Genomic DNA, 144,179 nt, shown 5'->3' with positions numbered 1-144,179 from the left:
GTCACTTTCGGCGTTCAGGACCCAAGGCTTCATGAAATCGGCAATCGTCGATGTGTGCGCGGGTCCCTCATGATCATCTACTTTCTCCACGGTGTAGCGGTCATTCCGCGTGGCTCGCAATACCCGGTACGGACCCAAAAATCTTCCTCCGAGTTTTAACCCCGAGCCGAACTGAGTTCTCTTTATAGCCACTAAATCCCCCTTTTGGTACTGCTTCGCACTCTTTCTTCTTTTGTTGTAATTTCTCCGATTCTCTTCTTGAGTTCTCCTCACGTAGCTGGCGGCGTTGTTCTTCGGACCTCGCGGCCCACTCTTCGTCGATTAGCTTTCTAACTTGTGCATCTTCCTTGATTTGCATTTCGACCCCGACAAGTAACTGGAAAGGAGTTCTTCCCGTGCTTTTGTTTACTGTGGAATTCAAATATTTCTGAACCTGGTCAACATGTTTATACCAATCATTGGGTTTGGGGGCAGTCAGTTTAGTTAGTAATGGTATGAGTGTCTTGTTGACCCTCTCTACCTGCCCATTCCCCCTCGGCGCCCCCGTCATGATTAATACATGCTTTATATTTTCTTCTTCGCAATACTCGCGGAAGGCGTTGGATGTGAACGCTGTTCCCCGATCGGAGATGATTCGTCGTGGGTTCCCAAAAATAGCCGCTTGCTTCTTCAGTCGGTCGATAACATCTACGGTATCAGTAGATCTAGTGGGATAAAGCCATGTAAACTTCGTGAACGCATTCACTACTACAAAGATGTGTGCGTATCTCTTCTTTGTAGCTGTCACAGGGCCCATATGATCGATATGGTAAGTGTTTAACGGCGTGTCGCCTTTGTCTAACGGATTTAGTTATCCCTCTTGCTTGCCTAATTTTCGTTCGGCTAGGATACAGTCAAGACAGTTGGATATTACGTGTTCGACCTTTTCGCGTAGCCCCTTAAACCAAAAGTCCTTCTTGACTATAGCTTCTGTTTTGGTGACCCCAAAATGCCCACGCTCGTGCGCCTGCCTGACTACCTGAGTCTCCATGGCCTTCGGTACTACTATTAACACATCGTCCTTACACTCTTTATACAAAATGTTATTCCTTATTACATACCCATCGACCTGATTGCACGTTGCGGCATCTAAAATCCTACGGACTTCAATGTCCTTGTTCTATGCACTTCTCAACCGTGGAATCAGCCCGTCTTCACTCTCCGTTACATACATAGTGCTCGGCAGGGGGTTTCTACTCAGGGCATCCACATGCTGCATACTTTTACCCGGCCGATGACACACCTGATACTTAAACTCGCCTAGCAACAAAGCCCATCTAGCTACACGCACGCACAAATCTTTCTTTTTCATTGTCATGGCGAATGCTTGACGATTCGTAACAATAGTAAACGGCACACCTAACAGATATACCCTGAACTTTTTTAACGCTTTTACTATTGCAAGCACCTCTAGTTCGTAACTGGTGTACTTCGCTTCCGCAGGAGTTGTTTTTCCACTGGCAAAATAGACTGGATGAAATTTTCCGTCGTTTAGATCCAGCTACATTAATATTGCTCCGTAACCCTCTGCGGACGCGTCCGTATGCAACTCGGTCTCTGCGCCTATTCTATATAGTTTTAACACAGGCCCGCTGGTAAGCGCTGCTTTCAAGGTTTCGAAAGCTTCTGATTCCCGATCCCCGAATCGGAACTCTACTTCCTTTTTCAACAGGTCAGTTAAAGGTTTGGCAATCTTCGCGTAGCCTCTAATGAATTTTCGGAAATATCCCGTAAGTCCCAAGAAACTCTGAACTTTTCTAACCGATGTCGGCTTGGGAAAGTTTGCAATGGCCTTGGTTTTACGGGTGGACGGCTTTATGATGTTTTCCGAGACTATGTGCCCCAAATACTCGATTTCCCACTGCATAAAGCGGCACTTCTTCCAATTTATGACTAACCCATACTGCCTAGTTAGCTCTATGACCACTTGCAAACGTTCCCACGCCTCCTCTAAATTCTTTGCAAGGATAATAATATCGTCCATGTACACGATGACAATACCCTTATCCATCAGTTCCTTAAAAATCTTGGAAATGTACTTTTGGAAAATAATAGGGGAAATTTTTTAACCGAACGGCAACTTCAAAAATTCGTATTGTCCCGTTGGCGTAACAAAAGAGGTATACTTTCGGCTATCTTTGTCTAGACTCACGTGGAAAAATCCATTCTTTAAATCTATCGTTGTAAAAAACTGGGCGCCCTGCAACGCATCTAAAATGTCTTCAATTAAAGGCAACGGGAAATGTGGACACTCGATAAGTTCATTAAGCTCGCGAAAATCGACACAGACCCTGATGGAGCCATCTTTCTTTCGGACTACAACTATCGGACTTGCATACTCCGAGTCTGATAGTTTGATGACGCCTTCGTTTGTCCACAACTCCATCAAATCGTCCACTTCGTTTTTCTCAGACGGCGCCAGTCTTCGCGGTCTTCGTGCTACGGGTTTGTCGCTTTTCAAAACGATTTTTGCGGTTATCCCGACATCTCGATTCTTCTCCGGCCTATACCCCCTAATGATATCGCGAATCGCTTCATGGAAATGAGGTTCTCGTACATGCGACAAGTCTATCTCGCCGGTTTGTTCTACTGCGTTTACTCTCAATACATCCGGCGTGTCTTCGTGACCGTCGGTCCGATCGTCAAGTCGTAAAAAAGTCACCTCGCCCCGTTTGACTCGCAACTCTACCTGATCTAAGAAATCAGTACCTAACAGCAGGCTGTGTCCTGCCATTACCTTATTCGAGACAACATGCAAAGTGATAGTAAAGTCATACCCGTCGACCGTCATTACCTTGGTGAATTCTCCCCAGGTCCTATCGCCAATGGTCGGGGCGAATTAATTTATCCATGATGAGTGTTAATAATGATAGTAAATTATTAAGTTGTTCTGATTATTTTTCGATTAATTTTTCGAGTTTAGAGAAGTTATCCGTGTTTTGCAAACTGGGAACACTATTTTGAGAATGGTCCCTGTGAGTTTTCGGATTGTTTTGATTTCCTTGTACTGCTTGGGCATAGGACATTGAAATAGTAGAGAATTTTTGAGGACTGAGTACTTAGTTGGTTATCTCTTTGGCTCTGGGTTTAGGATACTTATTTGTGTACAAGGTTTTGTAGGCTGAGCAACCTTTATAGTTCGCAGGGTGGTCTCCTTGACAGAGAATGCACTTTGCAGGGGTTTCTGGAGATTTAGTGCACTGCTCAGTAGGGTGTATACCTGCACATTTAACGCAGCGGAAATTATAGTTGCAGTATTTCTGCGTGATCGTACCTTTGGCATCTTTTACATTGCACTATCTCTTTTTCTATAAAAGGAGGTTCGAATTTGACTACTGAGTTCATTAATCGATTGATGTTATAAATTTGTTTATTGTTCGGCTTTTGTTTTAAGTCTATGAAAAATAAGGATAGCGGGTTTTTCGAGATTCTATGTCTTATGTTGCTGATGTTTGTTACTTCGTGGCCATGTTTTAGGAGTTGGGACTACAGTTCGTCTAAGTTAGCTGAGTGGTGGATGTTGCGTAGTACCACTCGAAAAGGTCTTTCTTGTTTAAGTTGATACATGTGGTAGTTTGCGTTTAAGTTTTTAGTGGCTTAGTTAGTTTTCTGTAGGAATCTGGGTTAGTCGGCAGAATTTTAACTTGGTTATTGTTTATTTTAAGTTTGTAATCCTCTTTGTTAATATCTTTCTCAATGGACTTTACCATTGTTTGAATGTCGATGACGTCGTCAATAAAGATAGGTGGGGGTGGGGGATTTTTACGTGTACGTTGGTTAGTTGGTGTTTCAGCTATGGAGTCGTTTGTGGATTTTAGTATTGCGTATCTCTTATAGGTAGTTACACCGCTTGTTGACTGTTCGTTCTGGCTAGTGTTTGCGTTTGTTTTAACTGTTTCTAGCTTACGTTTTTTTATGTTTTTAGTGTCGATAGAAAGGAGGGATATATTGTCCTTTTGCCACGGAGAAGGTAGAGCGGTGCAGTTATGGTTTTGCTCAAGAGAGCCTGATCGAGATACTTGGGCCATCTTCGAGCTAGTTGATTCAATTTGAAATAACTAGTCGAGAAGCTATGATTCGGGTCAGAGATTAGGAGCGTTGGATTTTCCATTATAAGTTTAAAAACACTTGGTTTATGTCTGTTTCGATTCACTTTCGACGGATGGGCGTCACGTGTTGTATTGTGAACTTCACAAAGCACTAGACACACGTCTGCACGCTTCGGCACTCAACAACAAACTGCTACCATTACTAGTAATTACTATTTAGAAATAATAACATGGATAATTTTTCTGTTTTTTCTATCGGTTTGATTTTTCATTCAAAATTAACCCTGCTTTTAAAAGAATGCTTTTACGCGGTACTAAGGTAGCTACTATACAAAATAATTGTACCACTAATTTTTGTTGGCAATTGGAATTGATGTTGTCTCTGTCAAATTAATGGCTCCTAATTATACTATAAAACTTCGCCCTTAAATATCGCTCCCTTTTCATTAATTTTCCACTATTTTATGAATAAGTCTAAGTGATTTTTCGTCCTTACGGTTTACTTGCTGTTGTTGTTCTTGGTAGTTATGACGTAATTCTCTGTTGAGTTGACGCTATTGATGAATTTGCAGTATCTCAAGCATAATGTTACTTAGGCCAGGTTGGGAGATTTCCGGATCATCAGGATGATCTGGGTCATTATAATTACAAGCTGTAATAACTGCTACTGAAAGAAGTGGAAACATGGAAAAATAGATTTTACGATCAGTAGATGCATGAAAGAGTATGCACAAGAAGATATTCAAATTTAAGCTAATTAAAGTAACAATATGTGCAAACAAAAATATTTTCGTTATATTTTCACATTTTTTACTTTATCTTTTATCTATTTATGTATTTATTGTACCATGCTAGTGAAAGGATGAACTGCACCCAAATGTCTTTCTTTTTTAAATTAATGGTAGTTGTCTTATATGCTGATCTTTTTTTGCATACTTTGCAGGTAGCGTGCCCAGTATAGCTCGCCGGAATAAAGAAAGTTCACACATCACTTCCTTCGTATGTTTTTGTTTGAACAGGTATTAAACATTAGATCTTGTCTCTAAGATGACGCAAATAAATCTGAGCACAAGGAAAACATGTCCAATCTTTAACAGTGATCGCATTTTGCGAGTGGAATCGAGAATGCATCTCACATCTTTACTTTACATAGTTTACATCAACTGAAGTGGCATTGACTCGCTCTAGACTGCTTAAAAGGATAGATCCTCATTGATACTGTTCTGATTTTCAGTTATTTGCATCATCCTACTTTAGCATTCTATTTTATATGTCGGAGAAGGTTGGAATTTAGAGTTAGGGGCGTGAAACGAATCTTCGTTTGGATTACACAGCGTCGATAAGCAATACAGAAGACATTGACTAGTGCAAATGCGATTATTATAGGATTGGACAAGTAACCGTGTTAATTAGATACTCGAGAAACTAATGACAATGATCCTAGGTTCAATAACGAATCCGCGGTCAACGGGATGATAGATGTACATGCTCACAAAATCTAAGTCGGACTCTTTGTTAAAACGTGGAATATCCACCGAGCGTGCAGACGCTAAGTAACTCGCTAATACGACCTCACGACTTTCCGTCGCGATGATGTTGCAGAGGAAAACTACGATGGGGTGTGTCTAAGGATACGAGATCCTTGGATTCGTCGAGGATAACCTTCGTTTAAAAGGTGAGGGAAATTGGCGTTGCTGCTAATTGGTCAATCTCCATATCGGTGGTTAGGAAAAGATGCTAGTCGCCTTCGAGGGAAAGTTGCTAGTGGGAGACGCCGTTCGTTGAAAAATAGGTCTCTCCTATCTTCCCGTAGCTGGAACAAAGATTATTTGTCTGTCTGAAGGACTTTAGCCAACTAAATCTTAAGATTTATAACGGGCCATCAGGCTAGCCGAACATGTACTGCGAAGACGCATCGACATCTGGCAATCATCTTACTCGAAGAATAGGGTCTGCGTGTGGCGAGCCACGGGACAGAAACCGTTGGAATGTTTACTGTCGCGTGCCGTCACAAATATTTCTTTTAAGGAGAGCTATAGAATTACTCCATACTTTTGTTAGACAAAGCGTCCATCCCGTGACCGCGGCTACGATTCGGCGATGGAAATCAAAATCGAAGAATTTTATGAGTTATTGAATTGATAATTCGTAATGCATTCATTGAAATTAAAGATAAGAAGCAAGAAAAAACTCGCAATATAATGCATTCATTTCATAGACGACAATCTTAAAACGAAGTCTTGGATCATGCCACCGTAAGGTACCTCCAGATGGAGCATGTAAAATGAATGTCCATCTTGTCTGTGTATCACAGTCACCTGTGCTGTACGAATAAGGACGGCTCACAACGAGGTGGAGACGGCGTTCTCAAAGACACGGGACTTTGGCTCCCGTCTTGGCTCTTTCCACAGCAAGAAAGAAAGATGGCTTTAGAGACTCCATGGAGTCGACTACATAAGTTCCAAACGCCTACATAAGAAGGACGCCGCAATGACCTGGGCTTCGGTGCCGAAGATGTTTACCTCGGGTGCTCTGCTCGATCGCAGCAGTGGATTTATCGCGCTAGAGTGCGCAAATCCCTTTGCGCAGAAAGAGAATGATGTCCGTGGTCGTGTTAATCAGGCAATCTTGTATGGCGACACCGAGGGTGTGGCATGATCGCACATCGCGCCATCGAAGAGAGCGGATTGTTATCAACGCGGCCAGGGGGGTATATGAGGGGAGTATGCTTTGGCGATTAAAGAGGCCCTCCCGATACGCTTCGGAAGGTCATCGTAGATGTTTTAGCCGATATGAATTCGGCATTAACCCGCGCCTTCACACCGGAGAACGCGGGGTGCCTATGAAGGTCCTCTGCTTGTAAAAAGAAGAAAAAGAAATGGGCGTGGTCGTGTACGTTTCAACCAATAGCGGACACACGGTGTTTACAGGATTCACAGCGAGGTTGTTGATTGCGTGAGGCGCTGGTATACCTGTCAGGTTCTTGTCTCAGGGGATATTAACGCTCATCTTACAAAATGGAGAATTCCGAAACCGGATATCCGAACTTTCGGACTTAACTGCGAATCTCGGGCTCCTGCTGGTGAACAGCTTAGGTTGGAGTTAGATAAACATTTGTGTCAGATGGAGGCTATGTTTCGTGATTGATACCACATGGACTATCCGTGGTGCTTATAGGGGAATCGCGTGGTGGAGGGTTAGGTTAGAGTTAGATTATGGTTACAGACAGTTCAAGCCATATAGGCCAGGCATCGTCATCTTACGGGCTGCGTGACTGATGACTGAGATAGAGTCGGCTCGGCGAAAGTTCCATAAATAGTAGGTAAATACGGAATGTAATTAGAGAAACGTATAGGGCGGATAAGACCTAATCCGACGATAGTTAGTATGTTGATGTAGCGACACTCGACAGTAAACTTTCCAACGGTTTCTGTCCTGTGGCTCGCTACACAAAGACCCTATCCTTCGGACAAGATGATGAAAATCTACTTTCCTCACGTACGGTGCTTCCCGCCAGCTACTTTCTCTCAAGGGCGGTTAGCATTCTTTTCCAACCACCAACACAAAACTAGCCAATTAACAGCGACGTCCATTTTCCTCACTTTCCGAACCAACGCTTTCCTCAACGAATCCGATGATCTTGTCACGTAATAAATAAAAGATATAAAAAAAAAGGCGAATGAGCAATAGCACATTCGTATGCTTTATTAATAAGACAATGTTACAATCAATTGTAGAACACAGACTGACTCACTGATTAAAGGATTGGGATCTTTACCTCCTCACTATGATTCACATATTCCACGGGTGCGAGTCTGGCTACTTTCTGTTCTCATTGCTATCGCATGACCAAGTGTTATCGACATATCCTGAGCTCGGCAGATGTTTGGCTTTTGCGTGACGTTACACTCCCCCCTTCGTAGAGTGAACTTAGTCCTCTAAGTTCTTGCGTTTCTTCAGAATCGATGGATTAAATTTGGCCTTGGGCGGTGTTGATAATTCAAAACTTACTCTTGATTCTCTTTCTGTTCCAGGTTGTAAAGGTAATATTGGTATGTAAATGTTTATAGGGGCGGAAGGTGTTGCAGTACTAACGTTAGGTGCGTTACTAACGGTGTTTTTCTTAATTTTGCAGCAAAATATGTGAATACAAGTTTTGACAGTCCTATCTTATTTAGCGGATACAAGCATATGAGTCCAATGGATATATATTCTATTATTTACAACGTAGTGAGACCCCAAGTTTTAATTTGTGTCATTCTGTGCGAAAAAGTTAATTGATTGGCTCTATCTTCTATTTGATTCAAGGTATCAGTATAACCGTTTAGGTTGCTCATTATTTTGGAGTCTTTTCTAAGATATCAAGCACTGAGAATAAATCTACGTTATCAGCTATATTTATGGTTTTGATCTTAATATCGTAAGATATCGTCTCTTGGGATTGCCACTGATTCTCATATGGTTGTCTCCATACAATATATTTACAGTTATTTTAATTTTCAACAGAGAGGGTTGCTTCAGTTCGACAATTTGATGTCTTTCTTCAGAGAATATATTGAGTTCTATTGGTTTTTCTGGTATAGCTATGTAGTGCTTTTCGTTTTTGAGTGGTATAAAAGTTATTTCTACGATCTTATAGACTATGAATTTACAAAATCTCATGGTATTGTCTACACTAATTATTTCGGATGCGCAATCGTGTTCTGAACGTCTATCATGATAGAGGGTTGAGTTTGTTTGCAAATATACAATTCGTGTTTGATTCGGCATTGTTTGTCTAAATACATCTGGTCTACATTCATATAAGTTAATCCTGAGGTGAAAAATATCGGACGTTCGACTAATGGGGCGAGAAATGCTCCGTTCTTTTGAGTCGGTATGGGGTATACCTGTTCTATTTCCCACTCTGAGTCAATTATTATTGGAATTGAAATTTTAAAGAAGATCTTTTCGCTTTGGACAAACAGTGTGAGTGTAGAGACGTCTAAAATGTTTTGGAAATTATTTTCTTCTGGTGAAAATCCTTTATTCGTGATGTGATTTCCTAACGCTTTAGCGTATTGTTCTAAGAAAGTATGATGATTTATGATCCGGGGCTAATAATTCCCTGTTTTCCTAGTAAAATTAAATTGAATATATGATCGAGTTGAAAGTGTAAATCTGACAAAGCGCTTTCTATAGAAATAATCTTGACTACTAGAAGTTCTCGCTTGTTTACTTGATTTATTTCATTTCGTATGTCCGCGTTTACTTTTTCTAATTGTTTTAGGCTGTCGGTGTTTAGGATTTTCCTAATTAGAGCGGTTTGGCTAGCTACAATGGTTTTTAATTCGTTTCCTTCGCTAAATAGTTTGTCGATATTCTGGTTTATCAATTGTAAATCGTCAGAATGTAAGGTTCCGAAAAGTGTTTTGCTGATTGAACCTATAGCGTCTATTAATCCTCTCTTAACTCTAGAATGAGTTAATAATCTTAAATGTGTTCCTAGCGTTTTGATGTTATTGAACTTGTTGGTTAAGGAAAGTATCTCTGATTTTACTTGACATGGGGTGGTACAATGTTTTTGGGTCTCTGTTATGCGTTTTCCTAACGTATCGATGTAGTTAAACATATCGCTTACATCTATTCCTATATATACGTTAACTTTTTCATTATACAAATAGGCTCTAGATATTTTCTCGTGGAAAATCGCGTTATTTTCGATCGGTATTAATTCCAATCCGAGCACGAGGGTTGTGCATGAGATGAGCGTCCTGAAAAGTGTGGTTTAATTCTGTTACCATGTATCTTCTTAATTTGGTTATTGATTAAAATTTCGTAATAAGGAGTCATAGCTTTTTCGATGTGGTAAGAACCTAACCATTCATCGTCCAATTTATCTGATTTATGATCATTATGTACAAGAACTGCGTCTCTAGCTAGTGTTTTGTATTTGTCCAATTGTTTTTGCCATAGTGTAAACATTTCTTCATACGTGTAGTTGGAGGTTTTGGATATTGAGGATGGGAGGTTAGCTTTTCGTCCAAAGGTTAGTTCGAAAGGTGAAAAACCGGTTGCATCGTGTATTGCTGTGTTATATCCTAAGCATATGAAGTTCAATACTTCGTCCCATTCTTTGTCTGAGTCGTTTAGACTTGTTCGTATCATGTCTTTTACCGTTGCGTGTGTTCTTTCTAGGGATCCGTTAGATTGTGGGTGAAAGCTGGTTGTTTTTACATGTTTTATTTTAAATGCTTCTTCGAACTTCGGCATGAGTTCGCTAATAGAGTTCTGTCTTTGGTCTGTTAATATAGTTTTAGGTGCTGAGAAGATGTAAATGTAATGATTCAATAAGGCATCTATTATGGATTCGGTTCTTTGTGTCTTGAGAGGTATTAATATCAGGTATTTGGTCAAATCATCATAAATAGAGAGTATATATTGGTTTCCTCGTTTAGTTTTCGGCATGGGACCTATTATATCCATTGCTATTTTTGCGTCTGGTTCAGTGGGGGTTTGAGGTATTACGGGAATTTTTTTCGCGCGGATTCTGACAAGTTTCTGTTTTTGACATGCTACGCAATTTTTTTATAAATTTCTCTACTTTTGAGGACAAATGTGGGATTTTAAATCGTTCTTTGATTTTTGCGTAAGTTTTCTGTATACCTAAGTGTCCTGAAACGTCGTTATGGTTTTCTTTTATAATCGCGTCAACTTGTTCGTCTGTTAGAATTTGAATCGGGTCGTATGCAAAGGTTATTTCTTCTATTTTGTCGTTAATATACATCAAAAATGTTTTTATTCGTGCCTTTTCGATTTCATCGAAGCTTTTGTCCCCTATGTCTAACTTTTTGTTTTGTAGCTGATTTTACGATCTTTTTTAACCATTTCTCTTTGTCGTAGAGTACTAAAGTTTCTTTTGTTATTTGGAAGAACGATTTTTCGTTGGGGACTATCTATAGTAGTTTAAGAAGTGTGTCGGTGTCTTGTTCCCATCTGTTATATTCGTCAAGGAGATCGTCTTCAGTCGTCAAATTGTTAATAGTTTGTCTCGAGAGTGCGTCAGCAGCCGTATATTACCTTTTCCCTTGTGGTATTGTATTTCGTAATCGTATTCTTCTAGCTTTGATCTCCATCTAATTAGTCGTGATGAGGGGTCTTTGCAGTTTTTAAGCCAAGTTAGAGCTTGATGGTCGGTTCTTACGAGAAAATGTCTTCCTAGCAAATATTGTCTCAAACGTTTTACTGCCCATACGATTGCAAGTTCTTTTTCAGTGGTTGAGTAATTTCTTTCGGGAAGATTTAGTGTTCTGAAGATGTAACAACAAGTGTTATGTTGCCTAAGACATCTGCACTCCAGCCCTCGCAACCGGACAGCCAACGGTCTGCGTGTTGTCACTCCGACCCTCAATAAATCTAAGGACCCACCATAACCTTTCACTTTTAAGTTTCATTGTACCAACATGTGTCTTCAGTCAATCCGCTTGTCCTGAGAGATTTCTTAGGCCTAGAAGTATTTTCGGCGCACATCTGGGTTTTGGAGAGGTCCTTGGGTTTATTAGGCGCTTTTAAAGACACGGAGAAAGCGGGTACGCACCTATTGAGAAAAACCGAATTGCTGTCTAATAAAACAGGCTGGTTTTTCCCATGAACGAGGTCACCCACGAACCACGTTGGTAGCAGACTTCCCCCTCATACCTTCAGGCATCAACGTGGGCCATAACCAATCGACATCGCGGATCGTTACGGCAAACGGAAATCAACTCCTCTCTAAAGTAAAGGAGACAAAATGGTCAACCTACAAATATCATCGTCACCGACAAAACGCACCGCATGGGCGAACATTCACTACAACCAGCAGGACGTTGGTATGTCCGACCTGCAAAGGATCCCATGAAATAAAACACTGTAAGGTCTTCAAAGCTCAATCGGCAACGAAACGCTTTCAAGTCGTAAAAAGGGCATCGCCATGTACAAACTGCCTAAGCAGAGGACATTCACTTACACAATGCACAGCGGGTTCGTGTTATATATACGGGCAACGCCATCATACCTACTTACATAGAGAACACACTCAGGTCAGTTCACGGTCATCGAGCAATCGGTCATCGAGTAGTCGATCATCGAGCGGTCGGTCGTCGGGCCATCGGTCGTCTGGAGATCGATCGTCGGGTGGTCGTTCATCGCACAACCGTTCCTCTAATGGACGATCTCCACCTGGATCATCGAAGCCGCGTTCGTTCCACAATTCGAGACGTACAACCGAATCGTCACGGAAATCTACACATTCGGCGCCAAAAGATCCGAAAGTTCATGCTCCGTATGAATCACGCTCATCACGGACCAAATGCACCGACCAAAACTCCTCGTCCACACAACAATCGGGAAAGAAGTGACTAACCAAACAGAAAACAAAAAAGGGGACCAAGTTGATAAATACTTCTCCAAACGTCACACTGCATCATGATCTGGTCACTGCAGGTTACAGCACATATCAATGTTTTAAACAAAAGGGCATTACCAATACGAGCCAGAGCTTTGCTAGACACCGGATCTAGTATGAATTTCATGACTGAAAAATTCGCAAACTCCCTCGATATGAAACGAAGGAGATGTACGGTCCCAATCGGTGCCCTCGACAACTTGACTACGATCGCAAAGAGCCAGATAACGGCAACCATTGCTTCTATAGATGGCAAATATGAACGTACAGTAACGTTCTTGATAATTCCGACAATATCACTAGTCCCAAACCAACCAATCGATCGGTCCGCAATACAGATACCCAAGAATCTAAGACTAGCCGACCCAGCGTTCCACAGACCAAGCCCGATCGAAATATTATTAAGCTCGGGACCTACTTTAGCATCATTATGTGTCGGTCAGATCAAAATACCCCAACTCACCGATACTGAGTTGTGTTTGCAAAAGACTCGATTCGGTTGGGTTATCGGAGGGAGCCCACCCGCTCAATCGGTTATATATTCTTTTCACGCTACCACAACAGACATGCAAGTGGATCTCGCACGTTTTTGGGAAATCGACGAGCGACCACCCACCATACATTTTTCAGAATCGGAATTACAATGTGAGGAACATTTCCGAAACCATATCCAACGCAACAACGAAGGGCGATACAACAACAACATCAACAACATAAGACATAGACTTACATAAGCAAGTCCTCCCTGCGGGAGGAAGGGCGATACATCGTCGCCCTGCCATTCAACGAGAAGCTTCCCACGCTTGGGACGTCAAAGTGCGTTCCAATGAGTAGGCTCGCCTCTCTTTATAGCCGATTCCAACGCGACAAGCAATCCGAAGCCGCGTATAGTACGGTGATTCAGCAGTACTTAGACTTGGGTCACATGATGAAGATTACGAATAACCGCCCCTCAAACAATTATTATTATTTGCCGCATCACGGCATGATCAAGGAATCGAGTGATACCACTAAACTTCGGGTTGTGTTCGACGGATCGGCAATCAGCACCACCGGAGTCTCCCTCAACGATACTCTGCATACAGGGCCTAAACTACATGATCTGGTTGAAATTCTATTGAGATTCCGATCACATCAATATGTCAATATGTCGCATCAATATATACGGGTGACATTGAGAAGATGTATCGATAAATCCTAGTACGCCCAGAAGATCGGAAATATCAACTGATTCTATGGCGTAATTCCAAAGGGGAAGACGCAACATATCAACTGAACACCGTGACATTCGGACTATCGGCCGCCCCATACTTAGCCCTACGATGCCTAAAACAGTTAGCAGACGACGAAGGACATCGATTCCCGCGAGCATCATCGGTTTTACAGAGTGATTTCTATGTCGACGACGCTCTCACCGGGGCCGATACGAAGGAAGAAGTATTATCGGTTAAACACGAACTCACGGACCTTCTCAGATCGGCCGGCTTAAACATCCGCGAATGGGCATCCAACGACAAGAACATACTGCAAGCACTATCCGAAAAAGATACAAATCGAAGACTACAATTGGGTGAGTCATAAACTTTAAAAACATTAGGTATTTATTGGGATTCCCAGGACGACGCAATCCTTTACTCAGTTGAACCCACAGCGACCACCACTCGTGTCACAAAACGATCAATTAGTTTGATGATAGCCCGAATTTATGATCCACTAGGATTGCTCGCGTCAGTGATTGTCAGAGCAAAAATGTTACTTCAACGCGTCTGAGCATTAAAAATCGACTGGGATGAATCCCTTCCAGCAGAGTTGCATACAGAATGGAACCGATATTACATCCAACTACCCTTACTTAATGATATTCGGTTCCCTTGTAAAACAATAGTCAAAGTAGCTAATAACATAGAATTACACGGTTTTGCGACGCCAGAGAGAAGGCATACGGAGCATGTGAATATCTGTGTAGTATCAACTCTGATGGACATATACAAACTCAATTACTTACTGCGCGATCAAAAGTCGCGCCGCTAAAATCTCTGACTATCCCAAGAATCGAATTAAGCGGAACATTGCTTCTCACCTCGCTAATGTCCGTGGTAAGTAAATCACTTACAATAAATGTTTCTCGAATCGTGTATTGGACTGATTCCACTATAGTGCTTCAGTGGATCAAGTCCTCGCCACACACGTTAAAAACCTTTGCGGCGAACCGCGTGGCCGAGATACAAACGAAAACCAACATCACCGACTGGCGTCATGTGCCCACCGACAACAACCCAGCGGATCTAATCTCCCGAGGTCAGACTCCCAAGGAATTTCTGCGCACGACCATCTGGAAAAACGGACCCGAATGGCTCAAGCAACAAGAGGAAAACTGGCCGATTTGGATCCAACACAGCTGGGAGAAATCCCGGAACAAAAAAAGACGATCTGTCTAATCACGAATACCATCGACAATACACTCCTCAACAGATATTCTTCCTGGACAAAATTAATAAGAGTCGTCGCTTGGTGTCTTCGATGGAGACATAAACAAAACCGAGCTGCCCATCTAACCGCAGACGAATTAACTACGGCACACAACCAATTAATAAGGATAATACAATCCATTCACTTCTCGACTGAAATTCGGACAATCCAGAAGGATCGAAGCAGGGACGTTGGAGGGAAGAAGAAAACTACAGCCACTAAATCCCTTCCTCGACGAAGATGGGATACTACGAGTCGGAGGACTACTCACCAACTGAGCTATACCCTTCAGTCAGAAGCACCCGATTATTTTGTCGAAATCGACTGTAACCGAGCTCATTACAGATCAAGAACACCGCAACAACCATCACACAGGGACACAAGCTACACTATACGCGGTGAGACTACGCTATTGGCCGGTCGACGGTCGTAGCCAAGTGTGGCGCACTATCAAAAGGTGCATCCGCTGCTGCAGAGCCAACCCTCCACCAGTAGAATACCTGATGGGTGATTTGCCAGAGGCGCGTATTACCGAATCGCGTCCGTTCACTAACGTTGGAATCGATTACTGCGGCCCATTCTATATCAAGGAGAGAAGGGATCGCAACCGCCGTAAAGTCAAGATTTACGTTGCCACATTCGTCTGTCTGGCAACCAAGGCTGTCCACATAGAGTTAGTCAGCGATCTAACCACCGACGCATTCCTGGCCGCTCTACGCCGATTCATCTCGCAGCGAGGATACTGCGCAACAATTCTTACAGACAATGGCACCAATTTCGTCGGGGCTAACCGGGAGTTGCAAGAACTTCGAATCCTATTGCAGTCTGACGACCACAAGGAAAGGGTACAGAGTTTTCTCGCCGACCAACAGATACAATGGCGTTTCAATCCTTCAAACTCGCCACACTTTGGCGGTTTATGAGAAGCCGCGGTGAAATCTTTCAAACGCCATCTTATCCGCGTCGTCGGCACGGAACTCTTGACTTTTGAGCATTTTAACATCCTTCTTATTGAAATTGAAGCCATTCTCAATTCACGCCCACTGACTCCCATATCATTCGATCCGAAGGATCCCCCTGTCCTCACTCCCGGTCATTTTCTAAACGGCGACACGCTAACGAGTTTACGGGAGCTATCAGAAATTCTGGGAAGTAGAGCTTCAGAGCTGCCTTTAGGCAACTATTTTATGCCGGTTACCATTGAGGAAATTGATGGGAAAATAAAAAGAATTAGAAATAAGACAGCGGCAGGGCCAGACGGGCTATTAAAGGAGAATCTGCAAATACCTGGCTTGCCCATCATATCAGCAAAGTTATTTAATATATTATGTTATAGTTCCTATTTTCCGGCAGTACGGAGGGAAAATAGCACAATCTTAATACCAAAGGCTAATAAAGATGGAAATATGGTCTAGATCTGGCGACCAATTACGATTGGCCCAATTCTGGGCCGCATTTTCTCATCAATCCTCGATGGGCGGCTAAGACAGGGTATAGATCAAAATATAAGGCACAAAGGATTTACATTCGAAAGTGGATGTAAAATCAATATTGACCTAACGAACGCAGCCTTAAATTATAGTAAAAGAAATCGAGGGGGGAGTGTTCACAATAGTGGACATTTCTAAGGCCTTCGATACTATACCCCATTTAGCTATAAAACCGTGTCTGGCGAGAAAAGGCGTTCCGACCCCCATAAATGAAATTATAAATGAAATGTACAAAGAATGTAAAACTACGATCAAAACGAATAATAATATAGGGGTCGAGGTAGAGATTCTCAGAGGAATCAAGCAGGGTGATCCTTTATCACCGCTGCTGTTTAACTTATGTCTCGAGCCGCTGCTTGAAGTAATCGAAAAGAATATCGGTGGTATTAATGTAAATGAAGGGAACAAAGTCTCTGTGCTGGCCTTCGCAGACGATATCGTCTTGCTTGGTGAAGATGAGAGAGAGGCACAAAGCCAGATGGACAAGCTTCAGAAATACCTGGAGAGGTCGGGGCATGAAAATATCAGCAGAGAAAAGTCAAATATTCCAAGGTAATAGCGAAAAAAGACACCTGGTTTATTAAAGACCCGACAATAAAAATTGGTAAAATAAGGATACCCGGAATAGTCCCAGAAAGAGCCTTCTGGTATTTGGGCGCTAAAGTTGGGGTGGGGGGGGGGGCATGAGGTAGCAGGCGATAGAGAATCTGATTAGAAATTATAAGCCGCAGAAAACGCTCGAAGTAGGGGTGGAAATGAATCTAATATTACAAGATGATCTGCCCGGTTATGAAAGACCGCGAAGGTTATCCCCGCAAGATAAGGTCGAAGTCAACGGTCAGATCAAAATGTGACTGAAAAACGGAATAATACGCCAGTCACATTCCGACTATGCAAGCCCGATCGCATTGGTCAAAAAAAAAAGATGGTTCAACTAGAATTTGCGTCGATTATAGGCGACTGAATCGAAAAGTAGTGAAAGACAGATACCCGCTACCCATGATCGAAGATCAATTAGATTTGTTACAGGGATCGAAAGTATTCAGTACGTTGGACCTCAAGAACGGATTCTTTCGTGTTCCTGTCGGAGAAAGTAGCAGGAAATATACAGCATTTACAGTTCCTACAGTATGAATTTATTAGTGTGCCGTTCGGATTTTCATTTCACCAGCTGTTTTTCAGAAATTCATAAACGCGGTTTTCAAAAAATTGATCGTGACAGGGTATGTACTGACATACATGGATGATTTGATTGTGCCGTCGACTGACTTTTCGAGTAACGTGGAAAATCCAAAATCGGCGTTGCGTGTCGCTAGCAAACACGGACTATCCGTGAATTCGAGTAAGTGTCAATTCTTACAGACAAGAGTAGAATATCTCGGTCACATTATGAGGGCGGTAACATTCAGCCATTGGAGTACAAGACCAAGGCTGCCGCATTTTCGAGACACAGTTGCATACGGATGCTTGCAGCGTGGGATATGGTGCGATTTTATTACAACGCGACAGTGGGGACAGTCCTTATCACCCCGTATATTATTCGAGTGGAAAGACATCCCCAGCTGAGGAGAAATACACCAGCTATGAAGTTTTGGCTATCGTGAAAGCGTTAAAGAAATTCCGCGTGTATTCCGCTCGGTATTCCGTTTAAGATTGTTACAGACTGTCAGGCGTTCGTATTGACGATGCGGAAAAAGGATTTATGCGTGCGTGTTGCGAAGTGGGCAATTCTTTTAGAGGAATTCAATTGGACCAAGGAGGAGCATGGTGCACGTCGACGCGCTAAGTCGAAATCTGTAGCCCATGGTCATAGAGCTAGACGAGGACGAACAACGGATTGTTGCACGGCTAAGGAAGGCGTAGTTGCAAGAAGACAATCTGCGGTAGATCCGGGACAACATCGAACAGCATGAAGCTGACGGATACGTTTCAAAGGACGAAGTTTTGTACAAAGAAATAAAGGATATACCATTGCTGGTCGTGGCAAAGTCAATGCAGACTCAAGTGGTTCGACGAGCTCACGAACACGGCCATTTTGGCATCACTAAAACGGAAGCGTTATTAAATAGGGACTATTGGTTTGTGGGAATGCGCGAGAAGGTGGACAAGATGATGCAGAGTTGCATCGATTGTATCCTTGCGGAGAAAAAATAAGGAAAACGAGAGGAGTTGCTGAACACCATTGACAAGGGGGAGTTGCCGTTTGACACTTATTATGTCGATCATCTTGGACCATTACCCTCTACGAAAAAAAATTACCGGTATATCTTCGTAGCGATTGATGCCTTTACAAAGTTCGTTTGGTTGAATTCCACAAAGTTAACAAGTTCTACGGAGATTATTCGCCATTTGAGGAAGCAGACTGTAGGTTTCGGAAATTGGAGAAGAATTATCTCGAATCGCGGGACGGTATTCACAGCCGTTGCCTTTGAGGACTATTGCAATGAGAAAGGTATACAGCATGTCTGGACTACAATGCTCAAGTAGAAAGAGTGAAACGGACGCTTATTCCCCTACTGACGAAATTGTCTGCGCCAACACCAAACAAGTGCTTCATACATCTAGAGACAGCGCATAGGTTTTTGAACGCAACCACCAGCAGAAGTACGAATGTTACCCCGTTCCAACTCTTGTTTGGAACGCGGATGAGAATGCGCGCAGCTGATCGAAGACGAGTGGGCCGCGATGTTCTAGGAGGAGCGAGATCAGCTACGCGTAGAGGTAAAAAAAACGGATCGAGGAAATTCAAGCTAAAAACAGACGGACGTTTAACAAGAGACGTAAAGAGGCAACAACGTACAAGACAGGAGATTTAGTGGCGATCGAGAGGACGCAGGTCCTGGTCTGAAGTTGCAGTCGAAGTTCCTTGGGCCGCATCGCGTGGTGAAAGTCTTGCGGAATGACCGCCATGTGGTACAACGAGAGGGCGAACACCAAGGGCCACGAACAACAATCACGGCGGCTGATCACATGAAATGGTGGGACGTTATTGAAGTCAGTGATGAGGGTGAAATTAGTGATGATGAGCACATTCGCGGGCAGATGTGATTGTCAGATATGGCCGAATGTAGTATCATGAACGAGGGGCCTAAGGGGTGTTGTACGGATCGTAAACAAGCGGTTGCCTAGGTGTGAATTATAAACAAGCGGTTGCTGAGGTGCGAATTATAAACAAGCGGTTGCTCAGCATGTGCGTACTGGAGCTAAGACAAAAGACAAGGGGTGGTTAGGGGACGATAAACGAATTAACAGGAGTATGAATTGAGAAGTCAGAGAGTGCGGATTACGTTGTCGAGATAGTGTTGTTAGCGTTGTTAAAAGAGAGTTGAATTTGCGTTGACGAGAATTGCGAGCAGGAAAATTCAAATCCTGTTGTTGTTTTGCTTCGGAGTAGCAAGACCGTTAGGTCACAAGTATTGTAAGGAGTAATGAACTCCGAGCAAAACAATGTCGCCGCTACATACAACCGTCAAACGCAGTCGAGTTCAAATTTTCCGGCTGTCCCCAGAAGAGTATAAATAAACAGACGCAATCACGACAAGAAGAGTTCATCGAACAGAGTTAAAGCATACGGACGCATAAACAAGCATCGCGGTGATCTACGAAGTTTCTCTGAGTGTTTACCGGGTATTTATTTCGTGATTTAGAATTTGTACCTGCGGACTTCCAAATTGTCAATAATTAATTATTTATTTGGAAATATATTATAACGGATTGCGACGGCAATAATTCGCTTTCGTTATTTTACTCCACCAGAAATAGACCAATCCTCCACATACGTTTGTTGCAATTGGGTCATGTTTAATAACCACTGTTTTCTGTTTAATTAACATATGTTTAATTCATTTATCATTAATAAACTAAGCATAATAATTTACGATACTACAATATGGACATTTGATAATTAAAAAAGCAAGTTTAAGGTGTAGAGTAGGGAATCCAGTACCAGTGTAGTTCCGGATGGAAAAGCGGGTCCCGCTGCGTCGTCATATTATCCCTTCTGGGGACAACTCTGCTACCTCCGCAGAGACTGAAGTGGAGGCCGACTTCTAGTCCTCGGTAAAAGAATGCAGAGGGATACCCAAGGACGGGTATCCAATGTCAAGAGCGCTATAATTGTCCGAATAACTACGGACATTGGCGCTGAGATTATGGAGATGGAGGAGGTGCAGCTGTTACCCCCTCTAAAAGCCTGAAGGTTACCTACGTTCATAGGCTCAGGTAGCCACCCAATAAAGTACGACCGGTTAGAGTACACGCGCTTCTGCGTGAAACGATGCGTATCCTCGAAAATGAGGTTAATCTGTTCCAGGCGACGGTGGCGAGTCCAACCTTAGGGCGACTTCAAGAGGTGTGGATCATTCCAAGAGGTCTCGTCATTCCGGCAATAAATTTGGGAAGAGATCGCGGTGCCTCAGAGAAGCTCGGACAATGAGATGTCATTCGCATGTCAACGTCGGCGCTCAGGAAATGTCTTATTAGACACTAGTTACTGTTGAAAATAACAACGTGAGTTCTCGCACGCCATTTATATGCTGACGGCTAGTTACGAAAGGGAGTAACTAGAAGATATTACTAGACACGGTCGATAGACCAGATCGATAGTTTAAGACATCCTTTTCGTTCATTCGTTCGTGTCCCTTCCAAGTGTGTGCAATAAAGGTTTTTCGGCTCCGAGAAGTGTGGTGTTTTTTCATCCGAATAATAAAGTAATAACTAACGCGATCCTACCTCTAAATATAGATATAACAACAGTTACCTTCAAAAGATAAAGAAATTCTGACCTGGCCTGGCCAAGATAATGCTCTAAAGAAAACCGGCCACGTTGCTGCTATTATCCTTGCGAAAGGCATAGCTACAAGATATCAATAATATTTTACGATAAAGAACAAGTTAACTCCATTATATTATAAGATTTCTATCGTAAAACGATGTAGTCAGAAACTTTTACACGTAACTGTATATATAAGTTAGCAACAAATTAGCAACACTGCGGCTTCAAGACTTACTTATGATTAAAATGATTGTCATTTCAGCTATTCTATTAATATTACTATATTCATTGTACAAATATTGTTATTTGATATTTCTGTTCTTCGATAAATCTCTTTAAAGATAGTAACCTGTAAATTTCTACACGCCACACGATCGCTATCCACTCTCGATCTTACGAGATACCATTGGAGTAAAGCGCTCGTCTAAAGATCAGTGTCCGCTGGCCGAACACTGAAGTTCGTAAACTGCCCCCCAATTGGTTTTCGAATAGAACTCTTTTGCTTGCTGTTACTTCGCAAACAGCTTCAAGGACTGTTCACAATGTAGAGTTGCAGAGGACAACCAACGGATACTTCCATCGTGAATCTTTGTTCGCGAATAGAATAGAGTTGGTTCCAAACAGAGGACGTAAAAATTTGGCCGTGCAGGTCATAAACCGTAATTCCTTCCATATATCCAATGACTGTTTGCAAACTGTTCAAGAGCGTGATCTCGATGACCGAACTTTCCCTGAACACATTTAATGAACAGCACACTTCAATAACTGCAACTTCCGTAACAATAACAAAACTAAAAATATGTATACATTAAGATATATACTAATTATTACACATTATATATTAATATATAACATATAATATATTAATATAATAATTTTTATGCGTTAGTTAGTGGATAAAAATCTCTATATAAAAGGGGTTTAAGAGATATTTCAACTTTAATTTGTGAAATTTATTGTGCGATAGATGGGAAAAATTGAATGGTGCAGACGGAGTACATTTTTGACGAAGCCGAATTCTTTTTACATTATTATTTCCCAAGATATAAATTAAATCAAATAAATTGGATATATGTATATAAAATATTATATATATTATATTTCTAAAGCAATAAAAACTAATTCTTCCGAAGAAGAATACTTCCGTTTAGTTATAATTTTCATACATGCATCTCTTCTTTCCCATTCCTTAATGACGTTCTGTAATAAATAAAAAGCCCGAATGATCACCTTTTGACATCATTCAACTGATACTGAATTACCAAGTTAAAAAAATATCATTTTTTCATATTTCTTATTATATCATTATGACACGACTTTAGTCGGATTGTCTAGATTCGTAGATTCGTAGATTCGTCTAAAATTCGTGGGGTCTGAGAACCTGAACTACCAGTATTCGCGATCAACGATCATAGAAGTTTGCCGAAATGCTCAAGAACACGTTCGCACATAGTACTCATGAACACATGTCCAGCTTTTGGGGAACGACGTTATCAATAACAGACACAATAACCTGTATGGACGTTACACTACGTTCCAGGTAATCCAGAACAATCGAGATCTATATAAATAGGACCGATAAAAATTGGATCCACAATAAAACTAAATATAAAGCTCGGGTGTTTCTCGCTCGGGCATTCCATTATCGCGTGTTCGCTACAGTTCGTCTGAGTTTGCTCGTTCGAAGGCTGACAAATCTTGAACAAGTGCTAGACTGATGAGATTAGTCGTGATGCTTTTATAATTTATCAATTTATCAGTTCATCAATTACGATTTATCAATTTGCAATCCGTAGGAAAGAGATAACATGCTCGATATTGTAGTTTGTAGCTGTAGATAAATAAAACATATATATCTTCTATACAGCTTCCATATTGCACACCTCATTGAACATATAGAAAATCGCTAGTAGAACATAGATTATGAGAATATATTTCATTCATAAATACGTTGTGAAAATTATAGAGGAAAATGTAAATAGAATGTAAGCCGGAGGTAACAAAATTATATGAAACATTATTCAATATGTGTTATAGAACGAATATATTATTCGCTATTTATAATATTTCATGTTTTATTTTCCTTGTAAGATATTTATTATATTTCGATTATATACTTAGTTTTCGAATATCTTTCTGCTAAATTATATTATTTTCCCAGAACATCATAATTGAATTTAATATTATTGCTCGAACTGATTGACTTCCTTTTGTGAAAACACTCCTGACTAAATCTATCCGAACACTTTCCGTAAAACTCAGATCTGATAAATGTGCGAAACAAATCAGGGTTTGAATATTTTTAGAAAGATAATAGTTGCAGTAAATTTAAGTGTATCGAACATTATCACGTTGAAAGGATCTCTCCGTTCAATGCGACTAACGTGCTTTTCTAATCTTCCATATATTAAACTGATATTTCTATGACTGCTTATAGCACTATATCATTACTAATTCTATTCACTGCTTAAATTAATTAAATTATATTTTTTTCTGAAAATTGCGTTTTGTTTCAGCCTTCCCTTACTTGTCACGTTTTCAAATATAAATTTCGTTTAGATTAAACAACGTTTAATCTAACAATGGAGAGGTCATGACACAGGTTCATATATGTTCCTGCTCCGAATTTATATCACAGGAAGTTCCTCCTTTCTGAAGTTAAGATCACGATAAGTATCTGTTCTTGTGTCTGTTCTAATGGAAATGAGTGATCGATGAAATAGTATGCAACGAAAAATAATATGGTCAAATACACCAGAATCTGTTAGAATATTCTTCAAGGACGGTATAGTTAACCGTCACCCAACACAGATGACTGTGATATTTGTGTTCTATCTGTTCCCTCTTCTTTTTCCATCTACTTAGAGCTTCATTTTTTGCACTGATTCCCATCGAGCAATCTTGTCCGAACGTGTCGTCACTTTTGCGGAAACTCGTACACGACTTCAATACGTATTCGCCACTCGATCATTAAAGAGATTGAAGAAATTCTGGTACATTTTCCTTTAAGCATCGTCATCTCAAGAGTATTTCTATTAAAGCGTGCAAATGTTTCATAACGGTAATAAATACATCGAGTTCAGCAAACGTTCATATGGATAAAATTTTGGGCATCTAAATTTACTAGCGTAATGCAATGCAACATTTGCTTAAGTAGTTTCACAAACTGAGTTGAGTTTAAGAAATTGGTAGAACACTTGACAAAAAGCTTCTCGATATTCAGGATAATATGCTGCATATATTATAAGGAAGTTTTTATGAGGCGATTGTTCCAATAGACTCGGATGTTAGAAAGGATATTTTACAGGATCCTTAAATCCAAGCTGAAATTGCACTTCTAAGCAGAGTTGTAGTTTTTATATAAGGATTTCATTCTTGAATGAAAACGCTAAATTTGTTTTCACTTTAATGATCTTTTTATTTGTGTTGACTGTCACAATTTCTTTCTTTTCTTTTTTTTATTGTGTGTCTTCGAGATTTTCTTTGCATGTTGTCTACTGACAGTCTTGAATGCTATAATTTCATATTTGCAAATCTCGAAAGATTTGTGAATAAAATTGTCGCCAGAAGCCCGAGAAGAAAGAAGCATTAGATACTTCTATTATTTAATTATCAACTTTTAAAAACTATTTACTTTTTATTTTTATTATTTATATTATTTCTGAAATAATACTGACATTTGCTATAAAATTTGAATGAGCTCGACATCTGTGTTTTGGTGAGAAACATAGCTGTTGACAAAGCATCCACTGCATCCGCTGCACTGTATCGTATTGATTGTATTGTCACCTATAATATTATTATAGTTAGCTTCCAACGGTACGAAGATTATTGTATGAAGAAATTACGGAGTGTGTTGTTTGTAACCACAGCGGTGAAATTTTGTGTTCGTGTTCAGCAACTGAAGATCAAATTATGCGAATTGCATTTTTCTATGCAACAAAATGCAAATACGCCTATAGAAAATGTGTCATGAACAACCTACTTCTCGATAAATGTGCGGACGTGTTTCAGATATCCAATATTCGAATGTTTTTCAGATGTCTATCAACTTTCTTTCAGAAGCTTTTGCATCTTACAACCTCTTTCCATTGATTGCGATCTTACTGCGTATAGCTTTATTTGTAAGTATTAGACGAGCAAATGTTTCATTTGTTCATTTATCCAAATTGAAACTTGACTTCATATTGATTTCATATTGTTGTTGTTATATTGCATTGCACAATCCTTGTATCAAGAGAAACATGTTAAAATTCTAGACATATATTTTACAGATAAAGCACAATTCTAGATTCCAAGTATACAAATGTATACGTTTGTGAAATAATGAAAATCCCCTTTTCATGATTAGAAAATTGATGTGTACTGCATTGTATATCTGACAGCAATAATTGGATCCATTTCCTTCACGTGTTCTGTTCACGTGGTCATCTGATTTCACATATAATATCACACGCCTCTTCTTCCCGTTTCTTTCTTAAACTTCAAAACGCAAGTTTATCGTTTTCTTCATTTTCTTTTACTAATGATCGTTTTGTACTGCACCATTTATTTTTATTGCCTGATTACTGTGAGTACGAGCTCGTCAAACTATTCCAAATTCTTCATCGTATAAATAGATATTGCAAGTTCAAAACACGTTGCTATGTCATTGGCCAATCTGCATAAAGTTCTCGACCAATATCAATATCTTTAGATTTGTTATAGATTTTCCAACATATGTTGCTATACGACCAATTACAAAGTAATATATAGTACATTGTTGCCTAGTAACTTCTTGTATATTCTACAATTCCGTCCATCTAGACGGATTGCCTTTTCATCGCTAAGTACAATTTTTCTTTGATGTTTTCTGCATTGTATACTGTGCACGTATCTTTATGAATTCTATACATTGTTCTTTACGTTGAGACGTGAATGATATTTGTTAAGGTTTCTCGATGTGTAAACAGAGAAAACTCGTGGACAAGTTATAAGGCAGAAAATATATTTAAATAGAAGTGTAATTATAAATAAGAATACAATTTGAGCTGGTTCAGATCCGCACGCTAGCTGTGTTACCCAATAACTGAACACCCCGAAGCCAACGTCGCCTGTCTACTGTTGGTATTGGTCTGACTTCGTCGCAGTCTTCTGTCTATGCGCTGTCGATGGCTTCAGTGCTTGAGAAAACTAAAAAGACCAGACGTAGAGTTTTCTTATAAGTGGTGACCACTTCAACAATATCTAACGTTGCAGTGTTGCGAATGTTTATATCGCTACAAAATACGTTGAACGGTTTATCACAAGATCTACTATTTTAGCAAATAAATTTTTGGCAAAGCGATTGCTCTCTGCTCTTGCTTGTGTTATATTTCGTAGAACTTCCAAGCAATTATACTGTTATCTTTCCATTTCTACTAACAAATGAAGGGAGACTTATTTCCAAAATTCATTAAGGAATAAAACAATAAAATATTGAGTAGACTTGTACTTTGTTACTCTGCTATCAAAACACGTCAATAGCAATTAATAAGAGATATAACAAGATTCTATTAGGTTTCCCTCCATAAATTTCATACAATACTAATCATATAATATTCTACAACTTATGACAGCGATTTTCCCAGTACGTTTAGCATAATATATATAATTTATAAAATATATGTAAAATTGCCCCTTGTAGAGCATGTTAACATTTCCCCTTGGAGTCTTTAACATGCGTCATGATGTAGTCTGTATCAAATGTAGTGTCAAATTGCACTGTAACGAATAATAATAATATTACTGGAAAAAATGGAAAATACAAGTAACCAATGTAAGAAAGTAGGACGTCTCTTGTTTAAAGCAACACAACCTCTATACATCATCTGTCGTACCAGTGCTTTTATATATGAGAATCATTTACAATTAATTACAACCAGATAGAGTGAAATAATTACATAAGTATCATACAGAATTATTTATAACACTGAGAGTAATTTAAAATTGTACGATACGATGCGAGAAATATTTTTATGTATAAAATATCGCAAATAAAAGTGTAAGATAGTTTATATCAATGTAATCAGTAATTGAGCGATACTATATATTTCATTTGTTTTGGCAAAAAATTCTCATACTCGTAAAGTCAAAAATGTAGAAAGAACGAGTTCCATCGTCGGAAGATAAGTCAATGATTGCATAATTCTTGGTTTTTTGTAAAGAACTATTGCAATATTTATTGTGAAACTGTTTTTTAAATATATCAGAACACTTGCGCTACTTTCATCGGTATTTATAATCTACCATGGAATAATAACGGCAATATTTGATTGGTTATGGTATGAAGTAGAGAACTAAGCGAACTATAGAGATTGAGGATCTGTCAGCGAAGAAAAAAAGGATATTCCTTGTCTGCAATGCTTGGAAAATTTAAGCTCTCGAAAATGGGAGCGAGAAAGATGCTTTTTTTTTATTATTTAATTTGTAGTTTGAGGACTTTTGGTTTGGTATGGGGCTGGAATATGGAAGAAAGACTGGATAGACTACAAAGAAGATATGTGAAATGGATCTTAGGTTTAGATATGAAAACACCAAATTATATATTGATAGAAGAATGCAAGCTAACATAAATCAAAGAAAAAGCATTAAAAAGAGCAGCAAGGTACGAAGAGAAAGCCTTAGAATCAAAAAAGGAACTAGTAAAAGAGTGCATAAAGGAAAGAGGGAGCAACTGGGGAAATGACGAAGAAGAGAAAAGAGCAAGAAAGAGAAAGAAGGGATTAGAAGAGGTGAGAAATGGAGGGACACAGATGGAAGCAAGAGAAGAGCAAGAAGGATGACAGCAGACCAAGTTATAGAAGAAAGGAGAAAGAGAGAAGTAGCAGAGAGGGGGAAAAGGATAAGGAAATTCAAATATAACATACATTACAGAAAAATTGCCAAAGAAGAGTTACCAAAGTACTTAGAAGGGAGGATGAAGTGGAAGGACAGAAGAATATTAGCAAGATTCAGATGTGAAAACGAGACCAAAGCAAAGGAATACTGGAAAGAAGAGGGAGAAAAAAGATGCAAACTATGTAAAAGGAAAGAAGAAGACCTGAAAAATGTAATAGAAGAATGTGAAATAACGGGAGGACCAGAGGACATAGGAAAAACACTAAATGAGACTGGAGAAGGACTAACAGAACTAAAAGCAATAATAAAGAGGAGAAGGGCAATACAAGACGGGGCGGAACGACAAGAAGGAAGCACAGGAAGGAGGCAAAAGCGCAAAGTTGCAATAGTTTTTTAGTCATTAGTTTTTAGTTTTTTCTAGTTTTTTAGTTTTTAGAGATAGAATAATTAAGGGAGTGCAATATAATAGAATGGACAAGAGGGGAGGTAGATATATAAGAAGCGAAATAGGTATAAGGGATGTAAAACCGAAAGTTCGTCCAAAGCCGAAAGGCGCGGACTAAGCAATAATAAATAATAAATAATTTGTAGTTTACAATTTGTCCAGCTGGACATTCGGTAAATTTTTCTAGCTTAAAAAAAAGAAAGCCGTGTGATTCAGTCAAAGAGAGATGTTTTGCCGAAGGTGTGCCAAGAACGGATAGAAAACGCAAAACGATGCTGCGGCAAGATATTCGTATCGTTCGCGAAATAAAGCGCAATCCATTAATTACGATTCGTGAAATAAAATGAACAGCGAACTTGAAAAAACGTTCCATTCCCTGCAATTTCGATGATTTTGAAACATGTTATCGAGATCGAAGGAAAGTGAATTCAAAATTTACGAGAATACTCCAATGCATTATAGATTTAAAGTATCAAACTAAGATAACGAGTGTTTCATAGAAGCACGACCGCCCCTATGGTAGAAACTAGGTCGCACAATTAGTAAAAAATACAATCATACAAAAATATAACAATAAACACTGAAGAAAGTTCATTTAATAGAGAAATAAATTACAGTATCGATTATTAATAAAAAATAATCTTCAACATCTGGAAAATCGTCTACTAACACATTATTGAACAGAAGGGGTATCGGACAAAATATTGCACTTTTATGAAAAATAGTATTGCCATATTAGTTTTTCTAACATTAATTTATAAGGTGTTCAGATATTTTTATAACACCAAAATTCACATTTTTCAACACTTCTTATATTTAAAAAACGCTTTGTTTTCAATCAAAAGTTTTTTACTTTGAGGCCTATACAATATATTATAGTTCAGTATACTGCAAAATGTTTTTGTTGTTTTTTTCGTATTTATTTCAAGTACAGGGCAGAGGAATCAGAGTTGTGCTAGTGTCCGAATATTTTCGGGCCTGACTGTATAGCCGGGCATCGGCCTTAGTTCTTGAGATATTCGTAAAAAATGCCGGTATCGCTACAAAGTATATTTGACTACAGTTATGCGTATTTGGCAATGCGAGCGTCAGTATTAGTTGTAGGTTACCTTTCGTTTATAGACAAGAGTAAGGCGAGCAAAGTCTTAAAATAATGGCACAACATATACGATAACGATAACTACATATACGATGCTGCAACATATGCCTGCTATAACTTATCTACTATAACTTATATACTAGCTCAATAAAAAGAGAATATCATCATTTATTAGGTTTAAGTGTGGGTTAGAATTCTCACCGACCGCTGCAAGGTGGGCGCAAACGGTTGCGTGAAGTAATAACAAATTAATTATAAAAATAGCATGCGTAATGTATTATGAAAATAATAAGTGAATGAGTAATTGATATCATTTTAGGAAATAGAATAATCGTTATTGTACACTTATTATAGGCGGATGATTGAAAGATTGCAAACTCAAGAGTGTCTATCACAAAATAATAACGTGCAATCCTGGACTCTTAGAGATAAAGCAAACCTATATCTTTTCAGAGCAGCCCTTCGATCAATATCGTGCTATTTTATATATTTTTCATTACTGAGTCAAACATTTTATTTTGGATATAATATTAAAGTTTAATATATTGCTTATAGCCACATACTCCAAAGTAGCGATCTTGTTCTGTCAGTTATGCATTAGAATTGGCAATTGTATTAAAAAATGGGGTTGAACTTCACTGTAGGGAACTAAAAATCATTGACTTTTTTATCTACAGTCTTGTAGTTTTCAATGTGTGGAATCCACAAATCCAAGTTTGAAATTGCGGAATCCAATGATTCATACCATATGACTATGCAAAGCAAAGCATCTTCAGAGCATTTTACATTTCTCTTTGGCGCCAAATGAGTTTATGTCAATTATATCGTCCAATGAGTTGACCACACAGATCAGCATTCACACGTGCTCGACTTCTGTTTACATTATTCAAAAATGTAGCGGATCGTTTCCATCAACAATGCCACCAGAGTGTCGTTATTATGACGGCAAAAACGTCGCCATAAAAATTCGCACAATCCTCATCTTTGTCCCCATCCTTAGCTGGTCTCTAATTGAATTCTATTTCTTGAGTATGCGTACATGTTACATTGAGTATATTATATTCGCAAAAAATTAGTTCGTACTAACATAACTGACGGCTAGTTACAAAAAGGAGTAACTAGAAGATATTACTAGACACGGTCGATAAACCAGATGGATAGTTTAAGACTTCCTTTTCGTTCATTCGTTCGTGTCCCTTCCAAGTGTGTGCAATAAAGGTTTTTCGCCTCCGAGAAGTGTGGTGTTTTTCATCCGAATAATAAAGTAATAACTAACGCGATACTACCTCTAAATATAGATATAACAACAGGTTATGGCCCCAGGTTCAATAATTAGTTATTATTTTTATTGAAAATATCATAAATGGTAAGAATATTAAGGAGCGCAAAAGATAACCTAAAAAACAAAAAAAAAAAAAAGGCGCGTGATCGGTGATTCAGTGTTGAATACTATAAGGGCGTTTTATCGAATACGTAATAATTGCTCACGTGATAATATAGTTATCAAAATAATATAAAGTACAACAAAATGTCGAGTGGCGTGAGTTCAAATATCGAAAAACTCAATAGAGAAAATTACGACACGTGGAAAATGCAAATGAAGGCAATATTCATTAAAGATGACTTATGGGAATACGCGAATGGTACAATAAGTAAACCCCAAGCAGCGGATGAAGCCTCTTTATGGAATAAAAGGGATGGCAAAGCCCAAGCCGATATTATTTTTGCCATGAGTTCGAGTGAGCTATGTCATGTGAAGCATTGCAAAACTTCACATGAAATATGGAATAAATTAAAGGAGGTTTACGAATCCAAAGGACCTGCGAGAAAGGATACGCTCCTGAAGCAATTATTATTCACGAAAATGTCCGGTAGTGAAAATGTGTCTGATCACTTAAACAATTTTTTCAGCCACGTGGATAAATTAAAGGAAATGGATATTGAAATCGCTGATGATTTATTGTCAATCCTATTATTATACAGCGTCCCGAACCCATATGAAAACCTTAGATGTGCGATCGAATCGCGGGACCAATTGCCTAGCCCAGGTGCACATACGACAAAATTATTAGAAGAAGCTAATTCTCGTCGTAATTCGAATGCTGCGAATGATCACCACGGAACTCTACAAGTGGGGGATTCAAACAAATACAAAAGGTATGACAAAAATCCCTATACACCTCAGCAAAATGGAGTAGCTGAGCGAATGAACAGGGCACTCGTGGAAATGGCACGATGCATGTTGATCCGATCAAAGTTACCTATTCGTTTTTAGGCGGAAGCTGTTAATGCAGCATCATATATTAGAAATAGATGCCCAACAGTTTATGGAAAAACACCATATGAAATTTGGCACAAAAAGAAACCAAATGTGAACCATCTAAAAATTTTTGGTACTGAAGCTTATGCACTAAATAAGCGGGCTGATAAAGGCAAATTTGAAGCAAGATCAATAAAATGCATTTTTGTTGGATATTCCGATGAAGCAAAAGCATTTCGATTATGGGATCCAAGTAAAGGAAAAGTTGTAATAAGTAGAGATGTTTCTTTCTTAAAAAACATTGAATACCACGATAAAGAAACTAAAAATGAGCATGAACAATTCGAATATGAACAGATCAAAAGCCTGACGAGGAAATCGAAGAAGACATTCATGAGGAAGAACACGATGACGACGATAAAAACATAAATCAAAATGAAAATGGTGGTCAAGATAGATTTGTGGTTAAGAGGGGGCGAGGAAGGTCAAGCATAATACGAACTGGAAATGTAGGCAGACCAAAGAAAATTTACAAAACAGTCCCAATCGATCAAGAATCGGTGCAATTAGTTAGCGATAATTTGACTGAGTCAATAGATGAATTATTATTTGGACCTCATGCCGAAGAATAGAAGGAAGCGATGAAAATGTAATATGTCGGCTTGATCAAGAATAAAGTTTGGGAATTGGTAAAATGCCCAGTGAATAGATCTCCGATTGGATAAAAATGGGTCTTAAAGACCAAATACAAGGAAAACGGAGAGGTTGAGCGCAGAAAGGCGAGATTAGTAGCGAAAGGTTTTGCTCAAAAACCGGGTATAGAATACAACGAAACCTTCGCTCCCGTGGCTCGATTAACTTCTATTCGAGTCATAATGGCCTTAGCCGCTAGATTGAAATTGGATTTATATCAATTGGATATAACCATGGCATACACTTATGGCGATTTGAAGGAAGACATTTACATGCATCAAGCTAAGTATTTCGAGGTACTGAACAATACAGATCATGTATATCACATGAAGAAATCATATTTGGATTGAAGCAATCCGGTAAACAATGGTTTGGCCAATTAAATGGCTTCTTGAAAGAACTCAACCTTAAACAAATGGAAGAAGATCCTTGTGTTTGACTGTGACTGACTTGATAGTATATTAGATGTGGATGACTTGATAGTAGCAACTAACAACCATAAGTTGTTTGATTATTTAAAAGAGAACTTAGTAAAAAAGTTCGAAATGAGAGACCTTGGAAAGTTGAATTTCTATTTGGGTCTGCAATTCTATCAAAATGTCCAAACCAAAGAAGTAAAAATAAGTCAAGAAAAATATATTAAAGATATGGTGAAGAAATTCGGTCTTGAAGATGCTAAGATAGCAATTACTCCGTTAGAAGCAAAAATAAACTTAAGTAAAAATAACGACTCACCTGAATTTGACTCGAGCACCTATCAGTCATTGATCGGATCGCTTATGTATACTGCCATAGCTACCAGACCAGATATAATGTATGCTGTGAGCGCGCTAAGTTGTTTCAATGACAACCCGAAAGAGGAGTCATTGGTTATCTGCCAAAAGGGTTTTGCGTTATCTCAAAGGAACATCTAATATTGGTTTATGTTTCAGGGATATTGGTGATAATTTAACAGGGTACGTCGACTCCGACTGGGGAGGTGACATTGACGATAGGAAATCCAGAACGGGCTTCATATTCAAATTATCGAAGGGTGCTATATCATGGAAATATAGGAAACAAAAAACAGAGATTGAAAAGAAACTGGAAGAGAGCCAATTCGGATTCAGAAAAGGAAGAGAAGTGACCGATACGGCTTATGTGATAAACCACATCGTAGACAAGCAGCTAGATATGGCGGCACTCGACCAAGCGCTATACCTTCAAAGCGTAAGGCCGACAGGTCTAATGTACCATCGATATCCCTATGGTTCTTTCGCCGAATATTCGGTAGAATGCATAGGCGGCAACCGTCGCGGACTTCTAATAAACGCGCACGTAGTGAGGATATCGAGGGGCAACAAAGGAAAGAATCTGTTCGGTTTTGAACCAAAAAGATTCATTCTGCCCCGAGCCGCGAAGTACGAAAGATTAAGAGAAGTAAACGCAATTAGAGAAACGAGTCGTCTACTCTTGAGAGTTCAGTTTTAATCGTTGCTTGTTATTAATTGTTGTTAAACGTTAACCGTGGTTAAACGTTATTTGTTGTTAATTGTTAAGAGTCTAATAAACGTTATTGTTGAAAATCAAGGGTATTTTCTTGCGGGCACCTTCACGGACGATCACCTCATAAGTGTGAATAAATATCTTGGTTGTTAAACATATTCGAATGTTCCTTCAGTACCTATCACGACCTATCCACCTCATAGGTAAAGAAAGAGGGAAATTATATACCTGTTTTGCGGACCTAAGAGCGGCGTTCGACAGACTAAACAGAGAGAAACTGGAGGAGAAAATGAGGAAAATGGGGATTAGTACAAGTGTACTCATCGAATAACTGTTAATAAAGCGATATTACATTCCGCTGTCTTACGGGTATATAATCGTCCAATTTCGAGAGCTACCGAAAAAGACAGAAGAAAAGTTAGCGTTTCGGAAGAGAGAGCGCCAGGAAAATGAGAGAATTGAATTCTTCGTTCGGGCTTGCTACGCTCCTCGGGAAACACAGTAAGAAAGTGCTTGATATAATTGTAAAATCTAGGTTTTCCAATCTTACAACGTTGCATGGGAAAATAAAACGGGCACAGAACAGTACAATGATTAATATGAAGGCAACAAAGATAATTGCACTATAAACCATATCAGTGCTGATAAAGTGGAAATTGATGTCATCACAGAAATATTTATGAGATCAGGAAAGAAACATCATGCCAAGTATAGTACATGTATTGGAGATGGAGATAGCGAAACGCATAAAGATATTAATCCATATGAAGACATTGTTGTTTAAAAGAAAGAATATGTTGGTCATGTATAGAAACGAATAGGCACAAGGCTAAAGGATACCAAATAATGTTAAATAAACTGTTTTCGAATAATTACAATAGCGTTTTCACAAAAAGTGGAATTTCTAACTTGAGAAGGACAGACATAATAATTTGTAAATGTCCTTGGAATAGCAAAGAGTATAATTCATGCATGTTTTAAGCCAGTTAAAGCTGGATTCCAAGTCACTTTACACAAGGTTCATCTGAAACAGAACTTTTGTTTGTAATTGCTTTTGTTTGCATTTGCTTTTTAGATGAATATAATTAAGTGCTGTGGTCAAAACCTGAACCTTCGTCAACCTATTGCCGACCTATTAAATTTGTATTTATGAAAGAAAATGAGGCATTGGTTAGGGAAGAAGGTAATAAGGGAAGTAAATAATCTTTCTCCCAATACATACAATTCAGACAATGATAATATAAAAGTTATCTTTGCATTGCGCTTAGCCATGTTATACGGTAGCGTTGGTAATATTTTATCAAATATAAATGTCGGTCCAAAATGTTGTACCGGTGGAGAATCTTCAAAGAAAATGAATTCGATAGAAATTATTCAAAAACCTCGCGTGTGCAGATATTTCGACGTTAGCACGCGAGCTAAGAATTTAATCTTACTTCAACCGTGCCAGTTTGTACTTTCAGGAAGAAAACAACCTTATTGACCGGACAGTTCTTTGTAAATATTTATAAATCGCACATTGAGCGAACTTGTTTACGAGTTACAATCCAAAGGTCTCAGGTGTAAGAACCACAAGAAAAGATAAAAGAGACGTACCTTCAGAATTTCAACCTCATAAACGTCGTGAGGTAAACTGTTTTCTTTTTGGGTTCACTCAAGACAGAATATTATTGGTATCTTATGATCCCAAGAATTACGATCCCATTGATACAAATGTGTATATAATACAACAAAAATGAAACATATTCTTTTCATTTGTAATTTTAAATAACGCATAGAAAAGATAACGCATACATGGAGTATATTATGGAGTTTAAATATAATGCATTCCATAATTAAAAGCGAATAAAGAAACGAACTTACCAAAGCACCATAGGAAAGAATTTATGAAGTTTTATCTTACTCGGGAGTCAGTTTGCCTGAATATCACAAAATCCATTCACCTTAAATTTCTGGCAACGAGAACTCTTCAAATTTCCTAAAAAATGAAATTTAACAGAATTTTTTTTCAATTTTTTAAATTTTAACAGGCAATTTAATATTTTAACAGATAATTTAACATTCTAACAGAAATAGTAACAAGGGAAAGATAGCATGTGCAAAAATGTGTGAAAGGGCATTTAAAAAAAATCGAAATAATTGGAAATATAATTAAAAAGTGAAAAGAAAATATCATGGGTTTCATGCCTGGAGTATAAATGTGAAAAATTTCCGCTTTTGTGACAAATTCTACATCCTTTTCTTTTTTTGTTTAAATTGAGGTGTGCATTGAATTTCATGACAAAATAATATATGTTCATATATAAATATCAAAAATAATAATCATTTTCCTTAGTTTATTTATCAAAATGTCATTTCCTTATATTATTATAATACAAAGAATTATATATATATATATGATGTATAATGCAAAATAAGGATATAAAAATTAAAATTGATTTCACAATTACACTTGAATATGGTATGAAAAGTAAGGTTTGAAAGAAAATTTCAGATATATTGATTTCTGGAGTTATTTAATTGCTTTTCATGTTTAGTTGTAAATTTCCACAATTGGCCAAATTGCAAAATTCATGCCATTGACATGAAGGAAACAATATAGAGTGTATTAAAAGGAAAACAAGAAAATACAAATTCTGACAGTGAATTTAGTAAAAAATCAAGAAAAAGTAAGACAGACGTTAGGGAACTATAGCAAAATAAAAGAAGCTCAAAAGGGTAATGGTAACCATAATAATAAGAAAGAAACACAAGAAAAAGGTCACTAAAATAAATTACAAAGTGTAAAATAGCGGTAGAAGACAAAAAACAAACAACAAGTAGGAGTAAAGAAAATAAGTTATACAATAAAGGAAATGAAGGAATGATCTTAAATCAAACCTTAAATCCTACAGAAAGTACATATAATGTTGAAGGAAATGAGGAATATGAAAGACAAATTAAGAAAGGTAAGAAAAATTTATCATTAATTAAGAGAGATTTTATATTATAATAGAAAGATACCAGAATATAGAAAAAGATAGGAGAAAAGAAAAGAAAATGAGCAGATGAACAAAGCAAAATGGGCAGAAGAAAGAAGCAAACTAACAAAAAGAAGTGAGGTACTATGAGAGTCAGACAAAATTAAAAGAAGAAAAGAGAGGGAAAACTAATATTATAAAAAGATTGTAAATAAGAGATAAAGTAGAAGAACCCAAAATGAAATTGAATATAAATAGATTAAACTTTGTTTCAGAGCATCACTCTTTTCTCGTCATTGTTTGTATCTTCTGATGTTATTTCATGAATATGAAGATGAATATGAGAATGAAAAATAACAGTTTTGAGTTTAGCGATCAATTGTTTCACATGTAGTGATCAATATATAAATTGATTTGGCAAAGGCAACTTTTGGTATTTTGTACGAGAAGAAAAATATATATAACCCAACTTATATTATAGCGAAAACATTCATGGTGTGGACAGAAATTAATGCTTTAATGGTAATCTGACATAAGGACAAAGTCAACCATACACAGTATAGGTATATGGTATAGGAATATGGATTCTCCACTACTCAACAAGAATAGGTAAAACACAAACACATTTCCTAAAAAGAATATTATACATACTGAAGTACCATGTAATGCCAGAGTATGTGATTAAAAACAATAAGAATAGTCTTGGAACACAAAATAATAAAATGAGGCATAAACTACATGTTAAAACTGGCAAACATGGGAGAACACATAATTAGACAGGAAAACATTGCAAAAAGTAATACACACATAATAAACTCAAATAGAGTTATGAAGCCGATGGTACAGAAATAATAATAAATTTAAACTGAACAATAATAGAAGAAATAACAGAAATACTTTGTGGATAAAAGAAAGAAAGAATAGAATAATCTACCTATAGTGAAGTATATAAATATGCTAAAAATATAGAAAAAAATAATTAAAGTTACTTACATATGAAACTGCTATTAATAACTAAAAGGATAATCGAAGTTAGAGTAGCCGGGAGACAAGAACGATCAGTGAATGCAGAAAATAGCATAAAATACAAAACAAATGAAAGCGTATAATATAATACGTATATATAATAAAATGTAATGTGTAAGAAAAATACATTGGATAATATTAAGAATTTACAACAAAATTCGTTAAAAAACAACAATAGGATGGTGATTTCTTTTTCTGACAAAGAAAAATAGTTACAAGGACTGACAAATTTTATTAAAAAGCAAAAGTAGCTAAAATTAAGCTAAGATCATTTTATCATAGAAGAATAGCAATTCAGACAAATTCACAAATTATAATAACCTAAGAACAACTCAAAAACTTTGTTATGTTTGTTTTGCAGTAACCAACAAATTTAAAGACTTTTAACCTAAGTATAAATATGCCACAAATAATTTTATGTAGAAATAAACATAAATAATATTAAATAAATAGAATTTTTCTTATTGAAATGTGACAGTCTGTAATAAAAGACAAATTAAAGAAGAAAAAATAACTTTAACAAAAAAGAAATTTATAAAAATTTATTCTTAAAAAATTGTGGCCAATCAGATGCGTGAAATAAAAGATTATTAGAAGAAACATGATTAGTTTACAAGAAGATCATACGAAAGGAGAAATGAAACATGTACCGTATTCTCTCAACATACGACTGCGAAGAGGTTTACTTACTCTATATTTCATTTCCGAACTTCTTCGTTTCCACGCAGTCATAGCAGTTCAGAACTATTTTATGAAAATTAAGAATTTCCTACATCAAATTATTTGATTTGCAAGACCTCATATATTTCTAAATTACTCACACAAAATTAGTACAGCCTGTGAACAATGCAAACATTAAAAAGAAATAAGCGATACAATAGCCCAAACAAGGACAAAGGTTGAAATAAGACATCAAAAATAGCAGTTATTATTCAAATTTGTATGAAAAATCTTTGAGAAATTAAATTCTTCTTTAAATGAAAGACGGTTATGTATATGAAAATCAAAAATGCAGTGAAAATACAAAAAACATAAAAGAAGAAAACTGTATTTGTTATTACGACTTACTATTGCATGTAGAATAATTTCCATTTCGGTTACTGCACTACTCCTGTTATTAAATAGGTTTAGGAGTTCGATATTTAATTGATTCACACAAATTCAGTTTTTATATTCTGTATTTCACCACCATGTACAGCCATATGAACACATCGGATACTCTCAGATAATTAACACGTGGCGGAAGTCGTAACAACTTCGCATGTAGGAACTAGTAATCATACCAACATGACAATTATCTCAACAGATTAAACAGTACTGAACTCTATGATGATGCGCTAGCATGATATAATGTCGACGATGAGATAGCGTTGTTTGCTGATTGGTTATACTTCAGGACTTGGAGTAGGGGTTGTAGGACTTGTGTGGGGCCTCTGCTGGTTAAATCGGTCACTTTGCGATATGTTTATGAAATCTAAACGTAATTCTTTTGTTAATATTTTCATAATTGTACTTCAATTTTAGGATTAATTAAACAAATATTTAATAATTATATTAATATCGATTATTATAAATAATGATTATTATAGTGCGAAATTTTATGTGTATATAGTATGATAAAATATGTAAATGTATGTAAAATAAAATATATAAATGTATGCATATGCAAAATATATTACATGTGTGTGTACCTACATTCAAAATACGTAATAGTTATACAATATTTTAGATTACGAATTTGGTTTTTTCGTTCATTATGTTCTTTTATTACAATTTAGTTGTCAGTTGCAAATCGATTCATAAGATTCATAAGGGAAGAATCTTTTTGTTACAAATAGACTAATGGAAAGTTTTTCTCTAAAATCAATTGCAAATAATAATTTTGAATAAAAGCGGAAGAATAAATGTCTTTCCTAACGGAAGAAAAATGAATAAGTTATGAAAATCTAATAGCTAATAAAATTTTATTCGTTATTCCTTATTGACTGTCGATATTAGATCTTGATATTTCGCGTCAGTTATTCCTATCTCTGACATTCAATAAGAAAGGAGAACATTTGTTTAGAACCTTACGTCCTCGAGAATGTTTCTAGTCCCATAACAAGCAGTTTTTGCAAACAAAATCTTATTTTTTAAATCACAGCCGCCACTAGAGACTGCGGAGCGCGGAACAAGTCTCGCTCTGACAAAATAATATTATTATATACATGTATAGCATTACAAATTAGAAACAGAAAAGGCATGTACCTCTGTAGCGCATAACTTTCTTTGACGAAAATTTATTCCTATTCTAATTATAAAGTTTTTAGTAATAATAATAACAAAATATTGATTCGATGCTTGAGTACATATTAACAAAAATACCCGTATCTGAAATGTTTATTATTTTTAAACTTAGTGAAGTACAATTATTTCATAAAGTTTATTATTCGCGCTTTGTTTCGTGCAAAATCAATAATTATATCTTCGTAATTTTGTTACTTGCTCTTAATATTCAAGAAAAAAAGAATATTAAAAAAACAGATGTATCTAAAAATGAGAATGATACAATGTATGGTAATAGTCGCGTAGTACTAAAACATTTCCTTTTTTCGATGCTTATATTATAGATTATTAAAAATAGATTATTAAGGGAAGCAAAAAAAAAAAAAAAAAAAAATTGGAGAAATAAAAAAACCAATACCACACGGAGTTCCCAAGCGGTCAACCATCTAAGTACCATCCGTGCCTAGCGTTGCTTAACTTTCGTGATCAAACGAAAACGAGTGCTTTTTTAATTTTAATTATAACGTTTATTGCCCAAAGAAATACATATTTTGTATATAAGGCCTAAAATTCTTACTATATCGAATGCTTTTTTAAGGTAGGTGGCTACTCGTTGCTTTGCATTGAGAGCCCACCAGATGTCTGACGTTAGTTTATTTATTGCGAGCAGTGTGAAATGTTTGTGTCGGAAGCCAATTTGATTGTGTCGGATTACGTTGTTTTTTGTGCGGAAGGAGACTAGGGGGCTGTTTATGACTATTTCGAATACTTTGCTTATGTTGGGTAGGAGGCGTATACGTCGTATACGTAGGTTTGATTTTGCCTTTGTTTCCGCGTCTTCTTTTTTTATTTTGCACTTGCCTGGTCAGTGCGGCTCAATGTATTTTACGCATCGATAATTAAGGTTACAGTTTTGTGAGGTATGACATAACAGTTGGCATTTGTGGCATTGCGTTATGCAATTTTTTCTGATTTTTCCCCATTTTACCCTAAAGTAATTCAGACGGCTAATTTTTGGTAAGTTACTAATATTGCTATGAGAGGATACTTGGACTATGTAGATTGGGAGCAGTACATTGTTATCTATTGATTTTTGTCAAGGTATAATAAATTAATTGCTTTATTTGCACACAACATCGATACATATATATTACACTCTGAAGACCTCGATAACCTTCTTACACGCACGCTTGTTGTCAAACAGACTATTCTAGAAGCTTCTAACAGTCTTTTGTCTCAACTAAGACCTGAACGTCCTCTGACGCTTACACACACATTCACATGTACAGTGTAAATGTATCATCTACCTAACAATTTTCTGTTGAGATGCGTGAAATTTTTTTTAATTGGACGTCGGACATCTATAATGCTTACAACTCTACAGGTATTTCTATCTCAGAGATTTAATATTTACATATGTATATAGGAATATACATAGGTACTGAATTAAACCATAGATAAACATATGATAGTGAGTGGACTTGTAGAAAAACTACTTCCCCTTCGATTTCAATGGGTTTTGAATATATTGTAAAATTTAACATACTGAATAATTTTTTCCCATATAACCGGCGATCGGCCTTAGTATCCGAGATATTCGTAAATAACAGTCGATAGTACTATAGTGTAGTCAGCCTATAGTTGTGTGTCTGAGGCAGTGTATGGGTCAGTATTGGTTGCCTAAATCCACCACAAATCTATCTCTTATCTTCTGTTTGCAGTATATATAAACGAGAATTGGGCTAACTCAATGTCCCGTGCACAACTCCATAGGTTGTATGAAATGTCTATTGTAAACCAATTAAATGTAAATGTCATCAATGTATTGCGCTCGGATTAGTCTTTTTAATAGCTTGCTTGAAATAAAAACAAGTTAATTATACAAATACTGAACGAATTGATAATTGATATTATTTTTCGAAATAGGACAATTATTATTTCATGCCAATCATTTCGAGTGTAACCTACGAGTGCACTCGAAGTTCTCACTCTTACCTCCCTTCTAACCTCGTCTTTTGTAATTATTGCGGCATTTACATGCGTTTGGTATCCGCTGGATAAACACTTTTCAATATCGATACTTTTCAATACGATAATCATGAGACTATCAACTTATATTATTTTAAATATAATTATTCTGTACGTCTTTCAAATTTATTTGTGAAATTAGAAGTATTTTAAAAAATAAAGAACAAAATAAAGGATTCTGTTACATTGAACCACATAATTGAGCTTAATCACTAAATAAGTTCGGATTATCCTTTTCTCTTTCTTGCTCCAGTTTTTCCTCGGTTCTGTTGTTTTCGACGAGCTGGTAGATCGTCATAATGACATTAACAAATCAATATCATATTCGACAATGATAACGGATTTATTTTCGTTAGAAAATCGATTGACTGTGTTTACGATCAGAGCATCAGCATTTTCTTTGGCCTGTTTGGTTACAAATCCAACAATGTGAAATTCACCATGAAGCATGAAGATAAATTTGCATTTAATTTCATCGTTTGAAAAAAAATTGTCTTTTGAACGAGGCATTTTCATTGATTTGTAAAATACAATTTCGTGACCGATATGTCGAGGAACCTTACGAAAAAGCTTTGTTGCTTTTGTACAAGAAGAACTGTTTTCATCGGAATGGTTATCCAAAAGAATAATTTGAAAAAACATTCTGTATAATATAAATGTGTATATCTATACTGTATGCGAATTCACCGCTAATCTACATCGACCCATTAGCACCTTTCTATGGTCATAACTGACCATATACCAGATCAGTGCTTTTCTATTCTTCGAATGAATTTCTGGTTTTCACGAACATCCATAGTAAACTTCAATTCGAGTAGTATGACTTTTAGTTGCCATACCGCAAAGTCGAATATCATGAGTTCAAATAGGCTTTATAATTGTTTTATGTAGCGATAGTTTATTTTCTGGTAATAGTTCACTGGTAGAATGTCTACAGTGAGTCAGTACATTTCCTTCCTCTGGAGTCTGATTTGCTCGATTTCTTTATTTATGTGCTGTTTCCAAACAAATTTGTCTGGATGTAGATGGTCCGGGCAAAGACCTGACTATCTAACTGTTTTGATTTGCTGTATGATGTGGTGGTTGAGAATGATAAGAGGTGTGGTACCTTTCCTTAATGTGAATATAGTGAGGTTGCATTTACCCGTATTTTCAGTTTATTTCTATTTATTTGGCCGCTCCTCGAGTATTTCGATGTGAGTTTGTAGCTGTAGCTACATTAGAGTAGGTTCTAATTTATTTTATATAGTGTCGTACAATATATAAAATATATAGTGGCAACTATCTACTTGCCAAGTCGCGTTACAGGAAAAAACCTGGGAGCACAGGAAATTACTTTGAAGCCCGAGACAGTTGGGCTGATATAGTCGGCTGCCCGAAAGTTCCATTATAATATTTCGGAATTAAACATAATAGGATTTGGAAATATTGCGCTATAATGGTTTGTGAACAATATAAAGGAATAACGATGATGTGTAGGTCAAGGTGGGTGTAGGTCGTAAGACAAAGGATAATGTAAATAAATATGACAAGGTGTATTTATAAAGAAGTTATTTACTATAAATTATTTAATATGTATACAGGCCAGTCGTATTATAGCAGCGATAGTTAGAGTCAAATTATTAATTTTAGTTTCTTATCGTAGTTAATATTATGTTGTGGCCATGATGAAGGCGAATCAGGATAGTCCTGGCCGAGGTCGGTGGTCTGGACCTATAACAAATAATATCAATATTAATATAGCAAATAAATATCGTAAACATCGATATTATTTGTAAGGGGATGCACTTTGAGCATAGTGAATTAATGTTGAACAGTTTTTGGGTACTAGATTGAAATTAGATAATAATTTTGTTACTTACGTTATAGATTTGCCCGTTAATTTTAAGGAGATGTAACTGTTCAGGCGCCGTTAATTCACTGGATATGTCGCCCTAAAACAGGATATTTAAATTTTAGATTATATATTGTATTGATAGGAAGTATTTTATCGCTACACTTATGAGTTTCGGTTAAATATAGCATAGTGTCGAGTCACTACGAGAAAGGAGGTCAGTCGTAAAAAAATGGCAGTAATTGTATAATAACGAAGAACAAGCCAAATATACCGAAATGACTCATCGGCTAGCGATGTTGTGTCTATCAAAAACAAAGGAAATTTGAAAGATCTTAGTTTATAGGACTTGTTGACAATCAATGTCACGCGATCGATACAATGTTTGAGTGGACTGTGTTTAGACACACAACATAATTTATAAAATAAACAATTCTTATATTTGATTTAAGAAATGATAGATCGTTTGCGAGCAGTATTTATTAGACAGTGACTGAAATTCAGTTGATAATTTGAATTTAATAATTAAATATCTAACGAATGAGTTTTTAGTCTATAAAGCACGAATGGAACAGATGATAACAATCTACAGAGCGTTCGTGCTTGGCGGGTGTATTATTTTGTTTTGTTTACCTAGTGGATGGGTATTCTGCTGCGATGGTTTTAAATTTGTAGAAGTAAATAATGGGATTGATTGATATTATTATCAAGAGTAGGTGATCACTGCATGCACCTTGAGAGTTGTATAGCACTGGTAGAGTTAATTGAGTGGAGATAGTGGCTAACTATTGATAAACTGCGTAAAATGCACTTGCACTTGCACATAAATTTAATCGAGGTTGTTAGTTAGAATCACGTGACAGGCTAAAGTATATGTCGGAGATGAAAGGACATCGGAGCCTTCCCTTTGGAACTTCGGAAAAATCCCTTAACACCGCAATCTAGATTCTATCATAGGCGTAATTAAACAATTGTCGTCTTTCGATCCGATTGTATTTGTTCGAGATTTGTGATAATGAGCTTGGGCTCGAGGCGACAGCCAGTCGCCGAACGTAGCCGCGGTAACGGGATGAACGCTTTGTCTAACAAAGGTATGGAGTAATTCTATAGCTCTCCTTAAAAGAAATATTTGTAGCGGCACGCGACAGTAAACATTCCAACGGTTTCTGTCCCGTGGCTCGCCATACGCAGACCCTATTCTTCGGGTATGATGGTTACCAGATGCCGACGCGTCTCCACAGTACGTGATCAGCTAGCCCAAGGGCCGTTATAAACACTAAGATCTAGTTACCCAAAGTCCTTCAAACAGACAAACAGTCTTTGCCCCAACTAGGGGAAGATAGGGGAGATCTATTTTTTCAAGGAACGACGTCTCCCACTAGCAACCTTCCCTCACGGATGGCTAGCATCCTTTTCTAACCACTAACATGGAAATTGACCAATTAACAGCAACGTCAATTTGCCTCACTTTCTGAACGAAGGCTATCCTCGACGAATCCGATGATATCGTGTCCTTAGATACACCCCATCGTAGTTTTCCTCTGCAGCATCATCGCGACGGAAAGTCATTCTCTCGTGAGGTCGTATTCACGAGTTACTTAGCGTTTTTACGCTCGGTGGATATTCCACGTTTTAACAAAGAGTTAGTTTAGTTTTACTTGCACCGTAGCCAAGCAAGTCGAGTACGATTTGGGCTTTGGAAGAAAGAGCATCCTGTTATCCCGTTGACCGCGGTTTCGTTTTTGAACCTAGGATCATTGTCATTGGCTTCTCGAGTATCTAATTACCACGGTTACTTGTCAAATTCTGTAATAATCGTATTTGCACTAGTCAATGTCTTCTCTATTGCATAACGACAATGTGTAATCCAAATGAAGATTCGTTTCACACCCCTAACCCTAATTCTAATGTAGCTCCGACATATTATATCACTGCACGTTTTTCTGGATAAAACACGCATGATATTAGGAAAATGAATGATTTACATGGTTTACACTTGCGCATCTTGCTCGACCACCTTGCGATTTTGGCACTTTATTACATTCAAGTTGCGAATATAATAACGACGCGTACTATGACTGGCAGTCGACGCCATGTTGCATACGATATTTGATCTATCATGCCAGATATTGAATCTATTGCGCACGCGTGCCATGAGATTGGGTTCGCTTGTAAAGAAGGAACGATGCACATGGAGAATTCCTCTTCGCCCGATATCGGCGCGGTTATCTAAATCCTCCACTTCTCGAGCAATTCGAACCGTAGGTAAACGGCTGTTCCTCGTTGTCGAAGGAAGGAGTGAAGCACTGTTCGTGTTACCTCCGATAAGAGTCCCTGCGACCATATCTACGCCTCTTGTTCCCCACGACAACGCGATTACCCGGCATGCCTGGAGAAAGTTATTCTTCGGTATCAGCCCGATATTACGTGGATGAATATTCTTCTGTTCTAAACTCGCCTTGCGAACAGTTCCCTATCTTTCAGTTCGTACGGTCCTTCGTCCCTTTCTCTGGTTTATGGGCTATGGGATTTTTGAAAACGAAACCAGATCGGCAGAAAACAAATATCCCTGCGTATCGTACCGTACTACGATCTTCGACCGTACAGTGGACGATGCAAAGTAGAGATGATTAGAGATGATGCGAAGTAGAGTGATGGAGGGGAAAAATCGTTTGCTCGACTGCTTTGTCGGTAATACCGAAACGAGCACGGTAGTACCGCTATTGGATAGATCCCTTCCAAGTGACTTTAAAGTTCTTTTCTGTCGAAAAATTAGAAACATCTTCGACCGGTACAGCGCATCTGGATTTCTGTTAGGAAGAAGATCCTTGAAGTTCGATCCTGTCTCAAAATTGGACGCGGATGCTTCGACATACCGCGTTTAACCGCCTCTCCCTTCTTGCTGGCCACTCGCGAACTCTTCTAACAATTTAAAACGTATTCTCGTCGCGAGTTACGCGAACTTGTTCGCGCAACGAATTTAAAGTTTCTCCGCGCGCGACACGCAGGTTCACAAATCTAATACTACCGGAAGATAGCAAATTATAGATACGCTGACACGTTAGTTTTTCCTTTTCTTCCTCTTTCTTTCTTTTTTTCTTTTCTTCTTTTTTACGAATCACTTTCCTGGCGAATCGAAGCTAAAGACTAGAATGGTTTTACAATTTTTAGACGTAATCCCGGTCGGCGATTTTCATGCAATCAGAGTTTCAACTTCAGAAGCACCAAATGAAACAAGTCTTTCTTGCACATTCGCGCTCTGACGTTGTCCTTCCGAAGATCCTGAACTTTTGATTCCGAGCCCTAAAAATCGTCACGTTGCGAGTGTCACTGCACTCAACGCGCCTCGCTTTCAACGCCGATAAACTTTCTGATAAAGTCCAATTTCAAAAATCCAGAAGCACGTACTTCGCGTTTCGTCCTCACCTTTACCGGTTGCGTCTTCTCGGCTTACCCTTTTTCTCGTTCCTTATTTCAAATAAGCGACCGTTTCTTTCTTTCTTTCTTTTTTCCTGTTGAAGCACCTCAACGATACCAGCGGCAAACCATGATGTTTGGATAATCGACTCAGGAGCTACGGATCACATGACAGGACAACAAGAATGGTTCAGCGTCCTCGAAAAATTCGACAACACAGTGGAGATACAGATCGGCGATGGTACGTTCATGGATACGTGCGGTAAAGGAAAAATCAAGGTAGACACTTTTGTGGACGGCAAATGGGTAGCATGTACAATGAACGATGTCTTATATGTACCAGGTATGAAAAGAAATCTATTTTCCATTAGATCTGTCGTAAGAAGGGGCATAGATTTCTGTATTTTCAAGGAAGGGAAAAAATGTATGTTTTTACAAAACCAGAAAGTAATAGCAAGAGATTCTGTTATCGGAAATTTATATAAGGTCGATATGCGAGTTATCATACCGTCAGTTTGCAATCTTAGCAATAGAGCTGTGGCGGCACTCGACAACAAATACCGCCACTTAACACTAACTTCCACCGGACGACGGTAGCGCAGTGGTTAGCGCCTTAGGTTACGAACGTTCGGGACACGACTTCAAATTCCGGCGCCCGTAGTCCGATTTTCCTTCCATGGCACATAAATGAGAAGAAAGTAGCAATAGCTTATAGCGACGTCTACGTCAGCAGCAGCAGTAGCACTATGGCGACGACTACTATTACACCTCAGAGCGAAGTCAAACGCGGACACCCTGCAGTTATGGCACGAACGGCTGTCATCAAAACATCAGACACGTTAAGGAATTTTTAATGAATTCGAATATGGAAGTTGTAGAGGACAGTAACTTTTTCTGTGAAGGTTGCGCGTACGAGAAACATCATAGATCGAGTTTTCACGAGAAAATCAAGCGTGCGACTAAACCTTGCGAAATTATTTATACGGATGTATGTGGACCTATGGAAGGCGAGTCATCAGGAAGGAACTGTATTTTCTTATGTTTAAGGGGCTATTCTGGTCTACAGGCATGAATTTCGGGCGATTTTTGAAGCTCAGTACAAGCGAAACAAAAAATATTTTTGCTATCCTTCTTTTTAGCATCTGTTTATTGATATTTCGAGATTACGTAAAAAATTCACTGAAAAAAAACTCAATATTTAAAAAGTTATGAGCTGGCAAAGTGGGTGCTGCCAAAAAAATGGGGTGTCGTGGCGTGCATGATATCAATTCTTCTGGTCATCTAAAATAAAAAATGCGAACGGATTCTCAATTAGTATGGATGCCGCTATCGTCTGAACCTTGGAAAAGTCAATACAACATTTTTTCACAAAATGATGGCCGCTTGAAAAAAAATTTCTTATTTCGCACGTTTTTTTTTGACAATTCCGAACGTTTAAAAAATAATAATATTAAAGATTTTGAGCTGAGCGTGGTCCGGACGATAGAGGAGTATACAAGGAACATTCAGACCAAATTTAAAATAAATCGGTTCATTAGAACTTGAGATATCGTGCACGCCAACTCGAAAAAAGTAGTTTCGAGAAAAACGCGTTTAAAGTTTTGAGACAAATTTACTCGGACAACGTCTATCGTTTACTATTCATTTGTTCCGGTCAGACCGGAGCAGATGCCGCGTCACAAAAATGGCTGTAACACATGAAATAATTGAAATTTTGAAAAATCCTTTTAAGGGCATATTCTTGAATGTCCAAACTTTGGAAATATGAAAAAAAAATTGTTTGATTTTTTCAAATTTCTAGACCAGAATACCCCCTTAAAGATGATTTTTCTAAATCCACGAAGATTTACTTCTTAAAACATAAGTTAGAAGTAATCGAAAAACTAAAAACTTTTTGCCTAGAAGTCGAAAATCAATTCAACCATAAGATCAAAGAAATTCACAGTGACGGACGAAAAGAATCAAAAAATAAAGTGGTTAAAGAATTTTTAAGAAGCCAGGGAACTAGGCACGCAACTGACGTCCCATACACTCCTGAACAGAATGGTGTCGCAGAAAGAGAAAATAGAACAATAGTAGAGGCAGGCCGGTCGATGCTATATTCGAAACCAAATCTACCGCTGTTTTTATGAGCTGAAGCCATGAACACAGCAGTACATGTCATAAATAAGACCGGGCCGACAAGACAAGACAAGAAAACACCGTATGAACTGTGATACGGGAAACCGCCAGATTTAGAAAAGTTTAGGGTTTTCGGTACTGAGTGCTTTGCACACATACCTGCGGAGAAGAGAACAAAACTTGACAAAAAGGCTAACAAAGGATATTTGGTAGGCTATCTAGATGGCGGACGAGGGTATCGAGTGTACCGTAAGAAATGTAATATTGAGCCGCGACGTAATATTTAAGCCCGAACTAGAAACTGCGAGATTTGTTAATTTAAGTTGACTGAAAATTGTCAAGCGCGAAGATTTGTGTGCGCAGAGCGATAAGGCATGTACGTATGAAAGTGCAGAGAGTGAACATGAAAAACAACTTCATGGAACTAGCGAGAATGTGAGACAATTGAGAGATAGAGGTAAGATCAAACGAACCGATTTTTATGGTAGTCCAATAACGTACGTAGCGGAAAAATTACCGGTGGATTTTAACGAAGCGATGAGATCCGGAAAGAAATAGTTATGGGAAACGGCTATGCATGATGAAATGAAATCGCACCATTAAAGTAAGTCGTGAATTCTTGTAGAAAAACCAAAAGATCAGAAGATACTTAGTAATAGGTGGGTTTTAACGGTAAAGCTAAATCCGGACAATTCGGAACGATACAAAGCACGACTTGTGATAAAAGGGTGTTCACAAAAAGAAGACATAGATTATAAGGAAGCCTATAATCCCGTTGCTCGGTTTGACATAATTAGATTAATCCTCATTATTGCTGCCAAAAATAATTTACACCTTGGATACTAAAACCGCATTTTTATATGGAAGTCTGAAAGAAGATATTTATATGAAACAACCTAAATGGCTATGATGATGGTGCGAATCGTGTTTGTAAATTGCTAACAAACTTATATGGCTTAAAGTAGTCTCCAAGATGTTGGACGGAACGTTTCACAAAATTTATTTCAAATTTCAAATTTTATCAGAGTAATGCAGATCCTTGTTTTTATATTTATACAGAAAATGAGAAATTAATGTAAACCATATACGTAGACGATGGACTGGTAGCAGCTTCAGACGAATCTCTAATCGATAAATTGTTCAATAATTTAAGTAAAGAATTCAAAATTATCAGTTCGAAAGAAGTAAAGAGTTTTCTTGGACTTGAAATTAATAGATTAAAAGGTGGTTCAATATTCATTCATCAGAGCAAGTATATCGAAAGCATATTAGAAAAATTTAATATGAATGAGGCAAACAGTGTTTCTACACCTATCGAGACTAATTGGAGCTAAAGTAACATAGGCGATAATGATTGTAACTTACCATACAGAGAAGCCGTAGGAAACTTAATGTTTTTACAAACTGTAAGTAGGCCACACATTAGTTTCGCAATAAATATAGCGTCGAGTCATTTAGAGAATCCAAACAAGTATCAGTGGAAATTAGTCAAACGAATTTTGCACTACATAAAAGGGACCGCAGACATGGGACTCTTATATACGAAAGCAGGCAGTTTCAAAGCCTTTAGCGATGCTGACTATGCAGGTGTAATGTTAATTTTGTCAGAGGCCACCGCGTACCCTCAATTACCACAGGGTCCCACCATAAACCTAAACTTTTTAAGTTTATTATTTTTGTGTTATCTGTTTATGGATGGTCCTTGAAACAGCCCTTAGGTTGTTATACGTCCTTACCAATTACGGGGAAAGCAGGTAGTTACCTAATGGGAAGAACTCAAGACTTGACTAACGAAAAAGCTGGTTTATCCCATAAACAATATTACCTACTAGCCACTAGTCCTTTCCTAACGAAAGGTGCGAACAGCGAATCTGCGTTGTTAATTAGAAAGGGCACACCCACACCGAGCTTTCCTCCATAATGAGACGAGAACACCTAGCAGAGAAATAGAAAAACCCTAAAATAGTGAACATCTCTCCAATCAGTGTAAACCTGTGCTAGAAAATACAGACAGTAGTTGTGTTACGACTCAGCTACTTATAGCTTATTTCATCAACCTACCCATAAATTTACGTGACACAGGCGACAAAGAAACAAGAAAGTCGACATCAGGCGTTGTATATAAGTATGCGAATGCGGCCATCACATGGCAATGTAAGCGACAACAATGTATAGCTCTATCTACGACAGAAGCTGAGTATGTCAGTGCAGCCTCAGGAACGAAAGAAATTATGTGGCTAAAGAAAATATTTCTTGAATGTAAAATAGAGATCTTTAAATATATGCTATGTATAGACAATACTAGTGCCGTGAAATTAATTAGGAATCCAGAATTCCATCAAAGAAGTAAGCATATTGACGTGAGATATCATTTCTTGCGAGATTTATACAATAGAGGCGAAATTGATGTAACGTATGTAACAAGCGAAGAGCAACTGGCAGATATATGTAGAAAGGCGTTGACAAAACCAAGATTTGGATATTTAAGACAAAAGTTTGGTTTGAAAAATAAAAAAGAAATATTTAGAGGTAATTGTTTGTAGAGATGTAGAGTATTTTAGAGAGGGTGTCGAAGTGGTCACCACTTCTAAGAAAACTCTACATCTGGTCTTTTTAGTTATTTCAAGCACCGAAGCCATCGACAGCATATAGACAATAGACTGGGACGAAGACAGACCATAGACAGTAGACAGGCAACGATTGTGTCACGTAAACTTGAGGGTTGGATGATAAAATAAAATACACTATCTATGAAATTGTATCTGGTACGCTGAGGTCGATATATGGACGGTGGATAAAAGCAATTACATTTTGATTAACGACGAAGCGGACCGCGATATGGATGCGAGTGTAAACGGTTACGGTGGTAAAAGTTTCTTAAAAATGTTTTCGTCTTTTCAGCTGACCATATCATCATTAATTCGCACTTGCACGCGAAGGCTTTTAATTAAAATTTTCATTACTCTCGTCACCGAATCCTAGCTGCCAGTATTAAACGAGTAACTCATAGATTGCATTACAATGCGACAATCGCAAATAACGTGCGCAAATAACAATTAAAGAAAACGTAGCGTTTTTATCCGGCCCGCGTCTGAATTGGCGCGTTGAGCGCCGGTAACACAAATCTCATTACCCGTGCTCGACAGTTCGCGCTACTTAGTCGCCATAATAAAAATCCAATTCTACGCACACTTATAAGTGCGTAGCGAATCGTCGAAAGGCTCCGTTTTGTTTTTCTAGCGCGTATCTCTTTATTCGGCCAACAATTTCAATGATGCGGCAAACGTGTGTTTATATAATTAGATTGGAGCGATATTTGCCGGAACGCGGAAGATTTCGTGATTTCATCGTCGACTAATGGAATTTCGGCAACGTTGACCGGCTTGGAATTTTTACGCTCGATTGGCCATTCCTGCTGAAAAGTTTCATTCCATCCGTTTTTAATCTGGTAATTCGGTTTACCCGATAATCTGATCTGGCTCGGATGACGTTTCATTTCGCTTCGGTTTATTTCATACTATTCGAAACTACTTGCCGTTGGGCCGAGCGGAGTTGGGTTCGGCGAATCCGAAGCAATCTCCTAAGCACAAACGCAGGTTGAAGAGAAGAAGCTCGGACGGCTCCATTGGCCGTAAGGTTTTGCGGCAGCTGGATAAGATTCGCGAACGTCTGGCGTGCAAATATTGCATTCGGTTAACCACCGTGATCCTCTTATCGGGCATAATTTCGCGACTGCGTTTCATCTTTGATATCTGCTTTCTAAATTTTGCCTTGCTTGTCAAAACATCGAAACAACGTCTTTCTCGATAGCTGACCGACCGGATTTAAGCCCGGGTCGATTGCTCGTGGTCCTCTCGTTGAGACCGTCGAACACACGATTGAAATGGACAACGGAGTGTTGGTGGAAATTCTCAGAAATCTCAGATCCATCGGGTCCGATGTGATGTAAAATTGACACTTGGATTGTAAGAGGAAAGAAGGCTGAGTCGTAACTCAACTATTAATTTTCTTTTATCGAACTTTATTACAAATTTAGCACTTACAAGAATAGAGTGACTGTTTATACGACCATTCGCGGAGAGACGCGATCGCGAGAAAGCACGTCAATGGGAGTCGTAAATTCCCGTTACGATTAGATAATCGACGCCACGAACTCATCGATCCCCTGATTGCTGTTACGATAATGGGGGTGGTTCAACTGAATTTGCACTGAATTAACAGGTATAAATTCCAACAACTTTGTAAAGAAGATGATTACACTGATGCGTATGTATAAGTTAAGTAAGTGATTGATCTAAGGATAGAAACCCGGTAATGACATGTTGACTATTTTAACGACGAAGAATAAGTAAAGTAAAGTGACGATGCTGTGTCGAAGGAAAGCTAGTGATGGGTGTGTCTAACGCAAGGGACCATCGGATTCGTTGATGACAATTTTGGTTAGGAAAGTGAGGGCAGTAGACATTGCTTCTGATTGGATAAGAGAAGGTTGGTGGACTAGGAAGGGTCTCAGCCGCCCTCGATAGAAAGTTGCTAGTGTGAAGTATCATACGTGAGAAAAACTAAGTTTCCCGTGTCTTCCCGTAGTAAACAATAAACTTTAGATACGATTCAGTAAAGAGATGTTTGTTCAGCCTGAAGGACCTCAGCCAGAAAATTCCTGAGATTTATGATGGGTCCTTAAGACTATTGAGGGTACGCAGTAAGGATGAGCGGATATCTGGTTCCCATCTTGCCCGCGGTGTGTGGCCTGGTCTAGGTAGAATGTCGCCCGACGTAACAACGACACTGAACCGGAGAAAGGGGCTGCACAAGAACAGGAAATAGAACAAGAACTGCCCGAGCTGGCTGAAGTCTCACTTTATATGCGTTTTGGTTTTGAAGATATGAAGGGCTCGGTGTAGGTTATGATGTGGAAAAGTGTCCGCAGGTCGAGGTTCGATGTCTTATCTCTGATATAGGTTGAGATGTGATTGATGTCACACCAACATGAGCATCCGCGACAAGCTGCACTTGTGGAAGGGCGTAGACGCGACCGTGTTTGTTTCTCGGTCTAGTGTCGCGCGGCTGAAATACTTGTCCCCCAGCGTGTCGCAGCGTCGGAATTACGCGTCGACGAAGGCTGCTAGAAAGAAATCGTACTCGTTCGTCTCCGTCTCTGATCGCATCAGCACGGCCAGACGTCGCTCCCGGTACAGGAAAACGCTTGGAGGGCGAGGGGACGCTGCGAAATCAGATGTCGCGAGATATCGAGACGCCTCGATTGGAAAATCTTTATTGGCTTGTCTGGCTGGCGGTGTGCTGGCTAAGGCTTGGTCCAACAAAACCATTTTGTCCCAACACCTGCGGCAATTATCGAACGGCGACTCGATGACGGGAAACGAGTCGTGGCCATCCAGAATGCTACCATTGCCGAGTATGCTTTGAGCATGAATGTGCAGTTGCAAAATATGTAAAATGGTTGGCATTTTTGTTGGAAGCGAGCTGAGAATTGCGTTGAATATACAAAGGTTTTCGATTTTCAGAACTGTAGTTTCAGAGATACCGCCTATTGTAAGAGAGTCTAGATTTTAAAATAGTCTTTGAAAATAGAGAGAAGGAAAGGTGGAATTTTCATTAGCTGTTAACGACGTTATCGGATGCGATAAGAATTAGAACTGTAGAAAAAATAGTAAATGCTGATTGAAAATCGATTTACTTAAGGTTATATGAACGATCCGTAAGTTTGACTCTCGCGGATTATATTTTCCAGCAATTGTCCTCCGTTCTCTGGCTGCGTGATCAATAATGGAACAATACTAATCCCGATGGGGCAGCCGATGACAGCATACAGACAGAGGAGGGCGTTCGGTTTAAAGGAGCAGAAACGGCGTTTGCACGATGACATAATCACCGAAATTTCGAACGCGGTACGGGATTGTTAATTAAGACGAGACGATACTACGATAACGATTGCCTGGCGATCGGTGGGCAAAGTGCAAGGCGACTCGCTTAATGAGATTAGTCACTACTCGACTTGCCGCGTCAACTCGAAAAATTCATTAAGGGCGAATGAAATTAGCGGCGGCCTTCTCGTCGCGTTAATTAAGCCGTCGAAACGCTGCAATAATTATCGTCTCCGCCGATAAAGATAATCGCACTGTCGGGAAACGTTGATCACGCCGCCAATTAAAGCTTGTTGAGGTTATTCGATGTGTAATCAGAGAAAACTAGTGGATAAATTGTAAGGCAGAAAATATATTTAAATATAAGTGTAAGTATAAGTAAGAATACAATTTGAGCTGGTCCAGATCCGCACGCTAGCTGTGTTACCCAATAACTGAAAACCCCGAAGCCAACGTCGCCTGTCTGCTGTTTATGGTCTGACTTCGTCGCAGTCTTTTGTCTACGTGCTGTCGATGGCTTCAGTGCTTGAGAAACTAAAAAGACCAAGATGTAAAGTTTTCTTATAAGTGGTGACCACTTCAACAAAGCTAAAAGAAAGTTCCAAGCGAGATAAATCGCAGTTCTTGTGGCATCCGATATCTCTGAAAAACGAACCGCGTTTCCCGAGTCTCTTCACGGATGCGGTCAGCATTAAAAATACTAACAAGTTTTAACACCCGATACGTGTTTGTTCCGTATAACGTTAAACTAATTTTATGTATTACGTACTACGCGAGACTCTACGCGAGACTGTACACGTGACTGTACAGGTACTACGAGAGAACATCGAAGTAACCGTTGACGTCTCTCCTCGCGATTGCGTCTCCCCGCAATTGGTTGAAAATACAGTACGTGATAGATTTAGGGACTGTTAGGATAAAAACTGTTTGTCCGTTTGAGGGACCTTAGTTAACTAAATCCTGAGATTTATACCGGGTCCTCAGGGTAGTTGAACATGTGCTGTGGAGATGCATCGATATCTGGTAATCATCTTGCCCTTAGAATAGGGTCCGTTTGTGACGAGCCACGAAGCAGAAACGTTGGAATGCTTGCTGTCGAGTGGCGCTACAACGATTTCTTTTTAAAGAGAACTATATAACTACTTCATACTTCTGTTAGGTACACGTCCCTCCCGTGACCGTGGCTACGTTCAGCAACCCGTTATGTCATTTCGAGCCCAAGCCCACTGTCAGAAACCTCGGGCACCCATACTCGGATTAGAACATAAACAACTGTTCCTCAGCTTTATTATTTAAGTGTAGCTGTAATAAAAAGTCTGGACTAAAGTATTGGGGACCTCCCCAAACTTTCCAAAAGAAAGGCCCCGATGTTTTTTCATCCCTGACATATATATTAAGTTTGCTGTTGAGTGCCGAAGCGTGCAAACTAGACGTGTGTCTAGTGCTCTGAGAAGTTCGTAAAACAACTCGTGTCACCCATTCGTCGAATGTGAACACAGCCAAGTGTTTCCTATCCTTTAGAGGAAAAATCCCACACTTCGAACCTCTACCCGAATACTAGCCTCATAGCCCCTCGACTAGTTATTCAATTTGAATTAACTAGCTCGACGATGGCCCAGGAATCACGACCAGGCTCTCCTCAGCAAACCCATAATTGCTCCGCGCTATCTCCTCCGTAGCAAAAGTGCAACAGATCCCCCCGTACCAATGACGCTAAAAATTCAAAGAAAAGAAAAATAGAAGCACCAAAAACAAACACAAACGCCACCCAGTTCGAACAGCCAACAATCAACACCTACAACAGGTATGCCATATTGGAAACCGCAAACGACTACATGGAAATCGCTGACCCACCAACAAACCAACACACCCAAAGTATTTCCCCTCCCCCACCACTATTTGTTGACGATGTCATCGACATACAAACGATGATTGAGTCCATAGAGAGAGATATCTCCAAAGAGGACTACAACCTTAAAATTAATAATAACAAAGTGAAAATCCTGCCAACAAATCCTGACGCATATAGAAGGCTCACCAAACTGCTTAAGACCATAAACGCCAACTTTCATACTTATCAGCTCAAACAAGAAAGACCTTTCCGAGTGGTTCTACGCAACATCCACCACTCAGCGGACGTAGATGAACTTAAATTCGAACTATTAAAACACGGCCACGAAGTTATCAACGTCAGTAACATAAAGCTTAGAGTCTCGAAAGACCCGTTATCCCTATTTTTTATCGACTTAAAACAAAAGCCCAACAACAAGGAAATATACAAAATCAGTCGGTTAATGAATTCTATAGTAACATTCGAACCACCGCTTGTTAAAAAAGAGATAGTGCAGTGTAAAAGGTGACAAAGGTACGGTCACACGCAGAAATACTGCAACCATACCTTCCGCTGTGTTAAATGTGCAGGTACACACCCCACTGATCAGTGCGCTAAATCACCGGAAAGCCGGTCGAACGGCCGGAAGCGAAGTGCATCCACTGTCAAGGTGACCATCCTGCTAACTACAAAGGCTGCTCAGCCTACAAAACCCTGTACACAAATAAGTACCCTAAACCCAGAGCAAAAGAGATAACCAATCAAATACCCAGTCCTCCTAAATTCATCACTATTTCAATCTCCTATGCCCAAACAGTACAAGGAAACCAAAATAATCCGAATAGCCACAGGGACTATTCTCAAAATAGTGTCCCCAATTCACCAAACACAGACAACGTCTCCAGACTTGAAAAGTCAATAGAAAAACAATCTGAACAAATAAATAAGTTGCTATCACTATTAACACTCATCATGGATAAATTAATACGCCCCGATGCAAAATAAAACCAAGACGCATAGCTCTTTGGAATGCCAACGGTCTAGCTCAACACAAATTTGAACTAGAACTCTTCCTTAAACAGCAGCAAATCGACGTGATGCTAGTATCTGCAACCCACTTCATCGACAAAAACTATCTGAAAATAAATAGTTATAACTTCTACCATACCCAACATCCCAGCGGAAAGGCCCACGGCGGCACTGGAATCATAATCAAATCCAGCATTAAGCACTACGAACTTCCATCATTCCAGAAAGACAACCTCCAAGCAACAAACGTAGCAATAGAAGACTGCCAGGTAACAATCACCACTTCAGCAGTATACTGCCCTCCCAGACACTCCATCGCCAAAGAAGACTTTGATAACTTCCTTGGCACCATGGGCAATAGATTCATAGCTGGAGGAGACTATAATGCCAAACATACTCAATGGGGCAGCAGACTGGTCACAGTAAGAGGCAAAAATCTCTTAAACAGCATAATCACCAACAATCACAGTTACCTCACCACATACGAACCCACATACCGGCCCACTGACACTAACAAAATACCCGTCCTACTTGACTTCTTCGTAACTAAAAATATCTCGCCAAGATACGTCCAAATCAACTCCTCGGCTGATCTCTCTTCGGATCATTCCCCCGTGATAGCAACAGTCAGTACAACAATTATCGAGAATATACCTAATGGCTTTATTCATAAACAACTCACCAACTGGCAGCTCCTTAGAGAAGTCTTTAACCACTTAACTTCAGCCCTAACTTCATTAAAAACTAATGAAGATATCGAAGCAGCCACGAATTATTTAAACATGAGCATAATAAACGCTATCCGCTCTTCCACACCTACTAAGACTTCCACCAGCAAACACGAATATCCCCATTGCATACTAAAAAAAATAGCAGAAACATGTAGACTAAGAAGAATATGGCAGACCTGTAGAACATTGGCTGACAAACGCAAACCGAACAACGCAATTAGAAAGCTAACCAAAATCATAAAAAATTATAAAAACGACTGTTTTCATAAGTATCTCGCCAATCTGTCCCGCACAGCTGACTCCAACTACTCACTATGGAAGGCCTCCAGGAAACTCACTTGTCTAAAGTATTTAAACCCCATTCCTCCAAAGCTGCCGCGGACATTACTGAATACCTGCACTCTCCCTTCCCAATGTCTCCTCCTTAACTTAACCCCTTCACTTAACGTAACCCTTCACTGCTGCAGAGATTATAGAATCAATCAGTTGCCTAAATCCCAAGAAAGCAGCAGGGCACGACCTAATACGCAATAAAGCAATCAAGAAACTTCCCATTAAAGGGATTGCACTCATCACCTAGATTTTTAACGTTACTCTTCGCCAAGAATACTTTCCTAAGGCCTGGAAAATCTCAATGATTACCCTCATCCCTAAACCCGGAAATCCAATATATGAAACTAGCTCCTATCGCCCAATCAGTCTTTTACCGACCCTGTCTAAACTATTCGAGAAGATGCTAGCGAATCGACTCCTTCCACTCATAGAGGATCTGAAAACGCTCCCAGATCATCAATTCGGCTTTCGGAAACAACATTCAACAGTAGAGCAAATCCATCGAATAACCCACATGATAAGCCAGACCCTTGAAAAGGAAAAATATTGCTCAGCGGTATTCCTAGACATTCAACAGGCATTCGACAAAGTATGGCATGAAGGGCTACTATACAAACTCCAAAAAGTCCTACCACACACCTACTACTCCATCCTAAAGTCCTACCTAACTAATAGACAATTCATGGTCAAATGCTTAGACGCCACTTCCTCAACATTCCCAATAGAATCTGGCATACCCCAAGGTAGTGTCCTTGGACCCCTGCTGTTCTCCATCTACACGGCCGATTTACCTATATCAACTGAGATAACAATAGCAACATTTGCTGACGACACAGCGCTATTAACTTCTCACGCAGACCCGGTAATTGCCTCATCCAATCTCCAGCGATATCTCGACTCTATGGAAAAGTGGTTTCATAAATGGGGCTTCAAAATTAATGAAAAAAAATCCTCACATGTAACCTTCACGCTCCGAAAACAAACCTGCCGTCAGGTCACCTGGATACCTGGGCATGATCCTGGACAGGAGACTAACATGGCGAAACCACATCACAGACAAAACGAAGCAACTGAAGAACAAACTAAAAAAATTCTCTTGGCTCACGGGCAGACACTCCAAACTAAACATACAGAATAAAATTACCCTCTACAAGACCGTAATAAAACCTGTCTGGACCTACGCAATCCAATTATGGGGAACAGCAAGTAACTCTAACATTGAAATACTTCAACGCTTCCAATCGAAAACGCTAAGATCCCTAATAGATGCACCTTGGTATGTTACCAACGAAACAATACATCGCGACCTCAAGATACCCACAGTCAAAGAGGAAATAGCAAAATATAGCGACAGATATAGCAAAAGAGTCAACAAACACCGAAACCCCCTAATCACGGAACTACTTGATACGACGGACCAGATCCGCAGGCTGAAGAGACACTACCCGCTAGACCTAAACGCCAGATACAATTAGTTATCTAAATTAAGTAATATTTACCTACTTATAACAATTACTTATAAATTATACTTATCTATAATAAGTATTAACTATTATTAATAATTAGCTATGTCACTGCGCCACGCCGGAAAAATTACTGAAAATTCTCAATGCGAGAATTGATTGTAAATTTCAATAAATAGAAAAAAAAGACATATATTGCGAAATGGCCCTAGTCAGATTATTGAGATTCGTGCGATCAAAATGATATTAAAATATGGCTATATTTCATCAACAATTTTTAACTAAATTAACGAAATGCGTAATACGTGACTGAGACCCTATCTTATATAGCATCTTATTGAACTTTAGCAATTCTATCTCATTCGCACTTACCTTCGATACGCGCATGGTAACGTACCGTAGAGCACGACAGAGTGAATAGGAGTCGGGTAATTTGGTTCTATCCTTAAACAGTCACCTCCTCGGATGTATAGCCACGCACAGATCCGATCGTTGGCTATATATGCAGGCATTACGCTGGGGGAAAAGTAATTTTCAGAGGAATCAAAAGTCCAGGATTTAGCAAATTCCTAAGTAACTGTACGTATATAAGGAATGCGTAAACAATATAGAGCAGTACCTTCCTTGCCTCTGAGCCGTCCTGTTAGTCCTCTTTCCAGTAAGGCATAGTACTTGGTAGCGCTGGTAAATGTACAGATAGTACTCGATCTCTGCGATTTCGGTGATTTTTAAATATGTTGTGAGGGAGAGAAAGCACGATTCTGAACAACTTTTTCCTTTTCCTAAATACATATAACCGACCAAGCGGTATCGCTTAGTTACCGCGATATTCGCAAGAAACTGTCGACAGCACACAGTAAATTCTGCCTATAGTTGTACGGCATCTATGATATCGTATGTATCAGTATTGGTTGTCGGTCGCTTACCTTTCGTTTATAAACAACAAGCGCGTGATGTTGATGGCCCCGTGCACGATCATAACTTATAACACTCAATGAAAAGTGAATATCATCGACATGTTAGGTTTACGTTCGGGTTAGATTTTTAAATCAGGTGATCGCAGCAAGGAAAGCAACGTGTGCTCGCTGAGAGCGGCGTATTTCTGATTCCGCAACTTATATGCCAAGCGGGAAATACGGCACACGAATTTTATTCGGGACCGACAGGATAATAGAGGCACGTTACAGCACGCCGTTGATATTATACCCGTGTCGTGTGTCACGTTATCAGGGAACGTGCATGGCATGGGCCGGCACCCATACTCCGGATCTCCTCCGTTGAAATTCAATTCCCGTTAATTTACCGTGCCGCAATTGAAACGCAATACAACCGTCGACCTTGTGGAGGATTGGTCTATTTAAAATATAATGGAATAACAAAATCGCGTTATTTCCGTCAATATATATATTTGTGATAAGTATTTCGTTATAGGGTATAACACAGTCCACAGGTACAAAATATAAATATGATTCGCTGATATCTCAGAGAAACTTCGTATGTTCGCTTATGTCCGTAATCCTTTATTGCGTATGGTAAACTCTGTCTGTCGTGACTGCGTCTGTTTATTTATATCGGTCGGGGGGACAGCCGGGAAATTTGAACTCGGCTGCCTTTGACGGTTGTATGTAGCTGCGACATTGTTTTGCTCGGAGTTCGTTACTTTCTATAAGACTTGTGACCTAACGGCCTTGCTACTCCGAAGCAAAACAACAACAGGATTTGAATTGTCCTGTTCGCGTTCCGCTACAACCTGATTAATATGGCTAGCCTCTCTCTCACCCTAATTTTGATCAGACACCTCTGGATTTTATCAAAATTTCCTTTACCATAGGATATGTATAGGACAGAGGTCCATTTTTCTTTAGAGTGCTCTCTATTTTGCCATTAAAATCTATAATGTAGTAAAATGTTTTCTCTACTTTTTGTTCGTGTTTCGCTTTAGGTGATCTTCGGCAACATTGAACAACTTTGCATAAGTTACACACCGATGAAACTCGATAGGAGCTACGGTTTAAATTTCAAAATCCAGGTTATTGGCAGAATTTGTAAAATCGTATTTCTTCTGACACAAAGACGCTTCATGTTTCCATAAAGAGAATTTGTTTTAGCGCAGTCACTGCTGATTGATCATCGCCGTGAAAACAGGATGGAACAGCATAATCCGACAAATACGTCGTTATTTTCTAGTTGATGGTTCAACAAAAACGTAGCTTCAATCTTCTAATTAACGTTGCTTGTACAAAACGTTTCGAATCAAAGTACTGTATACAATGGTACCAGTACACCCTATTTCGAGTCCCGAGTATACAAAGACATAATTTTAACTTCATGTGACGTCTTTTACTTAACGCGAGTCATACACAACGTTTCGAATGCGAGAGTGTTGGTTCGTACAGCAACGAATGTCGTAGTTTACACGAGGAAAGAGTTTACATTATTTCTTGGAAAATATAATTTATTAAAGAATACTTACACTTTTAAAAACAGTACATATCGTACTACTAAAATCTACAAATTTCCCGAGCAATCTATTAAATTTACCAGCTTTCTAATTTTTAGAAAGTACAAACGTTAGCTTTTATAATAGCTCAACTGTTCGTTTCGTTGCACGACAGAAGCGGTGAAAGCTCGTGAAAATAGTTCATTTTCTCGCTGTGGAACAACCAATTTATTTGATTATGCGTTGCAACTATTCTTTGATATAAACGTCAATTCCTATTTCTTTATAGAAATTCTAATACGACATTTTCATTCGCGCTTTCATAGCGATACATATCGTTCTTGGTCTCATATTCCTCTCGATAATAGAATTGTGCGACCGGCACTGTGATGGAAATTGAAATATTAATTTACTGAATATTTAACGCAATAGTTTAATTGCACATTACAAAGCATTATCGTTCCCGTAAAATCATTATTCGACGTCATTAATCGATATCTGGGTAAGTAAATATATCATCTCATAATGAAAATTGTAATTACGATCCATATTTAAATTAGTCATCTGTCAAATATGAAACTTATCATATAATCATTCCACGTGTGATAAACGAAATGATCTTTTTTAAATTTCAATATCAGATTCATTAATAGGTTTGTTCATTTTTTAACGAATGTTATAATTATTATATCGAGCTGACGTTTAAACGAATAATTATAGCGAATAAACATTGCAATAGAAGAAAAATGACCAATATTAGACCAATTAAGAAAAGAAATTGCAATATTTACTTACCCTTACTTCATTTATTTTCTAACTTTTTCAAACATTTACGCTGACCAAAAACAATTTATAAAATATGAAGATCAGCAAACGCGCACGCTGAACGAAAAACTCCCTTTAGCAAAAAATTTTACAATAATGAAATAGGCTAATGATCAACATACTTGATAAAATATACGCGCACACACGCGCACACGCACAAACATATACGTATATAAAAGCACATAAATATAACGCGTTCAAAGAAAAGCAGACAAATTTATTACTCGATCTATCATAATTTTCATTAAGCTGTTTCAAGCGGCACTTGGTAAACGATACGATAACGCGATTAGATCTCTTCATCTCTTATGTGAACAAAACGATGTATATTAAATAAAGTTAGAGACAGTATGGAGTATCTAGTTCACTCGTTTTCTGGCTGGTCGTCTAGCCTAGAATGCTTGACATATTCTGGTTCAACAAACTGAGACCATCGCAAACAATGAACAGGAAGCGCCTAAGGCTGACACCCAAACTTCACTCAATGCTCGATGTTTGAGTCGAGCACAGTTTTTACTAGGTCAGAAGCGTCGTTCTGACTTGTAAAGTATATTTCAACAAATATCAGTACATTTCATGCGTATCATGGAAAATGCGAATACATGACTTAAAGAACACTTTGAAATCATTTGCTTCGTATGTGTGTGTGTACTTGGCGTGTTTATTCTACGGCCCATCTAGGCCGATTCTTCAGTATAGTGCCGTGAAAAGTGATTTTGAAACGACCTATAAATCGAAGAATTAAATATTCTCTATGCTTTTATTTTATGATTATCTTAATTTATCCAAAGAATCATGAACACGTTCGAAAAGTCTGATCCGATGTATCGCGGTCGCGCGCCTCGTCAGCGGGCGAATCGTGCGAATGAACGTGTAGCTTATGTGCGTGGAGATGTGATTCGTAGCTGAAGCCTTCGTTACAATTATCGCATTTGTAAGGGTACAATTTCCATGGTTCGTCCGGATAATGCTGCAACTTGTTGTGATGATAAAACTTGTACATTCCTTGAAACGACTTACCACATATTGCGCATAAAAAATCATTGCCCTTGTAATAATACGTGTTATGCTCGACTAAACGTTCGTAGGATTCGAATAACAAATGGCATATATTACAGATTGGTTTATCTTCCACAACGCAATCGGAATTCAGCACCAGCCTAGAATCTTGTCCAATATGCAAGTGTCGTTCGTGAATTTGAAGATTCGATTTCTTAACAAATCCTTGATTGCAGAACTTACAAAAGAATTTGTAGTTCACCGAACACGAAGGCGCATGAGTGGCAAGTATGTGAAACTGTAAGAATCTTTTAGTAGGAAACATCGTGTTACAAACGTTACATTTTTCTGTGGCTGTTTGGCGATAGGTGCGCTCGTGTATGCACAAATTTTTAAATGTTTGGAATCGTGTTCCACAAGTAGCGCAAGGAAACTTTGTTCTGTTCATCTTGTCCGCTTGGTGACCCTTTACGCATGCAATCCCATTAAGTAACCTTCCGCGCTTTGCAGCTGTATCGAATGACGAAGAGAAAGTATCATCCGTAATAAGCGTACTCGGAGTCAAATAATTTTCCAAAGATCTTGTCGTCCCACCCGAAACATCCGACATTTGTTCCAAATCAGGTGACTGTACTATGCCGAGTTCCATGTCACATGATTCTTTCAAGGACCGAGACAAATGGTTTACACAAGGTACACGTTGTTTGTTTCTTAAGACTTTCATTCGGCGACATATATTCTCGTGTTGTTTCAAACATGAATATAGCCAAAATCGTTTGCGACAACCTTTGCATTTGTGTTGTTTCTTGAATGCATTGCAATTTATTTCAACATCAACCGGTGGAGCGTCCATTTTTGATCTTATGGTCTTCAAACAATGCAAAATCATGTGCCGCTTCAACAATGCCGACGTGTTAAACTTCTCATAACACACGCAACATTCCCTTCGTTTAAACACAATATGCTGACGTAGATAGTGAGTTAGTAACTTATTCATGGACGTGTAACGCGCGTTGCATATGCTCGAAATGTAAATCGTATGGAACAATTTCATGTGCTCGCGCAGGTTCTCCTTCGAAAAAAACGATTTTTTACAAATATGACATTGAATTATTTTCTGCTGATAAACTTTAAAGTTCTTCTGAAATTGAACCGATCCTTGTTGAGGCGCGATTAATGTATCAGCGAAAGATTTTACAAATTCATTGAATCGCTTTGACGCAATCGTGTCAGCTTCCAAAGGCAAGTTACATGTCCAGCTCGTTTCACGAAAACCTTCAAATTCCTCTTTTACATTTTTCGATACTGCTTGTTTGAAAGCGTCTTCGTTTTCGTCTTCGTCTTCGTTTGACACAAATCTAGTAGGCTCCAAGAATTTGTCACATTTCTCCAAGCGGACCACACATTCTGTACACTTAGCTTCAGGTGCAGATCTTCTACTTTGGTTAGATATATAGGGGGACTTGTTTCTTTTAAAAGATTGTCTTGATCTTCCAAAAGTCTCAAACTCCAATAAATCGTAAGAATCATATAAAGAAGAAGAACATCTCTTCTTTGGTCTAAAGTTGTAAGACATATTGTGCGAGGTATGAGAGCTTTCAGATTCAGCTTTTATTTCGTTCCTTAATAAAGATATCATTGTTTTTAAATTCACATGAATTTGAACAGATGATCTTTTTCTAACAGGAGATTCGATTCGCTCAACAGAAGTAGACATCTGAATAACTTCTGCAGCCGTTGATGTCTTGTTACTAAATGTCCCGAGCGTTGAAGTTGGAACAATAGTCGCAGTAACAGGAATATTCTCCGCATCGATAAAATTTTCCGGGCTAACCCATTTGTTATTCGGTTTATCTTTGTACGGCGATATGAAGTCTGTAAGGGCGGTCTGCTTCATCCTTTTCGAAAGTGTACCATGCGAATCGTTTAACCATTTCGGATGCGTAGACTTGATATTGCTGCTCGAACCCTTGGTGGGTGTATTGTTTGAACTATTAGATAGTTTCAAAGATATATTTATTGAGCTATTTACGTTTTTTGGACAGGGACTGTGTGAAGTATTTGATTCTGCCATGACTGTACCATCCGAATGATTCGACTTTCCTAACGATTCAGGAGATGTTTTCGTGATTTTGCTTTCACCAGAAAATATTGCGTTCCCATGCGCATGGAATAAATGAGATTGAAGATGTCTTTTATAGGAAAACATTCGGTTACAAAAATTACATCTATATCCAGACGATTTTTTCGTACAACATTGCTTCTTTAAATGACGTATTAACGAAATATGCATAGTGAAAATCGCAGTGCAATTATTACACTTAAATACATTACAACTATATAATTTATTATGCAGTTCCAATAAATGTTTAGCTTGAAAAGTTAACAAGCAAACATTGCAACTTATTCTGTTGTTTGAAGGTACTTTACGTTTACTTTTTCGTTTATCAGGATCCGATTTGTTATTTTCTAAATACGTACTTTCTTGAGGAAACGCGGATTCTTCATTTTTACAATAAACGTCGTCCGAGAATTCACCTTTAAACGTCGCTGTTTCATTTTTATTCCCTGTATTCGCATCAACTGGCGACAAATCATCGCAGATCTCTGGATCGATTGGCTCTTCTTTTATTGTTATTGCATATTCAGGAGGCTGAAAAAAAATACACAAACCTAATGTAACATCCTAAGAAACGAAAAATCTATGAAACAGTCCTAGTCTAGTAATTGAAGTCAATCGTGCCATGAATATCATGGGTAGGATAGAAAGCTACGCATAGAGCTACAGAACTAGATACTAGAAAGAACGGTTTATGACGCCATGTTTATGAGTTAGTGAGGTTCTACCATTAAAAACGTGAAATACATAACTGCACAAATCCAGAATACTACATACATAACAAGAGAGGTGTAAATTTTGTGTAAATTTACGGCTCCATTAGTATTACTAAGAAACTTTTTCTCAACTCCTAACATTTACCATAGGACAGGGCCGATCGATATTTTCAAACTATTGTGTAATGAAGTCGACTATATTCAACTCTCAATTATATTCAAATGTAAGAAAAATCAGATTCGCAAACAATAATTTTAGCATGCTTGTTTAACGTTATTTCATGAATGTATTCCTCCAGGTAACAAATTAGTACAAAGCAACGAGCGACCCTTCTACATGTTTAGCAAATTGTATATTATAAATGAGAAATAAAATGTACGATAGAGTAACAAACACCATGCAAAACGCTAAAAATTCCATATCATTTGAAAATATGAAAAAACAACTCAAAATGTTTACAAAAATCACCATGAATTGTTTAAAATAGAAATATTTGTTTCGAAATATTAATAATTCGGTGGAAAATATTGTGGAATCAATTGCGATCAGCAACCGGTGTGAGAAACAGTTAATGGTAGTACCTGGTCAAACAGAAAGAAAACGTGTCTGTCAACGGTGCTTACATACACTGAAACACTGATGCGATGAACGCATCAACGTTTTCTGTTCTTTTATGATGTATATTGGCTTGCATCGATGCAGAAAGTAATATATTTTCTTAATTGGTAAGCAAAGACAATGGATATATATTAAGTATGTATTGATATACTGATATCATTTCATGAGACTTTAAAGTCGATGCGTGGCGTCATTACAATACGTTTCAGCTTGTACAGGCTGCTCAACGAATTTTCTACGCTAGACTATACTAGAACTACTGTCCCAATGCTGTTCGGGCAGTAAGGGACATATGCAAAATTCCTCCCTTTCACTATGTTGCCAATTTGTGTAAGAATATATATACACGCGGGCACACGCACACGCACACGCACACGCACACGCACACGCACACGCACACGCACACGCACACGCACACGAATGCAAACGTGTATCTGTGCTTTGTTATAACTGTGTGCGGAAAAATTTTGTATATGAACTTACAGCAGCAATGTTTTTCACAACGCATGCACAAATTTAAACCTGGGCATAAGGGTACACGAGCGTTAAAACAGACATACGTTCCACAGTCACTTCGTACGTACGTAGAAGTCACGGCATACGAGCGTTGCCTGTTTTGCAGAGTTGGCGTCGAAGCGCTAAATTTTTAGTTCTCAAAAATAGCGATTGTTCTTGACTGTGGCGTAAACCATGCTTAACGGAACGTTCGCGACATTGTGTTGTAAAACTCCAATAATATTTCTTTTTAATCTGAATCGATATCGAAGTGCGTTAAAAACTGTAAATAATTTGATTCATACAAATGATTTTTGCAATAACAAATGATTTATAATAAACAAATCTAAAAATCTTTGCACAAAATAGAAAAGTTCTCATTCCGATACAACTATTCGCTATAGAATAATCGCTGGACATACATAAAAAATACGTATTCATCGAACTGATAACGAATAACTAACGATACGTTCGTGTGACCTGCTCTATTTAAGGTTATACAATATAAAACATGCCTCAGCTGAATCCAATGCCCGTACTCATATAAGTACATCAGTGAAAAGGTAACGCACGATGTCAATGATAAACGTTCCTGCTACATGTGTGAGTTTCAATCTATTATACGGCAATATATTTTTTACAACATACGTTGTTTCAACGCTCGTATGCTTCGACGCTTGTATGCTTCAACGCATTAATATGATAACAATCTTATCTGTAACATGCATCTTCCTTATTAATTCACTTGGTATCGTACGAATAAATAGGTTAACATTTCACGATACTATTGAGATGTGTATAATTTTCTGTGCTGGACTGGATTAAATGCGTAGTAGAGATGCTTGTATGTGGGTATCAGTGTGTGGAGGTATGTGTGTGCGCGGCTTCTCGAAAACAGATGAATGTAAACTGTTCAGTCGGTTAACAGTCGGGTATAGAAGAAAGTGCTAAGACGCGTGCAGGTGTGTATCGACGAATATATAAGAAATCGTCCATGACATAAATATATTACTATTTTAATATTAATCCTCAGTATAAATTTAGTGTTCCTATAACATTATTTCGGCTTCAAAGATCCACAATTCTCAACAGATACATCAGTGATTTACATTAATATTATATAAACATATTTATATATGTATAAATATCAATTTTATATTCTACAAGCCTAGGGAAATTAATAACAAATAACAATAACACAAATGGTAAACATAATCAGTATACTAAATATTAACATATTAATGAAAATCATTTGTAATTCAATATTTCCATTTTTATAAAATAAAATATGTAAATGAAATTTAATTGTAAAATAATCACACTCGTATAAACTCATTACTCTACAACGGAGCAATTAAATATTATATTTGTCGGAGTGGCGTTGCGGATAGGATTGTGGGTGTTTGGTGAGTCTTCATTGAAATTAGCCATCGTTGCGATATAATAAAGACACAGTTTATTAGCACAGGCACGGATGATACAAATTTAACAATCGACTATGGTGATTAGGCACCCGCGATACTAGTAACAATGGTCTCGGGTTCGATAACGAATCCGCGATCAACGGGATGATGAACGAACGTGCTCGCGAAGTCTAAGTCTGAACAATAATAATTCGTAAAGACGTTACTCCTTTAGTCGATGAGATCGCGTGAAAGAATGCCTTTCCCGTCCCGATGATGCCACAGAGGAAAACTATATCGGGGTGTGTCTAAGGGCACGAGATCATCGGATTCGTCGAGGATAGTCTTCGTTCAGAGAGTAAGGGAAATTGGCGTTGCTGCTAATTGGTCAATTTCCATATCGGTGGTTAGAAAAGATGCTAGCCGCCCTCGAGGGAAAGTTGCTAGTGGGAGACGCCGTTCGTTGAAAGAAATAGATCTCCCCTATCTTCTCGTAGTTGAGACAAAGACTGTTTATCTGTTCGAAGGACTTTAGGTAACTAGATATTAGTGTTTATAACGGCCCTCGGGCTAGCTGATCACGTACTGTGGAGACACATCGACATCTGGCAATCATCTTACTCGAAGAATAGGAACTGCGTGTGGCCACGGGACAGAGACCGTTGGAATGTTTACTGTCGTGTGTCGCCAGAGATATTTCTTTTAAGGAGAGCTATAGAATTACTTCACACCTTTGTTAGGCAAAGCGTTCATTCCTTGACCGCGGGCACGTTGGCGACCGACTGTCGCCTCGAGCCCAAGCTCACTATCACAAATCTCGGACAATTACAATTAGGTTGAATAACTACAATTGTTTAATTACAGCTATAGTAGGCTCTAGGTTACAATGTTGCGGGATTATCCAGCATTCCAGAGGCTCCGGTGTTCTTTCCTCTCCGACATATTGATAACAATAATAAGCAAGATTGCATCAATGCTAGACATTGACTACTTTTAGACATTGACATTACTTTATTATTTTTAATCCATGTATTATTATTGAGCCATAATATATAAAGCATAGACGCAAGAGATCATAGCACGTTGGCCAAAGTAATCTTACAATTGACAGATACATTATACAAAATTTTATGTACCATGGTGGAAATTCCTTCCAATTCCACAATTAAATTTCATTTCTATTGCAAATCACAAGTTTGCGTCACAACGGCCAAAGAAGCAAATCTTACTTTGTCATATTGAAATAGTTAAAGAAAGTGGTACATAAACATTAGCTTAATATGTTATATTCACCAAGATTTATAGAAAATATATTATTCAATACGGTTAAAGTTCTCTTATCGAATGATGTTTCAAAAGGTACTTACGTCCATTTTGTTGTCCAATTTTATATCCATGGAGATTGCATCAACGGGGCGTACGTAAACTAACACTCGAGCTATTTGCTTTATGAAATTATTATTATTATTAGACAAACTGCTTGCCTGTGCACAAAGAAAATCTATGATTAGTGAGTAGTAGACTTTAATAATATCCTCAAAGAACAATTCGCGTTTTCCTTAAAATATGTCATAACTGCACGATAACAATAGCAACTTGTAAATGAATATAGAAATTGTATGAAATACCGTTATCAAATATATTTAACAAAACTGTAATTATTTGATAAAAAGTCATGAAATCAATGAAAAGCAGAAGACAACGGAAGATATTTCAGGTTAACGTGTCATATATGATCTTAAAAGTTGTTTACACTCACTTATTATTCACTTATTATTCACTTGCATCAAGAACATGTTTTCCTTTGTTAATAGTTCTCGCCAAGATAGAATGTAAATGTTCTTTATACACATATACACATGCGCACAGAGAGAAAATACCGTTCAAATTTGGACACCACCATGAGCAGCACTGTGGCCATTAAAATGGCATCCCCCACTAGTAGCAAACATGCTGCTCAGTTCAGACAGATTCACGTGGCTACAGCGCATGCGTGTTACTGAGCAGATTTTCTGACTAACTTCACGTTATGTCCAATATAATTTTCTTGTTCACGTTTCTATATTTCTCAATGTGAGAATTGATTGTAAATTTCAATAAATATAAAAAAAAAAAACGTTTCTATATAAACTCACGTTATATATGTATGTATATCTGTACATTTAAGAAGCAACACTAACACACGTCAATGAATATCTGATTATTCCTGCATCCTAAGTATTGTAAGCATCGCATTCGTATACACAGGTCTGTAAACTCCAGTAGAGGAGGGGGTAATGCTCTTAATATTAGAAAATGTGCTTTACAAATCGGCCGTTAGTCGTAGCGCTGGCATTGATTTATTAACACCTTTGTTTGCATTATCACTGAAGGTAAAGACTATAAACTAAACTGCTTTTCATAATTTTTATCAATATACTTAATGTAGACATACAGTATTTCACGTGATACAAAAGAATGTTGTTTAAATAAATGTAGTTTTACATAATATAATACAGTTTAGTTATAAACACGATCGTGCTGCACACAAGAAGCGCTGCACGGCGAAGTCTAACAAATCGATTCAAGTCCCTTACTCGAGAAATATTTTCTGGCCCGTAGGAGTCCTACTCACTCTAATGGAATTCTTAAATTTCTGTATACGAGCATGGCAAATATGTGCATACCTACACATGTGCGCACGCACACACACACACCTAGGCCAGGCCACACACCGCGGGCCAGACGGGAACCAGATGTTCGCTCATCCTTACTGCGTACCCTTAATAGTCTTAAGGACCCATCATAAATCTCAGTAATTTTCAAGCTAAGGTCCTTCAGACCGAACAAATACTACGGCTTAACACGGGAAAGTTAGTTTTTCTCACGTACGATGCCTCCCACTAGCAACTTTCTATCGAAGGCGGCTAAGACTCTTCCCAATCCACCAACCATCGTTTATCCAATCAGAAGCAATGTATACTGCCCTCACTTTCCTAACCAAAAATGTCATGAACAAATCCGATGGTCCCGTGCGCTAGACACACCCATCGCTAGCTTTCCTTCGACACAGCATCGGCGCTGTAACTTACTTATTCTGCAAACGTTAGAATAGTCAACAAGTCATTACCGGGTCACAAAAAATTCACAAAAACATGCCTCTTTTTGTACGAATTAACCTTACCCCCCCCCCCCCTTAAATCAATCATTTACTTAACGTATACATACTCAACAGTGTACCTCATAAGTGTTGGAAATATAACTACCTTAACCACCCTTATTATTTTAACGGAAATCAGGGGATCGATCTATTCGCGGCGTCGATTATTATAATCGTAACAGGAATTTACGACTCCCGTTGACGTGTTTCTTCGCGATTGCGTCTCCCCGCGATTGGTCGAAAATACACTGGTTAAAATATTTGTCAAAATATCTATTTTATACTCTAGCGTTAAGGATGAGAATCTTATTGCTCAAGAAATTAAAATACGGTTAAAGATATGATTATTTGAATCATATGGACCGCTAACTTTTGCGGCCGGTAAATTACCGACAACATATTTATATGTAATATCATCTGAGATACAATGACATAGACGAAACGAAGTACAGAATAAACATGTATATCAGTATACATAGACGAGACGTAGAATAAACACGTTTGTCGCACGTCTGAAGGCATTGGGAACCTTTAGCATTTTAGTATTATTCATAATATTACCGACTCAGCGTCTCGATAATATTTTCTCTTCCCTGCAGCACATTATCCAGTCCAGCACATTGTTAAATATATAGGTATCTCCTTTTCATATCACATCTTGGGTAACAAGCTTTTGTGGCAATCGCAGATATATACTTGTACTCCAATGATCTGAGGTCAATCGAGCTGAACACTTGATCGGCTAGCGGGCGTTCCCAGAGTCTTGTCCTAATAGTAATAAAAATAGAGGGAAATATGGGACTCTCTAAGAGGTGGTGCTCTATCTTTAAAACCATCTCAAATTCTGGCATGGATTTTTCTAGCAAAAATCATCCTGGTGTAGCGGCACACGAGTCAGGACAATTCAAATCCTATTGTTGTTTTGCCTCGAAATATCAAGACCGTTAGGTTACAAGTAATGTAAGAACAAATAAACTCCGGGCAAAACAATGTCGCCGCTACATACAACCGTCAAAAGTAGACGAATTTAAATTTTCCGGTTCTGCCCCGAGCAGTATAAATAAACGGACGCGATCGCGAGCGAGAGAGTTATCGAACAGTGTCGAAGAGCATCAACGTGTGTAAACAAGTACCGAAGTGATCTACAGAGTTTCTACGAGTATTTATCGGGTATTTATTCCGCAACTTATATTTGTACCAACGACTCACAATTCGTCTGTAATTTATTTATTTATTTATTCAAAAATATATTTGACGGACTGCGACAGCAATATTTCGCTCTCGTTATTTCGCTCAACCTAATAACGACTAATCCACCACACTGGTAACCAAATGATTACTACCTAGCGAAGCTACAAAAGGATGGATTGGAACACACAACAATACTCTATTGAAAGTGCAACAGGTTTTTTGTGCTAAGGAAAACCAAAACTGGTGTTTTCTCGATAATGTCTGGACTAACAATAGAGTATGTTTTTCGATTTTGAACTTGAACATCTGATAACGAAGATGAGAGCCTGCTGAACTATGCGTCTCATTTAAAGGATAGATAGAGGCATGTTACATATCTCCAACCAGTAGGGAATACCACGGATAATCTATACTGGATGGAGAAAAGGCGGCTCTGAATCGGCGTTTCACCAAATACTTAAAATAATAACTTAAAACAGCCTTGTTACATTTGGACTTCTTCAGAACATGGTAATGGCAGTGAAATCTGAGCTGATGTAGGGTTTTCGTAACAGTCTAGCGCGGTTTACCTTGCACAACCACATAAAGAAATTGGCGAAGGTGAGGATGTATAGTATTTAACTAGGCTTCTTCTGCTAAATGAGATAACAAGCAGCAGGCCTCGTGTCACGACGTCCCACGACGTTCCATGACGTTCCGCGACGTTCCACGACGTCCGACGGTGCCCCCGTAGGGGGTTATTAATTCAGTCTAGTTCATCAAACAGTTTTGGATGATCTAGACTAGGCTAAGCTATTAAAGTAGTTTTTAGCTTGATATATCACGGAATTATTAATATATGTTGTTTACCAATAGCAATCTAATTCTAATATAAAAATTAACGTTACACTTCCAGAATAGTACTTCATGTATTATTATTTGGGAAGCGATACCAATTACCCGGCCCCGTCACGGGGAGATAACTACGCTCGAGTTCTATTTACATAAGAGTTTTTAAGCATCAGAAGCAAAAGATGAAAAATTATTTGATAGCAAAGAAGTAGCATGTATTGAAATTTATTAATTAGAATAGGTATAGTATATGGATCCACATAATCATGTTTGAACATTGAACTTACCATCGAAGAAACCAAACCTCGTTGCCATCGATTAAATTGCATTTGCTTCCTCAATTTCATGAATGCGGTTTGATTTCTTGGCTTTGAGCGAGTACGAAGAATTACATTTCATCCATAGACGCTCTATAGTTACATTTTGCATTAGCACTGATTTTATATGAAATAGTTAAGTGAAAAATTAAATACTATGTTCAAAATAAAAAAATAAAACTAAATGGAAACAAAACACCATTTCAAAGACTCGAAAGATTTCGTTAATACTAAATAAAACAAAATAAATCATTAATTTAGTGGCTATGTGTTGGTGGTTTAAATGAATAGTAGTATTGCTTCCGATTAATGGTATAAATTAAGAGTATAATTATTTTAAATTAATGGGAGCATATCGTTATAAATTATCGGTATAATTGTTAAAAATTAATGGAGGAATTGTTTCGGATTAATAATATATTGTTATAAATTTGTCGGGTTTTACATTGGAATTAGGATAAGGGGCGTGAAACGAATCGTCGTTTGGTTTACGCATTGTCGATAAGCAATACAGAAGACATTGACTAGTGCAGATACGATTATTATAGAATTGGACAAGCAACCGTGGCAATTAGACACTCGAGAAACTAATGATAATGATCCTAGGTTCAATAACGAATCCGCGGTCAACGGGGTGATGGATGAACGTGTCCGCAAAATCTAAGTCGGACTCTTTGTTAAAACGGGGAATATCCACCGAGCGTACAGACGCTAAGTAAGTCGCTAATACGATCTCGCGAGAGAATGACTTTTCGTCGCGATGATGCTGCAGAGGAAAACTATGATGAAGTGTGTCTAAGGACACGAGATCATCGGATTCGTCGAGGATAGTCGTCGTTCAGAAAGTAAGGGAAATTAACGTTGCTGCTAATTGGTCAATCTCCATATCGGTGGTTAGAAAAGATGCTAGCCGCTCTCGAGGGAAAGTTGCTAGTGGGAGACGCCGTTCGTTGAAAGAAATAGATCTCCCCTATCTTCCCGTAGTTGGGACAAAGACTGTTTATCTGTTTGAAGGACTTTAGGTAATTAGATCTTAGTGTTTATAACGGCTCTCAGGCTAGCTGAACATGTACTGCGGAGACGCATCGACATCTGGCAATCATCTTACTCGAAGAATAGGGTCTGCGTGTGGCGAGCCACGGGACAGAGACCGTTGGAATGTTTAGTGTCGCGTGTCGCCAGAAATATTTCTTTTAAGGAGAGCTATAGAATTACTCCATACCTTTGTTAGACAAAGCGTTCATCCCGTGACCGCGGCTACGTTCGGCGACTGGCTGTCGCCTCGAGCCCAAGCTCACTATCACAAATCTCGAACAAATACAATCGGATCGAAAGACGACAATTGTTTAATTACGCCTATGATAGAATCTAGATTACGGTGTTAAGGGATTTTCCCGGGGTTCCAAAGGGAAGACTCCGATGTCCTTTCATCTCCGACATATATATATATATAAATATAATATATATATTATATATATATATATATATAATAATAATATATAATATATATATATAATATATATATTATATAATATATATAATTTTATTAATTTTTTTAAAATAATTAAATATTTTTTTTTAATTTTAATTAAAAATTCAATACTTTAGATACTCAACCTTATTATTACTATTATAATACAATAAAATTTACATCTCCTATAAAATTATATTAAATAAAATATTTATAATAATATATCTAATTTATTTAAATAATTAATCTAATTAAATAATCTGCGCAAATATTTACAATATACATACAAGGTTTTGCCTTTTTAACTATAAAGCAGTTAAATATTAAAATCACAGTCTTGAGTATAAGCCATTCAATATCACTACATCGTTTCTGAACAACAAACACGAGTCTACTATATTTAAAAAAGTTCATATGTTGAAACTTGATATTATTGTAGCAATCTCTATGTAGTTAATGATCAAATATTAACTTTTAACGCCATTATTTTTTATGATACAACTGTCAATATATCAACTATATGAATATTTAGTAGTACTTTTTAAAGTATTAATAAGAATCTAAACAAAGATTTCTTCTTGGTAAAATTAATTGCCTAATTAGGAAGTTCTTCAAGAAGCGAAAATTTCTTGCTTTTAACAAGTTTAATAGGATAGTAATTATATTAATATATAATTAATTCTAATTATACGGTAAATTAAAGGATTGATTAACTATCATCACAATTTACTCACTTTTACTTTCAACTGTGCATGCAATTGCTTTTAACTTTGAAATGCTACATTCCCTACACAATAATTTCCGCCTAGCTATTGCTAACAAGTAGTAACTCTTTATTATTTATATTTTCTGGCAATTTTTTCGCGTGCCGAGACTAAGGCTGCTAATAGTATGCTTGCGTTTATTTATTACATTTTTAATTAATAATAATTATTACATTGCGTTTTACAAACTTTCTGTAAACTACATCTTTCTTTCTCTTTATAGTTAGAATGTCTCGTTTCCCAATATACCAGATGGGCAGCAGGGTACGAATTGATAAAAAAGTTTAATAACTCAAAGACTAAAAGAAATAACTTCAACCTGCTTCTTCTATAAGTTATGAAAGAAAGTTATACCTTATAACCCAAAAGAAACATGGGAATTAGCGGCATAATAGTTCGACAATGAATTTCTTTTTTATAGTTTCTTATTATATGTTTTATTATTTCCTGTGAACATCGATCAATTCTATAAGAAGAAAAATCCTTATTTGTATTTGATATTACGATATGTTTAAAGTGTGATACACAATACAACTGAATGCTGAGAAGAAGCTCCGAAGTTTCTACTAATAAAATTCTAGAGACGCAGTTTCTATCGAATTTCAGCCCGAAAGTTTAGACAATTAAAACTAATTAGTATCTTGCTGCCTACCCTGTATTATGTACAGATATAGCATCGAAGAATTAAAAAGAAACGAGACTATTCAAGTGATTTTAATCAATGTTTATTAACAGCCACGATTAAGCACATTTACAGGCTAAGATACTTAGGCGAAGTTCATTTTTAAATGGTTCGTTCGTAAATGCTCCCGAAACAGAGAATTGCTTATAAGAAAGAAAAAAGTTTTACTCTACTACAAATATAATACAGCATTTTACAGGTATTTTACTGCGATATAACAACATACAATCAAAGCAAACACTACTAGTTGTTACCAATCATCCAGCATACATGCCTGCTTCACACGAATAAAATGTTCCTCCATTTTTATGTCTTCGTGTGCTTCCGCATTCTCTTCTTCTTACTTCTATTGCAAATCATCTGAATGAAAGTATAACGTGGACAAAGTAACACAACAATTCTCAGCTCGAAGCTGAGAGAGGACAGAGGTGAAGGTGGCCGTTGTGAGCACAGTTGGGGACAATTAGGGCAGTTTCACCGATGCAGGAAGTGACATCAGGTTGCCGTGTACCCTTGGGGCTATTGTTCGCGACACGTACAACCAGCGTCGACTCTCAACTATCTCACCCTTTGCCACTCATCCCCTACTTGCGGACATTACTGAATACCTGCACTCTCCCTTCTAAATGTCTCCTTCTATTGAACCCTTTACTTCTGCAGAGACTATAGAATTAATCAGTCGCCTAAATCCCAAGAAAGCAGCAGGGCACCACCTAATAGGCAATAAAGCAATCAAGGAACTTCCCATAAAAGAGATTGCACTCATCACATCAATTTTTAACGCAATTCTTCGCCTTGAATACTTTAATAAGGCCTGGAACATTTCACTGATTACTCTCATCCCTAAACCCGGAAATCCAATATATGAAACTAGCTCCTATCGCCCAATCAGTCTTTTACCGACCCTGTCTAAACTATTCGAGAAGATGCTAGCGAATCGACTCCTTCCACTCATAGAGGATCTGAAAACGCTCCCAGATCATCAATTCGGCTTTCGGAAACAATATTCAACAGTAGAGCAAATCCATCGAATAACCCACATGATAAGCCAGACCCTTGAAAAGGAAAAATATTGCTCAGCGGTATTCCTAAACATTCAACAGGCATTCGACAAAGTATGGCATGAAGGGCTACTATACAAACTCCAAAAAGTCCTACCACACACCTACTACTCCATCCTAAAGTCCTACCTAACTAATAGACAATTCATGGTCAAATGCTTAGACGCCACTTCCTCAACATTCCCAATAGAATCTGGCATACCCCAAGGTAGTGTCCTTGGACCCCTGCTGTTCTCCATCTACACGGCCGATTTACCTATATCAACTGAGATAACAATAGCAACATTTGCTGACGACACAGCGCTATTAACTTCTCACGCAGACCCGGTAATTGCCTCATCCAATCTCCAGCGATATCTCGACTCTATGGAAAAGTGGTTTCATAAATGGGGCTTCAAAATTAATGAAAAAAAATCCTCACATGTAACCTTCACGCTCCGAAAACAAACCTGCCGCCAGGTCACCTGGATACCTGGGCATGATCCTGGACAGGAGACTAACATGGCGAAACCACATCACAGACAAAACGAAGCAACTGAAGAACAAACTAAAAAAATTCTCTTGGCTCACGGGCAGACACTCCAAACTAAACATACAGAATAAAATTACCCTCTACAAGACCGTAATAAAACCTGTCTGGACCTACGCAATCCAATTATGGGGAACAGCAAGTAACTCTAACATTGAAATACTTCAACGCTTCCAATCGAAAACGCTAAAATCCCTAATAGATGCACCTTGGTATGTTACCAACGAAACAATACATCGCGACTTCAAGATACCCACAGTCAAAGAGGAAATAGCAAAATATAGCGACAGATATAGCAAAAGAGTCAATAAACACCGAAACCCCCTAATCACGGCACTACTTGATACGACGGACCAGATCCGCAGGCTGAAGAGACACTACCCGCTAGACCTAAACGCTAGATGCAATTAGTTATCTAAATTAAGTAATATTTACCTACTTATAACAATTACTTATAAATTATACTTATCTATAATAAGTATTAACTATTATAAATAATTGGCCATGTCACTGCGCCACGCCGGAAAAATTACTGAAAATTCTCAATGCGAGAATTGATTGTAAATTTTAATAAATGAAATAAAAAAAAAAAAAAAAAATTCGTGGCAGTGGGAAAAGGCTTCGATCATATTCGATACTGCATTACGATAATGTCTACGTGTACGTGCTCGAATCGGCCTACTAATGTTTTAAACATTCCAACTGGTGAAAATACTCCTCCTACTGTATAGTCGGTCGCAGGTTTCCGTACCTTTTCGGCACGACGTGCAAAGGTGATGCCATCACGCCTTGCTTAATCATGAGTTCAAATTCAGCTTTCACCTGCTTGAGCCGATCCGGTGCGAGGCGGCGGTGTTTTTTTGTAAACTGGCGGGCCTAGCTTGGTTTCGATGTGATGTTCCCGTAAATCGGGAGGCCGGGAAATTCCGCCAGTAGTTGATGATACACTGAATCACCGCAGATGGTTTTTGTAGATGAAACGTTGTCCGTGGCCGCGTATCCCTTCGAAGATAGCTGGGTCGTCGTATCGATAAGTTTTCCATACCGAAAATCCATACCGATAATAGGTGTTTGGACGTCGGCCACAGTAAAATGCCACTTAAAGGCACGCCGTAGGGACAAGTTAAGATGGACCGCGACGGTCCCGTACGTTGCGATTCGTGTCGGCGCCGGTGTCTGCCAGATACGAGATGCGCGTGTTATTGTCGAATACGAAAATGCGGCGGGACATCAAGCCGTCGTCGTTCGCCGCGTTTACGGACGGCTGGCCCCGTTTCGCGACTTCCAGTTGCATGGTGAGTTGTATTTTCTCGCGCCTTCCCGAAACATGGCGTAGTAAAAACTAAACCATCTTGTCGCGGCGGGTTTCAGGATCTCGAACGGCGGCGGTATCTCGTATGAGAGCGTGATCGTGGTTGCGGTCGTCGACGGTTATCGATGCACAGCACGTTCATTTGCGCTTGCATCTGGATCATCTGCTCTCTCAACGCGCTGATGGCGGCGGCGGTAGAATCGCTAGCTCCGACGTTGTGTACAGGTGGATTGCTTACCGCAGTTATTCGGTCTGTGCTGACCGCGACAACCTGTCCTGGGTCCGGGATCCCGCAGGGAGAACTCGCTTATGTAAGTCTATGGGGGCTGGCAAACCCACGTTCCCGCAGCCAGGGAGGACCGTCGGGACAAGCGTCCCGCTTACGTGAGTCCTCTATGTACACCGCAGGGAAGGTCGCCGGGAGTGTAAGGCGTTTAAGTACGGTTACACTCTCTCTACGTGGCCTTGGGTAGTAGCGCACCCACGATCCTGATGCCAAGGATGGGACCGTCGGGATAAGTTCGGGAGATTTTCATCCCCTTGTCTGTCACGAAGATGCGGCGAGTTCCCAAGCCATCGTCGTATGCCGCGTTTACGGACGGCTGGTCCCGTTTCCCTGTATCCATCTGCAGGGGGATCGACATTTTTGTGCTCGGGGTCGGAATGTCCGATGATAGTAACATAGGCCGGAGTCACACGATCTTTCTCGCGACCTCGATCTACTTCGACTTCTCGATCTCGACCGCTGACGAGGACGATGATTGAAACTCAGCGCGCTCACTTGGGCTCTCTCTTGGTTTATTTGTTCGCTGAAAGCGTTAAAGGGGGCGACCCATGTTTCATTTGTTGCTACGTTTTGCGCTGGTGGATCAATTACTGTCGTTATCCGGCAAATTCCTCTTCAAATTCCTCTGCTATCAGGTCCGCTGACCGCATTAATTTTTCCGGGTTCGTGTCATCGACTGCGGTCAGGATATGCCTGATGCGAACGGATAGTCGATTGGTTTCTCCACAGCGTGAGAATGAAATCGTCCGGCGTGGAGGGATTAGCGAGTTTTCTCAGGTGGTGATAACATTCAGATGACTTCCTATCCCCCATCTCTTCGCTTTCCACCAACTTCTTTAACCTTGCACTGTCCGTATCCGTTAGAATGCGAATAAGTTCGCCTTTTAATTCCGCGTACCGTCCCGTGTTTGTAGGATCCGTCATGACACCCTCAATTTGTTGTAGAAGTCGACCATCAAGACATTTTCCAGGAGTCGCGAATCTTATCTTGTCGGACGAGATGTCCGCCGCGTGAAGTTGCGTCTCTAATAAGGCGAACCACACGGTGATGTTTGAAGGTAGCAGAGGAGACATAGTGATTGCTACACTGTGACTTTGCTATCTTCGTTAGCATTTGCCATTTCTTCGTTCCAAATCACGTCGGATGTCACCCATTTGTGGTGGAATTGTAGAGGATTGATGAAACAGCAACGAGAACTTGCTGTTGCAACCTGTCAAATATATTTGAAACGAATTAAATAAATATAAATTAATATAGATAATGTCCAACGTCGCTGGTACAAATGCATTCGCAAAGACAGTGATAACTCGTAGATATTAATCGATAACTGGTATAACTCGTATAACTCGTATAATTATTGCTTCGCTCGCGATCGTGTCCGTTTATTTATACTGGTTGGGGGAGAGCCGAAAAATTTGAATCCGTCTTTGTTCGATGGTTGCACGTAGCGGCGGCATTGTTTTGCCTGGAGTCTATTTATTCTTATATTACGTGTGTCCTAACGATCTTGATACTCCGAGGCAAAATAACAACATGATTTGAATTGTCCTCTGACTCATGTGCCGCTGCAGATCAAACGGATGGAATAACTTGTATCGTGCATCTCCTTTTATTTTATTTTTAGATTCGGCAAAAGGACAAATGCCTGAGACCATGCTTCTGGGTAGAACAAATCGTTAATCTTCGGTTGTTAACTAAAATGGCGCGATACGTATCTCAGAGTTTCTGTTGCAGACCGGTGATTCGTTTAGAGTTTAGAGTACAGGTTCCATAACGATTCCTTGTAACATTTAATGCAGCCGAAACGTTTGTTATGCCGAGCTTTGCCATAGACAATAAATGTTTATTCTAAGAAGAAATCGTAGTGAGTGTTTCTCGATCGAAGAGTCAGTGAGTATAAAGACACAAGACGCAGTTAAGAAAAAATAAGGGAACTGAGACTTATCAAAACGAGAAAGTATATTGATATTGATAATTAACTTTTCGGTAAAATTCAGTATGTTAAGATATATTTCTGCAGATGTAAAGCATATGTTCGTAGAAAAAATATCTAAAAGTAAGAATGTTGCAATTAGTTTCATTAAAGATAGTAGAACGTATCTATGCTTAGAAATAACTGTGGCAACGATCACATTCAGCCACGTGAAATTTGGAGTCAAAGGGCAAGATTGAAGTAACGATTATAGTGGCGCGAATACAGTAAGCTAAACAGTAAGCTTTGAAATTCTCGCAACTCGATCGCTAATGTAGATGCAACAAAGATTCAACTAGAGATAAATGCAGTGCAGTTAGTTAGCGATTTGTGAATTATATGACGGAACAGATATGTAGCAGAGAAATTCTGTTTCAGACCCGGAGATATTGACACGAGCGCAACGTCTGAAAGTAATTATAATTAGTCTTGAATAGATTTAGTTGCACTTTGATGGGCGAGAAATTTGTTTTCTTTTTGGATAACCGAAAATTTATTTGTAAGTTTTATCATGCAATTCATGTATACGCAATTTCCTATGCAATTGAAGACGATTGTTCGTTTTTAATGAATGTTGTAAGAACATTCAGCTATGGTACATATACTATAATAAAATGTAATTATCTAAAAGTTAACTTTTAATTATTTCATTCAGAACCTGGAGAAATGTTAAATATTAAACAATTAATCAACTCTCTTGTTAAATTGCTGTTGATTACTGTGAGTAATTTTCCAAGACGTTAAATTAATATTTCTAAGGAGATATTTTGTTAAGTACTATTTTCCAGGGCTCTATTAGATATTTTTTGCTCCTTAACTCTTTTAATTCGTCGTTTTTTCCCAGCTCTTCCCAGGAAGCTTTACGTTTTGACCTTATTTTACTGTTTTTGAAAATTTACCGCTTTAACGTCGACGCCACGCCGTTCTTTCGTTCACAAAAGGCGATTACACTTTAGAGCTCGTGTCAAACTTCTTTTGTGTTCCCGAAAAGAGGTTCCCACGTAACGTGCAGCACGCGGTAACGCGTGAATTATTGTAAAGTACAGGGCTTATTCTTAACATTCTACCAGGACAATACATCGCGTAAATAAATCATTCCAACGAGATGGATGTGCAAATAAATTCCATCAATAATTCTAGCTTAATATTATTCGAATAAAATCGAATGAAAGAACCACTAATTTTTTGTTCCATCTGATTTATTTTTCAGATATTAACGTAGTAACTTATGGATCTTAGAGTAAGGACAAGTAATGATGATTTAATTTGGGTTTAGTGTAGTTTAATAAGCAATACTCAGTAACAAAAACCGATTACAACATCGTCGTACGTATCATTATCACACACGCCTTGACTTCCCGGTTCACATTCCGTGACCTCTCAACTCAGACTGCACTTCTCCACACGCATTCTGGCCGTTCTAGCATCCCTTTGTCTTTTCCTAGGCCCACCACACGCGTGTTCCGCAGACGCTCGTGGCCAGGGTCACGTAGGCCTTTTCTACGAAACTATGCACTTGAAAAGACCGATGACACATTTATGGACCCGACGGCGCCTCGGCTCTCGCGACATTGTTCATGGTTAACTCGATGTTTATTAGGCCCTTTTCCCGATACTACATTAATATTGGCAAATATTGTCGTTTTTTAATTCAGACGCTACTTAAACTAAAATTTAACTTTCACTTTTTAACAATTTTTATCGAAAGGATGAGAATAAAAAAAAATCTTAATTTATGCTATCTGGCTAATTCCCATAACGTCGTTAGCGCTCGACGAAATAAAGTAACAGAGAAATAATTACCGTCTTAATTTTTGTACTTTGTACTGTGAAAGTGTGAAGTGAAATCTCAATTTAAATAAATTACGCAAGCTACCAAGGACATTATTTATCGAAAATAACAGCGTTTCCTCGAATCCAAACATAATCTATTCTGACTCGGGACAAAATCCGGAAAATCGCGCGGTTCTTTTCGGTCTTTCAAAGATCTCTTTCTTCAGAGCTGTCTGAGATAAACGAGACACTTTAGAAGGTGATTCTCCAGAAATTGTCACACTGTTAAGGTTTGTCGTTTAACGGAGTTTATAATATGATCGAGACGAAACATGCTAGTTTTTTAATTCAACTATATAATTTTATTGCATCTATTTGATTGTACTAAATGGGCTTTCGAACAAAGGACAATTTTTAGAACTGTCGGAGTTTATATTTCCAACAGCGAAGAACGATACGGTAAATTTAAGAGTTTTCGAGGAACAAGAAGCGAATAAAAATTGGGATATTTCTGGGACATTATTCGAGAGTGATATTCAATACGATTTATAATAGTTACTCTTCCGTTTGCAAGTTTTTCTGCTAGAATAAAAACGTCTTTCGACCTATTTAATTTTGCTTGTGAAATGAACGAAAAGAAGTGTATTAAAACTTTCTTCATACTTTTCATTGTTTGCATACAATGGAAAGGAAAATATTTGAGTTTCGAGAGTTAATAACCCTCTTTAAGAACTCACTAATCCAATAACACGAAGCAAAATAATTATTTTAGATATTTTAAAATTCAAGGATTTTTACTTATCAAATTTTTAATCTTTCTGTTGTTAAGATACGCATTTAATTTTTGCATTGCCTGTTTAAAACAAGTAAAACGTAATCGAGATAAAAGAATTAATTACGCTCATTCGAACAATATTCGAAAATTACTTTCGGCATAAAATAACGTTGTATCTTGAAATTTCCCGTTGAAAAATCGCAGAATCGTGGTCGTTTAATAAATTGTCCAAAGATCAGACGATTATTTGCGTAGCTTCGATAATTACTGTTCGAAGGGACGCCAATATCAATATACCAAAACTTGTTTTTCAGTGTGGCGTCAATCGAGGAGGCGCATCGAACCGGAAATTAATCGACGCCGTTACGTACTAGCGGTAACTAATACAGCGACAATTAATCACTTGACAGCTGTAATCCCTGGTATCGATACATCCGTGGCCTGACCTCATCCATAAATTACAGTCCTCTGTATTGTGCGTCTTTTCTCTCGATACAAAACTGGAAAAAATTGTAATCAGAGATCAACGTATCCTTTGTTAGATTTCCTTTTGCTGATTCGACGAAAGGGACAATTAATGGAGTGCATGATCGCCAATAAAATCGAATACAGGTCGCACGATCAACATTTTTGATCTCGAAAGCCAGAGGAACGTGAGAAACTTCTCGGTATTACTTTTCCTTTTTCTTTGACACTTTTCTTTGACTTCTGCAGTACGTTCGAAAGACTTGGTCGTCGAAATGTAAACACGCGGCTGGTAATACACTCGTTTTCAACAGAAAGGAAAATACGGAGGTGCAATTGAAAATTAAATCGATGAACCGAGGCAATATTTGCTCGTTTTATGAAAAAAAAAAAAACTGTTTTAGAGGGTTGAGTTTCGGGAAGTTTGAATATCGATTACGAAATAACGTGGAACTTCATATTTTACGAATAATTTGATTTATTTAGCAAACAAAATGTAGAGAGTGCAGGGAATGATGGATTTTAATAGGTATAAAGTTTTAAAATCGCGAATGAACTTGTTCCGTTCGACGTAATATTACTATAAAATTTTCTCCGTATAATTAATTTCATAACGTTTATTCGTTTAACACAATAAGAATTAATATGTCGGATGAAATCATAGTTATAAAATTAATCGTAAAAATAATAAAAACTATAAAATTCCTCCATTAACAAACGAAATCTGATAGAATAGAAATTGGGAATTTTTTAGACTCTGAACGTACCAGAACAAAAATGGACTACTAGTAAGCAGACAAAATCACAATTAGCAAGTTCGCTCTCAAGCTGATTCTCTACAATCTTTTCCACAGTTCTCTCCGTAGGTTTACAGTTATCATTTTCAAGAACAATGTACGTAATACTTGTTCGCCGTGTTACGTCTGGGTCAAGGATGTTTCAAAGATAATTCTCTATTCACGATGTATCAATGGATCGTTTGGAATTTGCCAAGTAGTTGTTAATTTCAATGAAATTATTCTTTGTAAATTTAGAACGGAAGTAAATATGCCGGTATCCGACGGTTTTGTGAGAATATCTCGTTATCGAATATAATATAAATTATATTCAATGTTACAATTTTGGAAAAGCAGGTCTCAATGATCTGTTACGTGATGTACGTACAATATTACTGCTTTATGGTTAAACAAGAAAAGAAAAAATGTATAAGAGTTTATTTGTTACGGCTTAATATTTCTGTCATATCAGCAGACGCTTCTTCCCGTATTAAAGTCTTCACGTACATGAAAATCTCAATCTCACGCACGATATTACAAGGTCTGGATCGCAATACGTTACGAGTTATTCTTAGTTATTCTTACGAGACGATGTCTAACGCGCCTCGCTCGTTCTTCCTTCCGGTTTCAATGCATTCACCAGTTATACACGTGGAAGGTATCAAAAAAGAGATGAGAGCTTGGACTCAGGGCTCAGGAGAGCACAACTGGAGAGGAGAAACAAAGACTCTGTCCCCTGTTATTTCCTTTATCTTGAGGGCAACGTCACCCCCTTTGACCTCCGCTTTCAGTTCCACGAGGATATCCTCGCTCCTCGTCCATTTAATACCCGCTGTTCACTCCTTATCATCCTGATCTTCCTCCCACACTTCCTTCCTCCCATACGCCTCGGCGTATATGGCCTCTTCTCTTCGGGGCCTCTTAAGCTCCTCCACTCTCATTATTTCAGCCGGCGATACCACTTTCCTTTTGGGGTATCCGCCTTTAGCCATCGTCGCTTCCTTCTTCATTTCTGTCCTGTCTGCCCTTCTTTCTATCTCGACAGGCTCTCTCCTCCTCTTTCTCCTTCTAGCCTTCTGCTCTCCACATTGTTCCAAGGAAGACAGGATGCCTTTTATCAAATTTCCTATCTCCCTAATCCCCTCATCCTTATCTTTATCCAACTTTAATTTTTTCACCACTACATTGATCATTTGAACCGCTCCTGCCAGGGCTTGTGTGAACCCTTTCAGCTCAGCCCTGGAAATCATGACGTCCTCATCATCGACGTCACTCGTCTGCGTGTCGTCTCTTGCGCTATCTTCGGCTTCACTGGCCATAGCCGATCTTACGGATTTAGCGCTGACATTTTTCTCCACCACCTTCCTGGGCAGCATTTTAGAGCAGGCTATTCCTTTTCCTGTGACCGGCGTACTGTGGTTGCTTTCTCTAATTCCAAAGGAACCCTCGGATTCCTCAACCACTCCTCCTTCCGCCCTGCCACTAGTCGTAGGGCTCCTCTGGAGTCTCCTACTCGGTTTGAAGGGGCAGAAATCTTCGCCTTCCTTCCCCCCCCCCCCCATCTTTCTTCGGAATAACCGAGATTGTCACATTATCACTTAGCTTAATATCAGAAACCATCCTATGTTTCTCTCCTCCCACTATCTCCTTCTTTGTCTTAATTTTCTTCTTCTCTTTCTCCTTCTCCTTCTCCTCTCCCACAGCACCTCGTTACCATAGGCTCCTTATAGGTCTGGAGACATTCCTTGCCCTCCCGGATTTTCACCAAGAGGGCCTATTTCGGATTCTAGGCAACCTTTCCCTCCGACCGTCGTTAACCGGTTGCCTCCTTTCCTCGTTGTTCCTCCTCTCTCTCATCCGTCTTTTTTCTTTTCTACCCATTTGAACAATCCATTCGCCTTCAGAGTCGTAGGTTTCTCTATCCCTGGGGTCAACGTCGCCCTCTTCCACACACGAAGGATCGCCTCTCTTCGCCCTTTTCATCCCATCAGTCTTCATGTCCTCAAGCGGCGACGCAGTTTTCCTTTTTTTACTCTGTTCAAACTTGTTTCTCACGTCCCCGTTCCTTTTTCCAACCTAGACCATTGGAGGGGAAGTTTGTGTAGAGATGTTAACCTCAACGGGCCTTTCAACCTGTCTCCTACCTTTACGTCCCTTCTTATTTGATAATTTTTTTTTATTTACAAGTACTTTACGATCAATTCTCGCATTGAGAATTTTGAGTAAGTTTCTCTGGCGTGGCGCAGTGACATGACCAATTATTTATAATAAGTTTATTTCTAGCTGAATCTAGTGCTTAGGTCTAAAGGATAATGTTTTCTTAGCCTGCGGATCTGGTCCGACGTATTAAATAATTTAGTAATTAGGGAGTTTCGATGGTTGTTAACTGTTATGATATATATGTTACTACATTTTGTTATTTCTTCTCTGACTGTGGGTATCTTGAGGTCGTGATGTATTGCTTCGTTGGTAACATACCAGGGTGCATCTATTAGGGATCTTAGAGTTTTCGATTGGAAGCATTAAAGTATTTCAATGTTGAAATTACTTGCTGTTCCCTATAGTTGGATTCCGTATAATCCGATAGAGTGTAATTTTGTTCTGCGTGCTTAGGTTGGAACATCGGCCAATGAGCCAGTAGAATTTTTCAAGTTTAGCCTTGAGTTGCTTCGATTTGTCTGTGATGTGTTGTTTCCACGTTGATCTCCTGTCCAGAGTCATGCCCAGGTATCTGACTGAATCCTTGTTAGGAATTGTTATAATGTTAATGGTCACCTGAGGGCAGGTTTGTTTTCGCAGCGTCAAACTGTTTCGCTGTTATATTAGAAACAAAACATGATTTTCCAGTTTTCCTTGATGCTTTCCTTAGCAGAAGTTTGGTTAACTAATTTTATGAAACAGTATTTTGAATTATCCCTTCGTGTAGCAAAATCCGCTTCAGTCGCACGAGTCATGGAACTTAACAATGTTGGTAAATTTTTTCATCCGTTTCATGACCTTGTAGACAAGCATAAATTTCGACCATATAAGATTTTTAACGTCGACGTGACAGGTATCACGATAGTACAAAAAAAGCGATTTCAAATTATCGGTTTTAAAGGCAGAAGACAGGTTGGTATAATTAGTTAGCGACAAAAGAAGACAGCTTTCCATAGCTGTTATCTGCGTTACTGCCTCGGGAAATTATATTCCTTTGTTATAAATTTTTTCAAGAGTTTGGAAAATAAAATAGCTGGACCAACGATTCTATCATTTAAAATTCCTATTCGAGTATTTGCTAGAAATTACGTTTGGGGATTTGATTCTTAACACGTCTGGATTTTCACTTACCGAGAAATGTTCATTCTGCATATCCACCGTTCCATATTTACTGAATAAGCCCTTGTCCGTAAATAATATTTTCGCAGGAAATTACAGTTCCACTAAATTTTGCGAGACATCCATCTGTAAAATCCTCTCTTCTCGGGAAATCTTCCGCACTCAATTCTTGAACTTTTCGAAAACTGTACGGGTGTAGCTTTTCTTTCTTCAATGCTATCCATATGGTTGTTGGTATCTTCTTCTGCAGCATAACCCATGTTTAGCACAGGATTTTAGCTAAACACGCCGCGATGTTCTATACCCAAAGTCTGAATCATCTTGTTGAATAGTCGGATTTCACAGGTTTTAATGTATTTGCATCTAATAAATTTTTATTGATTCTACGTAATATACTTGTTCTTTGTACCCTATTCTATTCAGAGATTTTTCACGTAACGCAAGTGCATATCGGAAAGTGTGGCAAAAGTATGACATTGTACAATAGACAACGAAAAGATGATGATGTACACTACTACCACAATATACACAATACTCATTACAATGCAGTAAGTGCATTACACACGCATTAACACGCACTGCACACAATACACACAGTACAATTCGCTCAATAATAACTGCTACATTCGCTTGGACATTAAAGAACAAATAAAACGAATCAAAAATAAAAAAGTTTAAAAAAGTGAAAATTAAAAAGATCTAACAATATCTACAAAAATTACTTAATTTCCTACACTTAATTACTTATACTAACACTACAATGTAACTACAATGTAACCATTCTCTTTTATTCTTCATGTCTTTTCTTTGCAATTTGTTTGTGGAAACATTTGGTAGATTATTGCCGCTATTGGGGTTTGTAGCATGTGGATAGTCACCTCCATTCAAAACCATTGCAGGCTGACAATCTATAGACGAATATTTGTACATCTTTGTAGCGGCGCTATGTACTAATCATTTATACTAAGATTGGGTCATGTGCTTCCTCTTTAACCTTGTAGTAGTATGGGCTTCGTAAACTTTTATCGCTATTTGATTCGAATCCATTGCGATTCTATTGCTGTATCTTCTTGCATAATTGCGTATCTCCTACCTCACTGTTGGAATTTTGAGGTCTTTTTGAATTTATTCGTCCCTAAACAACCACGGGGAGTTTACAACCGTTCTAAGAATAATCGCTTATTCCATCTTCGATATGTAGCTTTTAGCTGCTGTTCCCTAGAATGCTATCCCATATGTCCATATAGACTTTTTTATTGCCTTATACATCCATAATTTTTACCTATAGTGAGGTTAGATGTGCCACTGGTTGACCAGTATATTCTTACATGCTCCATTGTTGCTTTCATATGATGTTTCCATGAAAGTTTTGAGTCTAAACGTAAACCGAGCTATATACTTGATTAGATTGTGAAACAATCATTTCATTTACTGAGCTGTTGTGAGTTGGCGCTATGTATCTGCAAAGTGTAAAAACGATGTGGTTAGATTTTCCTGGATTTTTTGTTAATGAATCATTTTTCTATTTTATTAATGTGCTCCTGAAGTGCACCACTTGCTATTTCTAAGTCTGAATGCGTAGTTAACAACACAATGTCATCGAAAAATGTGAACATTTTACTGTCAGTGTGTGTTGGAATATCGGCTATATATGCTGTGTACAACATTTAATTAATTTATGAGTATATCCTTAACTTTTACTGTGAAAGTTCAGTTCTACAAATATGACGAAAGTAGATTCTGTGCATTTGTCCAATGGTTGCATGTTTCTTCCTGAATCCAAACTGATGATCTGGCATTAGTTTTCTATCTTCTATGACACATTCTAAACGATCATAGACTATTTTCTCTCCATGATTTTTGCTATTACTGCAAGAAACGAGATTGGTCTCTAAGAGAAACAAATGCTGGTTGGGGTTCATGCCTGGCTTGGGTATCATTATCATTTCAGCTATTTTCCAGATACATGGAAAATATTTGTCGGAGATGAAAGGACATCGGAGCCTTCCTTTTGGAACTTCGGGAAAATCCCTTAACACCGTAATCTAGATTCTATCATAGGCGTAATTAAACAATTGTCGTCTTTCGATCCGATTGTATTTGTTCGAAATTTGTGATAATGAGCTTGGGCTCGAGGCGACAGCCAGTCGCCGAACGTGGCCGCGGTCACGGGATGAACGCTTTGTCTAACAAAGGTATGGAGTAATTCTATAGCTCTCCTTAAAAGAAATATTTGTGGCGACACGCGACAGTAAACATTCCAACGGTCTCTGTCCCGTGGCTCGCCACACGCAGTCCCTATTCTTCGAGTAAAATGATTGCCAGATGTCGATGTGTCTCCACAGTACGTAATCAGCTAGCCCGAGGGCCGTTATAAACACTAAGATCTAGTTACCTAAAGTCCTTCAAACAGATAAACAGTCTTTGTCCCAACTACGGGAAGATAGGGGAGATCTATTTCTTTCAACGAGCGACGTCTCCCACTAGCAACTTTCCCTCGAGGGCGGCCAGCATCTTTTTCTAACCACCGATATGGAGATTGACCAATTAGCAGCAACGTCAATTTCTCTTACTTTCTGAACGAAGGCTTTTTTCGACGAATTCGAGGATCTCGCGCCTTTAGACACACCCCATATAGTTTTCCTCTGTGGCATCATCGACACGGAAATTCATTCTTTCTTGCGATATCATCGACGAAAAGAGTAACGCCTTACGATCAGTGAATATTACGCGTTTTATTAACAAAGAGTCCGACTTAGATTTCGTGAGCACGTACATCTATCATCCCGTTGACCGCGGATTCGTTATTGAACCTAGGATCATTGTCATTAGCTTCTCGAGTATCTAATTACCACGGTTACTTGTCAAATTCTGTAATAATCGTATTTGCACTAGTCAATGTCTTCTCTATTGCATAACGACAATGTGTAATCCAAATGAAGATTCGTTTCTCGACTCTAACCCTAATTCTAATGTAAACCCGACATATTGTATTCTTAGACTGTGTTGTATATTATCACGATCATCCTTATCATTTTTGTCGGCAATTATTTTAGGATTTTCCTATTGATAAGGTCAATACTAGATAATTTATTTTTCTTTATATTCGAGTTGGTTGTCCTAACTTCTTTTGTGGTTGTTATGGTACAGAATAGCTACCATCAGCTGCAACAGCATTATCCGTGTTTGTTTGGCTGCTTTCATTCGATATATTTGTTGTTTTCGCATGAAAATAATGTTTTGTACAAATGATATACATGCTTCGGTCTCCCTTGCCCAGATCGCATTCGGATTTTTAATTGCTTGAATCAGTTTTATTGGGTTTCTCTCGTTATTTGAGTTTTTCTCGAAAGCCCGTTTCGTAGCTTTCCACAGTGAGTAATTGGTGTCCTCGTGGGGCAGAAGTAAGTCTAGATATTTCGAGAATTCCATATCATTTATAGCCTTTTTGACGTTTTTGTTATTTCGCTCAGTACTTTTTTATTTGCCGATATATCGTGTTTCCGTCAAATCGCTTTTGCTTCCTTCTCACATTTAATTTTATCGAGAATTTCATTCGGTATTAATTTGTTTTGTCTGGTTGTTGATTTGTAATTCGTGTTTGCTTCCACTACTTGTGTGAGTTCTGTTAAATGCTTACTCAATTTCATCTGGTGTCTTGTTATTACTAGTACATTGCCCAACTAATTGTTTTATTGCAGAGTGATGTTGACTTATTGCAAAAGACTCGTTTGCTGTTATATTCAATTATTATTGGAGTATGGTCAGAAGCGAGTCTTAGGTTTCCTGATATTCTTAGTTTGTTTAGATTTGTATCATTTGTGACTGCAAAGTCAAGCACATCCAATGTTTTATTGAGTTCTGTCGATCAGTGAGTTAGCTCGTCAGTTGACCTTAATTTTATTACTCCTAATATTACTCTGAGAGTCTACTTCCAGTATTCTCGTGTTATTTTATATCTTGATAATGCGTACAATGTTGAAATTTGGAAAGAATTTGTATTTTTTTGTACTGTGACGGTTGTAACTTATACGTGTCCCTGATTAATTTGGCTATGGAGGTAGTATTTTATGTTATTCTTAATTATTATTGCTGAACCTCCATGTGCTCTTCCTGATGAGTATACAGTACAGTGTGATATTTTTATGCAACTCTATTTGTTGTATAATGTATTATACAAAATGTTTTTATTTCATGTATTCTCTTTTGTAGCCCATTAGCGTCCCATGCTCTTGTCTTTAATATATCCATTAATTTATTTATGATAAGTTGTAGCATGGCTGATATTTGTTGCACTTGTTGCTTTAATAGCGAATTCTGTTTAATTCTGTTAATTCCATGTTTTTCTATAGATTTTCTCAAGTATCTCTTTAAACACTGTTTAGATTCATTGCTCCAGATTAATAACTCTAACGGGGCCCGCCTACGGCACTGGAGCTGCGAAGATGGCGAAGATGGGAGCGGAGGTACTACAGAAGGAGATCGAGGTCCTCCGGAAAGAGCAATCAGGAAAGGCCGGATGTGTTCGTTAGGAGAACGCACGGTGTCATGCCTCCACTTTAGAGCTGAGACACCCTAAGGAGAATGACGGGGAGGGGGAGAAGGACGTCTCTCTGCCCTCGAGGGGAAATTCGAAGAGCTCGGGCCTTCACTAATGAGGACTCTGGAAGAACGCCTACAAGACTGGTGTCAAAGTCTGGAAACAAGGCGGAGAAAGATAACCACGGTTGAAGGCCATACCACCCAATTATCATTGCCCTCGATGGGGTAAGAGGTGGTGAATGGAAGATAGTCGAACATAAGAGAAAGAAGAAGGATGCGAAGAGACCAGTTGCTGCCAAGGCGCATAGGACCTCACAACGAACCCCAACAGTAGGGCCGGTGCAGGAGACCAGAAAGATGGTGCTCCCACCCCCTCCGCGGTCATCTGCGGTGACCCTAACGCTGAATGAGGTGACGAAAACATCATAAGCTGAAGTGCTGGCGACGGCTAGACAGAAAGTCCCCCTAGCCGAATTCGGCATTGAACGAGTTAAAATCAAGAAGGCGATGACTGAGAGTATCATTCTAGAAGTTCTCGGGGACAAAGAGAGGAAGAGGGCACCCGCGCTTACAGCACGGTTGACACAAGCCCTGGATCCGACCACGGTGAAAGTTGCGGCTCCAACGGCGGAGCTGAGGGTAACTAAGATCGACATCTCGATCTCTAAAGAAGAACTTCGGGACACCCTGGCGAGGGCCGGAGGATGCAAGGCACTGGAAGTTCGAGTAGGAGACATGAAGACTTCCAGAGGTTGGGTCAGCCTGGATAAGATGCCCGACAGCAACAGCGGGGAAATGAAGTCAAGCGGGAAGAGTTCTTGTGGGCTGGTCAATGGCGAGGGTCAAAGTCATCCCAAAGATGCCATAATGTGCTATAGATGCTTAGATCTAGAACACGTGAGAGTGACCTACGGTAGACCTGGGGCAGCTATGGTACAGGTGCGAAGGCATCGGTTACCTGGCCAAGAGCTGCTCTCCCACCGTGCCCAGGTGCCCGCTCTGTGAGTCGCTTGGTGCGCCTGTCACCCACAGAATGGGAGGGGCGGCATGCGTTCCGCCGAAAACTAAATGGACGAGCCGGATTCGGGAGCCTGCTACGGACAGGAGACAGGGCGACAACGCGAGGGATCTACCGCAAGAAGAGGAAAGAATCACGAGTGGGGCAGATGACAGGGGAGAGGCCATGGATATGGACTTAGTAAAGTAAATTCATGCGGTTCCTCCAGACCAATTTGGGGCGATCGAAACGGGCACAAGATCTGCTCTTTTAAACGATAAGGGAGAGCAGGGTTTTTCTGGCAAGTGGTAGCCGAGCCCTATTGTATACTAGACACCCCTAACTGGGTCGCAAACCTGGACGGATTAGTCGCTATGACGTGGATGTCAGCACCGGGCACATCCACCGCACGGATCCTGCTCGAGCAGGGCAAGGGGTATGCCGCGATCGAGTGGGCTGGGATGGTAGTGGTGCTCGTCCTGGGAGACTTTAAAGCTCACTCCTCGCAATGCGAGAACACAAGGGCAGATGCTCGGGGCCGGGTGCTGTCAGACTGGGCTGCGGGCCCCGGGCTCCTCTTACTTAACAAAGGCTCGACCAGCACATGCGTGGTATGGAGAGGGTGTTCCGTCGTCGATATTACATGGGGTACCCCCAATGCCTTCCGGCGGGTCTCAGGCTGGAGAGTAGTCGAAGAGGTTGAGACTCTCGCAGACCACCTGTACATATTCATCGAGGTCGGCCCGGAGACAATGCCCGCGAGACAGGCCCGCGGCATAAGGGGAATGGAACGTTCCCCCCCCCACCAAGATGGCGCCTCAAAGATAGAGACAACGAGATGTTCCAGGCAGCAGCCATTGACGCGGCCTGGAACTGGGACGCCCGTACAGAGGAAACAAACGTGGACGAGGAGGCGGTTAGACTGGTGGACCTCGGAGATGGCAGAGCTACGGACAAGGTGCATTCGGGCCCGCAGGCGATTCTAGAGAGTCCGCCGTCGGCGGCTTCATGACGAGGAAGAGATCTCTCTCTGCTACGAGACATATAGAGAGTCGCGATACATCTAACAGCGAAGGATCAAGAGCGCTAAAACCCGAGCCTGGATGGACTTCGTCCAATCGGTCGAATCCGATCCGTGGGGGCGAACGTACAGGATGTTGATGAACAAACTGCGTCCAAGGGCCCCACCACTGACGGTAGATATGAAACCGGCATTGCTGGAAGAGGTTATTCGCACACTGTTTCTGCTACAGGAGGACAGCCCGGGGCAGCCTCGACTGGCTTTAGGTTAGGCGGGAGTTAACTATGACTCTCTTAACGGTTGTGTTGTGAGACCTTGGAGGGACATAGGTACTCAGGGGCAGGGGAGACTTTGATCTTGTCTGCCCAAGTGCGACGACGAAGGAGCGAAGGACGCTAAAAACGCCAAAAAGTCGGCTTACTGATAACGGTTTTAAACCGTGAACATTTGGAACCTAAACATCGAAAGTTTATAATGGAACCCGTTCCTTCGGCATCTGTTGGTGACCTGGCTACGATAAGGACTAAGAGTTGGAATGATGGGAACAATTTGTATGATTTCACGGAAGAAAATTTGGAATACAGAATAATAATAATAATAAAGCCTCGGACGCAGAGCTTCTCGGTCCCGGAAGCGCTGTGACGGATTTATCCGGTTCGGAGGGGATCGCGATTGACGACTTGGCAATGTCCGCGGATAAGAATCAAAAGAATATGGTGCCGATGGTGGGTGATAGGGTTGCGTGTCCAGTCTGTGAGAAAAGGGAAGTTCACCTTTTCTTCATGACGCTATCAGACCTGGACAGGCACCTTGGCCGACATCACACGGAAGCTCGTATCCAGTGGGGATGTCAATATTGTGAAAGGAGTTTCCCGAAGCTCTATGGGGCAAAATGCCACATTCCAAAGTGTAGTGGCACTAGTCAAAGGAAAGGAGGAGCGTACAAATGCGAACGTTACCCCATGAGCTTCGGGACTCAGAGAGGATTATCTACCCACGAAAGGCATGCGCACCCTGCCATGAGAAATGAAAAAGGAAGGGGAACGGGCTCCCCACAATCGAAAACATGGACTGTAGAAGAGATAACTCTCTTGTGAGAGCTCGATGAAATTGATAAAAGTGGCTTTCGCTGACGTCATTGTTCTACTTGGTGAAGATGAGAGGGAGGCACAACGCCAAATGGATATGCTCCATAAATATCTGAAGGGCCTGGGGATGAATATTTCTGGTGAGAAGAGCCAAACGTTCCAGGTGATCGCCAAAAAGGACACCTGGTTCATAAAAGAACCGCGATTTAGGCTCGAAAATATCAACATACGAACGGTTGACCCAGATGAGGCCTTCAGGTATTTAGGCGCCGAAATGGGGCCTTGGAAGGGTATCCAATGTGGCATCATAGTGCCAGAAATTCTGAATAGAATTCTGGTCAGAAGAGTTAGAAAACTCTCTCTGAAGCCATGCTAGAAAATTGAGTTAATCACGAAGTACATCTTCTCTCGATATATTTACCATTTCCTTGTAAACCACCAAGTGACAGTGTCTTAAAATTATTGGACAGCGAAGTCAGGCAGGAAATAAAGGCCATATTACATCTTGTGCCTTCGACAGCCACTGATTTCTTTTATGCTTCAAAAGCAAAAGGGGGGTTAGGGCTACCGAGACTTGAACGTATTATCAAACTCGGTACCCTAAAAAGCGCATTAAACAATAAGAATTCAATCGATCCAACGGTATCTAGCTTGATCAATGAAGAAGACGATAGGAAACTAAAGAAAATCGCAAACTCTCTAAGGATCAATTGGCCGGCCATTTCCGAAGAGGTAGAAAAGGTAGAAAGCGACTAAAGAGCGGACATTTTAAACAATGGCAAGAGTTGAGAAGTCAGGGACATGGAGTCAATGACTTCTCAAAGAGTAAAACTGGCAACGTGTGGCTCGAGGAGTATAATATGTTCAAGCTCTCGAGATTCATCGATGCCGTAAGACTTCGGACAAACACCTTTGGGACACGGACTGTATTGGCACGGACCGACAAAAGAATTGATGTAACTTCAAGTGGGCTCCTCGACTTGGGCGCCTCGACTTGGGCGCCTCGACTTGGGCGCTTATGAAAGTTTCCTCCACGAAAAAAAGAGAAAAAAAAAGATTAATAACTCTAGGACTAATTATGTAAATACCCTATATATAGCATACCAATTCAATGCTAATATAAACTATAAGTATTAATTAATTGATTATTATTATTATTATTAATATTAATACAGATTATTACTACAGTTTAATAGCATAATTGTGAATTTCTCTAAAAATGTAATATCCATATGACGTTGTTTTGACATTAAAATTTAGTATTTATCTTACATTGTATTTTGCGTGTTAAAGATATGTATAACACAATTGATTTTTATAACAGTTTGCATAATGTACATATAATATTAAATACATTAATTAAACCCAGATATATCAATTGTCTCTAAGTAAGTGCATATTTATCAAATTTATCCTGCATGCACTTTATATATGTCGGAGATGAAAGGACACCGGAACCTTCCTTTGGAATTCTTCGGAAAACTCCCAATATTTTGCCTCCATAATTTAACTCTATTATAATTGTTTGAGATTTGTGATAATGAGCTCGGGCTCGAGGCGACAATCAGTCGCCGAACGTAGCCGCGATCACGGGATGAACACTTTGTCTAGCAAAGGTATGGAGTAATTCTATACATTAACATTCCAACGATTTCTATCCCGTGGCTCGCCACAAGCAGATCCTATTCTTTGGGTATGATGGTCACCTGATGCCGACGCATCTCCACAGTACGTGATCAGCTAGCCCGAGGGCCGTTATAAACACTAAGATCTAGTTACTGAAAGTCCTTCAAACAGACAAACAGCCTTTGTCCCAACTACGGGAAGATAGGGGAGATCTATTTCTTTCAACGAACGACCGTCTCCCACTAGCAACTTTCCCTCGAGGCATCTTTTTCTAACCACCGATATGGAGGTTGACCAATTAGCAGCAACGTCAATATCCCTTACTTTTTGAACGAAGGCTATGCTCTGACGAATCCGATGATCTCGTGTCCTTAGACACACCCCATCATAGTTTTCCTCTATGGCATCATCGGGACGGAAGGACATTCTCTCTTGCGATCTCATTGACGAAAAGAGTAACGCCTTACGATCAGTGAATTATACGCGTTTTATTAACAAAGAGTCCGACTTAGATTTTGTGAGCACGTACATCTGTCATCCCGTTGACCGCGGATTCGTTATCGAACCCAAGGCCATTGTCACTAGTGTCGCGAGCGCCTAATCGCCGTGGTTGATTATCAAGTCTGTAGTATCCATACTTGTGTTAAAGAACCGTACCTTTGTTATACAATAACGATGGCTAATTCCAATGAAGATTCATCAAACACCCTCAACCCTATCCACAACGGCACCCCGACATATATATATGTCGGAGATGAAAGGAAAGCCGAAGTCGTTCCTTGGAAATTTTGGGAACATCTTCCAGTAATCTAGCCTGGATTTTATCATAGCTGTAATTGTTCGAGATTTGTGATATCAAGATTGGGTTCGAGGCGACAGTTGATCACCGAACGTAGCCACGGTCACGGGATGTACGTTTTGCCTAACGGAGGTCTGGAGTGGTTGTATGGGTTCTCCGAGAAATGTGGTTGTAGCGGCATGTGGCCTCGGGAGCGGGCCTAGCCACTTGTGAAACAGTGGGTCATACATTGTATTACTAATCAAACTTCAGGCAGAAACTGCCTAACAACGGCATTTGGAACTTTCTCGATGCTTCCAACGAGTCTGCCTAACAACGGCGTTTGGAATTTTCTCGATGCTTCCAAACGGGTATAGAAAAACAAATGCAATCGTACAGCGAGAAAAGTCTCGACGAGGCTGGCATTCTTCTTGTGACTGCTTTGGAGAGTGACACGTCGTGTTTCTGTGCTTAAGAACCGTTTACGCTTAGTAAAGAGTCATCCCGTTGGCCGTGGATTCGTTTGAACTCAAAATTATTATTAATAACGATTATTAACTTATTGTTCGTAAATCATACTATTCATTGAACTTACTATCCGTTAAACGTATTATTCATTAGACTTATTATTTGTTAGACTCATTATTCGTTCAACTTATTAACCACTAACTTTATTATTTGTTAAGCTTGTTATTCACTAGACTTATTATTTGTTAATCTTTGTAATAGACTTGTGTATACGTGTAAATATAATCTCGGTTGTGTAAAACAATGGATAAATCACGTGAAGAGTTGTTACGCGTCCAAAATTCCAACCATACCCCGACATATATATATATATATCTTGCATAGCACCGTGCATATTTACTGTATATTGTAATGCATAAACTTCTGCAACCTAACAAGGAGAGGTCACAGTCGTTTGGACGTCGGTTCTGACAAAAATTTTGCTTATAAATCTAGGACAAAACTAAACCGATCCATATTCTGATGTTTTAGTCAATACCCATTATTTGGGAAGGTATTGAATATAATCAGTCCATATTGTGGAAACAATAAGTTCTATGAAGGACTTGTGTAGAGGAAGTTTGATCGTGAGATTTATTAGACGTTATTGTCCGTGTCGTAACCGTCGAATATATTTAAAATGATAAATTAGTATACAGACAATGTTCGCTGAGATGCTCGTACAGAGTATAAATCGCAAAATTAAAGAGCATAAATCGTAAAATTGCTAATTAATATTCAATAAATACTATCTAGATAATCATCGATAACTCGGTAGATAGCTCATCAATACAGAAAGATACTAGATACTCGATACTCGTGATCACTCGTAAAATACTCGTAAAATACTGAGCTCTTTTCTGAAATTGGAATTCGTCTTCGTTCGACGATTGCACGTAGCGGCGACATTGTATTGCCCGGAGTTTATTTGTCGTTTCGTGCGTCAAGGCGGTGTCAATGTCCCGAGGCAAAACAACAACATGAGTTGCTCTCGATTCGCATCGTCCTCTAACTCATGTGCCGCTACAGTTCTTATTAATGCTCGATTCATGGGGTGGACAAACAGATGCTGCTTACTTTAATAGTAGTCTTACAAATGACGATGGAAATTGTATATAAATATCAGAAATTATTCCGTCACATTGTGGTTCCTATTACTATCTACTATTATATTATAAAATTCGCAATTTATAAATATCAAGTGAATTCCTGAAAGATGTTAATTAAACAAATGTTACCGTTAATTTTTTATTATTTTATTAAATACTATGAATATTCATACATTTAATTGTTAATTTTCCTATTAATCCAAGATAGGATGCAGCAGTTTACTATAGTATTAGTATGTAGCGACACATGAGTCATAGGACGATTCGAACCGGGAGCGACTCATATTGTTGTACCTGGAAGTATTAACGCTGTTTTTGATTTGCGAAGTTCTGGAATAAACGAACTCCAGACAAAAACAGTATCGTCGTTATGAGTAATCGTCAACCGGAATCAAATACGACCTTCCATAAATCCGCCGGACAATATAAACAGACGAGCATTCTCTCTAGGATAGTCTAGAAAACGAACCAGTATAGTGAAGAATATAGCTAATTATCACGACGAGTCATACGAACGACAGTTACAACCGACCTACACTATCTCTGTACTTGTACTTGAAGTAATTTCAATATAATTGACTGTTACAAATTTCCACTCGTCTCTTTAATAACTAACACGTTTAATATCACCTCAAGTATAAGAAATAAGTAAATATAGTTTTGTTAATATTTCGAAATTTTTTTATTTCTATTGTGTCCTCTTATCATTATTGTATGAAGATCATAAGTATCAAAATGGAAATTTTCAAGTTAACCACAACCGAAAGCATGGCAGTGAGATCAAACGTTCAAGTCCTTCTCACAGCTTCTTTTTCGATTAACGTGATATTGTGTTTCAAAAATTTTTATCGCAATATGTTACGATCCATAGAGAATACTATTTGAGCGTTTCACGCCGATTGTACGAAGCAATTCGAAGGATTTGTGAAACGATCACTCGTAGAAATTGTACTACTATAACACATCAGCTCATGCGTCACTACTGACTCGGAAGTTTCTCGCAAAAATAACATTTACAGTCATCATATTCACCTGATCGGTCCCTTGCGATTATTTGTTATTCTCTAGAATGACAAAATAAAACAAAAGTCGTTATGCGAACTATGCACTATAGAAGAAAGTGCTTTCAGAAATGTGTTCATGACTGAAACACACGCTGGCAAAAATATACTGTATTCTGTTGAGATTGACTGATAAGAGAACGAGTGGGTGAATTTGTAATAGAAAAATATATTGAAATAAATAAAAGTATAAGTATAATGTATAAGTATAAGTTTATGCTGATTCACATCCTTACTCTCTTAGTGTTACAACACAATAGAATCGATAGGGAGCAGGTTCATTTATAGCAAAAGGACATTACCGAAAAAGTTAACCTTATAGCTTTAGCAAAAGGCTACAAGGAACATAAATAGAAATCTATTTATTATTTCCTTTGTTCTTAGACCTTGTAACCCAAAACAAATGTATATTCAAGGGTACAACAATATGGACCTCTCCTTATTTAGAATAATTTTTGTTGAAGTGGTCACCACTTCTAAGAAAACTCTACATCTGGTCTTTTTAGTTTTCTCGTGCACTGAAACCATCGACAGCGTATAGACAAAAGACTGGGACGAAGGTAGACCATAAATAGCTGACAGGCGATGATGGCTTCGGGGTTTTCAGTTATAGGGTAACACTGCTAGGGTGCGGATCTGGACCGGCTCAAATTATATTCCCACTTGTACTTACACACTTCTGTATTAAAATATATTTTCTACCTTATAATTTATCCACGCGTCTCTCTGTTTATACATCTAGTAACCTCAACAATTTTGTTTCACTAAATTCTATTTTCTGCGTAATAGAGGTCTCTAGGTCACGAATATACATAAATAAAGATGTAGAATTTTTCTTGAAGTAGTTACTTCAACATATTCAAAGGGAATAACTTAAATATAGATGAATAAATAAATATTTTCTCAAATAAGGAAACAATTCAACGATATTTTTGATCACGCCTCGTAAGAGGGGGAGGGGGAGAAAAACAGGAAAGTAAAAAATGATATGCAGCTTGGTAGAGGTTCAGAAGAAAAGTCTGAAATGTGATGATTAAGAAAAATGTGGGACATGAAACATGTTATATAAAATATACTTTATATATTCTAATTTGGCTCATATATATGATATAAAAAATGTATTTTACAAACCATTTAGTGTAGAATATAAGTACTAATGTTTAATCTGCGTTTCTGTAATTTTGATAGTTTTGTATTTTTTTATTTTTATATTTTTATATTTTCTATAGTTTTGTACTTTTGTATTTTTAAACGTTTTCTATAATTCTATATTCAAGTAATAGTATAAAAAGAAGAATACGAAGAGTATGGAATGGCAACGCATGTAACGGTACGTGAATGTCACGCGTGTGCAAATAACCAGGAGAGGATGTATAGGAATTGAGGATTCGTTGGACAAAGAGAACGTTTTTTAGGAATACGTTATGTTTATGTAAACTATATACCATATAATTAAAGAAATATAAATGAAATCGGACAACTAATTAGTTACCCGAAGAGGAAAAGGAAAATATTTGCTAAACGAAATGGCGCGATCAACCTCCGAAAGCAAGATTACGATGGTTGACGTTAACAAACAATTTCAAATTGGAGTTCAACCGCTAACCGCGACAAGGCCACGGTGATCTTTACTCTTTTCTATACGCAGGCGGCACGTTATAAATGGAGATCTCACTCCGCTGGTCCGATGTTTTTAATTATATCTTTAATACAGCGCTTATCGAATCAAGCAGCATCATGGCCATTTGTAAACATTCATTGGCAAAGGCACGCATTACATCATTTAAATCCGCCATAATAAAAAGGAAAACATATGATCACATACATCTTGTAATAAAGATAATAAAAAAAAGACTCACCATACCAACGTAAGAGAAGATTTATAATGATTTACTTTACAGGAGAATAGGTTTAGTCGAATAACATGAAATCCATGCAGAAGTTTCTGGAAATCCAAAGACTTTGAGTACCCTAAGAAATTGAGGGAAGTTAGATAAATGGAAAAATTAAAATTGAAACATGATTATTTAATAAGAGTACCGTATTGAATTATATATTTAATGCATGCAATTAAGTTAAAATGTTACAATATTTTGTTATTATTTGTTCGAATTTCATGAAATGCTTTTAAATAAGAAAATAAGAAAAAATAAAAAATTGTATTATCTTTATAGCGTAATTTATTGATAAATTATAAATGTATTTATAGCTATAACATTCAGAATTTCGCAAAATATTCTCAGGATATATCTTGTTTCACTTGCTAAAACTTTTTGATGGAATGTTATCTAACATACCATACGTGATTAAAGCACACTCTTCTGTTAATCATTGATCAATTAAATTGGTTGTGTTCTTAAAATCTTAACGAATTCCATAATCAATGTTTCAGAATATATAGAAAAAAATAATTTTAAAGCAATCTGATCTGCATAAAAAGAGAACATTCTCAAGTTTAACAATGCAATGTTGTAATATTTTTACATTTATAAAAGAAATGTTGACATTTAAACAAAGTAATCCATCAGCGCTTCACATATTTTGGATTATTAAAATATAATTTCACTTGATACAATTTTTGGCGGATCAAAAATTTTTACGATTAATGAAGATGTACATTATTGTACATTTGATAATAATAATTGTACAACTAAGTTATGACAAAAAGTAGAAGAGCAAATAAAGGTTTAATACTTCAATGCTTGCTTATCATCTATTAATGTTAATACAAATAAAGATAGGTTTTAATATATATTAACGCATTAAAAAATTGTTTGTATATATAAGTAACTATGGTATATGCTTTAAAATCTGTGTAGCAATATTAGTGGTTTCCTGCCTGTTATTTCATATCTAATACAATTGTATATCTATAGTCACAATGTAATTTATGAAATATAACAGTGATATATGAGCAATATGGATATCATTAACTACTGCTGGCATACATTTGAAACAATCTTAGCAGTTCAATCTTCTGATTCCATAAGAATCTATACATACGTCTATACATGGGTGCTACCTTTATTTATTCTGCTACATAAACAAATTGATATTGTAATTTTACTATGAAACTTTACCAGACTATGATATAAAGAGAGCATATAAACATATATATACAGGGTGGTTGGTAACTGGTGGTACAAGCGGAAAGGATGTGATTATATGCGAAAAAAGAAGTCGAAAATATACAATAAAAATTTTTTTTTTATTATTTTTTTTTTTAATTTTTCCATTGAGACAACTATCTACAGTGAGATCCGTTATAACGAGACGTGATAAAGTGCACGCGTACCGAACGAAAATTCAAAGTCGATTTTCTCGAAAACAAAACCTCAAACGAAAAATTTTTATTTTATATTTTCGACTTCTTTTTTCGCGTAGAATCACCCCCCCCCCCTTTCCGCTTGTACCACCAGTTACCAACCACCCTGTATATACATATTTGCAAATATATACAATTTTCATATACATCTGAAATCTAGCCCATACCGCTTTATGACTTTAAGCATTGTTTGAACGTATTTCCTGCTAATATAATATTTACATTGGGATGTCTTTTTATTTTTTTATAGACAAGAAATTTTGTTCTTGTTATATAATATGACGAAGTGTGGTAAAAAGGTACTACGATAATATGGCAAATTTGTAACTTTTAATTAAAAAAATAGGAATAAGAAAATATTTTACAATTAAAAATGAACCTTTGAAACCTATTATCTTGTGTCAATAAGGATAGAAATTAAATAAATTTCGTATATCACATCGCAAACTGAACTATGAAAATTGCAAAGTTGATCGTTATCGATCGTCACGTAGGCCCATACCAATAATCACAAATAGATATTTTATTACTTAATTTTCTTCGGTTCTGTACATATTCCTAGGTAGTCGTGTATTAGTATTAGATAAAAAAGTACGAACCTACCTACACAGTTAATAAAGATATAATTGAATTAAGAACATAAATTCTGTATTTTTTAATACATATTACACGTTTATTTCTCCTATCTACGATCTAGATCTACGTCTAGATCGTCTGGATCTACGATCTTATCTATTTATCTATTATACATATGGTTTAATATATTTGGTATACAACAATAATATAGGTTAAATTACATAAAACATATCTGTTTTATTTTAGAATAACTTAAGCAAGATCTTTGGTTATATAAGCATATATAAAATATTTACCTTAAATAAATCAATGGTCGGTCAAGTGTTATATCTTTTGTATTTATACATTCCCTTCTATCAAAATTTAACAGGTTAACTTTATAATTCTTTGTTCAGCATTCATTACTAACTGATATATATGTCCACATTGTAGGCATCCTTCAACCCGACGCACATGTGACCATGTGCGAATCCACAGAACGACTGTGTGGTGCCTCGTATCGGTCAACCGCTATTACTTAGGATTGCTTAAAGTACTGCTCGTTGATTGGCTACAATTCAGCAGTACAACATGGTACCTGCGCACATCCTTGCGCGAATATTTAAGAATATAAACGTATAATATTTGTACTTTAAGATTGATTAAATAGATATGTAAGTACAATTTTAACAAGCCGTCTTAACAAGATCTTTATGCACACATCATGCATTAAACATGATACATGCAAAGTATGTATAACATTTAAGATACATGTATATATGTATAGTGAAAAACAGAAGTGTTCGTGCAGTTGGAATGTAGAAATAACAGAAGCAATACATTACTACATTATTTAAATATATGTAATTGTACAGCATAAGAAACATTTATATAAATAATGTAATTGTATAATAAATGTACAGAAACATTGACATTATTTATTGTTAGGGAAAAATCGACATAAATTTCCTTTATATTGTCGCTTGTAATGATCAAGTTTATTTCGTTGATTGGTGATTCATCGGCTTATTCTGTTTTTGCTGAGCACACGCGTTTTTGTGGCTTGGTGAACTCGACCTAGGCAGTTTTTGCATTACCTTGATCTAGGCTTTAGAGCACGCGCAGTTTTTGCGAGGTATGTAGGTTTAGACCTAAAGGAATGTATGTGTATGTGTGTGTGTTTGCAGAGAATGTCTACATGAAGACAAGAGGGTGTCATGTAAAAAATAACTCTCTTGATGATATATATAAAAAACTTTATTTCTCAAGAGTCCAAGACCCTTTGAGTACCAATATTACAATGCTCAAGTATCGGCTTGCAATTCAGACTGGCTCGGCCGTCATTATTCGGAGTCTAAATACTAAGCGAGAACAATGGAAATGGTGGAGGGGATATTATTCTTGGAAGTTCTTTATCAGGGTGGCGAGGTATCAACTGTCTAGAGGATATCTAGAGGTGGTCGCCTAAGGTGACGTCAGGGTAAAAGATTTTGGGGTTACAAGGGCTTAGTCAGCGAGTTCAAGCGGACGTCTCTCTTTACCTGGCAGTTAAAAAATATTTCAATCTCGCGTAATACTCGTCCGCTCTATCATACCTACATATACTATGAACAAAATACTGTATCCGGTAGCAACCTACGCATATGTTGCACGGACGCACAATTATAGGCAGAATTCATTCAAGCGATACCGGCAGTTTTTCGCGAACATCTCGGAAATTAAGCAAGTTCAGTCCTTGTATGGATAGGAAAAGATTGTTCAAAATATAGATTTGCATGACATACGCAAAAATCATCAAAATCGAAGTTTAGTCAGTCTTATTACAGTTTCAGTAAATAATGAACATAGACTAATATCTACGTAACATAGTGTAATTAATATGTCAATTTCGTTATACAAACTTGGACGAATGTGTAAAGTGTCAATTTTGAACGATCCTTTAGTTTTACGATTTATTTCTTTTTTCGCTAGCCGAACCGCGGACGTTAACCGACATGCCGGTGGAAGTGTCACACGCTCAAGAAAGGCCACCCGCTCAGAAACAGTAATAAAGTAGACGAAACATCCTGCATGCCATAGCTATCGAAATAGTAACAAAACATCAACTGAATAGCCGCCTCTGATATACATCCGACGATAACCCCTCCAAAGGGACTAAAACCTCCATATAAAAACCCTCCTAAATTAGCGCTCAACACATTATTCTGTTGTAACACTTTGAACCGTCACTCTGTTGGATTTATACAATAAAATTTCCATCATCTTATACGAAGTTCAATTTCAATCAGAAGTAATGTCTACTGTCCTCACTCTCCTAACCAACATTGTCATCAACAAATCCGATGGTTCCATGCGTTAGACACACCTATCACTAGCTTTCCTCCGACAGAGCATCGTCACAGAACTTTACTTATTCTTCATCGTTAGAATAGTCAACATACCTGTTACGTCGCCTAAAATGTCGGCGCTGCAGCTCTCGCGACCGGGCAGCCGACGGCCTGCGTAACGTCATTTTGACCCTCAATAAACCTAAGGACCGACCATATCTTTTCTCTTTCATTGTGTCCACATGTGTCTTGATTCAATCCGTTGTCCTGAAAGATTTCTTAAGGCTAAAAATATTTTCGACGCACATCTGGTTTTTAGAGAGGTCCTTGGGTTTATTAGGCGCAATTAAAAACACGGAGAAAGCGGGTACGCACCCATTAGGAAAAACCGAATAGCTATCTAATAGAACAGGCTGGGTTTTTCCATGCACAAGGTCACTCACGAACCACGTTGGTAGGAGGCTTCCTACTCATCACTTCTCCTACGATACTAGGAGGGTCAAGTCGAAGACTTCTCCTGCTACATCAGGAGGGTCAAGTCAACTTATTTCGTCAACACCGCTAGGTCAAGTCAACTTACTTCTTCTATATACTACAACGTCGAAGTCTAGCATCTAAATCTCACGTCTATTAAGTATCCTCGAGTGCTACGTCCACTAGCATACGAAATTCGACTATAAGAGCCTTGCTCTACTATTCATATCTATCTCAACTTCGTGCGACAAGTTGTTATTTACGATTTATATCTACTCAACAGTGTAGTTTAAGTGTTGGAAATATATCTGTCGGGTTTACATTGGAATTAGGATAAGGGGCGTGAAACGAATCGTCGTTTGGTTTACGCATTGTCGATAAGCAATACAGAAGACATTGACTAGTGCAGATACGATTATTATAGAATTGGACAAGCAACCGTGGCAATTAGACACTCGAGAAACTAATGATAATGATCCTAGGTTCAATAACGAATCCGCGGTCAACGGGGTGATGGATGAACGTGTCCGCAAAATCTAAGTCGGACTCTTTGTTAAAACGGGGAATATCCACCGAGCGTACAGACGCTAAGTAAGTCGCTAATACGATCTCGCGAGAGAATGACTTTTCGTCGCGATGATGCTGCAGAGGAAAACTATGATGAAGTGTGTCTAAGGACACGAGATCATCGGATTCATCGAGGATAGTCGTCGTTCAAAAAGTAAGGGAAATTAACGTTGCTGCTAATTGGTCAATCTCCATATCGGTGGTTAGAAAAGATGCTAGCCGCTCTCGAGGGAAAGTTGCTAGTGGGAGACGCCGTTCGTTGAAAGAAATAGATCTCCCCTATCTTCCCGTAGTTGGGACAAAGACTGTTTATCTGTTTGAAGGACTTTAGGTAATTAGATCTTAGTGTTTATAACGGCCCTCGGGCTAGCTGATTACGTACTGTGGAGACACATCGACATCTGGCAATCATCTTACTCGAAGAATAGGGACTGCGTGTGGCGAGCCACGGGACAGAGACCGTTGGAATGTTTACTGTCGTGTGTCGCCAGAGATATTTCTTTTAAGGAGAGCTATAGAATTACTCTATACCTTTGTTAGACGAAGGGTTCGTCCCGTTGACCGCGGCTACGTTCGGCGACTGATTGTTGCCTTGAGCCCAAGCTCATTGTCACAAATCTCGCACAAATACAATCGGATAGAAAGACGACAATTGTTTAATTACGCCTATGATAGAATCTAGATTACGGTGTTAAGGGATTTTCCCGGGGTTCCAAAGGGAAGACTCCGATGTCCTTTCATCTCCGACATATATATTTTATAATTCTGTGAATCACAGTGTTATATAAACTTAATCACCCCTATTATCCTAACGGAAATCAGGGGATCGATCAACTCGTGATGTCGATTAGTATAATCGTAAAGGGAATTTACGACTCCCGTTGACGTCTCTCCTCGCGATTGCGTCTCCCCGTCGACCGCGATTGGTCGAAATTACAATACCTTTATCGGGTTTCTACCCTTAAATCAATCACTTACTTAACTTGTACATACGCACCAACGTAACTATCTCTTTACGAAGTTGTTGGAATAAATATTAACTTATACCTGTTAATTTAGTGTAAACTCAATTGAACCACCCCTATTATCGTAACAGAAATCAGGGGATCGATCAGTTTGTAACGTCGCCCAGAAGCCAGGAATCCGCCGACCTCAGGATATGCATATAACACCTGGTCATGCGATAACGGTGAGAATAGACAATAGCCGGATTCCCACCCGTGAGATATGTGAATCATTGTGAGGAGGCAAAGATCCCAGTCCTCTAGTCAGTAAGTCAGTCTGTATTTTGCTATTGAAGTGTAACTTCGACTTGTGAATAAAGTATTGTTCATTCGCCTATCTTTATATATATATGTCGGAGATGAAAGGAAAGCCGAAGCCGTTCCTTGGAAATTTTGGGAACATCTTCTAGTAGTCTAGCCTGGATTTTATCATAGCTGTAATTGTTCGAGATTTGTGATATCAAGATTGGGTTCGAGGCGACAATTGGTCGCCGAACGTAGCCACGGTCACGGGATGTACTCAGGCAGAAACTGCCTAACAACGGCGTTTGGAATTTTCTCGATGCTTCCAACGAGTCTGCCTAACAACGGCGTTTGGAACTTTCTCGATGCTTCCAACGAGTCTGCCTAACAACGGCGTTTGGAACCTTCTCGATGCTTCCAAACGGGTATAGAAAAACAAATGCAATTGTACAGCGAGAAAAATCTCGACGAGGCTGGCATTCGTCTTGTGACTGCTTTAGAGAGTGACACGTCGTGTTTCTGTGCTTAAGATCAGTCTCCGCTTAGTAAGGAGTCATCCCGTTGATCGTGGATTCGTTTGAAATCAAAATTATTGTTAATAGCGTTCATTAAACTTATTGTTTGTAACGATTATTTTGTGCGATTATTAATTTATTGTTTGTAAATCATATTATTCATTGAACTTACTATCCGTTAAACGTATTATTCATTAGTTTTATTATTTGTTAGACTTATTAATCGTTCAACTTATTATCCACTAACTTTATTATTTGTTAAACTTATTATTCGTTCAATTTATTTTCCACTAACTTTATTATTTATTAAGCTTATTATTCACTAAACTTATTATTTGTTAATCTTTGTAGTAGACTTGTGTATACGTGAAAATATAATCTCAGTTGTGTTAAACAATGGATAACTCACGTGAAGAGTTGTCACGCGCCCAAAATTCCAATCTCACTCCGACATATATATGTCGGAGATGAAAGGAAAGCCGAAGCCGTTCCTTGGAAATTTTGGGAACATCCTCTAGTACTCTAGCCTGGATTTTATCATAGCTGTAATTGTTCGAGATTTGTGATATCAAGATTGGGTTCGAGGCGACAATTGGTCGCCGAACGTAGCCACGGTCACGGGATATACTCAGCCAGAAACTGCCTAACAACGGCGTTTGGAATTTTCTGGATGCTTCCAACGAGTCTGCCTAACAACGGCGTTTGGAACTTTCTCGATGCTTCCAACGAGTCTGCCTAACAACGGCGTTTGGAACCTTCTCGATGCTTCCAAACGGGTATAGAAAAGCAAATGCAATTGTACAGCGAGAAAAATCTCGACGAGGCTGGCATTCGTCTTGTGACTGCTTTAGAGAGTGACACGTCGTGTTTCTGTGCTTAAGATCAGTCTACGCTTAGTAAGGAGTCATCCCGTTGATCGTGGATTCGTTTGAAATCAAAATTATTGTTAATAGCGTTCATTAAACTTATTGTTTGTAACGATTATTTTGTGCGATTATTAATTTATTGTTTGTAAATCATATTATTCATTGAACTTACTATCCGTTAAACGTATTATTCATTAGTTTTATTACTTGTTAGACTTATTAATAGTTCAACTTATTATCCACTAACTTTATTATTTGTTAAACTTATTATTCGTTCAATTTATTTTCCACTAACTTTATTATTTATTAAGCTTATTATTCACTAAACTTATTATTTGCTAATCTTTGTAGTAGACTTGTGTATACGTGAAAATATAATCTCAGTCGTGTTAAACAATGGATAACTCACGTGAAGAGTTGTCACGCGCCCAAAATTCCAATCTCACTCCGACATATATATGTCGGAGATGAAAGGAAAGCCGAAGCCGTTCCTTGGAAATTTTGGGAACATCCTCTAGTACTCTAGCCTGGATTTTATCATAGCTGTAATTGTTCGAGATTTGTGATATCAAGATTGGGTTCGAGGTGACAATAGGTCGCCGAACGTAGCCACGGTCACGGGATGTACGTTTTGCCTAACGGAGGTCTGGAGTGGTTGTATGGGTTTTCCGAGAAATGTGGTTGTGGCGGCATGCGGCCTCGGGAGCGGGCCTAGCCACGTGTGATACAGTGGGTCATACACTGTATTACTGATCAAACTCCAGGCAGAAACCGCCTAACAACGGCGTTTGGAACTTTCTCGATGCTTCCAACGAGTCTGCCTAACAACGGCGTTTGGAATTTTCTCGATGCTTCCAAACGGGTATAGAAAAACAAATGCAATCGTACAGCGAGAAAAGTCTCGACGAGGCTGGCATTCTTCTTGCGACTGCTTTGGAGAGTGACACGTCGTGTTTCTGTGCTTAAGAACCGTTTACGCTTAGTAAAGAGTCATCCCGTTGGCCGTGGATTCGTTTGAACTCAAAAATATTGTTAATAGCGTTCATTAAACTTATTGTTCGTAAATCATACTATTCATTGAACTTACTATTCGTTAAACATATTATTCATTAGACTTATTATTTGTTAGACTTATTATTCGTTCAACTTATTTTCCACTAACTTTATTATTTGTTAAGCTTATTATTCACTAGACTTGTTATTTGTTAACCTTTGTAGTCGACTTGTGTATACGTGTAAATATAATCTCGGTTGTGTAAAACAATGGTTAATTCACGTGAAGAGTTGTTACGCGCCCCAAATCCCAACCATAACCCGACATATATATGTCGGAGATGAGAGGACACCGGGGCCTCCCCTCTGAAACTTCGGAAAGCCCATAAAAGATTGTAATTAAGGTTTGCAATTGTAATTAAACAATTTGCCGTCATTCTGCCCAATTGTATTTGTGCGAGATTTGTGACAATGAGCTTGGGCTCAAGGCGACAATCAGTCGCCGAACGTAGCCGCGGTCAACGGGACGAACCCTTCGTCTAACAAAGGTATAGAGTAATTCTATAGCTCTCCTTAAAAGACGTGCAGCGGCACGTGACAGTAAACATCCCAACGGTTTCAGTCCCGTGGCTCGCCACACGCAGATCCCATTCTTCGGGTATGATGGTTACCAGATGCCGACGCGTCTCCACAGTACGTGATCAGCTAGCCCGAGGGCCGTTATAAACACTAAGATCTAGTTACCTAAAGTCCTTCAAACAGACAAACAGTCTTTGTCCCAATTACGGGGAGATAGAGGAGATCTATTTTTCAACGAACGACGTCTTCCACCAGCAACTTTCCTTCGAGGGTGGCTAGCATCCTTTTCTAACCACCGATATGGAGATTGACCAATTAGCAGCAACGTCAATTTCCCTTACTTTCTGAACGAAGACTATCCTCGACGAATCCGATGATCTCGTGTCCTTAGACACACCCCATCATAGTTTTCCTCTGCAGCACCATCGCGACGAAAAGTCATTCTCTCGTGAGGTCGTATTCGCGAGTTACTTAGCGTTTTTACGCTCGGTGGATATTCCACGTTTTAACAAAGAGTTAGTTTAGTTTTACTTGCACCGTAGCCAAGCAAGTCGAGTACGATTTGGGCTTTGGAAGAAAGAGCATCCTGTTATCCCGTTGACCGCGGTTTCGTTTTTGAACCTAGGATCATTGTCATTGGCTTCTCGAGTATCTAATTACCACGGTTACTTGTCAAATTCTGTAATAATCGTATTTGCACTAGTCAATGTCTTCTCTATTGCATAACGACAATGTGTAATCCAAATGAAGATTCGTTTCACGCCCCTAACCCTAATTCCAATGTAAACCCGACAAATAGAACGCCTAATATGAATGTTATCTGTCTGATTATTTAATATTATACCTTAACTAATTTCACAGTAACGTTATCGACTGCCGTTAGGCTTTTTTACTCCTTTTTGTTCAAACTAATTGATAGTCGAAAACTAGTATTAAAGAAGTGTGAATTTAGTCTTAGCTTGTAGAAAATATTGAAATGATAAAAATGGATATCGTATTAAATAGTTGAAGGCGCCAATTTACGATAAAAATTAAGAAATTATTCAATTTGATTTTGTTATAATGGAAAAACCGTCCTTTGCTATGTCAAGAGATTGTTACCGTTTGATTATGTAAGGAACACGGAAGTCGCGCGCGAGCTCTTTTGTGCCTGAAAATCCGGAGAGTGAACATCGAGGAAGATTTTAAATATAAGGTAAATAAAAAAAAAATATCAAATAACAACATTGTAACTAGTAATTTATAACGTCTAAACCATTAAGTTACAACACTTAAGCCATTAATTTATAATATTCAAGCCATTAATTTATAACATTTAAGGAATTAATTTATAACGTCTAAACTATTAATTTATAACATTTATGCTATTAATTTATAACATTTAAGCTATTAATTTATAACACTTAAACTATTAATTTATAACATTTAAGCCATTAATTTAAAACATTTAAGCTATTAATTTGCAACATCTAAGTCACTAATTTATAATATTTGAACTGTTATTTTATACATTTAAGCTATTAATTTATAACATTTAAGCTATTAATTAACAACATCTAAGCCATTAATTTACAACATTTAAACTGTTCTTTTATACATTTATGCCATTAATTTATAACATTTAAGCTATTAATTTACAACATCTAAGCCATTAATTTACAACATTTAAACTGTTCTTTTATACATTTATGCCATTAATTTATAACATTTAAGCTATTAATTTATATCATCTAAGCCATTATTTTATAACATTTAAGCCAATAATCTAAAACAATTACTCCATTAATTCTTAACAGTTATACCAATAATTTATAACCACATTCTCCCATTAATTCAAAGTAATTATGTTCTTAATTTATAACAGTTGTATCCTTACTCGGAAGTAAATCTACATTCATTGATTTAAATCAATACCATCAATTCGTAGTGAGTGAATAAATGATTTATGTTGTTTTATTTTATTAACGGAACCCATCAAGTCTTTGAAGTGCTATTTTATTTCTATATAGCATTATCTTTTAATTTTAAATACAGTATTTAATCTCTCATTTCATTATTTCGTATAAAACCTGTGGTAACACAGAGTTCAATTTTAAGATATAATTTTCCATTTCTGCTCAAAACCAAGGCGACAACACCATGTTCATGGAATCAAGGAAGCAAGTGCAATTTAAAAGAAGGCAACGACATCTTATAATTTGTCCATACGCGCTACAATTGGTACCTCGCATAGTTTCGTTTCTTCGATGATAAGTACAAAATTCACGTGCGATTATGCGGATCCACGTACTACAGCTATTCCAATTAATAAATTTCAATACACGCCACTTCTTTATTATAAAATAATTTTACATCTCTGCTTCCAATGCTTAGAAACTCTTTATGTAAATGGGACCCGAAAGCAGTTACCTCCTCGTGGTGGGTCCCGGTAATTGGTATCGTTTTCCAAATAATAATACACCAAGTACTATTTTGAATATTAGTATTATTATTTGAAAACGATATCAAGCTAAAAACTACTTGAATATAGTCTGGTATTGATCATCCAAAATAGTTTTGGTGATCTAGACTGGACTAATAACCCCCCGCGGGGGCACCGTGTGACATCGTGGGACATCGCAGGACACCGTGGGATGCGAGCGTTTTAGCCTTAATCATAAGATAGATAGCTATGTTATGTGCATTGTAGGCTCATTCTGTACAAAGATACTTATCTATCTTGGAACGAAAAATAAAGATCTCGTCTCTCTTGATCCCCTCGCTTACCACACTGAAAAAATTGTTCCCACGATATATCGGTTCACGGTCGCTCAGTTCTTTCAAACCGTAGCGTGACGTACTCGTTCGCGCGTATTCCGGGTACGTGCGAGTCAACGTGCACTGGACAAATCTTTGGATTCGTAAGTCGCCCCAAGCACACCTCTGTGGTTAGTAACTGCTCGAAAACTGCCCGTCGTTTGCCTCGAATCACGGGAGTTGTCATCGCACTGGTGATACCTGCGATCCGCAATACTGTCCGATTGGTACTTCGGTACTCGGGCAGAGACCTGCATTTCACGTCCTCCGTAATCCTGTTTAAGTGAAAAACTCGCGGGCGGGGGGACCCCACTGTTCAGTTGGGGTAATGCCTTCGTAATCCTGTTCAGCGGTCCATCCTCGTGAGTGGACCCCACTGTGCAGTTGAGGCCTCTTGCCTTCGTAATCTTGTTCAGCGGTCCCTCCCCGGGTACTCACTTGTTTCAGTTGGAGTGTGTTAAATTGCAGGCCTGTTTGTTGGGTCACTAGTATCATCGGTCTTTGCCATCGACCGTGATAAGATCCAGACGACTTGACAGGTATCGAGAGAAGGTCAATGCTTGGGCTTTCCGCTGAACCTTAGAGTTATCTGGTACACGGGAGTACGTCGCGTAGGTTTGTTAGTTCATTCGAGAGATCGCGATCTCGTTCGTTTCGGGCGCGCCGCGATTTTTTCCTTTATCATCTGATACATCGGGCATCTTCTTGTTTTCCCATTTTTAAGGGAAACTTATTGAAATCACGTTAGAGTTTATAACTTCTCAATATCTTCAATATCTTATAGTGTCGCAAAAGTAGAACGTTAAACTGTTTAGTACAGCGACTCGTATGTCCCTTCTGCAAGACACGAAATGGTATATACAGTGTCAGTAGCTTCATTTTCTTCTTTCCGTTCAAAGTTAGATAAATGTGTCTTCGATACCGAATGCTGCCAGTAGGCATGCGAATTATTGTATAATATTTGTACTGATCGATGTAATCGTTGTGTGGGAGATAGATGTTGCGTTACGTATGCCTTGTTCTACGTTTGTAATGATTCATGTAAGCGCTGCGTTGGAGATATGTGTTTCTCAGTTAGACTGCGAAGCAACTATCTCTTTACGCAGGCCCATGATCAAGTAGAGTCAGAACTCGACATTCTTGCTAATAGGTTGAATGTCGAGACCGATGCATAATGTTAAATAACTCATGGGCGGGTCTCGTGCGTAGTCACCTCCTCGTGGTGAGACCTGGTAATTGGCATCGTTTCTCAAAAATTAATCAGTTGTTTAATCTTTGGAAAACGATACCAAGCCAAGAACTACGCAACAGTCCAGTTTGGATCACCAAAAGCCTTTAAAAGAATTTTGGATGATCTAGACTGGACTGCACCGTGGGACATCGTTGGACACCGTTGGACACCGTTGGACACCGTTGGACACCGTTGGACACCGTTGGACACCATTGGACACCGTGGGACACCATGGGATACCATGGGACACCGTGGGATATGTCGAATCCATTCTGAGCCCATTCTGTACAATGATACTTATCTGATTTGGAACGAGATATAAAAATCTATTCTTCTCTTTCACTGAATCTTGCAGTTATTTTGTGCACAAGAGTGCGTCACGTGAGTCTATTGATTCTTTTGAAAGATCCCGATGTATGAAATTATTCTCTTATTTCAAATGAATTTTTAACGTATTATCTTATTGTTTCAAATTGAGTTAGAACGTCATAAACTTGCAACTTAGTAACAGTTAGATTCAAATACATCGAAACAAGGTTTCGCGTGCGTTTGTGTAGTATTTTTTATGTATATTTAAGTGGCGAACTTTTGAATTCTTGCAAATATTTTCCAATATTTATAACACGCGACCATAGTATATTAGTGGAATGTATATTTCGTATTCTAATAACAAAAATTCACGGTATATATTCTAATTGCGAACAGTATAATTCTTGCAAACGATTGCATTGCACTTACGGTATTCGTAAGCATTTGTTCGCTATCGAGAAATATCTCACAATTTTCAACTAAATAATATTTTTCAAACTTGTTCCAATTACTTAATAATAATTTTTAAGTGTAAAAGAATAGCAGTATTTTCTAAATAAACGTTCGATAGGAAAAAGAAAATTGTCGAAACGACGTTTCGCTTCTTCCTCACCTCCCACCCGCCCTTAAACAACCACCATTTCCACCACTGGACTTTACACGGTTCCTGCCTGATGTTAATCTCCCTGATGATATTCGCTGGGATGGCGCAGCATCCATGGTACGTCCTCTGCTTCTCCGCTTCGAACGGTGAGTCGCATGCATTTCTGTTCCTCCGGTCACCCAATCATGTCGTAGGATGAAAGCACGGGTGACTGGTTGTATTACGTAGAATTTTTTGCGAGCATAGTGACCGCGGGTATTTTTTATACCCGTGAGTAGTAACATTCTTTTTTTAAATTTATTAGTTTAGGATAGGTCTTGTTGCACAGCGCGATTATAATAATTAATTCTTTAATAATTAGTTTAAACATATACACTTGAGAATATATTCGTGTTATTTATAAATATGCATGTTAATATTCCGTATGAATATTTGCAAATGGCAAATATCTACATGAATATATCTGTTTGACATAAATATACTTGATCTTAAGCAATGAATTAATCGTGACAATATTAAGTCACGTTCGTTTATTTCACTTTGGCTAGAATTTAAAATATGAGTTAAAATTCATTTTTTCTCGTACAAGAATGTGTGAAATTTTACGTGCAAGAAGACACTTCGCGACAGGCGGATTTTTGAATCAAAGCAATAATTTTGAACACTGCTTCTGCACTTTCGAGTATATGCTTTGATAAAAAGATCGCCTGAGATTATTTCTTTCTTAGTAATATATTTAGAGTCAATTATTCCATTTGATCGAGTCTCAGTCTTTTTCAATTAACGCTACCTTTTTTGCAGTATTAAACTTTTGTTCTAATTTATTAAATTAATAAAGTAGAGTTACTTAGTTACTATTAAATTAATAAAGTTGATTTAATCAGAAACGAAGTAGTAAAATATAAAATCAAAGAACATTAGTCCGTTAAATAAAAATTACACAAACTAATCATCTTTTTAGATCAGGATTTTCAGGTTTAACCCTTTCCGTGCCCATTGTCAGGATCTCATTCACGTGCCCAGGTGCTACTTGAATGGGAGAGAGACATTGGGCACGATGATCTAGAATTAAGTAATGTAATAATTGATCAGCGACTGACGATGTGTGAGTGTATCGTGCACGACGTATTTTCCACATTATGTGTGTGTGTTGTTAGGCCGTGGAATTGCGTCGCTTTTTCTCATTCGTTAAAACTTCAAATATTAAAAATGTCGAGACATATATCGATTCAATTTACGTCTCGATAGAATCGCAATTTGTGATAATATCGTCCACGCGATTAAGTGTTACCACGCTTTAAATATTGCCGTAAATTACAATCATAATTCCAAGTTTACTTACATTTATTTTAACGATATCATTTCCTCAGACGCGTTTTATCACGTTTTACGCAATGGTCACTAGCCTTCGTCAATCGATTTCAGGAGAAAGGTACGTACCTTAGAGTGTGCATGATGTGTGTTAAGCTCGGGTGTCGGAGGCGTCCCGGGACGTCCTCTCTAGTGTAGGACCTTTGCGCCCGAGCGTTTGTGTGAGAACCGTGGAGCGAATGTGTTGGTGTGCCTGTTTTGCCATTTTTAAATATAGCGCTAGGTAGGATAGGTAGTATACTTTCTGGTACGTCTGTTAATTATAAGTAGGTAGGGCCGGGCAGGTTGACACAGTCTCTGGTCAGGTAGGCGCGTTTTCGTGTGACCAACCTGTTTCTGGAAATCTAATTTGAAAAATCGACGGTGGAACTGGCACGGGTAGAGCATGCTCTCGTCTCTGGTTTTGCCTATCGATTTTTCGAATTTCGCGGTCGCGGTCGCGGTCGCGAGTGGGTTCGAAACGAACGTATATTGCTCGAGCACGCACATGCGAGTGGGCAACGATCACTGCCGTGATCGTTGGTCAGTCCATGTGCACTTCAATCAGCTTCCGCGGTTTATATTATTATTTTACCTTTATAAGTTTTTCTTTTGTTTGCGATTTAGAAGTCTCGAGCTTAGATTTAAGTTTCAGCGGACATTACGCCCGAAGAAAGAATAGGCTATAAGCCGAAGAGGCCCGGCAAACTGCCAGTCAAGAGGGCAACTACTAATGGCTCCCCATCCTCTGGGTCACCCAGAGCAAGGGAAGTCATTATTGTTACTACTTTGTCACTACGCTCGCTTTTAGTATTTGTAGTAGTAGTAGTAGTCTTTGCTTTTTTGACCGATGTATATATCGGTCCATCGTCCCATTGGGCAAATCGCGATTTTTCTTATTAGTGTTGCGACAAATTAATCCCGGGTTGTATTAGAGTTGCGAAACAACATCGCGGATTTTCATTAGTGTAGCGAGAAAATGATTACGGTTTGAATTAGAGTTGCGATAAAATGATAATGGCGTTTGCTTTAGAGTTGCGAATTACGATATCGCGATTGTCTTTTGCAAATTTTATTATAAATTTTTAGAATTTATCCTATTTTCTATTGCTTAAAATTGGATTATAAAAATGTTAGTTTTGAATTAATTTTATAGTTTTGCAAGTTGCAATATCAGAATATTTAAAGTAGCTTTTTCATATAGTAAATGGTAATTTGCATTAAATTCACTATAAGAGTTAGCGCTGCGATATTGTTCCATCGCGAGTTCTACATATTTTTCCTTTTAGCGTTGCGATAATGAATGATCGCGTTTTGTTAAGTAGAGTTGCGTTTACAAAATGCCCAAGCCCTCCGACTGCATTTGTCGGACACTGTTCCTGGATCACACGTACAGCTACAAGAGCTGTACAAGTGTGATCGTTCATCGGCAACCTACTAAATGGTTGCACTGCGCTATGTCAGCCCCGCCACTCGCAATTTTTCTTATTAGTGTTGCGATAAATAAATCACGGGTTGTATTAGAGTTGCGAGATGACATCGCGGCTTCTTATTAGCGTAGCAGGAAAATGATTACGGTTTGAATTAGAGTTGCGATAAAATGACAATCGCGTTTGCTTTAGAGTTGCGAATTACGATATCGCGATTATCTTTTGCAAATTTTATATTCAATTTTTAGAATTTCTTATAGAATTATACGTATCAGAATTTATTCTGTTTTCTATTGTTTAAAATTAGATTACAAAAATGTTAGTTTTCAATTAATTTTATAGTATTGCAAGTAGGAATATCACACTATTTAAAGTAGCTTTTGCATATATTAAATAGTAATTTGCATTAAATTCACTATAAGAATTAGCGTTGCGATAATGAATGATCGCGTTTTGTTAAGTAGTGTTGCGTTTACAAAATGCCCAAACACCCCGAGAGCATTGGTCGGACACTACATATCATACGTTATAACGTTATACTACATAAGGTATTACGTTATAACGTTATACCATACAACGTTATACTATATAACATAATACGTTATAATGTTTTACCATATAACGTTATACGTTATAACGTAATACGTTATAACGTTATACCATATAACGTAATACGTTATAACGTTTTACCATTTAACGTTATACCATATAACCTAATATGTTGTAACGTTATACCATATAACGTAACACGTTATGACGTTATACTATATAATGTGATACGTTATAACGTTATACCATATAACGTTATACTGTATAACGTAATACGTTATAACGTCATACCATATAACGTAATACTATATAGAGTAATACGTTATAGCGTTATACCATATAACGTAATACGTTATAACATTATACCATATAACGTATTACGTTATAACGTTATACCATATAACGTATTACGTTATAACGTCATTCCATCTAACGTATTACGTTATAACGTTATACCATATAACGTAATACGTTATGAAGTTATACCATATAACGCATCGAGTTATAACGTTATACAATATAACGTTATACCATATAACGTATTACGTTATAACGTTATACCATATAACATTATTCTATGTAACGTAATGCGTTGTAACGTTATACCATATAATGTAACACGTTATGACGTTATACCATATAACGTATCACGTTATGACGTTATACCATATAACGTATCACGTTATGACGTTATACCATATAACGTATTACCTTATAACGTTATACCTTATAACGTAATACGTTATAACGTTTCACCGTTTAAAGTTATACTACATAACGTAATACGTTGTAACGTTTTACCATATAACGTTATACTATATAACGTAATACGTTATATCGTTATACCATATAACGTTATACTATATGTCGGAGATGAAAGGAAAGCCGAAGCCGTTCCTTGGAAATTTTGGGAACATCTTCTAGTAGTCTAGCCTGGATTTTATCATAGCTGTAATTGTTCGAGATTTGTGATATCAAGATTGGGTTCGAGGCGACAATTGGTCGCCGAACGTAGCCACGGTCACGGGATGGATGTTTTATCTAACGGAGGTCTGGAGTGGTTGTATGTGTTCTCCGAGAAATGTGGTTGTGGCGGCATGCGACCTCGAGAGCGGGCCTAGCCACGTGTGATGTTGCCTCGGAGGTGCCGATGCAATGGGACATACATTGTATTAGTAATCAAAACTCCAGGCAGAAACTGCCTAGCAACGGCGTTTGGAACTTTCTCGATGCTTCCAACGAGTGTGCCTAGCAACGGCGTTTCGAATCTTCTCGATGCTTCCAAACGGGTATAGAAAACAAAATGCAATCGTACAGGGAGAAAAATCTCCACGAGACTGGCATTCGTCTTGTGACTGCTTTAGAGAGTGACACGTCGCGTTTCTGTGCTTAAGATCAGTCTGCGCTTAGTAAGGAGTCATCCCGTTGATCGTGGATTCGTTTGAACTCAAATTATTGTTTATAACGATTATTAACTTATTGTTTGTAAACCATATTATTCATTGAACTTACTATCCGTTAAACGTATTATTCATTAGCTTTATTATCTGTTAGACTTACTAACCGTTCAACTTATTATCCACTAACTTTATTATTTGTTTAATTTATTATTCGTTCAATATATTTTTCGCTAACTTCATTATTTGTTAAGTTTATTTATTATTCTCTAGACTTATTATTTGTTAATCTTTGTAATAGACTTGTGTATACGTGAAAATATAATCTTAGTTGTGTTAAACAATGGATAACTCACGTGAAGAATTGTCACGCGCCCAAAATTCCAATCTCACCCCGACATATATAACTTAATACGTTGTGACGTTATTCCATATAACGTATTACATTATAACATTATACCATATAACGTTATACTATATAACGTAATAAGTTAGAACGTTATACCACATAACGTAATACGTTATGACGCTATACCATATAACGTATTACGTTATATCGTTATACCATATAACATTATTCTACATAACGTAATACGTTATAACGTTATACCATATAAAGTAATACGTTATGACGTTATACTATATAAAGTAATACGTTATAACGTTTTACCATATAACGTTATACTATATAACGTAATACGTTATCACGTTATACCATATAACGTAATACGTTATAACGTTTTACCATATAACGTTATACTATATAACGTAATACGTTATCACGTTATACCATATAACGTAATACGTTATAACGTTATACTATATAACGTAATACGTTATAACGTTATACCATATAACATAATGCGTTATAACATTTGCCATATAACGTTATACTATATAACGTAATACGTTATATCGTTATACCATATAACGTTATAATATATAACGTAATACATTTGTGACGTTATTCCATATAACGTACTACGTTATGACGTTATACCATATATCGTATTACGATATAACGTTATACCATATAACGTAATACGTTATAACGTTTTACCATATAACGTTATACTATATAACGTAATACGTTATCACGTTATACCATATAGCGTAATACATTTGTGACGTTATTCCATATAACGTACTACGTTATGACGTTATTCCATATATCGTATTAAGTTATAACCTTATACCATATAACGTAATACGTTATAACGTTTTACCATATAACGTTATACTATATAACGTAATACGTTATCACGTTATACCATATAACGTAATACGTTATAACGTTATACCATATAACGTAGTACGTTATAATGTTTTTCCATATAACGTTTACCATATATCGTAATACTGTAGAACGTAATACGTTATCACGTTATACCATATAACTTATTACGTTATAACGTTATTCCATATAACGTATTACGTTTTATCGTTATACCATATATCGTATTACGTTATAACGTTCTACCATATAACACTACACCATATAACGTAATACGTTATGACGTTTTCCCATGTAACGTTATACTATATAACGTATTACGTTATAACGTATAACGTTATATAGTATTACGTTATAACGTATAACGTTTTATAGTATTACGTTATAACGTATAACGTAATATAGTATCACCATGTAACGTATAACGTTATATAGTATTACGTTATAACGTATAACGTTATATAGTATTACGTTGTAACGTATAACGATATATAGTATCAGCATGTAACGTATAACGTTATATAGTATTACGTTATAACGTATAACGTTATATAGTATTACATTATAACGTATAACATTATATAGTATTACGTTATAACGTATAACGTTATATAGTATTAAGTTATAACGTATAACTTTATATAGTATTACGTTATAACGTATAACGTTAAATAGTATTGCGTTATAACGTATAACGTTACATAGTATTACGTTATAACGGATAACGTTATATAGTATTACGTTATAACTTATAACGTTATATAGTATTACGTTATGACGTATAACGTTATATCGTATTACGTTATAACGTATAACTATATATAGTATTACGTTATAACGTATAACGTCACATAGTATTAAGTTATAACGTATAACTTTATATAGTATTACGTTATAACGTATAACGTTATATAGTATTACGTTATAACGTATAACGTTATATAGTATTACGTTATAACGTATAACGATATATAGTATCACCATGTAACGTATAACGTTATATAGTATTACGTTATAACGAATAATGTTATATAGTATTGCGTTATAACGTATAACGTTATATAGTATTACGTTGTGACGTATAACGATATATAGTATCACCATGTAACGTACAACGTTATATAGTATTACGTTATAACGTATAACGTTATATAGTATTACGTTATAACGTATAACATTATATAGTATTACGTTATAACGTATAACGTTATATAGTATTACGATATAACGTATAATATTATATAGTACTACGTTATAACGTATAACGTTATATAGTATCACCATGTAACGTATAACGTTATATAGTATTACGTTATAAAGTATAACGTTATATAGTATTACGTTATATCGTATAACGTTATATAGTATTACGTTATAACGTATAACGTTATATAGTATTAAGTTATAACGTATAACATTATATAGTATTACGTTATAACGTATAACGTTATATAGTATTACGATATAACGTATAATATTATATAGTACTACGTTATAACGTATAACGTTATATAGTATCACCATGTAACGTATAACGTTATATAGTATTACGTTATAACGTATAACGTTATATAGTATTACGTTATATCGTATAACGTTATATAGTATTACGTTATAACGTATAACGTTATATAGTATTAAGTTATAACGTATAACTTTATATAGTATTACGTTATAACGTATAACGTTATATAGTATTAAGTTATAACGTATAACGTTATATAGTATTACGTTATAACGTATAACGTTATATAGTATTACGTTATAACGTATAACGATATATAGTATCACCATGTAACGTATAACGTTATATAGTATTAAGTTATAACGTATAACGTTATATAGTATTACGTTATAACGTATAACGTTATATAGTATTACGTTATAACGTATAACGATATATAGTATCACCATGTAACGTATAACGTTATATAGTATTATGTTATAACGTATAACTTTATATAGTATTACGTTATAACGTATAACGTTATATAGTATTACGTTATAACGTATCACGTTATATAGTATTACGTTATAACGTATAACGTTATATAGTATTACGTTATAACGTATAAGGTTGTATAGTATTACGTTATAACGTATTACGTTATAACGTATAACGTTATATAGTATTACGTTATAACGTATAACGTTATATAGTATTACGTTATAACGTATAACGTTATATAGTATTACGTTATAACGTATATGGTTGTATAGTATTACGTTATAACGTATAACGTTATATAGTATTACGTTGTGACGTATAACGATATATAGTATCACCATGTAACGTACAACGTTATATAGTATTACGTTATAACGTATAACGTTATATAGTATTACGTTATAACGTATAACATTATATAGCATTACGTTATAACGTATAACGTTATATAGTATTACGTTATAACGTATAACGTTATATAGTATTACGTTATAACCTATAACGATATATAGTATCACCATGTAACGTATAACGTTATATAGTATTACGTTCTAACGAATAATGTTATATAGTATTGCGTTATATCGTATAACGTTATATGGTATTACGTTGTAACGTATAACGATATATAGTATCACCATGTAACGTATAACGTTATATAGTATTACGTTATAACGTATAACGTTATATAGTATTACGTTATGACGCATAACGTTATATAGTATTACGTTATGACGTATAACGTTATATAGTATTACGTTATAACGTTATATAGTATCACCATATAACGTATAACGTTATATAGTATTACGTTATAACGTATAACGTTGTATAGTATTACGTTATAACGTATAACGTTATATAGTATTACGTTATGACGTATAACGTTATATAGTATTACCATATAACGTACAAGGTTATATAATATTACGTTATAACGTTATATAGTATCACCATATAACGTATAACGTTATATAGTATTACGTTATAACGTATCACGTTATATAGTATTACGTTATAACGTATAACGTTATATAGTATTACGTTATAACGTATAACGTTATATAGTATTACGTTATAACGTATAAGGTTGTATAGTATTACGTTATAACGTATAACGTTATATAGTATTACGTTATAACGTATAACGTTATATAGTATTACGATATAACGTATAACGTTATATAGTATTACGTTATAACGTATAACGTTATATAGTATTACGTTATAACCTATAACGATATATAGTATCACCCTGTAACGTATAACGTTATATAGTATTACGTTATAACGTATAACGTTATATAGTATTACGTTATAACGTATAACGTTATATAGTATTACGATATAACGTGTAACGTTATATAGTATTACGTTATAACGTATAACGTTACATAGTATTACGTTATATCGTATAACGCCATATAGTATTACGTTATAACGTTATATAGTATCACCATATAACGTATAACGTTATATAGTATTACGTTATAACGTATAACATTATATAGTATTACGTTATAACGTATAACGTTATATAGTATTACGTTATAACGTATAACATTATATAGTATTACGTTATAACGTATAACGTTATATAGTATCACCATGTAACGTATAACGTTATATAGTATTACGTTATAACGTATAACGTTATATAGTATTACGTTATAACGTATAACGTTATATAGTATTACGTTATAACGTATAACATTATACAGTATTACGTTATAACTTATAACGTTATATAGTATTACGTTATAACGTATAACGTTATATATTATTACGTTATAACGTATAACGTTATATAGTATTACGTTATAACGTATAACGTTATATAGTATTACGTTATAACGTATAACGTTATATAGTATTACGTTATAACGTATAACGTTATATAGTATTACGTTATAACGTATAACGATATATAGTATCACCATGTAACGTATAACGTTATATAGTATTACGTTATAACGTATAACGTTATATAGTATTACGTTGTAACGTATAACGATATATAGTATCACCATGTAACGTATAACGTTATATATTATTACGTTATAACGTATAACTTTATATAGTATTACGTTATAACGTATAACGTTATATAGTATTAAGTTATAACGTATAACTTTATATAGTATTACGTTATAACGTATAACGTTATATAGTATTAAGTTATAACGTATAACTTTACATAGTATTACGTTATAACGTTATATACTATCACCATATAACGTATAACGTTATATAGTATTACGTTATAACGTATAACGTTATATAGTATTACGTTATGACATATAACGTTATATAGTATTACCATATAACGTATAACGTTATATAGTATTACGTTATAACGTATAACGTAATATAGTATCACCATGTAACGTATAACGTTATATAGTATTACGTTCTAACGTATAACGTTATATAGTATTACGTTATAACGTATAACGGTGTATTGTATTACGTTATAACGTTATATATTATCAGCATATAACGTATAGCGTTATATAGTATTACGTTATAACGTATAACGTTATATAGTATTACGTTATAACGTATAACGATATATAGTATCACCATGTAACGTATAACGTTATATAGTATTACGTCATAACGTATAACGTTATATAGTATTACGTTATATCCTATAACGCTATATAGTATTACGTTATAACGTTATATAGTATCACCATATAACGTATAACGTTATATAGTATTACGTTATAACGTATCACGTTATATAGTATTACGTTATAACGTATAAGGTTGTATAGTATTACGTTATAACGTATAACGTTATATAGTATTACGTTATAACGTGTAACGTTATATAGTATTACGTTATAACGTATAACGTTATATAGTATTACTATATAACGTATGACGTTATATACTATTACGTTATAACGTTATATAGTATCACCATATAACGTATAACGTTATATAGTATTACGTTATAACGTATAACGTAATACAGTATTACGTTATAACGTATAACGATACATAGTATCATCATGTAACGTATAACGTTATATAGTATTACGTTATAACGTATAACGTTATATAGTATTACGTTATATCGTATAACGCTATATAGTATTACGTTATAACGTTATATAGTATCACCATATAACGTATAACGTTATATAGTATTACGTTATAACGTATCACGTTATATTGTATTACGTTATAACGTATATGGTTGTATAGTATTACGTTATAACGTATAACGTTATATAGTATTACGTTATAACGTATAATGTTGTATAGTATTACGTTATAACGTATAACGTTATATAGTATTACGTTATAACGTATAACGTTATATAGTATTACGATATAACGTATAACGTTATATAGTATCACCATGTAACGTATAACGTTATATAGTATTACGTTATAACGTATAACGTTATATAGTATTACGTTGTAACGTATAACGATATATAGTATCACCATGTAACGTATAACGTTATATATTATTACGTTATAACGTATAACTTTATATAGTATTACGTTATAACGTATAACGTTATATAGTATTAAGTTATAACGTATAACTTTATATAGTATTACGTTATAACGTATAACGTTATATAGTATTAAGTTATAACGTATAACTTTACATAGTATTACGTTATAACGTTATATACTATCACCATATAACGTATAACGTTATATAGTATTACGTTATAACGTATAACGTTATATAGTATTACGTTATGACATATAACGTTATATAGTATTACCATATAACGTATAACGTTATATAGTATTACGTTATAACGTATAACGTAATATAGTATCACCATGTAACGTATAACGTTATATAGTATTACGTTCTAACGTATAACGTTATATAGTATTACGTTATAACGTATAACGTTGTATTGTATTACGTTATAACGTTATATATTATCAGCATATAACGTATAGCGTTATATAGTATTACGTTATAACGTATAACGTTATATAGTATTACGTTATAACGTATAACGATATATAGTATCACCATGTAACGTATAACGTTATATAGTATTACGTCATAACGTATAACGTTATATAGTATTACGTTATATCCTATAACGCTATATAGTATTACGTTATAACGTTATATAGTATCACCATATAACGTATAACGTTATATAGTATTACGTTATAACGTATCACGTTATATAGTATTACGTTATAACGTATAAGGTTGTATAGTATTACGTTATAACGTATAACGTTATATAGTATTACGTTATAACGTGTAACGTTATATAGTATTACGTTATAACGTATAACGTTATATAGTATTACTATATAACGTATGACGTTATATACTATTACGTTATAACGTTAAATAGTATCACCATATAACGTATAACGTTATATAGTATTACGTTATAACGTATAACGTAATACAGTATTACGTTATAACGTATAACGATACATAGTATCATCATGTAACGTATAACGTTATATAGTATTACGTTATAACGTATAACGTTATATAGTATTACGTTATATCGTATAACGCTATATAGTATTACGTTATAACGTTATATAGTATCACCATATAACGTATAACGTTATATAGTATTACGTTATAACGTATCACGTTATATTGTATTACGTTATAACGTATATGGTTGTATAGTATTACGTTATAACGTATAACGTTATATAGTATTACGTTATAACGTATAAGGTTGTATAGTATTACGTTATAACGTATAACGTTATATAGTATTACGTTATAACGTATAACGTTATATAGTATTACGATATAACGTATAACGTTATATAGTATTACGTTATAACGTATAACGTTATATAGTATTACGTTATAACCTATAACGATATATAGTATCACCCTGTAACGTATAACGTTATATAGTATTACGTTATGACGTATAACGTTATATAGTATTACGTTATAACGTTATATAGTATCACCATATAACGTATAACGTTATATAGTATTACGTTATAACGTATAACGTTGTATGGTATTACGTTATAACGTATAACGTTATATAGTATTACGTTATGACGTATAACGTTATATTGTATTACCATATAACGTACAAGGTTATATAATATTACGTTATAACGTTATATAGTATCACCATATAACGTATAACGTTATATAGTATTACGTTATAACGTATCACGTTATATAGTATTACGTTATAACGTATAACGTTATATAGTATTACGTTATAACGTATAACGTTATATAGTATTACGTTATAACGTATAAGGTTGTATAGTATTACGTTATAACGTATAACGTTATATAGTATTACGTTATAACGTATAACGTTATATAGTATTACGATATAACGTATAACGTTATATAGTATTACGTTATAACGTATAACGTTATATAGTATTACGTTATAACCTATAACGATATATAGTATCACCCTGTAACGTATAACGTTATATAGTATTACGTTATAACGTATAACGTTATATAGTATTACGTTATAACGTATAACGTTATATAGTATTACGATATAACGTGTAACGTTATATAGTATTACGTTATAACGTATAACGTTATATAGTATTACGTTATATCGTATAACGCCATATAGTATTACGTTATAACGTTATATAGTATCACCATATAACGTATAACGTTATATAGTATTACGTTATAACGTATAACATTATATAGTATTACGTTATAACGTATAACGTTATATAGTATTACGTTATAACGTATAACATTATATAGTATTACGTTATAACGTATAACGTTATATAGTATCACCATGTAACGTATAACGTTATATAGTATTACGTTATAACGTATAACGTTATATAGTATTACGTTATAACGTATAACGTTATATAGTATTACGTTATAACGTATAACATTATACAGTATTACGTTATAACTTATAACGTTATATAGTATTACGTTATAACGTATAACGTTATATATTATTACGTTATAACGTATAACGTTATATAGTATTACGTTATAACGTATAACGTTATATAGTATTACGTTATAACGTATAACGTTATATAGTATTACGTTATAACGTATAACGTTATATAGTATTACGTTATAACGTATAACGATATATAGTATCACCATGTAACGTATAACGTTATATAGTATTACGTTATAACGTATAACGTTATATAGTATTACGTTGTAACGTATAACGATATATAGTATCACCATGTAACGTATAACGTTATATATTATTACGTTATAACGTATAACTTTATATAGTATTACGTTATAACGTTATATAGTATCACCATATAACGTATAACGTTATATAGTATTACGTTATAACGTATAACGTAATACAGTATTACGTTATAACGTATAACGATACATAGTATCATCATGTAACGTATAACGTTATATAGTATTACGTTATAACGTATAACGTTATATAGTATTACGTTATATCGTATAACGCTATATAGTATTACGTTATAACGTTATATAGTATCACCATATAACGTATAACGTTATATAGTATTACGTTATAACGTATCACGTTATATTGTATTACGTTATAACGTATATGGTTGTATAGTATTACGTTATAACGTATAACGTTATATAGTATTACGTTATAACGTATAAGGTTGTATAGTATTACGTTATAACGTATAACGTTATATAGTATTACGTTATAACGTATAACGTTATATAGTATTACGATATAACGTATAACGTTATATAGTATTACGTTATAACGTATAACGTTATATAGTATTACGTTATAACCTATAACGATATATAGTATCACCCTGTAACGTATAACGTTATATAGTATTACGTTATAACGTATAACGTTATATAGTATTACGTTATAACGTATAACGTTATATAGTATTACGATATAACGTGTAACGTTATATAGTATTACGTTATATCGTATAACGTTATATAGTATTACGTTATATCGTATAACGCCATATAGTATTACGTTATAACGTTATATAGTATCACCATATAACGTATAACGTTATATAGTATTACGTTATAACGTATAACATTATATAGTATTACGTTATAACGTATAACGTTATATAGTATTACGTTATAACGTATAACATTATATAGTATTACGTTATAACGTATAACGTTATATAGTATCACCATGTAACGTATAACGTTATATAGTATTACGTTATAACGTATAACGTTATATAGTATTACGTTATAACGTATAACGTTATATAGTATTACGTTATAACGTATAACATTATACAGTATTACGTTATAACTTATAACGTTATATAGTATTACGTTATAACGTATAACGTTATATAGTATTACGATATAACGTATAACGTTATATAGTATTACGTTATAACGTATAACGTTATATAGTATTACGTTATAACCTATAACGATATATAGTATCACCCTGTAACGTATAACGTTATATAGTATTACGTTATAACGTATAACGTTATATAGTATTAAGTTATAACGTATAACTTTATATAGTATTACGTTATAACGTTATATACTATCACCATATAACGTATAACGTTATATAGTATTACGTTATAACGTATAACGTTATATAGTATCACCATGTAACGTATAACGTTATATAGTATTACGTTCTAACGTATAACGTTATATAGTATTACGTTATAACGTATAACGTTGTATTGTATTACGTTATAACGTTATATATTATCAGCATATAACGTATAGCGTTATTTAGTATTACGTTATAACGTATAACGTTATATAGTATTACGTTATAACGTATAACGATATATAGTATCACCATGTAACGTATAACGTTATATAGTATTACGTTATAACGTATAACGTTATATAGTATTACGTTATATCGTATAACGCTATATAGTATTACGTTATAACGTTATATAGTATCACCATATAACGTATAACGTTATATAGTATTACGTTATAACGTATCACGTTATATAGTATTACGTTATAACGTATAAGGTTGTATAGTATTACGTTATAACGTATAACGTTATATAGTATTACGTTATAACGTGTAACGTTATATAGTATTACGTTATAACGTATAACGTTATATAGTATTACTATATAACGTATGACGTTATATACTATTACGTTATAACGTTATATAGTATCACCATATAACGTATAACGTTATATAGTATTACGTTATAACGTATAACGTAATACAGTATTACGTTATAACGTATAACGATACATAGTATCATGATGTAACGTATAACGTTATATAGTATTACGTTATAACGTATAACGTTATATAGTATTACGTTATATCGTATAACGCTATATAGTATTACGTTATAACGTTATATAGTATCACCATATAACGTATAACGTTATATAGTATTACGTTATAACGTATCACGTTATATTGTATTACGTTATAACGTATATGGTTGTATAGTATTACGTTATAACGTATAACGTTATATAGTATTACGTTATAACGTATAACGTTATATAGTATGACGTCATAACGTATAACGTTATATAGTATTACGTTCTAACGTATAACGTTATATAGTATTACGTTATAACGTATAACGATATATAGTATCACCATGTAACGTATAACGTTATATAGTATTACGTTATAACGTATAACGTTATATAGTATTACGTTATAACGTATAACTTTATATAGTATTACGTTATAACGTATAACGTTATATAGTATTACGTTATAACGTATAACGTTATATAGTATTACGTTATAACGTGTAACGTTATATAGTATTACGTTATAACGTGTAACGTTATATAGTATTACGTTATGACGTATAACGTTATATAGTATTACCATATAACGTTTAACGTTATATAGTATTACGTTATAACGTTATATAGTATCACCATATAACGTATAACGTTTTATAGTATTACGTTATAACGTTATATAGTATTACGTTATAACGTATAATGTTATATAGTATTACGTTATAACGTATAACGTTATATAGTATTACGTTATAACGTATAACGTTATATAGTATTACGTTCTAACGTATAACGATATATAGTATAACCATGTAACGTATAACGTTATATATTATTACGTTATAACGTATAACTTTATATAGTATTACGTTATAACGTATAACGTTATATAGTATTAAGTTATAACGTATAACTTTATATAGTATTACGTTATAACGTATAACGTTATATAGTATTAAGTTATAACGTATAACTTTATATAGTATTACGTTATAACGTTATATACTATCACCATATAACGTATAACGTTATATAGTATTACGTTATAACGTATAACGTTATATAGTATTACGTTATAACGTATAACGTTATATAGCATTACGTTATAACGTATAACGTAATATAGTATCACCATGTAACGTATAACGTTATATAGTATTACGTTATAACGTATAACGTTATATAGTATTACGTTATAACGTATAACGTTGTATTTTATTACATTATAACGTTATATATTATCAGCATATAACGTATAGCGTTATATAGTATTACGTTATAACGTATAACGTTATATAGTATTACGTTATAACGTATAACGATATATAGTATCACTATTTAACGTATAACGTTATATAGTATTACGTTATAACGTATAACGTTATATAGTATTACGTTATATCGTATAACGCTATATAGTATTACGTTATAACGTTATATAGTATCACAATATAACGTATAACGTTATATAGTATTACGTTATAACGTATCACGTTATATAGTATTACGTTATAACGTATAAGGTTGTATAGTATTACGTTATAACGTATAACGTTATATAGTATTACGTTATAACGTATAACGTTATATAGTATTACGTTATAACGTATAACGTAATATAGTATCACCATGTAACGTATAACGTTATATAGTATTACGTTATAACGTATAACGTTATATAGTATTACGTTATAACGTATAACGTTGTATTGTATTACATTATAACGTTATATATTATCAGCATATAACGTATAGCGTTATATAGTATTACGTTATAACGTATAACGTTATATAGTATTACGTTATAACGTATAACGATATATAGTATCACTATTTAACGTATAACGTTATATAGTATTACGTTATAACGTATAACGTTATATAGTATTACGTTATATCGTATAACGCTATATAGTATTACGTTATAACGTTATATAGTATCACAATATAACGTATAACGTTATATAGTATTACGTTATAACGTATCACGTTATATAGTATTACGTTATAACGTATAACGTTATATAGTATCACAATATAACGTATAACGTTATATAGTATTACGTTATAACGTATCACGTTATATAGTATTACGTTATAACGTATAAGGTTGTATAGTATTACGTTATAACGTATAACGTTATATAGTATTACGTTATAACGTATAACGTTGTATTGTATTACATTATAACGTTATATATTATCAGCATATAACGTATAGCGTTATATAGTATTACGTTATAACGTATAACGTTATATAGTATTACGTTATGACGTATAACGTTATATAGTATTACCATATAACGTACAAGGTTATATAGTATTACGTTATAACGTTATATAGTATCACCATATAACGTATAACGTTATATAGTATTACGTTATAACGTATAACGTTATATAGTATTACGTTATAACGTATAACGTTATATAGTATTACGTTATAACGTATAACGTTATATAGTATTACGTTATAACGTGTAACGTTATATAGTATTACGTTATAACGTGTAACGTTATATAGTATTACGTTATGACGTATAACGTTATATAGTATTACCATATAACGTTTAACGTTATATAGTATTACGTTATAACGTTATATAGTATCACCATATAACGTATAACGTTTTATAGTATTACGTTATAACGTTATATAGTATTACGTTATAACGTATAATGTTATATAGTATTACGTTATAACGTATAACGTTATATAGTATTACGTTATAACGTATAACGTTATATAGTATTACGTTATAACGTATAACGTTATATAGTATTACGTTCTAACGTATAACGATATATAGTATAACCATGTAACGTATAACGTTATATATTATTACGTTATAACGTATAACTTTATATAGTATTACGTTATAACGTATAACGTTATATAGTATTAAGTTATAACGTATAACTTTATATAGTATTACGTTATAACGTATAACGTTATATAGTATTAAGTTATAACGTATAACTTTATATAGTATTACGTTATAACGTTATATACTATCACCATATAACGTATAACGTTATATAGTATTACGTTATAACGTATAACGTTATATAGTATTACGTTATAACGTATAACGTTATATAGCATTACGTTATAACGTATAACGTAATATAGTATCACCATGTAACGTATAACGTTATATAGTATTACGTTATAACGTATAACGTTATATAATATTACGTTATAACGTATAACGTTGTATTGTATTACATTATAACGTTATATATTATCAGCATATAACGTATAGCGTTATATAGTATTACGTTATAACGTATAACGTTATATAGTATTACGTTATAACGTATAACGATATATAGTATCACTATTTAACGTATAACGTTATATAGTATTACGTTATAACGTATAACGTTATATAGTATTACGCTATATCGTATAACGCTATATAGTATTACGTTATAACGTTATATAGTATCACAATATAACGTATAACGTTATATAGTATTACGTTATAACGTATCACGTTATATAGTATTACGTTATAACGTATAAGGTTGTATAGTATTACGTTATAACGTATAACGTTATATAGTATTACGTTATAACGTATAACGTTATATAGTATTACGTTATAACGTATAACGTAATATAGTATCACCATGTAACGTATAACGTTATATAGTATTACGTTATAACGTATAACGTTATATAGTATTACGTTATAACGTATAACGTTGTATTGTATTACATTATAACGTTATATATTATCAGCATATAACGTATAGCGTTATATAGTATTACGTTATAACGTATAACGTTATATAGTATTACGTTATAACGTATAACGATATATAGTATCACTATTTAACGTATAACGTTATATAGTATTACGTTATAACGTATAACGTTATATAGTATTACGTTATATCGTATAACGCTATATAGTATTACGTTATAACGTTATATAGTATCACAATATAACGTATAACGTTATATAGTATTACGTTATAACGTATCACGTTATATAGTATTACGTTATAACGTATAACGTTATATAGTATCACAATATAACGTATAACGTTATATAGTATTACGTTATAACGTATCACGTTATATAGTATTACGTTATATAGTATTACGTTATAACGTATAAGGTTGTATAGTATTACGTTATAACGTATAACGTTATATAGTATTACGTTATAACGTATAACGTTATATAGTATTACGTTATAACCTATAACGATATATAGTATCACCCTGTAACGTATAACGTTATATAGTATTACGTTATAACGTATAACATTATACAGTATTACGTTATAACTTATAACGTTATATAGTATTACGTTATAACGTATAACGTTATATATTATTACGTTATAACGTATAACATTATATAGTATTACGTTATAACGTATAACGTTATATAGTATTACGTTATAACGTATAACGTTATATAGTATTACGTTATAACGTATAACGTTATATAGTATTACGTTATAACGTATAACGATATATAGTATCACCATGTAACGTATAACGTTATATAGTATTACGTTATAACGTATAACGTTATATAGTATTACGTTGTAACGTATAACGATATATAGTATCACCATGTCACGTATAACGTTATATATTATTACGTTATAACGTATAACTTTATATAGTATTACGTTATAACGTATAACGTTATATAGTATTAAGTTATAACGTATAACTTTATATAGTATTACGTTATAACGTATAACGTTATATAGTATTAAGTTATAACGTATAACTTTATATAGTATTACGTTATAACGTTATATACTATCACCATATAACGTATAACGTTATATAGTATTACGTTATAACGTATAACGTTATATAGTATTACGTTATAACGTATAACGTTATATAGTATTACGTTATAACGTATAACGATATATAGTATCACCATGTAACGTATAACGTTATATAGTATTACGTTATAACGTATAACGTTATATAGTATTACGTTGTAACGTATAACGATATATAGTATCACCATGTAACGTATAACGTTATATATTATTACGTTATAACGTATAACTTTATATAGTATTACGTTATAACGTATAACGTTATATAGTATTAAGTTATAACGTATAACTTTATATAGTATTACGTTATAACGTATAACGTTATATATTATTACGTTATAACGTATAACGTTATATAGTATTACGTTATAACGTATAACGATATATAGTATCACCATGTAACGTATAACGTTATATAGTATTACGTTCTAACGTATAACGTTATATAGTATTACGTTATAACGTATAACGTTGTATTGTATTACGTTATAACGTTATATATTATCAGCATATAACGTATAGCGTTATATAGTATTACGTTATAACGTATAACGTTATATAGTATTACGTTATAACGTATAACGATATATAGTATCATCACGTAACGTATAACGTTATATAGTATTACGTTATAACGTATAACGATATATAGTATTACGTTATAACGTATAACGTTGTATTGTATTACGTTATAACGTTATATATTATCAGCATATAACGTATAGCGTTATATAGTATTACGTTATAACGTATAACGTTATATAGTATTACGTTATAACGTATAACGATATATAGTATCATCACGTAACGTATAACGTTATATAGTATTACGTTATAACGTATAACGATATATAGTATTACGTTATATCGTATAACGCTATATGGTATTACGTTATAACGTTATATAGTATCACTATATAACGTATAACGTTATATAGTATTACGTTATAACGTATAACGTTATATAGTATTACGTTATAACGTATAACGTTATATAGTATTACGTTATAACGTATAACGTTATATAGTATTACGTTATAACGTATAACGTTATATAGTATTACGTTATAACGTATAACGTTATATAGTATTACGTTATGACGTATAACGTTATATAGTATTACCATATAACGTACAAGGTTATATAGTATTACGTTATAACGTTATATAGTATCACCATATAACGTATAACGTTATATAGTATTACGTTATAACGTATAACGTTATATAGTATTACGTTATAACGTATAACGTTATATAGTATTACGTTATAACGTATAACGTTATATAGTATTACGATATAACGTATAACGTTATATAGTATTACGTTGTAACGTATAACTTTATATAGTATTACGTTATATCGTATAACGCTATATAGTATTACGATATAACGTATAACGTTATATGGTATTACGTTATAACGTATAACGTTATATAGTATTACGTTATAACCTATAACGATATATAGTATCACCCTGTAACGTATAACGTTATATAGTATTACGTTATAACGTATAACGTTATATAGTATTACGATATAACGTATAACGTTATATAGTATTACGTTATAACGTATAACGTTATATAGTATTACGTTATAACCTATAACGATATATAGTATCACCCTGTAACGTATAAGGTTGTATAGTATTACGTTATAACGTATAACGTTATATAGTATTACGTTATAACGTATAACGTTATATAGTATTGCGATATAACGTATAACGTTATATAGTATTACGTTATAACGTATAACGTTATATAGTATTACGTTATAACCTATAACGATATATAGTATCACCCTGTAACGTATAACGTTATATAGTATTACGTTATAACGTATAACGTTATATAGTATTACGTTATAACGTATAACGTTATATAGTATTACGTTATAACCTATAACGATATATAGTATCACCCTGTAACGTATAACGTTATATAGTATTACGTTATAACGTATAACGTTATATAGTATTACGTTATAACGTATAACGTTATATAGTATTACGATATAACGGATAACGTTATATAGTATTACGTTGTAACGTATAACGTTATATAGTATTACGTTATATCGTATAACGCTATATAGTATTACGTTATAACGTTATATAGTATCACCATATAACGTATAACGTTATATAGTATTACGTTATAACGTATAACATTATATAGTATTACGTTATAACGTATAACGTTATATAGTATTACGTTATAACGTATAACATTATATAGTATTACGTTATAACGTATAACGTTATATAGTATCACCATGTAACGTATAACGTTATATAGTATTACGTTATAACGTATAACGTTATATAGTATTACGTTATAACGTATAACATTATACAGTATTACGTTATAACGTATAACATTATATAGTATTACGTTATAACGTATAACGTTATATAGTATTACGTTATAATGTATAACGTTATATAGTATTACGTTATAACGTATAACGATATATAGTATCACCATGTAACGTATAACGTTATATAGTATTACGTTATAACGTATAACTTTATGTAGTATTACGTTATAACGTATAACTTTATATAGTATTACGTTATAACGTATAACGTTATATATTATTACGTTATAACGTATAACATTATATAGTATTACGTTATAACGTATAACGTTATATAGTATTACGTTATAACGTATAACGTTATATAGTATTACGTTATAACGTATAACGTCATATAGTATTACGTTATAATGTATAACGTTATATAGTATTACGTTATAACGTATAACGATATATAGTATCACCATGTAACGTATAACGTTATATAGTATT

General features: G+C 36.6%; 1 protein-coding gene and 4 long non-coding RNA genes across 9 annotated transcripts; 2 read left to right on the top strand and 3 right to left on the bottom strand.

Moving 5' to 3' along the window:
* Positions 1-12,530: 12,530 nt before the first annotated feature.
* LOC138188850 (uncharacterized) lies at positions 12,531-13,244 on the top strand. The gene has a single exon (XM_069130993.1). The coding sequence runs from the start codon at positions 12,531-12,533 to the stop codon at positions 13,242-13,244; it is 714 nt and encodes a 237-aa protein (XP_068987094.1).
* A 13,599-nt stretch (positions 13,245-26,843) lies between these two features.
* Positions 26,844-39,459, bottom strand: LOC138188671 (uncharacterized). 4 transcript variants are annotated; one of them, XR_011175611.1, is made up of 4 exons: positions 39,138-39,459; positions 38,760-38,906; positions 35,947-36,061; positions 26,844-26,985 (listed from the first exon to the last, which is right to left on the bottom strand). It is a non-coding gene; the product is annotated as an uncharacterized LOC138188671 (long non-coding RNA). The 4 variants fall into 4 exon arrangements; XR_011175613.1 differs by having other exon boundaries at positions 26,844-26,958; XR_011175610.1 differs by lacking the exon at positions 26,844-26,985 and adding an exon at positions 30,603-30,763 and having other exon boundaries at positions 35,955-36,061.
* LOC138188672 (uncharacterized) lies at positions 36,554-38,144 on the top strand. Its single transcript, XR_011175614.1, has 2 exons — positions 36,554-37,031; positions 37,319-38,144. It is a non-coding gene; the product is annotated as an uncharacterized LOC138188672 (long non-coding RNA).
* A 4,486-nt stretch (positions 39,460-43,945) lies between the features above and the next one.
* On the bottom strand, positions 43,946-116,257 carry LOC138188614 (uncharacterized). 2 transcript variants are annotated; one of them, XR_011175579.1, is made up of 4 exons: positions 115,775-116,257; positions 44,830-45,362; positions 44,238-44,296; positions 43,946-44,075 (listed from the first exon to the last, which is right to left on the bottom strand). It is a non-coding gene; the product is annotated as an uncharacterized LOC138188614 (long non-coding RNA). The 2 variants fall into 2 exon arrangements; XR_011175580.1 differs by lacking the exons at positions 44,830-45,362; positions 115,775-116,257 and adding an exon at positions 46,191-46,348.
* LOC138188615 (uncharacterized) lies at positions 86,886-108,384 on the bottom strand. The gene is made up of 4 exons (XR_011175581.1): positions 108,212-108,384; positions 106,895-107,047; positions 105,874-105,985; positions 86,886-87,226 (listed from the first exon to the last, which is right to left on the bottom strand). It is a non-coding gene; the product is annotated as an uncharacterized LOC138188615 (long non-coding RNA).
* Positions 116,258-144,179: the final 27,922 nt, after the last annotated feature.

Source organism: Bombus flavifrons, chromosome 17 (assembly GCF_040668555.2).
Source record: "Bombus flavifrons isolate JBK064 chromosome 17, iyBomFlav1_principal, whole genome shotgun sequence".
NCBI classification, from domain to species: Eukaryota; Metazoa; Arthropoda; class Insecta; order Hymenoptera; family Apidae; genus Bombus; species Bombus flavifrons.
Note: the sequence above shows the minus strand (reverse complement) of the source record. Positions and strands in the feature narration are given on the sequence as shown.

Excerpts from the sequence above, each read along its gene's own strand:
- LOC138188850 (XM_069130993.1), top strand. The coding sequence starts at position 12,531 with ATGATCTGGTCACTGCAGGTTACAGCACATATCAATGTTTTAAACAAA.